At 41.5% G+C, this 144179-nt stretch overlaps 1 protein-coding gene across 1 annotated transcript; it reads left to right on the forward strand.

Moving 5' to 3' along the window:
- Window positions 1-17499: 17499 nt before the first annotated feature.
- Window positions 17500-72066, forward strand: LOC128700647 (D-serine dehydratase-like). Its single transcript, XM_070097013.1, has 7 exons — window positions 17500-17695; window positions 22713-22868; window positions 23151-23297; window positions 35589-35683; window positions 57792-57886; window positions 64017-64122; window positions 69014-72066. The coding sequence occupies exons 1-7, from the start codon at window positions 17515-17517 to the stop codon at window positions 69101-69103; spliced, it is 870 nt and encodes a 289-aa protein (XP_069953114.1). The 5' UTR covers window positions 17500-17514; the 3' UTR covers window positions 69104-72066.
- The last annotated feature ends 72113 nt before the right edge of the window (window positions 72067-144179 follow it).

The raw sequence follows: 144179 nt of genomic DNA on the forward strand, positions 1-144179 counted from the left end.
ACTGACAGGCTTTGACATGTGCAGGCAATCTTTTCCCCACCCCATTTATCTGTACAATAAAAGGTGTTTGAACCCCTGACCACCACTGCAAGTATTAAAAAATTGCGTTCACATTCCCTAGTACCATAATGGTTTTGGTTTTTTTTTGACAGACTTGGCAGCAAGATATTTCTGGACACTGCATGTGAGAAATTTTTAAAACGTGATTTAAATCCAGGTTTTCTTTGCCCCCTGTCCCCCCCCTCAAGAAGGTTCCTTGATGTTGGTGGGGGGGTTTTTGTTTTGGGGTTGGATCTGTCCCCACCCCCCCGGAATTAAACCTAAAATCCCTTTCCCTTCCCTCCCAGGCCTGTAAAATCTTCCGGGTTTAGCGCCCCCTTGATTATAATAATAATAAAAATTTGCCCCCTTGCCCTTTATTCCTGTTCTCCCGGGGCCCGGGGCGGGAAAAGCTCCCCTTCATACGGTGGGCCGGGGTTCGTTTCCCGGGGGGGTTTGGGGGTTTCGCCCTTTTTCCTTACCCCCTTTTGGGGCCCCTTTCACCAGAGAAAAGGGGGGTACCTGGGTGTTATTCGACTGGTGTGGGTGGGCACCCGGGGGGAAAAAGATTGAGGACCCCAATGGAAATAACAGACAGTCCTCGATGACGCACTGATTTTTGGGTTTTATCCTGGGGGGCCCAACCTTGGGGGGGTTAAAAACCCGATCCTTATCTTATTTTTCCTTTTAAAAGGAAGCAGAGCTAAATACTACATTAACTGCCAGTGGCCTTTAAAAACCCCCGAAGGCTGTATTTAAGTTTTTATGTGTATATACATTGAAAGGTGGATGTTAGTATATAATAAAAACCAGGTGTATATATTTGTATGTACTTGACTTTTGTTTTATTAGACTGGGAAACCCTTATTGTTAGGGGAAAAATTTTTGTAAACCGACAAGTTGTAGATTGAAATTTATAACAAAAGGGGAATCTTGATTAAAAAAACATTTCACCACACGGTGGCTTCATCAGCCCGGTCTTAAACCCTTGTCTTTTTAAAAACCATTTTCACATCTGTCAACACTGAAACATCATGGGATTTTTGATACAAAGTATTTTTCAACACCTGCCCAAACCTTTGGCTGAAGCCCTTTATTTTTACACTAGTGGCGGGAAACCCTGTGACCCCGCCTCCCGTTTTCCACTCCCCTGACTCAGTATATAAGTCCTACTCTGGCTCTGTGCTGTATTTTCCCCCCAAGACTGATGGACTGAACACACGTTTTCCAGGCGGGGACTGATTACCCCAAACCCTTACTTTTTTCTACTTTGTATTGGACTGTGAAGCCACTATGGGGGCAGACTTTCCTTAATAAAGTTTCCCCATATGTTTCATTTTCCCCTTTTAAGGGGGTTTTCCCTTTTGATGCTGGTGGGGGGTTTTGATCGGGGGTTGGATTTGGCCCAGTTCCCTAAATTTGGGAGCCTGAATCCCTTTCCATCCCCCCCAAATGCACTGTATAATTTTGGGGTTTTAGCGCCCCCTGTGATTATAAAATAATGTTAAAATATTTTTGATGTTCTATGCCCCCGACCATTTGGTATGTCCTTAAAATAACATTAATAAGAAATTTTTAAGGACGGGTACACATATACAGTTAGCATACATTAAGAAACCCCTTTAAATGATAACCAAAAAAAGTTATTTCAGATCCCCTAATAAAGTCAGTGTGTCATCGGAAATTTCTCTTTTTTCCATTGAGGCCCCTTAATTTTGCCCCAGGATGTGACCCACCCAGTTACTAACACCCAGGTATCTACTTTTATTAGGTGAACGGGGCTAGGTGTAAAGAAAGATCCTAACATTTCTTATCTTTAACAAAAAATTTTTTTGGTATCCTGTAAAAAGTTTCAAAAAAGGACAGTTTAATTGAAAAAGTCTTTTCCTCATTACAGATGATCCAAAGGGGAGCAAACCCCTCATGACATCAAAAACCCCAATTTTGGGGGCCAAATTTCTTGGGCAGAATTGCCCTTTGGGGGTTTATCTTCTCCATAAATACAGATTTTACTTAAGTCCATAGAACAATCTAACAAATTGCCTAGGTTATACGTATATGGATTTTAATGGCAATCCCAATTTTTAAATTTCATTTTATGTTTGGTTCATTGTAAAAAATTTGGGTATTGTATTTTGTGGAAATTTGTATTTTAAATTGTGTTATTTTAATTGTGCCATTATATATTATTGTGAAATTGTTGTTTTTGAAAGGTTTTAATTGTGCCATTAAATTGTGCGATTTTTTTGTCATTGTAGTACAAAATTTTCATTGAATATATTTGTGTCACTTTATGGGAAAATTATTGTATGTGGTAAGGGGTAAACCCATTACTGTGCTCCAGGTGCTGTAGTGGCATGAAATTAAGATGGGTCTTAATGAATTCATTTTCCTACTGACCCCCAGGATTTTGGAAACATAAAGGGAGAAACTCCAGACTTAACAGACAAAGTGATCTGAATAAAAATTTCAGTGTGTAAAAATATATTTAAACCCTACGGAAAATTTATTTTTGGCAGGTGTGTTTTGGGGGTACACCCCTAACATCACAACTCCCCCTGTACCTTCTCACACTCCAGCTTCATAAATCATGTGCTCCCACTTTCTTCATCAATTGTTGTGGGGGTTTTAAGGGGGGCATTACTGAAGCAAATATACACTTTTGTTTTCTTTTCATGGTCTGCCTTCTTGAATACCTTGAGAAAAAAAACTAGTAAAATTGGAAACCCCTCCTTTATTAGAGTGCCCCACCAGGGAAATTTTTCCAGGTTTGAACCGTCAGGTCGGATCTTTTTTTAGATGTAAAGGGAATTTTAGGATTAACTTCCCCTTGGGGGAGGTTCCTTAAATAAGTTAATAAATAAAATATTTATTTCTTTGAAAAGGTTACAATATGTGTTTACACATCATAATATGTTTGGGAAACAAAGAAAGCCACTATCATGCTGAGACTTTTCCCGGCCAGATTTAAACAATACTAATCAAATAAAACCAAAGTTTATTCTCTATAAGGATTACAATGCCGGGTTTACAGATTTTAATTTTGTGTGGTTTACATGTAATAAAAACAAATTACAGACAGGTGAAAAGTGAAATTAGAGTGGTTACCAATTTTTTGGGTTGATGTTGGAAACCAACTACGGGCACCCTTTTTGGGTTTCTTTTTTTATTATTACTATTATGTTATTATTATTGTTATAAAAATTGATTATTATTATTATTAAAAAAACTAAAGTAGAAAGTAGTACTTTGCAGCGGGTGGGGGCTCTTGATCTAGGGAAATTGGATCTGTGCAGTTAATTTGCAGATTTCTTTCTTTTAAAAACCCTGGGTCCTAAGGGGAAACAAATGCAAAAAGGGCAGTGCCAAAAAGGGGATGATTTTTCGAATTTAAACAAAAAATTCAAAAGAGACTAGGTGAGGGGTTTAGGACTGGGTGAGTGGTCAAGCCCCCTCCTATATTTTTACTATTTAGTTTAAACCCCCAATTATAATAATAATAATAATCTACTATATGTCAGTACTACCGAAGGGGTCTATAAAGGCTATAGCACCAGCAAAAGGGCATTAAGTAATTTCTAAGCCGACCTTTTACAATTAAAAATGGGAAAGCTACTGTTGACATGGTTGATGGGGGGAAACAGCTCACAGGAGATATGGGAGTGTAGGAGATAAACAAAAAATTTTAAAGGCAGTCCTTAAGAAAAGGGGAACTCCTGACGGGGTGTGCTGCTCTGCATTTCTTTTCCAAGATTTTGTAAATGTCTTATGTAAACCCGATCTAATTATTAGCCTCCCCAAACTCCGTTTTTTCTTATTAAATTTTTGACGTTTTTTCCAGAATGTTCGACCACAATCCCCCCACCCTCTGTTTTCCCATGACATATTTTATTCCCTTCCCCCAGTGATATCAGGTTTCTATCTTTTTTTATATTTTTTATTATGTCATATTTGATGGTTGGGGACAGATCAATAAGCAGTAGAGTTGATAATTGGGTTTTTTTTTTCATTTCCTCCTGAGAGCAGGGAATTAGCTGGAAAAAAATTAATTGCATTTCAATTAATTTAAATGGGGAAAAATTTCCCACATCTAACAAATCAGGATACAACAAGTCCATGGAATGGATTAAATTCGAAGCCAAATTCCCTTAAATTTACAAAAAGGGAAAAACCCCCTTTTTTAAAACCTTGCTGAGATTTACTGATCAGATTTATATTTCAAGGTGGCTTCAGATTGCATCTGCAGTTACTGATTTCATCATCTTTCCATTACAGTGGAACCCCCCGGTTTTTGGGGATTAATCTGTTCTAAAAAAACTGACAAAATCCAAATTGTACAAAAAATAAACAATATTTCCCTAAAAATAGTGTAAATCCAACACCCAAAAATATTAACAAAATTTACATTTTTTGAAATAATTATAGTTTTTCATACAGAAAATAAAAATTAGAAATATAAATGACTAATGAAATGGGTTAAATGAACATTTAGCATCACTCTTACCTTTTTTTGAAGACTCTTTTTAGCGTATGGAAGCGGGTGAGGGCTGAGAGGAGGAGGGTTATTGTTTGGGAAGGGGAAATTTTCCCTTCCCTATGGACTTCAGGTATCAAGGCTCTATCCAGGGTTACTTCCTTTTTTGTCTTTTACTGGGGACTAGGACCGGGGAAAGTCAATGTACCCCCGTTGCACAAAAAACTGTTCAGAGGGCCCTTCTGGCTCTCAAAATTTTGGGGGTTTTAAAATGTTGCGAACGGCTTAAAAAACTTTTTGGGTGCCCTTTCTCCACAAAAAATTTGCAGCCCCACCACTGTGGGTTTTCCCCCTCTTCCAATCCCGGCCCTCACATCCAAAAACCCAAGGGCTTCCCCCAAAAACACAAGTTCCCCCAAAAAGCGAGGGGCGTTTGGGTGGGGCCCCAAAACCTTCAAAAAAAATTTCTGGCCACAATTTTTTCCCAAAACAGAGTTCATCTTTCCTGGGAAATCACTCCCCGCCAAGCCTTATCTCTAAAACTTATGCATTTGAGGGTATTAAGTGATTCCTCCAGAAAATCTCTTAAGGGGCAATTCAGTGTCGAGGGCACTTCAAAACAATTTTTAAACAGTGCTTTGGGGTAGAGTTTTTGAAGGGTTGAAATACCTGCTGCCCCTTTGGGGTGGAAAGGGGCAGGGTGTTAGGGGGCAAGAACTTCACTGTGATGAAACTAAACCCCCCAACAATTGGTCTTCCCAAATCTGGAGGAGGGGCAGGAACCCTTGTCCATTACCCGGAAATTGGTGGAATTTATTTTCCAGGGGGTATTTCTTCCAAATTGGGGGAAAAAACTTCATTGATGCACTCAGGAAAAATTTTACTTTTTATCCATGCCTTTTTTTGCCCTTTCCCCATCACACACAATTTACTCTTTATGACATTTTTTTTCTTGAACACTCTGGGATTTTCATGGGGATATACGAGGGGGGCTTCCGTTGAAATTTTACCATGCAAAACCAAGGAACAAAAAAGGGAGCCTATCTTTTTGGGGGTTTTGGGCCTTTGGGAATTCCCTTTTTCCCCCTCGTGATGGTGTTCTTTTTGGTTTTCTTCCCAAAAGAGGCCAGTTTAACCAATTTAACACTTGGGGGAGGGAAACCCAACCTCTGTACGCTTGGGTTTATCAAATTAATTCTTTTTAAAGCTTGTCCAAACTTCAGCCTCACCATGCCTTACCACAAATGTGATAAATTTTTCTTAATTTTTCAAAAAATTTTTGGCTTTAAATTCACTTTAACACTCATTCCCGGCATTTTCTTTGAGATCTCATGAACTTTTTGGCCTTTTAAAAAATTATGCTTTTCCAAAAAACTTTCCTCCCCGCTAACTGTTTTTTATTGATCCACCTAACAACCTTTTAACATCTTGATTGTTTGTGATCTCTGTTTGTTAGCACATTTTCCTTACAAAAATCAGCTTCCTTTATTTCGTTTTTTTTTACCCGGGTGGAACTGATTGTTGATGCGGACTTCCTGCACCCCGGTAGGTCCGGGCCCATTTTCCACTTTCAACTTTTGCTCGAATTTTTTTCCCCGGGAAATTTTACTGTTTTCCCCCCTTTTTTATCAAAGGGCCCCCGGAACTTTCTTTGTCCCCCTGGTAGCTTATTTTTAAAAGGTTTCACTCAATAAACAAGCACAAAAAAAAATGGAAATTTTTATGGGAAAAATTTTTTGGGTGAACGGGAGGTGATGCTCAATGAAAAAAAAGGCAGACCCGGTCATGAATGGGGGATCTTTTTGTGGGAAAAGAGTGGGTGGGGTCATGTGGCGATTTGGCCGGACCCTTTTCAACTCTCGAAACTGGGGAAAATTCGCCAAAAAGGGGCAAAATTTTGATGAGAATTGAAAACTGAATCCCCCGAACTGGGGATGCAAAACCGAGGGTTTCCCCTTATCTTGAATTTGGCCCTCACCCAAATTTGAGAAAAGCATTACAAGTAATCTCTCACTCTGCAGAATTTCAAATGCACTCATTGTTTTTTCACAATTTTAAGATAGAAGCATTTCAGGTTTTCAAATCATTTTTAAATTGTGTAGTGTGGAATATTTTATAATCACATCCCAAAACTGGATATGGGTTTGTATTCAATACTGCATTTTATTTTGTATGTTTTTAATTTTAATCAGGTATTTTTAATATAGTACGAGTAACTTAGGAAAAAGTCATTAAAATCCATGGCATAAAAGGTTGAGTTATACCATAGTTATAAAAACTAAGGCTTATCAATGTTAAATTTCCCAAAATTGCACTTTTGGTGTTCAAAAACCTGCCCAGAACACTGTGTGTAACATGTAGGGTTTTTCCAAAAAGTGCTATGTCTAAATTTGATAATTTTCAAGTCTAATTTATTGAAATTTTTTTTTGAGATTTGATTCAAGGGGAAAAATTTCTAGTGTTGAATCTGAAAACAGTACTATGTAAAAGAAAAGTGTTAAATAAACTTACAAAAATTAAAAAAATTGTTTGTAAAAATATAGTATTGAACTATGCAGTAAAGTACAGAAATTATATAATGAATTTTTTATTTTTTAAATGTTTTTTTCTTTCAAACCCAATGCATGCACTGGGTTTGAAACTCACTCAACATCAAGTTTAAATATAAAATATGATGCAATGGGGAAAGGGACATATTGTATTTGTATTGCCACATTTATCTTGCCAGAAAAAAAAAAACAGATAGTTCTGCACTCTGTATTCTATTTTTAAAAAAAAAATAAAATTTATTACAATACAGTATAATGTGAGTAAATATGCTATATTCTTTTATTTAACCCCCCGACTGTGTAAATTTTCCCCAAAAAAAAAATTTTTTCATGAAATGATAAATATTTTCCCCATTATAATGACACCAGAAAAGTGAAATTTTATGGAAAACTTTTAAATTAAGGGCCCCTGGGTTAAACCACCTTGGCGATATTTTGAATCCAATTTGCCCCACTTTGACCCCATTTTGGCTAATTCCATTGTCCCAGTCGACCAAACTCCCAAACTATTTCTTTTTGAACCCCCTTTTTTCTATCGATTGATACAAGGGAAAATGCCCATTTCCCATTTCAACTACCCAACAACGGGCGAAATTTTAAAATTTGGGCCCAAATTTTCCAAAAATTAAAAAAAAATAAAATTTCAACTAGGGTCCAGAATGAAAAAACGAACATTCCCGGCTCTAAAAAAACATTTTTTTTTGTTCATCAGTCTGTTTTCTTTCCCCCTATTACTTTGCTTTTTTTTTGAATTTTTATTTTAAACAAAAAAAAGAAAAATTTACTGTTATTGGAAATTTCTGCAATATTTGTTTTCGTTGTATAAATAAAAATTTAACCCATTCCTTTTGTATTTTTAGAATGGCTACTTTGGAAATTTTTGAAAGTGACATCATTTGTTTTCTCTTAAACATGCAGAAAAACAAACATTTCCCCCCTTTTGAGCTCCATTTCAAGGTTCTTTTTTATAGTAAAACCAATCAAAATCACCACTATTTCTATAATATCTTTTCCATTCTATCCCAAAAGAGAAAGAAAAGAATACAACCATAAAAAACTATCGAAAGTAGACCACAAAGTCAGCATTTAATTAAAAAAAACCCGTGATTTTTTTTTTTCATTAACCCCCTGCAGGATTTTTATGGTGCACACTGCCCCCACAGACCCATTCTCCCCTATGTGGCCTACCCGCTTTTTCCCTTGATTTGAAGCATTAAATTTTAATTTTGTATACTAAGCCAAAAAAAGGTGGGTCATGGGTATATATATTGACCAAAAAAAGTCAAAGGGTTAAATAATTTGGTTTTTTTTCACTTGATAATGACCATTTTTCTTTTGGGAAATGTATTCCCAGGCATTTCATTGATTCCATTAATTTGAAATTTCTCAGGCAAATGGCCAAAAAATCAAAAATGGGGCAGCAAGAAATTAAAAAGCCACACCTGCACTCAGGGGCCTAATGAAGGGTTTAAAAAAAACTGTGCTCAAATTTAACCACTTGCAAGTCCATGGGGGGTGGTCTCTCAGGCCACAGACCAAAACCCATAAGACCTTAAGTGTATCATATTTCTTTCATTACTTAAAATTCCCAAAACCCTAAGTTTAATATGATATCGATTGGTAAATCTTTGTTTGGGTGTATTTAGCTCCCCTTTAAACCCTAAAACCCGTTCAATTTCCATTTTTCTAAATTCGGGTGGGGGTAAAAATTTTCTGAATTATAAATAAAAAACACAGTTTGTGGTTGTTTATTATTACGAAGCACTAAATCTGTCTAGGTCTGGGGCCTGAGGGAAAAGGAGATTATCAGGTTTGTTTAAGGAAAGAGGGAAAGGGGGTTCAGTTCCTTTAATTAAGAGCCCCCCATCAGCATCTAGGTATCTTTTTTCTGTGAAGGACGGGAAACTAAACTTTATTGGGTGAAATCCCCCCAAGGAAGGTTCCTTTATGCTGGTGAGGGGGTCTTCATCAAGGAATTGGGTTTCGGGCCCCGTTCCTGAATTAAACCCAATCCTTCCTCTCCCCCACAGGGCTGTATTCCTGTGGGTTTGCCTTCCCCGATTATAATAAAAATAAAATTTTTTAAAATTTTTTTTGTTTATCCATCAGCTCTTACCTTTTTGATGTGCCCCTTTTTTTCACATTTTTTAAATTTTGAAGATCACAGTCAAGTTACATTTCCCCATTAAAAAATTTTGTCTGGTGGAATTTTTTACTGTATGTAATTCCCCGGGCCCTTTTCTTTAAATTTATTTTTTAGTTCTTGAGATTAAAATAAATTTTAAAAAAAGTTCAACCTTTTTTAAAAAGTTTCTTTATTGTCTTTTTTTAAAATTTGCTTGAGTGACTTATCTATTAAAATGAAGAGCATCACTTTATTTCGGAAATTTTAAATAAACATACTATATGCCCCCAGCATGTTTACTTATGGTAACGTTGTTTTTTTATGCAACCTGGATCTATCCTTGGGAAATAGAAACAAAAAATTTATTCAGAACCCCATAATACACGTATATGAGTTCATGGACTGAGGCCCCCATATTTGTTAGCTAAGCAAATTTTTCAGTGGCATTGAACTATGTACATTTTTTTTCAAATTTATTGAACAATGTTAAAAAAAAAAATTTTTTTTCATAATTTTTTTGATTATTAATGATGTTTTTGTACTTTTTATTTTGGGGTTAGTGAGTGTGCCCCGCTGCAAACAGGTGGCAAAAAATGTGGCTTAGTCACCCCAACACTGGGAAAAAAGAGTTTTATGCAAGACATGGCTTGATGATATTCTTTATGGCTTTCCACTCATTCCCACCATTGCCTCGTGTCACTGCATTTTCAAAGTCAGTCAACATTTATTTTACCTTTTTGCTTCTTCAAAGTAGGTTTTGAAATTGCATTTTTTTAAACTTTAACCCCTTAACAGTCCCCAAAATATATACTATATTGGGTTTTTAAGCCTCAAACGTATATATAAGTTTTTAAAAAGGGTATGCACCTGGAGAAGAGAGGGAAAGCAAAAAGGAGAGAATTTTTTGGGGGATGTTAAGAATGTATAGGAGCCTTTTAACCAAGTGAGAGGAAATAATTGGGAGGGGGGCCTGAATAAAAAAGTAGGAGAAAAATTTTTGAGAGGGGGGGTAGGTAAATTTGGGGGGGAGGGGTAAATGATAATGGGGGCCCCTTTTATTGTTTGTATAGAAAAGGGGTTTTTGTTATAGGTAATACATATTTTAAGAAAAAAAGGATAAATAAGTATACAAGATATGATGTAAAACAAAAAGACAGTAGTTTGTTGGATTAATGTATTGGTAGATAAAAGACTGCTGGGGTGACTTGGGAAAATACATGTTTTTAAAAGGGCCACAGATATTTTAATCACTTTTGGGGTTACACTTTGGGGTAAAAAAGGGAAATGGGATACAAAAAGAAAAGAAGCATCGGGAAAGAGGGTGAAAGGGTTTTTAAAAAAAAGAGGAGGCAGTTAGGGGAAGATATAAACAGCTTTGGGGATAGATGGGTTTTAAAGAAGGGGGCATAGGCAATGAGGTAAGGGGGTATGGGGTAGGTTTAAAAAAGTAGGGTTAAATGTTCCCGCAAAAAGTTTATGGTTACAGGAAAGTGGGTGGGGAAAGAGGAAAATGATTGGTGGGAAAGATGATGTAAAAAAGAGTAGTAAGGAGAAAAAATTTGATATGAGAAGTTTTACAAAGTAAAAAGTGATGGAAAGGGGGGAAAAAATGGAGAAAAAGAGAGGGTTAAAGAGTGGGGAAGAAAAGTAAAAAAAGAGCAAAAAGAGAAGTGGGTTTAGATGTTATCAACCAAAATTTTTTGAAAATAAGAAAAAGTTTTGGGTAAAATTAACAAGTTAAAGGGGAAACCCCAGAGAACAAATGGATTTGTCAGTTAAAAATAGGAAAGAGAGTTATTAAATGGAGAGTTAGGGGGTATTGGGGAAAATGGAGGGGAAAATTTTGAGGTTTTTAAATGTTAGAAAAAGGGAAAACGGGTTTGATAGGAAGGAGGAATAACATCTTGTAGGAGTGAGGAAGAGCCACTTGTGAGTGTGGGGAAATTGGAAAAGGAAGTAGGAAAAAAAGGGGGGCAGCTGGGATTGATGGGGTAAAAAAATAGAAAAAGTTAAAAGCAGGTTTTTAAAATAGTTTTTGGGGTGGTTGGTGCAATTATTTAATAAATGTTTGGGAAAAAGGTAAGGGACCCAGGATTGACAGAGACCATGCATAAATTCCCCTTTTTATAAAAAAAGGGAAAGGGGGCAAAAGAAATTCAAAAAAATTTAAAAGGGGGTAAATCTGTTGATATACCTGTAAAGTGTATGGTAGAGATTATTGAAAGAATTAAGAGTAAGACGGAGAATAGGATAGCAGATGAACAAGGAGGCTTTAGGAAAGGTAGGGGTGTGTGGACCAGGTGTTTACAGTAAACATATATGAACAGTATTTAGATAAGGCTAAAGAGGTCTTTGTGGATTATGGATTTGGAAAAGGCGATGACAGGGTGGATAGGGGGAATGTGGCAGATGTTGCGGGTGTATGGTGTAGGAGTGTAGGTTACTGAAAGCAGTGAAGAGTTTTTACGGGGATAGTGAGGTCAAGTTAGAGTATGTGGAAAGAGGAAATTATTTCCAGTAAAAGTAGGCCTTAGAAAAGGGATGTGTGATGTCACCATGGTTGTTTAAATATTTATAGATGGGGTAAGAGAAGTAAATGCGGGGGTTTTGGGCAAGAGGCGTGGAGTTAAAAGATAAAGAATCACATAAATTGGGAGTTGTCACAGTTGCTCTTTGCTGATGACACTGTGCTCTTGGGAGATTCTGAAGAGAAGTTGCAAAATTGGGGGATGAATTTGGTGGGGTGTGCAAAAAAAAAAAATTAAAAGTGAATACAGGAAAGAGTAAGGTATGAGGATAACAAAAGATTAGGTGATGAAAGATTGATATCAGATTGGGGGAGAGAGTATGGAGGAGGTGAATTATTCAGATATTTGGGAGTGGACGTGTCCAGGGATGGGTCTATGAAAGATGAGGTGAATCATAGAATTGATGAGGGGAAAAGGGTGAGTGGTGCACTTAGGAGTCTGTGGAGACAAAAAACTTTGTCCTTGGGGGCAAAAAAGGGAATGTATGAGAGATAGTTTTACCAACGCTCTTATATGGGTGTGAAGCATGGGTGATGAATGTTGCAGGGAGAAGGCTGGAGGCAGTGGAGATGTCATGTCTGAGGGGAATGTATGGTGTGAATATAATGCGAGAATTTTAGTTTGGAAGTTAGGGGGAGGGGATTACCAAAACTGTTGTCCAGAGGGCTGAGGAGGTTGTTGAGGTGGTTCGACATGTAGAAGAATGGAGCTAACAGAGTGATCAATAGTGTATCAGTCTGAGTGGAAGGAAGGCAGGGTAGGGCTGGCTATGAAAGGTTGGAGGGAGGGGGTAAGGAGGTTTTGTAAATAGGGCTTGGGCTTCCAGCAGGCATCGTGAGCGTGTTTGATAGGAGTGAATGGAGACAAATGGTTTTAATATTGACGTGCTGTTGGAGTGTGAGCAGTAACATTTATGAAGGGGTTCAGGAAAATGGCAGGCCGGACTTGAGTCCTGGAGATGGGAAGTACAGTGCCTGCACCTGAAGGAGGGTGTTAAGTTGCAGTTTAAAACTGTGGTAAACCCTTCTGGTAAGACAGTGATGGAGTGAATGATGGTGAAAGTCTTTTTCGCAAACCCCCGCTTGTGGGGAAACGCCAGTGTGATAATAAAATAATAAATAATTTTTCTGTCTCCAAATTTGGCATGATTGGCCTGAGATGCCTGGTCAGCATAGAACTGGCCTTAACACTGGTGTGCGCAGTATTAAAAAAATTTGGGACCACTTAGTACCTTGTGGGAGCGCCGGCTAGAGCAAACAGCGCGGCAAAAACCAAGGATTCACTTATGTAATGTCATATTAACATTCCTCTTTTAAGAGGAAAGTCATGTTAACCCCAAGTTTAGGGTCTGACGATATCTGTCTTTCTCTGTCTCTATCTATCTGTCTCTGTTTATCTGTCTCTGTCTATCTGTCTCTGTCTATCTGTCTCTGTCTATCTGTCTCTGTCTATCTGTCTGTCTCTATATCTGTCTCTGTCTCTATCTGTTTCTGTCTGTCTCTATCTGTCTCTGTCTCTGTCTGTCTGTCTCTGGCTTTGTCTATCTGTCTCTGTCTATCTCTTTCAATCTTTGTCTATATCTGTCTCACAAGTACACATAAATATACAAGTATATGTAGTATAAATTACCTAGGATAACCCAAAAATCCAGACAAAGTGCTATACTCTGCTTGAAGATGTGAGTAAATGTGATGATGCAGTCTTGTGGCTCTCTTTGAGACAGAGAGCTAGACGGATAGACAGGGAGCTTGACAGACAGACAAATAGAGAGACAAAAATGTTTGTGTACCAGCAAAAACAAAGCAAGGGGGATGGTCATCTAATCTTTTCTTATCAGCTGCATCCTCTCCCACCCTCTTGTATGCTCATTAAACGTCAGCTCTAATCAGATGTTATCTCATCATGTCACTGTCAGGGGTGGACTTTGTTTTTCATGCTTCAAGGAACTTATTATTAATTATTTTTTGGAATTATTATTCGAATTATTATTACGAAATTTTTATTATTACGTAATTATTATTACGTATTATTATTCGAATTATTATTATTATTATTCTCCTCCTCTTCCTCCTCCTCTTTTCTTCTTCTTTTTTCTTCTTCCTCTTCCTCTTTCCTTTTCTCTTCCTCTTCTTTCCTCTTTTTTTCCTTCTTCTTCTTCTTCCTTTTCCCTTTTCCCTCTTCCTTTCCTCCTCCCTTCTTTTTTCTTCTTCTTCTTTTTCTTCTTCTTCTTCTTCTTCTTCTTCTTCTTCTTCTTCTTCTCCTTCTTCCTCTTCTCCTCCTCTCCTCATCCTTCTCTTCCTCCTTCTCTTCCTCCTTCTCTTCCTCCTACTCTCCTTTCCTCCTTCTCTCCTTTCCTCCTCTCCTCCTTTCCTCCTCCTCATTTCCTCCTCCTCCTTTCCTCCTCCTTTCCTCCTTTCCTCCTCCTCCTCTTCCTTTCCTCCTCCTCCTCCTCCTCCTTTCCTCCTCCTCCTCCTTTCCTCCTCCTCCTCCTCCTTTCCTCCTCCTCCCCCTCCTTTCCTCCTCCTTTTTCCTCCTCCTCCTCCTCCCTCCTTTTCCTCCTCCTCCTTTCCCCCCCTCCTCCTTCTTTCCTCCTCCTCCTTCTTTCCCTCCCCCCTCCTTTTTTCCTCCTCCTCCTCCTCTTTCCTCTTCCCTCCTCCTCCTTTTCCCTTTTCCCTCCTCCCCCCCTCTTCCTCTTCCTCCTCCTCCTCCCCCTTTCTCCTCCCCCTCCCCCTCCTTTTCTTCCTCCTCCTCCCCCTCTTCTCCCCCTCCTCCTCTTCCTCCCTCCTCCTCCTCTTCCTCTTCCCCCCTCCTCCTCCTCCTCCCCCTCTTCCTCCTCCTCCTCCTCTTCCTCCCCTCCTCTCCCCCTCCTCCTCTTCTCTTCCCCCTTTCCCTCTTCCTCCTCCTCCTCCCCCCCTCCTCCTCCTCCTCTTCCTCCCCCTCCTCTTCCTCCTCCCCCTCTTCCTCCTCCTCTTCCTCCTTTCCCCTCCTCCTCCTCCTCCTCCTCCTCTTCCCTCCTCCTCCTCTTCCTCCTCCTCTTCCCCTCCTCCCCCTCCCTCCTCTTCCTTTTTTTTCCTCCTCCCCCCTCCTTTCCTCCTCCCCCTTTTCCCCCCCCTCCCCCTTTTCCTCCTCATCCCCCTTTTCCCTCATTCTTTCTCCTCCCCCCTTTCCTCCCCCCCTCCTCCTTTCCTCCCCCCTCCTCCTCCTTTTCCTCCCCTCCTCCCCTTTCCCCCCTTCCCTCCTCCTCCTCCTTTTCCTCCTCCTTTCCTTCCTCCTTTCCTCCTCCTCCCCCCTTTCCTCTTCCTCCTTCCTCCTCTTCCTTCCTCCCTCCTCCTCCCCTCCTCCCCCTTTTCCCTCCCCCTCCTCTTCCCCTTTCCTCCTCCTCCTCTTCCTTTTCCTCCTCCCCTTTTTCCCCCTCCTTTCTCCTTTTCCCCCCTTTCCCCCTCCTCCTCCTTTTTCCCCCTTTTCCCCCTTTTTCCCCCTTTTCCTCCTCCCCCTTTTCCCCCCTTTTCCCCTTTCCCCCTCCTCCTCCCCCTTTTCCTCCTCCTCCCCCTTTCCTCCTCCCCCTCCTTCCTCCTCCTCCTTCTTTCCTCCCCCTCCTTTTTTCCTCCTCCTCCTCTTCCTCCTCCTCCTCTTCCTTTTCCCCTCCTCTTCCTCTTCCTCCCCCCCTCCTCCTTCCCCCCTCCCCTCCCCCCCTCCTCCTTTTCTTCCTCCTCCTCCTTTTCCCTCCTCCTCCCCCTTCTTCCCCTCTTCCTCCTCCTCTTCCTTTTCCCCTCCTCCTCCTTTTCCCTCCTCCTCCTCTTCCTCCTCTTCCCCTCCTCCTCTTCCTCCTCTTCCTTCCTCCCCCCCTCCTTTTCCTCCTCCTCCCCTGCGCCCCCTCGCCGCCTCCTCGCCTCCACTCTTCCTCCCCCTCTTCCTCCTCCCCCCTCTTCCCCCCTCCTCTTCCCCCTTTCTCCTCCTCCTCCTCCTCCTCCTCCTCCTCCTCCCCTCCCCCCCTCTTCCCTCCTCCTCCTCCTCCCCTCCTTTTCCCTCCCCTCCTCCCTCCTGCCCTCCTCCTGCCCTCCCCTGCTCCTCCTCCTGCTCCCCTCCTCCTCCTCCTCCTCCTCCTCCTCTTCCCCCCTCCTCCTCCTGCTCCTCCCCCTCCTCCTCCCCCTCCTCTTGCTCCTCCTCTTCCTTTTCCCCTCCTCCTTTCCTCCCTCCTCCTTTTTTGTGACAATTTGAGTACCTAATCCCATGAAATGACAGAACATAAAATTTTTAAATTATCAAACAGGGAAATTATATAAAAAATATGAAAAAAAAAAAACATAATCGCAACACTTTTTGCAAGCCGCAGGACTTTTAGGCCATCACATGAGCATCCCGTGCCAACTTCTCTGCCTGTATCTCTGTAAGTACTGACCTATTTTTTTTTATTCTAAAACATTTTTAAAAAATTTTTCTTTTTTTTTATGTAATTTTTTTTTTTAAAATATTGGGGCCCGAGCGGGGAAAATAGTATACGTTTGGACTGTTTAAGGGTTAATACTTTGAATCAGGTTAGGATATTTGCTTAGAAATGCAGTACTATATTGTATTATTGTAGGGACCTATTTTATATGGTTGCAACAGTCTTCAAATCTTTACTGTGTGGTAAGGAAGTAAGGGGAAACTGATAAAGAGAGAGAGAGAGTGTGTGTGTGTGTGAGAGAGTGAGAGAGATTACTTGTTTTTAATTAGGTACCTATTTATAGTTATAGGAGAAGACCTAAACTTGTGATGTCCTTTATTCAATATTTGTTCTATTGCAAGGTTTAACCCCTTCAGGGTCCAAGGCCCAAATCTGAAGTGGTGCCCCAGTGTCCAAGAATTTTCAAAAAAAAATTTGTTATTTTTTTGAAAAGGAGAATCTTTTTGGGAAAAAAAAAAGTAGAAATTTTATGGAAATTGAGAAATTAGCTTAATTTTTATTTTTCGCATATTTATGAATCGGGGATTTTGCCCACTTTCCCCTTTGGCCAATTCATTATTCCGCAACCAAATTTTAGCTTTTCACTAGTATTACTTTATTCTATCGATTGAGCAAAGAAAACGTAACTGTTTCAATACAAATTTGATCAAAAATTTTTAATTTGGCCCTTTAAAAAGTTCAAAAAAATTCCAATTTCAAAATAGGGTCCAGAATAAACAATGTGGTATTCCCGGGAAATAAACTAACATTTCCCTGTTCAAACTTTTGAGGCTTTAAAATAAATTCCATTTTGATTTTTTTTCACATATTAATTTTTTTTCACACCAAAAATAGAAGATTTATGTTATGCAAACTGTAATAATTTATAAATTACACCATATTTTGTATATTAGACCCCCCAGCTGGTGTATTAGACGGGGAGGTCGTTTGTTTTTCCCTTTAATATGGGAAAAAAATTTTAAAATTTCGTCTTTTAGCTTTGTTTAAGCCATTTCCCGGGAAAAACCCAAACAAAAACATTCTATTTTGAAAAGTCTTCCATTTACAAATGAGACCAAGAAATCACCAAAAAACTATAAAAACATACGAAAAAAAACTGCAAAATCGTTTTTTAACCCAAAAAACATGATTTGTTTTTTTTTTTTAAAAAGCGGCTGCAGGATCGTTTTTTGGGGGGCCCCATACCAAGATGCCTCTCAATTTAGGCCCAAATGTACCACTCACGTTTATCAAGGACACCCCGACGAGATCTTGGTTTGGACCCTGCGAAAACCGTAGATCTAGGGGGACCCCGGGTTGCTTTGGGGTGGTTGTAGCACTTTACTACCTCCTCTTCATGTGCATTTGTCATAATGATGTTAATAAGGACTGATATTTACATGCAGCTTCTATTCAATTCTGTACATCTTAGGCAATTGGAGAAGTTTCATGTGATAATTGACTCAGAGTTGGCAGTGAAGATGCTAAGGGATGCCCCTTCACCTGGCAAAAATTGGTCTGCATTTCTCAAGGTTGACTGTGGCAACAATCGAGGTACAGTACATCACATTTCTATTTGTAGGATATTTTACAATTATCTATTCTGTAGGACAGTGGGGTTCATACTCAGTATCATTTATATTCACTGGATGATACACTTTCACTTTTATTTAGGTTCACAGTAAACCACTATTTAAAGAATATTATTGTACCAGCAATTGTATTAAACAATTTCAGAGATATATTCTAAAATTATTAACCCTTAAACTGTCCAAACATAGATCTACGTTCACTCACGTGGCGCTCCAAATATTTTGAAAAATAAAAAAATAGTTTTTTTTTCTTAAGTAAAGAGCACATTTTTCTACATGTTACAGGATAAACATTTTTTTTTTTGAGTCGGTACTTACCTGACGGCAACATCGACTCCTGCCGCTTGCGGAAGTGTTGCCAATATGCCTTTTTTCTCGTTTTTATTTTAATTTATATATACTTTTATATTCTGATTATTGTATATATTTTGGTAGAATTACCGACAGTATGTCAAGTAAAATGGTACAAGTCTAACTAGTGTGACATTTTATTGTGGCAATGTTTTGCTCTCCAGGAGCTTTGTCAAGCTTGACAAAGCTCCTGGAGAGCGAAACATTGCCACAATAAAATGTCACACTAGTTAGACTTGTGTCCTGTTCTGATAATTACAATTTATAATAGTTCTTGTGATTTCATAGCCAATCTTTGTTCTGACACCAATATTAGGTACTGAAATAGTGCTCAAATAGTCACAGTCACATTGACAGGTGAACATTTACACCTGCTTGGGTTATTTACTATTGTCTAGAAATATATACAGTGGACCCCTGGTTTACGAAGGCATCAGTACGTATACGCTAAATCCTGTATACGATACATTTTAACGCAAAAATTTTGCCTCGTTTCACGTTAAAAAACCCGGTATACGCGATTCATCCGGGACGCATCCACATGTGGTCTGAACTGCCCTGTGCGTGCCAGTGTTTACAAGCGAGCCAGCCAGTGTGCTAGCATCTAAGCATACATTTGGTACATTCCATATTATCAGTGTTTTTGGTGCTTACTTATGCAAAATAAGTCACCATGGGCCCCAAGAAGGCTTCTAGTGCCAACCCTTCGAGAAAAAGGGTGCTAATAACTATTGAAATGAAGAAAGAGATAATTGAAAAGTACGAGAGTGGAGTGCGTGTGTCAGAGCTGGCCAGGTTGTATATGAAACCCCAGTCAACCATCGCTACTATAGTGGCCAGGAAAACGGCAATCAAGGAAGCTGTTCTTGCAAAAGGTGCAACTGTGATTATGAAACAGCGACCACAAGTGTTAGAAGATGTTGAGAGGCTGTTATTGGTGTGGATAAATGAAAAACTGATAGCAGGAGATAGCATCTCTCAAGCGATCTTATGTGAAAAGGCTAGGAAGTTGCATGACGATTTAATTAGAAAAATGCCAGCAACTAGTGGTGATGTGAGTGAATTTAAGGCCAGCAAAGGTTGGTTTGAAAGATTTAAGATTCGCAGTGGCATACATAGTGTGTTTAGACACGGTGAGGCTGCCAGTTCGGACCATAAAGCAGCTGAAACATATGTGAAGGAATTCAAGGATTACATAGACAGTGAAGACTTGAAACCTGAACAAGTGTTTAACCCCTTGACTGTCACAACCCCCAATCCTGAGGTGTCTCCTGGTGTCGCAAAATTTTAAAAAATTATTTTTTCTTATGAAATGATAGAGAATCTTTTCCCGATTGTAATGACACCAAAAAAACTAAATTTGATGGAAAACTGACGAGGTTAGCGACCTCGGCGATATTTACAAATCGGCGATTTCGCCCACTTTGAGCCCTATTTTCGGCTAATTCCGTTGTTCCAGTCGACCAAACTCATTGCTGTTTCTTTAGAACTCGATTTTTTCTATCGATTGAGTACAAGATACTGCCCATTTACTGATTTCAACTAACCAATAATGTGGTCAGAAATTTGCAATTTGGCCAATTTCACGAAAATGAAAAAATATGACAATTTCAAAATAAGGTCCAGAATGAACAATGCAGACATTCCTGGCTCTAAAATAACATTTTCTTTGTTCATCAGTCATGTCTCCAGGCCCCTCTGATATTACTCTTGCTTTCTATTTTGAATTTTTATTCAAACAAAAAATAGAAGACTTACTATTATGCAGAGTTCTGCAATACTGTAATAATTGTATAAATAACATCAACCCATTCATGACTGCATATTAGAATGGCTAGTTGGACATTTATTGGACAATGACATCATTTGTTTACTTTTGAACATTGGCAAAAATCAAACATTTCCCCTACTTTGAGCTCCATTCCAGGCTCTTTTTATAGTAAAATCAATCAAAATCACCTCTATTTCTATAGTATGTATTCCATTCTATCAAATGAGACCAAAAAAACGAGAATACAACCATAAATACTATACGAAAATATACCACAAAGTCGGCATTTTAATTAAAAAAATGGTCGGAGTTTTTTTTTCTCATGCACTGCATGCTCCAGGATTTTTTTTATATGGTGCACACTGACCACACAGACCCATTCTCTCACATGTGGGCCTACCAGCTTTCTCCTGCTTGATTTGAAGGTGCTAGAATTTATGAGTATATACTTCAAACACGGTACCTCGGAAGGCGTATATATACGGCCGTGACAGTCAAAGGGTTAATTGCTATGAAACAGGCCTGTTTTGGAAGAAATTGCCAAGCAGGACCTACATTACTCAGAAGGAAAAGGCACTCCCAGGACAAAAGCCTATGAAAGATAGGCTTACTCTTTTATTCTGTGCTAGAGCTAGTGGTGATTGCAAAGTGAAGCCTTTATTGGTGTATCACTCAGAAACTCCCAGAGTGTTCAGGTAAAAGAATGTCCTCATGGCTAATTTGTGTGCGCTGTGGAGGGCAAACAGTAAGGCATGGGTCACTAGGGACTTTTTCTATGACTGATTACACCATGCATTTGCCCCCACTGTGAAAAATTACCTAATTGAAAAGAAATTAGACCTTAAGTGCCTCCTGGTATTAGACAATGCTCCTGGTCATCCTTCAGACGTGGCAGAGTGACTTTCTATGGACATGAGCTTCATTAAGGTCAAGTTTTTGCCTCCTAATACCGCTCCTCTCCTGCAACCCATGGACCGGCAGGTCATTTCCAACTTCTAGAAACTGTACACAAAAGCTATGTTTCAAAAGTGCTTTGAAGTGACCACAGACACTCGATTGACTCTAAAAGAGTTTTGGAAGGATCACTTTAATATCCTCAATTGTGTAAACATTATAGGTAAGGCTTGGGAGGAAGTGACTAAGAGGACCTTGAACTTTGCTTGGAAAAAACTGTGGCCAGAATGTGTAGACAAAAGGGATTTTGAAGGATTTGAGGCTAACCCTGAGAAGTGTATGCTGGTTGAGGAATCCATTGTGGAAGTCCTTGGGGTTGGAGGTTAGTGGGGAGGATGTGGAAGAGTTGGTGGAGGAGGACAATGATGAACTAACCACTGATGAGCTGCTAGATCATCTTCAACAGCAAGAGGCCAGACCTGAGGAAACTGCTTTGGAGGAGGGTATAGAGAAACTGAGGAAGTTGCCTACTTCAAAGATTAAGGAAATGTGTTAAAAGTGGCTTGACGTGCAAACCTTTTTTGATGAAAATCACCCTGACACAGCTACTGCAAGCTGTGTTGGCAACCTGTACAATGACAATATTGTGAACCACTTTAGCAAAGTCATAAAGGAACGAGAGGTACAGGCCTCTATGGACAGATATGTTGTGCGACAGAAGTCCAGTGACTCTCAAGCTGGTCCTAGTGGCATTAAAAGAAGGAAAGTAACCCTGGAAAAGGACTTGACACCTCAAGTCCTAATGGAAGGGGATTCCCCTTCTAAACACTAACACCAGCAACACTCTCCCCTCCTCCCATCCCATCAATCATCACCAGATCTTCACTAAAGGTAAGTATCAGTTTGTGTGTATTAAAATTAATATTTCATGTGATAAAAATGTTTTTTTTTCATACTTTTGGGTGTCTTACACGGATTAATTTGATTTCCATTATTTCTTATGGGGAAAATTGATTCGGTTTGCGATAGTTTTGGTTTACGATGAGCTCTCAGGAACAGATTAATATCGCAAACCTGGGGTCCACTGTACAAAGTATTTATAGGTCCCAGCAATGTTTTAGATACCCTGGTGTATACCTTGAAGCATGTTGTTATGAAAAGCATCCCTATACTGTTGACAGCCCAGTAACATTTGATAAATGCCCACTGCTTCAGCTAACCCTCCGTATATAGATAGAGGTATAGATAGACAGATATAGATAGAGATATAGATAGACAGAGATATAGACAGAGAGACAGCCAAAGCAAGACAGCCAGCCATCCAGCCAGCCTGCTGAATACATAAGAACATAAGAAGGAACACTGCAGCAGGCCTACTGGTCCATGCAAGACAGGTCCATGTCACTCTCCCCACCCCAGCTAAGACCAATGACCCACCTAATCAGGACACATCCATTGAAGGAAGGAGCATGACATCATGCCTAGTAGCACAAGCTAGTCAGGTCCAACTCACACCCACCCACACTCATTCATGTATTTATCTAACCTATTTTTACTTTCCTCTTAAAATGGGAGTGTTAATGCAACATGGTATCAGTGAATCCCTGGTGTTTGCCACACTATTTGCTCTAACTGGCACTTAATTGAACTGGTGCTTCCACAAGGTACTAAGTGCTCCCAGATTTTTTTAATACTGCGCACACTAAGTGCACAGACCCATTCTTTCATGTCTAGGCGACTCAAGTCTATTATGTCAAATTTGAAGGAATGAAAAATAAAACGTTGATCTACGTTTGGAGTGCTGTGCATGCAAACGTAGATCTATGTTTGGACAGTTTAAGGGTTAATTATCAGGAAGGAAAATGAAGAGTAATGTTGTGTCTTCTTCAGTAGGTCAGAGAGGAAGAAGTTTTAATTATTAATTTATAGATTACTACCATAAGTAATATTGTTGCCATTTTAGCTGGAGTTTGGTGGAAAGATGAAGCTGGTGTGGACTTGGCTGTGCTACTCCAAAATTCCCCTAATATTGACTTTGCTGGAGTGTATGTTCACTGTGGCAACTCCTACCACACCAGCAGCTCTGAGGAAGTCATTCAAGTCCTGGATGATACTATAGGTGAGTAGGGCTCAAAGAGACCATAAAAATTATGAAAAATATTCTTTGTTACTAAACAAAAAGTTATTCAATACTTTTTTTTTTTAATAAAATTCAAATTCATATTTTTATTTCTTTTATGCAGTACACCAATAATGCATATTACATGTAATAAAATATTGTTATGCACAAATGAAAGCCACTAGTTTACAATGTATTTTGGGCAGACTAATCATAATGTTTAAAGTCAATTCTGTATTAAATGTGGGGAAAATGAAAGTAACTTTATTTAAAAACACCCAGAGCGTTTGATGACGTTTGTGAATCATGTAAGGCAGCGAGGGGTTACATGCTCTACAGTGGGTATTGGCTCCACTCCTACGTGCAGAAAGCCAACTGATAGAATGAAGAGTCTGACAGAGCTGCACCCTGGCAATTATGCCTTCCTGGGTGAGTCTTTGTGAAAAAATTTGCTTTAATGTAGGTTAAACTTAGTACAGTATAATCATTGTAATCCTAGAAAATATTCATATTTAGACTCAATTCTGGGTCAGCATTTTTCAGTAAGGGTGGCAACATTGTTAAATATAATTGTATATGTTCATCACTGCTGTATAAAGATAATAATAATAATGATTAGAATCTTATTTAAAATTGTTATACAAATTTATACAGTAATTTGAAAGCTAATAAGCAATGTGAGTTGAACACATGGTACATGCATGTACAGGCAGGCCCCACTTTGCAGTGCTTTATTTTACAGCATTTCACTAGTACAGGGGTTTTCAATTAGATACCAATTCTTTATGTATTCAGATTTTCTACAATAACTATATTCACCACTTACTATAAGCTAAGGACAAAAATATTTTAAGTATCCGGGGCCCAAGACTGTTCAATTGCCTCTCAGCATACATAAGGGGGATTACCAATAGACCCCTGGCTGTCTTCAAGAAGGCACTGGACAGGCACCTAAAGTCAGTACCTGACCAACCGGGCTGTGGTTTGTACATCAGCTTGTGTGCGGCCAGCAGTAACAGCCTGGTTGATCAGACCCTGATCCACCATGAGGCCTGGTCTCAGATTGGGTCGCAGGGGTATTGACCCCTGAAACCCTCTCCAGGTAAACTCCAGGTACTGTGTATACTGTATATACATTTTTTAGGCCTAGCTATATTGCTCACTTAATATAGTGTAAGCATGTTATCAGGCTTTTATATGCATTTGAAAGTAAAAAAAAAAAAGCAGATTCACTTTATAGTGATTTTTGCTTTGCAGTGGTAGCATGGAACCTAAGCCTGCTGTATAAGCAGGGCCCTCCTGTACATCAAAATGGTACAGGAAGGCCTCGCTTATACAGTAGGTGACATTCCAGGCTACTGCTGTAAAGCAAAAATAGCTGTAAACTAAATTATACCCTTTTTTCACTTTCAAGTGCATATAAAAGCCTGATAACATGTTTACACTCTCATAAATTAAGTGAGCAATATAGCCAGGCCTATAAAATGTATATATACTACACACATTACTTTTTTTTTTTTTTAACAAGTCGACCGTCTCCCACCGAGGCAGAGTGACTCAAAAAGAAAGAAAATCCCAAAAAGAAAATACTTTTATCATCATTTAACACTTTCACCTCACTCACACACAATCACTGTTTTCGCAGAGGTGCCCAGAACACAACAGTTTAGAAGCATATACTTATAAAGATATACAACATATCCCTCCAAACTGCCAGTATCCCAAACCCCTCCTTTAAAGTGCAGGCATTGTATTTCCTATTTCCAGTACTCAAGTCCGGCTATATAAAAATAACCGGTTTCCCTGAATTATTTATTATTTTTTTTTTTTATTATCACACCGGCCGATTCCCACCAAGGCAGGGTGGCCCGAAAAAGAAAAACTTTCACCATCATTCACTCCATCACTGTCTTGCCAGAAGGGTGCTTTACACTACAGTTTTTAAACTGCAACATTAACACCCCTCCTTCAGAGTGCAGGCACTGTACTTCCCATCTCCAGGACTCAAGTCCGGCCGGCCGGTTTCCCTGAATCCCTTCATAAATGTTACTTTGCTCACACTCCAACAGCACGTCAAGTATTAAAAACCATTTGTCTCCATTCACTCCTATCAAACACGCTCACGCATGCCTGCTGGAAGTCCAAGCCCCTCGCACACAAAACCTCCTTTACCCCCTCCCTCCAACCCTTCCTAGGCCGACCCCTACCCCGCCTTCCTTCCACTACAGACTGATACACTCTTGAAGTCATTCTGTTTCGCTCCATTCTCTCTACATGTCCGAACCACCTCAACAACCCTTCCTCAGCCCTCTGGACAACAGTTTTGGTAATCCCGCACCTCCTCCTAACTTCCAAACTACGAATTCTCTGCATTATATTCACACCACACATTGCCCTCAGACATGACATCTCCACTGCCTCCAGCCTTCTCCTCGCTGCAACATTCATCACCCACGCTTCACACCCATATAAGAGCGTTGGTAAAACTATACTCTCATACATTCCCCTCTTTGCCTCCAAGGACAAAGTTCTTTGTCTCCACAGACTCCTAAGTGCACCACTCACTCTTTTTCCCTCATCAATTCTATGATTCACCTCATCTTTCATAGACCCATCCGCTGACACGTCCACTCCCAAATATCTGAATACGTTCACCTCCTCCATACTCTCTCCCTCCAATCTGATATTCAATCTTTCATCACCTAATCTTTTTGTTATCCTCATAACCTTACTCTTTCCTGTATTCACCTTTAATTTTCTTCTTTTGCACACCCTACCAAATTCATCCACCAATCTCTGCAACTTCTCTTCAGAATCTCCCAAGAGCACAGTGTCATCAGCAAAGAGCAGCTGTGACAACTCCCACTTTGTGTGTGATTCTTTATCTTTTAACTCCACGCCTCTTGCCAAGACCCTCGCATTTACTTCTCTTACAACCCCATCTATAAATATATTAAACAACCACGGTGACATCACACATCCTTGTCTAAGGCCTACTTTTACTGGGAAAAAATTTCCTTCTTTCCTACATACTCTAACTTGAGCCTCACTATCCTCGTAAAAACTCTTCACTGCTTTCAGTAACCTACCTCCTACACCATACACTTGCAACATCTGCCACATTGCCCCCCTATCCACCCTGTCATACGCCTTTTCCAAATCCATAAATGCCACAAAGACCTCTTTAGCCTTATCTAAATACTGTTCACTTATATGTTTCACTGTAAACACCTGGTCCACACACCCCCTACCTTTCCTAAAGCCTCCTTGTTCATCTGCTATCCTATTCTCCGTCTTACTCTTAATTCTTTCAATTATAACTCTACCATACACTTTACCAGGTACACTCAACAGACTTATCCCCCTATAATTTTTGCACTCTCTTTTATCCCCTTTGCCTTTATACAAAGGAACTATGCATGCTCTCTGCCAATCCCTAGGTACCTTACCCTCTTCCATACATTTATTAAATAATTGCACCAACCACTCCAAAACTATATCCCCACCTGCTTTTAACATTTCTATCTTTATCCCATCAATCCCGGCTGCCTTACCCCCTTTCATTTTACCTACTGCCTCACGAACTTCCCCCACACTCACAACTGGCTCTTCCTCACTCCTACAAGATGTTATTCCTCCTTGCCCTATACACGAAATCACAGCTTCCCTATCTTCATCAACATTTAACAATTCCTCAAAATATTCCTTCCATCTTCCCAATACCTCTAACTCTCCATTTAATAACTCTCCTCTCCTATTTTTAACTGACAAATCCATTTGTTCTCTAGGCTTTCTTAACTTGTTAATCTCACTCCAAAACTTTTTCTTATTTTCAACAAAATTTGTTGATAACATCTCACCCACTCTCTCATTTGCTCTCTTTTTACATTGCTTCACCACTCTCTTAACTTCTCTCTTTTTCTCCATATACTCTTCCCTCCTTGCATCACTTCTACTTTGTAAAAACTTCTCATATGCTAACTTTTTCTCCCTTACTACTCTCTTTACATCATCATTCCACCAATCGCTCCTCTTCCCTCCTGCACCCACTTTCCTGTAACCACAAACTTCTGCTGAACACTCTAACACTACATTTTTAAACCTACCCCATACCTCTTCGACCCCATTGCCTATGCTCTCATTAGCCCATCTATCCTCCAATAGCTGTTTATATCTTACCCTAACTGCCTCCTCTTTTAGTTTATAAACCTTCACCTCTCTCTTCCCTGATGCTTCTATTCTCCTTGTATCCCATCTACCTTTTACTCTCAGTGTAGCTACAACTAGAAAGTGATCTGATATATCTGTGGCCCCTCTATAAACATGTACATCCTGAAGTCTACTCAACAGTCTTTTATCTACCAATACATAATCCAACAAACTACTGTCATTTCGCCCTACATCATATCGTGTATACTTATTTATCCTCTTTTTCTTAAAATATGTATTACCTATAACTAAACCCCTTTCTATACAAAGTTCAATCAAAGGGCTCCCATTATCATTTACACCTGGCACCCCAAACTTACCTACCACACCCTCTCTAAAAGTTTCTCCTACTTTAGCATTCAAGTCCCCTACCACAATTACTCTCTCACTTGGTTCAAAGGCTCCTATACATTCACTTAACATCTCCCAAAATCTCTCTCTCTCCTCTGCATTCCTCTCTTCTCCAGGTGCATACACGCTTATTATGACCCACTTCTCGCATCCAACCTTTACTTTAATCCACATAATTCTTGAATTTACACATTCATATTCTCTTTTCTCCTTCCATAACTGATCATTTAACATTACTGCTACCCCTTCCTTTGCTCTAACTCTCTCAGATACTCCAGATTTAATCCCATTTATTTCCCCCCACTGAAACTCTCCTACCCCCTTCAGCTTTGTTTCGCTTAGGGCCAGGACATCCAACTTCTTTTCATTCATAACATCAGCAATCATCTGTTTCTTGTCATCTGCACTACATCCACGCACATTTAAGCAACCCAGTTTTATAAAGTTTTTCTTCTTCTCTTTTTTAGTAATTGTATACAGGAGAAGGGGTTACTAGCCCATTGCTCCCGGCATTTTAGTCGCCTCATACGACACGCATGGCTTACGGAGGAAAGATTCTTTTCCACTTCCCCATGGACAATAGAAGAAATAAAAAGAACAAGAGCTATTTAGAAAAGGGAGAAAAACCTAGATGTATGTATATATATATATGCATGTGCGTGTCTGTGAAGTGTGACCAAAGTGTAAGTAGGAGTAGCAAGATATCCCTGTTATCTTAGCGTGTTTATGAGACAGAAAAAGAAAAAGAAACCAGCAATCCTACCATCATGCAAAACAGTTACAGGTTTTTGTTTCACAGTCATCTGGCAGGACGGTAGTACTTCCCTGGGTGGTTGCTGTCTACCAACCTACTACCTGAATCCCTTCACTAAATATTACCCTGCTCACACTCCAACAGCTCGTCAGGTCCCAGATACCATTCATCTCCATTCACTCCTGTCTAACACACTCACACATGCTTGCTGGAAGTCCAAGCCCCTCGCCCACAAAACCTCCTTTACCCCCTCCTTTACCTCCAACCTTTTCGAGGATGACTCCTACCCTGCCTTCCTTCCCCTACAGATTTATACACTCTCTAGGTCATTCTACTTTGATGCATTCTCTCTAAATGACCAAACCACCTCAACAACCCCTCTTCAGCTCTCTGACTAATACTTTTATTAACTCCACACCTTCTAATTTCCACACTCCAAATTGTCTGCATAATATTTACACCACACATTGCCCTTAGCCAGGACATCTCCACCACCTCCTCGCTGCAGCATTTACAACCCAAGCTTCACACCCATATAAGAGTGTTGGTACCACTATACTTTCATACATTCCCTTCTTTGCCTCCCTAGATAATTTTTTTGTCTCCATGTATACCTCAGTGCACCACTCACCTTTTTTCCTTCATCAATTCTATGGTTAACCTCATCCTTCATAAATCCATCCACTGACACGTCAACTCCCACATAGTATCTGAAAACATTCACTTCTTCCATACTCCTCCTCTCCAATTTGATATCCAGTTTTTCTTTATCTAAATCATTTGATACCCTCATCACCTTACTCTTTTCTATGTTTGCTTTCAACTTTCTACCTTTACACACTCTCACAAACTTGTCCACTAACTTTTGCATCTTTTCTTTAGAGTTTCCCATAAGCACAGTATCATCAGCAAAAAGTAACTGTGTCAATTCCCATTTTACTTACCTTAATATATTTTCATCCTTAGCTTATAGTGAGTGGTAAATATATTTATTGTAGGAAGTTTGAATAAAGGAAGAATGACTATAATTGAAAATTGCTATACAGGTTCTCCTCAGTTAGCGACGTACTCGTTTACTGATGACTTGGACTTACGACAGGCTCTATGACCAGTATGCATACCTAAATAATGTATATTAGAGCTGATTTCCTCTGTTATGTTTATTATAGTATACAGTACAGTACTGTATATACATTTAAATTTTTTTTTTTTTTTTTTTTTTTACAACAATTCGGCCGTCTCCCACCGAGGCAGGGTGACCCAAAAAAGAAAGAAAATCCCCAAAAAGAAAATACTTTCATCATCATTCAACACTTTCACCACACTCGCACATTATCACTGTTTTTGCAGAGGTGCTCAGAATACAACAGTTTAGAAGCATACACATATAAAGATACACAACATATCCCTCCAAACTGCCAATATCCCAAACCCCTCCTTTAAAGTGCAGGCATTGTACTTCCCATTTCCAGGACTCAAGTCCGACTATATGAAAATAACCGGTTTCCCTGAATCCCTTCACTAAATATTACCCTGCTCACACTCCAACAGATCGTCAGGTCCCAAGTACCATTCGTCTCCATTCACTCCTATCTAACACGCTCACGCACGCTTGCTGGAAGTTCAAGCCCCTTACCCACAAAACCTCCTTTACCCCCTCTCTCCAACCCTTTCGAGGACGACCCCTACCCCGCCTTCCTTCCCCTATAGATTTATATGCTTTCCATGTCATTCTACTTTGATCCATTCTCTTTAAATGACCAAACCACCTCAACAACCCCTCCTCTGCCCTCTGACTAATACTTTTATTAACTCCACACCTTCTCCTAATTTCCACACTCCGAATTTTCTGCATAATATTTACACCACACATTGCCCTTAAACAGGACATCTCCACTGCCTCCAACCGTCTCCTCGCTGCTGCATTTACCACCCAAGCTTCACACCCATATAAGAGTGTTGGTACTACTATACTTTCATACATACCCTTCTTTGCCTCCATAGATAACGTTTTTTGATTCCACATATACCTCAACGCACCACTCACCTTTTTTCCCTCATCAATTCTATGATTAACCTCATCCTTCATAAATCCATCCGCCGACACATCAACTCACAAGTATCTGAAAACATTCACTTCTTCCATACTCCTCCTCCCCAATTTGATATCCAATTTTTCTTTATCCAAATCATTTGACACCCTCATCACCTTACTCTTTTCTATGTTCACTTTCAACTTTCTACCTTTACACACATTCCCAAACTCATCCACTAACCTTTGCAATTTTTCTTTAGAATCTCCCATAAGCACAGTATCATCAGCAAAAAGTAACTGTGTCAATTCCCATTTTGAATTTGATTCCCCATAATTTAATCCCACCCCTCTCCCAAACACCCTAGCATTTACTTCCTTTACAACCCCATCTATAAATATATTAAACAACTATGGTGACGTTACACATCCCTGTCTAAGACCTACTTTTACCGGGAAGTAGTCTCCCTCTCTTCTACACACCCTAACCTGAGCCTCACTATCCTCATAAAAACTCTTTACAGCATTTAATAACTTACCACCTATTCCATATACTTGCAACATCTGCCACATTGCTCCTCTATCCACTCTATCATATGCCTTTTCTAAATCCATAAATGCAATAAAAACTTCCCTATCTTTATCTAAATACTGTTCACATATATGCTTCAATGTAAACACCTGATCTACACATCCCCTACCCACTCTAAAACCTCCTTGCTCATCCGCAATCCTACATTCTGTCTTACCTCTAATTCTTTCAATTATAACCCTACCGTACACTTTTCCTGGTATACTCAGTAAGCTTATTCCTCTATAATTTTTACAGTCTCTTTTGTCCCCTTTCCCTTTATATAAAGGGACTATACATGCTCTCTGCCAATCCCTAGGTACCTTCCCCTCTTTCATACATTTATTAAACAAAAGTACCAACCACTCCAACACTATATCCCCCCCTGCTTTTAACATTTCTGTCATGATCCCATCAGTTCCAGCTGCTTTACCCCCTTTCATTTTACGTAATGCCTCACGTACCTCCCCCACACTTACATTCTGCTCTTCTTCACTCCTAAAAGATGGTATACCTCCCTGACCAGTGCATGAAATTACTGCCTCTGTTTCTTCCTTAACATTTAAAAGTTCCTCAAAATATTCTCGCCATCTACCCAATACCTCCATCTCCCCATCTACTAACTCCCCTACTCTGTTTTTAACTGACAAATCCATATTTTCCCTAGGCTTTCTTAACTTGTTTAACTCACTCCAAAATTTTTTCTTATTTTCATTAAAATTTCTTGACAGTGCCTCTCCCACTCTATCATCTGCTCTCCTTTTGCACTCTCTCACCACTCTCTTTACCTTTCTTTTACTCTCCATATACTCTGCTCTTCTTATAACACTTCTGCTTTGTAAAAACCTCTCATAAGCTACCTTTTTCTCTTTTATCACACCCTTTACTTCATCATTCCACCAATCACTCCTCTTTCCTCCTTCCTAAAAATGTTATAAATGGTGCAAAGGTGACATTAAGTCAAAGATGGTTGACACAAACCCACTACCAGTATAGTATGCTCCTTGTTTAGTGATGAATTCATTTACTGACGTGGTCTTAGGAACAGAACTCCGAGGCTGTATTAGTGAAATGCTCTAAAATGAAGTGCTGCAAAACGGGGCCCGCTTATATTTGTTTCTTTCATTGTGCCTGTGTTTTGTTGCAGCTATCTAAAAAGAGCTTTAGAGCTTTTTTTTTTTGCTTATATTTATTGTTCTGTATATGTAGTATGCACAGTATTAAGTACAGATTTCTGAATATTGAGTAAATTAAAAAAAAAATTTAAAGTAGGAGTGTGTTTAACTTATTGGGTAATCATTATAACAGTAGATTTTTAGTGAATTAATATTAGTTTTATGAGATTTGCTGTTGTAGATCCCCATGCACAAATACTGCCCAAAAGGAGACAAGATTAAATTAGAGTAGTACATAATAAGGATGTTTGAGGCATATACTAACGTATTTTAGAAAGCATACTTGGAGTTTTCGAGACCTTTTTAGATATCGTATGTGCTGGATGAATGTGTCAAATTTTAAATTTGATGAAGATCTCTCATCTTGTCTTTTATGTTCAGGTGTATATTTTCAGCATTGTTGCCAAATACTGTACAGTACTACAAGGTCATCTCAGTAGTGAATGTGAGTTTGTTGGATGTCATTCAAATACATATCCTTGAGCTGATCGTTAACAATATTCCTCAGTTACTTTCAGAAACTAGGAAAATGTACAGGAGGCCCTCCACATTCATGAGGGTTAGAGGATCAACAACCTCGCAAATCTTGAAAATTCGCAAATGTTTGGTGTGCAAAAATGGGTGATGGTAGGATGTCCTGGTTCTGCACTGGTGCTAACCTCATCACTAGCCAATGTATCATACAAAGTCTTTCCCTTTGCACGAATCTGAAATCTGCACAAATAATGCTGATTTCATCTTACTTTTGATACTTGCTTGGCTGAGGAAGGAGCAGTAGATGTTAGTGCTGCCCTTATCGTCGCCTCATTTTTCTTGATAGAACGCACTGTGCTTTTGTTTACATTAAATAATTTTCCAGTGACAGAATTGCTCAAATAACCTGCCCTACACTTCTCTAGCAATTTCACCTTCTCCTCCCAATTCATGACTTTCTTTGAGCAGCAACCAATAGTGGTTGCTGCTTGCTTGGGGGCCGTACTTGCACTACCACACAAACACACGTGTACCGTAGGACACGAACAGTACAGTGGACCCTCTGCTTACGAGTGCATCCATGTGCGAGTTTTTCCAGATACGAGCAGCTGCTCGGTCGATTTTCTGCTTCCAGATGCGAGCGGACTTCAAGGGAGGTTAATTGACACTGGTGAGGGGGCTCTTGCTCTTGATCTAGGGAATTGGATCTCAGTTGTTTGTTGGACTATCTTATTGAAACTTGGGCAATGTATGATGAAAAGATGCTTCTTAATTAACCTACACCAAAAATGAAAGAAATCGGACCATAAATAACAGAGTTCACTTCTCAGCCATTAGCCTCCCCTTAGCGGTATGTTTTCATATGGTTTTTATGGTTGTATTCTAGTTTTATTTGGTCTCATGTGATAGAATGGAAGATCTACTACAAAAAAATATATGATTTTAATTGGTTTCACGATGAAAAGTACTTGAAATTGAGCTCAAAATAGCAGAAATGTTCGGTTATTTGGCCACAAGTGGTAGACATCATGAGGTAGCAGTAGCAGACAACATGAAGCAGCAGTGGCAGCAACACGAAGCAACAGTGGCAGACGTCATGAGGTAGCAGTGGCAGACAACATGAAGCAGCAGTGGCAGACATCATGAGGTAGCAGTACCAGACAACATGAAGCAGCAGTGGCAGACATCATGAGGTAGCAGTGGCAGACAACATGAAGCAGCAGTGGCAGACATCATGAGGTAGCAGTGGCAGACAACATGAAGCAGCAGTGGCAGACATCATGAGGTAGTGGCAGACAACATGAAGCAGCAGTGACAGACACCATGAAGCAGCAGTGGCAGACATCATGAGGTAGCAGTGGCAGACAACATGAGGTAGCAGTGGCAGACAACATGAAGCAGAAGTGGCAGACAATATGAAGCAGCAGTGGCAGACAACATGAAGCAGCAGTGGCAGACATCATGAGGTAGCAGTGGCAGACAACATGAAGCAGCAGTGGCAGACATCATGAGGTAGCAGTGGCAGACAACATGAAGCAGCAGTGGCAGACATCATGAGGTAGCAGTGGCAGACAACATGAAGCAGAAGTGGCAGACATCATGAGGTAGCAGTGGCAGACAACATGAAGCAGCAGTGGCAGACATCATGAGGTAGCAGTGGCAGACAACATGAAGCAGCAGTGGCAGACAACATGAGGTAGCAGTGGCAGACAACATGAAGCAGCAGTGGCAGACAACATGAAGCAGCAGTGGCAGACATCATGAGGTAGCAGTGGCAGACAACATGAAGCAGTAGTGGCAGACATCATGAGGTAGCAGTGACAGACAACATGAAGCAGCAGTGGCAGACATCATGAGGTAGCAGTGGCAGACAACATGAAGCAGCAGTGGCAGACATCATGAGGTAGCAGTGGCAGACAACATGAAGCAGCAGTGGCAGACATCATGAGGTAGCAGTGGCAGACAACATGAAGCAGTAGTGGCAAAGTGTAGCATTAAGAGTGTAGTAATTAAGTGAAGCATTAAGAGTGTAGCAATTAAGTGTAGCATTAAGAGTGTAGCAATTAAGTGAAGCATTTAGAGTGTAGCACTTACAAGTCACTCTGTCTGACTTTTTTGGGTTATCCTAGGTTCTCTACACATGTAGTCAGGAGCAGGAATGGCCGCTGTGGTGGCCCTATAAACCCCAACAACAATGGCTGCTGTCACCACCACTAGCCACATACCTAATGACATGTATTTTATTCATTCTAGTGTATATATCATGTTTCTATGTTATTAATATTGTTTATTATGTCGTATTACATGAATTGTGGTAGATAAATAAGCTGTAGAGTTGATATTAGGGAAATTATTAAAGTATTTTCTCGTGCCTGGAGTTCCACTGGAACGAATTAATTCCATTTCAATTAATTTAAATGAGGAAAATTGACTCTGCAAACGAGCAAATCCAGTTGCGAGCAAGGTCATGGAACAGATTAAACTCGTAAGTAGAGGTTCCACTGTAATTGGACACATCTGACACGAACAGTAACTGGATGCATCTGACACGAACAGTAATTGGGCAGTATGGGCACTGAGTGAGTGGCAGACTGGATGGCTTCCTGTTGAGGGGATTAGAGGGAGAGTAGTAGGGATGTGGCAGGAAGAGTTTTCCCATACTTTTTTTCCTGCATGGGCATTTGGCTGGGCATTTGCAAAAATGGAGGGCTAACTGTAGTGTTTCCTCAGATAGAGGTTGGTTTATAGCATTTACTTTGCACATGGTAGATTCCATAAATACAGCCTCTCCTCACTTAGCAACGTACTCGTTTACCGATGACTCGGATTTACAACAGGCTCTCTGACCAGTGTGCATAATTAAATAATGTATATTAGAGCTGATTTCCTCTATTCTGTTTAATACAGAATAAGGTACACTACTGTATAAACATTTAAAATATCCTAAATGTGTTATAAATGGTGTAAAGGTTATTGCCACAAACTCACTACCATTATAGTATGCTCCTTGATTAGCAATGAATTCGTTTGCTGACGTGGTCTTGGGAACGGAACTCCGTCATTAATTGAGGAGAGGCTGTACATATGTAGTAAACATTAGTTTTCAACTTCTGTTGGTGAAATCAATGTGTTAATCTACCCTTTGCCTACACAGATGTGCAGCAGTGGAGCCTTGGGTCATGTACTGAGGAAGACATAGCTTGTTGTGTTGCTACCCGTGTCATTGGCCACTACCCACGTAGGAACCAGGTAAATATCTCATATTTGTGGAAAGCTCTCTAGCATTCATTAATGTATCCCCCACATTGGTGTAGTATTTTCCATAAATATACAGTACATACTGTAATTTCTGTACATTGTGTGCACTTTCCATTTATCCATCCATACCTTATTTTTATATCTGGTTATTTTTATATAGCTGGACTTGAGTACTGGAAATAGGAAGTACAATGCCTGCACTTTAAAGGAAGGGTTTGGGATATTGGCAGTTTGGAGGGATATGTTGTATATCTTTATATGTATATGCTTCTAAACTGTTGTGTTCTGGGCACCTTTGCAAAAACAGTGATTATGTATGAGTGAGGTGAAAGTGTTGAATGATGATGAAAGTATTTTCTTTTTGGGGATTTTCTTTCTTTTTGGGTCGCCCTGCCTCAGTGGGAGATGGCCAACTTGTTAAAAAAAAAAACTTATTCTAATGAAATCCCAGTTTTTCTAAAGTGAATAGGTGAATTTTTTCACATACTTTAAAACCCTGGGCAATATCTTATCTAGTCCTATTGAATTTTGTTTTGTCAGTATCCACTAGTAGCTTCTTTATTTTGTCTTTGGCAATTTCTGTGGGACCCATTTCAACTTGCTATTAGGCATCCATATCAGTTTTATCTGGAACTTCATATTAAGTATCACAATTCCTCCTCTAATTCAATGATTTTGTAATTGTCCTTAGTTCTCTATTTTTTCAAATGTAAGTGAAGGAAGGAAATAACCCACCTATCCTGGATCTAGCACTTATTAGAAAAGAGGAAGAAATTTAGTACATACTGGTCATCACTAATCTGGCAGTCAGTAATCTGGTTCTATCAGTAATCCGGTTCCATCAGTAATCCGGTTCCATCAGTAATCCGGTACTAATTTCGGCTAGCATAATTTCAAATTTCCGGGGTCGCCACACCAACCTGCCGCTACTGTTTGGTGGCGCTACTTGCTGCATCAGTCATTCAAATTCCTTTTTCTCCATTTATTGTCATAACCTGCTCACTTTTAGCCCTAGCCATGGTTCCATCGAATAAAAGAAATGCCTCTCATTGTGTGAAGCACATACACCGTATACAGTGGACCCCCGCATACCGTTGGCATCACATAACGTTAAATCCGCATAGCGATACATTTTATCACTAAAATTTTGCCTCGCATAGCGCTAAAAAACTCGCTCAACGCTATTCGTCCGAGATGCGTCTATGTGAGGCCTGAGCCAGCCTCACATGTTCCGCCGGTGGCATTGTTTACAAGCCAGCCTCCGCGGTAACATCCAAGCATACAATCAGAACATTTCGTATTATTACAGCATTTTTGGTGATTTTATCTGCAAAATAAGTGACCATGGGCCCCAAGAAAGCTTCTAGTGCCAACCCTGTGGTAAAAAGGGTGAGAAATATTATTGAAATACTGTGGTACCATGGTCAACTGCTGATGCTGCTGCTGCTGTAGCACTGTCAGCTGCTGCTGCAGCACCGTCAGCTGCTGCTGTTGCTGTACCACCGTCAGCTGCTGCTGCTGCTGCTGTAGTACCATCTGCTGCTGCTGTAGCACCGTCTGCTGCTGCTGTAGCACTGTCAACTGCTGCTGTAGCACTGTCAGCTGCTGCTGCACTGTCAGCTGCTGCTGCTGCTGTAGCACTGTCAGCTGCTGCTGCTGCTGTAGCACCGTCAGCTGCTGCTGTACCACCATCAGCTGCTGCTGCTGCTGTAGTACCGTCTGCTGCTGCTGTAGCACCATCTGCTGCTGCTGTAGCACTGTCAGCTGCTGCTGTAGCACTGTCATCTGCTGCTGCTGCAGCACTGTCAGCTGTTGCTGCTACTGTAGCACCATCAGCTGCTGCTGCTGCTGTACCACCGTCAGCTGCTGCTGCTGCTGTAGTACCGTCTGCTGCTGCTGTAGCACCATCTGCTGCTGCTGTAGCACTGTCAGCTGCTGCTGTAGCACTGTCAGCTGCTGCTGCTGTAGCACTGTCAGCTGCTGCTGCTGTAGCACCGTTGTTGGTGTGGCTTATTGAGAATACCAAGAAACAATTAACCCCAGAGGGTTAGCCACCCAGGATAACCGAAAAAAGTCAGTGTCATCGAAGACTGTCTAACTTATTTCCATTGGGGTCCTTAATCTTGTCTCCCAGGATGCAACCCACACCAGTCGACTAACACCCAGGTGAACAGGGAAAAATGCCTGGAACTAGTGCTCATATTGGTGAATTTCAAGCCAGCAAAGGTTGGTTTGAGAGATTTAAGAATCGTAGTGGCATACACAGTGTGATAAGGCCTGTTCTGGAAGAAAATGCCAAACAGGACCTACAGTACTCAGGAGGAAAAGGCACTCCCAGGACACAGTGTCTCATCAGTCATTGCTGCATCTTCAATAAAGGTAAGTGTCATTTATTCTTCATTTAGTAGAGTAGTACATGCACAATATATATTGTGCATGTACTACTCTACTATTGTGCATGTATCCTTTTCTTTGTGTAGGAAAATGTATATTTCATGTGGTAAAATTTTTTTTTTCATACTTTTGGGTGTCTTGCATGGATTGATTTGATTTCCATTATTTCTTATGGGGAAAATTCATTCGCATAACGATAATTTTGCATAACAATGAGCTCTCAGGAACGGATTAATATCGTTATGCGGGGGTCCACTGTATTGGCTTTGAAGTCACTGTTGGTCGCCATGAGCTCAGCTCACTCAGATAAGCTGTGACAGGTAAATTTGGGCCTACATATGAGAGAATTGGTCTGTGTGGTAAGTGTGCACTATATAAAAAAAAATCCTGCCGCACGTAGTGCATAATGAGAAAAAGGCGACTGAGCTTTTGGTGTAAAACAGAGACTTTGTGGTGTATTTTCATATGGTTTGTATGGTTGTATTCTTGTTTTTTTTGGTCTCATTTGATAGAGGATATATTACAGAAATAGATATAATTTTGATTGGTTTTACTCTGGAAAGTACCTTAAAAGTGAGCTCAAAGTAGTGGAAATGTTTGATTTTTGCCAGCATTCAAGAGTAAACAAATGACGTCACCATTCAATATGTGTTCAACTGGCTGGTCTAATACGCAGTCACAAGTGGGTTGACATTATTTATACAGTTATTACAATAATGAAGTAGTCTGCATAACAGTAAATCTTTTGTTTTTTGTGTGAATAAAAATTCAAAATGGAAAGCAAGCGTAATACAGTGGTACCCTGAGTTTCAAACTTAATCTGTTCCAGGAGCTAGTTCTAAAGTCGAAACTTTTGAAACTTGATGCAATATTTCCCATAAGAAATAATGTAAATACAATTAATCCTTTCCAGAAACCCAAAAATATTCACAAAAAAATAAAACACATTTTATAGAGATTAATTATAGTTTTATATACACACAACAAACATAGTACAATTAGTAATAGATAAATAGACATTTAAATAAACATATAAAATAACATTTTTACTTACCTTTATTGAAGATTGTTGATGGCATCTGGAAGATAGGGAGGAGGAGTGAGGGAGCACATATTGTTTGGAAGGGGAATCCCCTTCCATAAAGACTTAAGGTAACAAGTTCTTATCTGGGGTTACTTCCCTTCTTTAAGATTTCCCTAAAATGGGACAGGGTTCTGTCACTGAACTTGGTGCAGAGATATCTTGTTTCACCTTGCTCAGGGTGATATTTTTCAGCAAATGCCTGCACCCTATTCCACATTGCACAAATTTCCTTAATCTCTGAAGAAGGCACCATCCACCACCACCACCATCCACCACCATCCACCACCATCCACCACCATCCACCACCATCCACCACCATCCACCACCATCCACCACCATCCACCACCACCCACCAGTACCATCCACCAATACCATCCACCACCACCATCTACCAATACCATCCACCACCACCACCATTCACCAATACCATCCACCACCACCACCATCCACCACCATCCACCACCATCCACCAGTACCATCCACCAGTACCATCCACCAATACCATCCACCACTACCATCCACCACCACCATCTACCAATACCATCCACCACCACCACCATTCACCAATACCATCCACCACCACCACCATCCACCACTACCATCACCACCATCCACCACCATCCACCACCACCATCCACCACCACCATCCACCACCACCATCCACCACCACCATCCACCACCACCATCCACCACCACCATCCACCACCACCATCCACCACCACCACCATCCCCCACCACCATCCACCCCCACCCCCATCCACCACCACCACCATCCACCACCACCACCACCATCCACCACCACCATCCACCACCCACCACCACCACCATCCACCACCATCCACCCACCACCATCCACCCACCACCACCACCCACCACCACCACCCACCACCACCACCATCCACCACCACCACCACCATCCACCACCACCACCACCATCCACCACCACCACCATCCACCACCAATAACATCCACCACCACCACCAATACCATCCACCACCATTCACCACCATCCACCAATACCATCACATCCACCACCAATACCATCCACCACCACCATCCACCAATACCATCCACCTCCACCACCATCCACCAATACCATCCACCACCACCACCATCCACCAATACCATCCACCACCACCACCATCCACCAATACCATCCACCACCACCACCATCCACCACCACCATCCACCACCACCACCACCACCACCACCACCACCACCACCCACCACCACCACCCACCACCACCACCATCCACCACCACCCACCACCACCACCACCATCCACCACCACCACCATCCACCACCACCACCATCCACCACCAATACCATCCACCACCACCACCAATACCATCCACCACCATTCACCACCATCCACCAATACCATCACATCCACCACCAATACCATCCACCACCACCATCCACCAATACCATCCACCACCACCACCATCCACCAATACCATCCACCACCACCACCATCCACCAATACCATCCACCACCACCACCATCCACCACCACCATCCACCAATACCATCCACCACCACCACCATCCACCACCACCACCATCCACCACCACCACCACCATCACCGCCATGGTAGCTTATTTCACAGTCACACTTAATAAATAAGCACCAAACACAATGAATTAATTGTGAAATGTTTAAATGAGCATGCAGGTTAGTGTTCACTCAAGCATAAAGAAAGCCAGACTGGCTCACGACACCTGCATGGGCAGGTGTAGGCGTGGGCAGGCAGACAGGTCTGGTACACTCTTCGAAACACAGGGCACATTCGATACTCAGGACGAAATTAGTGCGAAAAAAGCGGTCAAAACTCGAAGCATTTGATAGTCATTGCGTTCGAAACTTGGGGTTCCACTGTATAAGAGGGGCCTAGAGATGTGACTAATGAACAGAAAATGTTATTTTAGTGCTAGGAATGTTTGCATTGTTTATTCTGGACCATATTTTGAAATTGGCATCTCTTGAAATTTGTGTGAAATTGGCCAAGTTATCAATTTCTGACCACTTTATTAGGTAATTGAAATAGGTAAATGGGCAGTTTCTTGTATTCAATCGAGATAATAGAAGGAATACTAGGAAAATAGCTATGAGTTTGGTAGACTGGAACAATGGAATGGGCTAAAAATATGGCTTAAAGTGGGTGAAATCGCCAATGCGTAAATATCGCCATTGGGTTAAGTGTATTCTAGCATAACCACTCTGTAATCTGGCAAAAAATTCATTAATCTGGCACTCCTACAGGTCCCAATGATGCCAGAATAGTGATGGCCAACCTGTATATTAAGTTACTTAAATTCAGTAGGAAAATGTGATTGTGGACTACTTGAGATATGTACAGGCATTTCCTGCTTTAAAAAAAATTATCTTTAACAATAGCAAAACATTAAGCAGTTGTTTCATTTAGCACTTGCATGATTCTAACATTATGCTTACTTCCTAGGCTGAAGGTGGCATGTGTGTCTTGTGATTGTCTGGTCTAGTGTCTGGTGAAAACTTCCATAGCATTTATTTTGAAGTAGCTGGTGACACATGTAAGTGGTTACAGGTGAATTATCACTTTATTTTACCCATATTTAATATTAAGTTATGTTCTATTCCATCTGTAAAGATTATTATTAGGTATCCTTGAGGAGTACCAGTAAGTGGTTGCCTAAATTTTTTTTTTTTTTCTCCAATGTTTCCATATGTAACTTAAGAATGCATCATCCAAGTGGCTTCAAATTTTCAGCCCTGGTGTACCATAACTAAGACAGGTTTCATGCAATTATTGGCATGTGCAGGTACCCTCTGGGTAATTTTATATAGCCTATTTAGACAGCAACCGCCCAAGGAGGTACCACTGTCCTGCCAGGTGAGTGTGGAACAGTAGCCTGTAATTGCTTTACATGATGATAGGATTGCTGGTGTCTTTTTTTTGTGTCTTATAAACATGCAAGATTTCAGGTACGTCTTGCTACTTCTACTTACACTTAGATCACACTACACATGCATGTACAAGCATTTATATATACACACCCATCTGGATTTTTTCTATTTTCTTACTAGTTCTTGTTCCTGTTTATTTCCACTTATCTCCATGGGGAAGTGGAGCAGAATTCTTCCTCTGTAAGCCATGCATGTCGTAAGAGGCAACTAAAATGCTGAGAGCAAGAGGCTAGTAACCTCTTCTGTATATACGTACAGTGTATTACTAAATTTAAAAGGAGAAACTTTGTTTTTCCTTTTGGGCCACCCGCCCTCAGTGGGATACGGCCATTTTGTTAAAAGAAGATGATTTAAAAAATTGGGTTTCCATGTGATAAGTTGCAAAAGTCCCTTCTAAGTACAGTGGTACCTTGAATTACGACCTTAATTCATTCCAGAAGGCTGTTCGAGTGCTGTTACCGAACGAATTTGCTCCCATAAAGAATAATGTAAATTAGGTTAGTCCGTTTCAGTTCCCCAAAAATACACTTACAAAAGCACTTACAAAAATATACTTACATAATTGTTCGAGTTGGGAGCTGTTCGATATTCGAGGTACCACTGTAACTTCAAACTTTCAACAGTGAAGTATTCTACTTAGAAAAAGGTTGGGATTGTTGTTGAAGTAAATGGGTGCCAATTTGTCAGTTTTATTTTGAAAATGGTGTAGTATTTTTTTTTCTGGAAATACGTTGAGTCTGCTTCTTCTAAACAACCTCTGTCTTTAACCCTTAATGGTCCAAACGTATATATACATTCACGTGCGTAGTGCCCCAGACGTATATATACGTTTTCTTTGTCATTCATTCATCATTGCCACGATAAGCCTGAGTCACCTAGATATGAGAGAATGGGTGTGCACACTCACTGTGCGCCATATTAAAATAATTGGGGATGCCTGAGTACCATATGCTCTTTTTTCCTATTAAAAAAAGACAATTTTATTTCTCTCAAAAAATTTGGGGCGCTACGCGAGTGAACGTATATATATGTTTGGACCGTTTAAGGGTTAATGGCTGATGTATCTTGTGCACAGAATGGAGCCCACTTAGTGTAGGGTATGTAGATGGAATTTCTTAATATAGTTATTAAATTTGGAATTATTGGATTCCGTGCATTAACCCTTTGACCATTTTGGTCGTACATATACGTCTTATGAGCCACCGTTTTTGACGTATATACACTCATAAATTCTAGCGGCTTCAAAGCAAGCAGGAGAAAGTTGGTAGGCCCACATGTGAGACAATGGGTCTGTGTGGTCAGTGTGCACCATATAAAAAAAATCCTGCAGCACACAGTGCATAATGAGAAAAAATAAACTCCAACCGTTTTTTTTTTTTAATTAAAATGCCGAATTTGTGGTCTACTTTCGTATAGTATTTATGGTTGTATTCTTGTTTTCTTGGTTTCATTTGGTAGAATGGAAAATATATTATAGAAATAGAGGTGATTTTGATTGGTTTTACTATGAAAAGAACCTTGAAATGGAGCTCAAAGTAGGGGAAATGTTTGATTTTTGCCGATGTTCAAAAGTAAACAAATGATGTCATTTTCCAATAAATGTCCAAGTAGCTATTCTAATATGCAGTCATGAATGGGTTGACATTATTTATACAATTATTACAATATTGCAGTTGTCTGCATAAAAGTAAATCTTCTATTTTTTTGTTTGAATAAAAAATCAAAATAGAAAGCAAGAGTAATGTCAGAGGGGCCTGGAGACATGACTGATGAACAAATAAAATATTATTTTAGAGCCAGGAATGTCTGCATTGTTCATTCTGGACCCTATTTTGAAATTGTCATATTTTTTAATTTTCGTGAAATTGGCCAAATTGCAAATTTCTGACCATGTTATTAGGCAGTTGAAATCGGTAAATGGGCAGTTTCTTGTACTCAATCGATAGAAAAAATAGAATTCTAAAGAAATAGCTATGAGTTTGGTCAACTGGAACAATGGAATTAGCCAAAAATAGGGCTGAAAGTGGGCGAAATAGCTGATTTGTAAATATCGCCAAGGTCGCTAACTTCACGAGAGCGTAATTCCGTCAATTTTCCATGAAATTTCATTCTTTTGATGTCATTACAATCAGGAAAAGATTCTCTATCATTTCGTAAGAAAAAATAATTTTTTTTTTTTTAAATTTTGCGACACCAGGAGACACCTCAGGGTTTGGGGTTGCGACAGTCAAGGGGTTAACTGGAGAATGCATGTTCTGATAGGCTTCAAACTTTCACTGATGATAATTTTTCTTAAATGAAAAGTTCACATTGCCTTTGGCTGTGTAATTTTTAATTTGCCAACTTTATTAAATAAAATGTTTTTCATTTAATAACTGATTAACTTCAAACTCTAAGCACTGGTGCATACTAATTAGAATTTTTTTTCAGTTTATGCTGTGTAAGTGTCAGTTTGCCACATTTATCGAAGAAAGTTTGAAGATTTAAATACTGATTTCCTTGCAGTAATTTGTGACTGCCTCATTTGATTGGTTTCAAGCCTTCACTGCTGATCTATCTCAGAGGAAGCTTTGGATTATTTTTGGACTGTTTAGGTGCCAATAATAATAATAATAATAATAATAATAATAATAATAATAATAATAATACAGTGGACCCCCGCATAACGATGGCATCACATAGCGATTTTTCCGCATACCGATTACTTTTATCGCAAAATTTTTGCCACGCATACCGATTAAAAACCCGCTTACCGATTTTCGTCCGAGACGCGTCCAATGTGCCCTCACATGTGCCGGCCGTCCCATTGTTTACCAGCCAGCCTCCGCGGTAACATCCAAGCATACACTCGGAATATTTCGTATTATTACAGTGTTTTCGGTGCTGTTTCTGGAAAATAAGTGACCATGGGCCCCAAGAAAGCTTCTAGTGCCAACCCTGTGGTAAAAAGGGTGAGAATTAGTATGGAAATTAAGAAAGATTTTGAAGGGTTTGGGGCTAACCCTGAGAAGCCTATGCCAGTTGTGGAATCCATTGTGCCTACTTCAAAGATTAAGGAAATGTGTGCAGAGTGGGTTGAACTGCAAACCTTTATAGATGAAAATCACCCTGACACAGCTGTTGCAAGCCGTGCTGGTGACTATTTCAATGACAATGTTATGGCCCATTTTAGGAAAGTCTTGAAGGAACGGGAGGTACAGAGCTCTATGGACAGATTTGTTGTGCGACAGAGGTCCAGTGACTCTCAAGCTGGTCCTAGTGGCATTAAAAGAAGAAGGGAAGTAACCCCAGAAAAGGACTTGCTACCTCAAGTCCTAATGGAAGGGGATTCCCCTTCTAAACAGTAAGAAGATAATGCTCTCCCCTCCTCCCATCCCATCAATCATCACCAGATCTTCAATAAAAGTAAGTGTCATGTAATTGTGCATGCCTTTTTCAGTTTGTGTGTATTAAAATTAACATTTCATGTGGTAAAAAAAAATTTTTTTCATACTTTTGGGCGTCTTGCACGGATTAATTTTATTTCCATTATTTCTTATGGGGAAAATTCATTCGCATAACGATTATTTCGCATAACGATGAGCCCTCTTGCACGGATTAAAATCGTTAACCGGGGGTCCACTGTAATACAGTAATAATAATAATAGGTAGTAGGTTGGTAGACAGCAACCACCCAGGGAGGTACTACCGTCCTGCCAAGTGAATGTAAAACGAAAGCCTGTAATTGTTTTACATGATGGTAGGATTGCTGGTGTCATTTGTCTGTCTCATAAATATGCAAGATTACAGGTACGTCTTGCTACTCCTACTTACACTTAGGTCACACTACAAATACATGTACTACACGTTAATTTATACACACTCATCTGAGTTTTCATTGATTTTATCTTAATAGTTCTTGGTCTTATTACTTTTCCTTTTATATCCATGAGGAAGTGGAATAAGAATCTTTCCTCCATAAGCCATGCATGTTGTGAAAATCAACTAAAATGCCGGGAACAATGGGCTAGTAACCTCTTTTCCTTTAACAATTACTAAAAAGAATAAGAAGAAGAAAATTGTAAAAGTGGGAAGTCTGAATGTGCATGGATGTTGTGCAAATGATAAGAAAGAGATGATTGTGGATGTTATGAATGAGAAGGAGCTCGATGTCCTGACTTTAAGTGAAACAAAGCTGAAGGGGGTGGGAGAGTTTCAGTGGAGAGGAATAAATAGGATTAGGTCAGGGGTATCAAATAGAGTTAGAGCTAAAGAAGGAGTAGCAGTAATGTTGAAGGATAAGCTATGGCAGGAAAAGAGGGACTATAAATGTATTAATTCAAGGATTATGTGGCATAAAATAAAGGTTGGATGTGAAAAGTGGGTTATAGTAAGCGTATATGCACCTGAAGAAGAGAGAAGTGTAGAGGAGAGGAGTTTTGAACCAAGTGTGAGAGTAATGGTAGTTGGGGATTTCAATGCTAAACTGGGCAAAAATGTTGTGGAGGGAGTAGTAGGTAAATTTGGGGTGCCAGGGGTAAATGAAAATGGGGAGCCTTCAATTGAGCTATGTGTAGAAAGAGGTTTGTTAATAAGTAATACATATTTTATGAAGAAGAAAATAAATAAATATACAAGGTATGATATAGCACATAATGAAAGTAGTTTGTTAGATTATATTTGGTGAATAAAAGGTTGATGGGTAGGCTCCAGGATGTACACGTTTATAGAGGGGCAACTGATATATCAGATCATTATTTAGTTGTAGCTACAGTGAGAGTAAGAGGTAGATGGGAAAAGAGGAAAATGGCAACAACAAGTAAGAGGGAGGTGAAAGTGTATAAACCAAGGGAAGAGGAATTTCGGGTGAGATATAAGCAACTATTGGGCAGAAAGGTGGGCTCGTGCAGGTATGAGTAGTGGGGGGTTGAAGAGGGTTGGAATATTTTTAAAAATGCAGTATTAGAATGTGGGGCAGAAGTTTGTGGTTATAGGAGGGTGAGTGCAGGAGGAAAGAGGAGTGATTGGTGGAATGATGAAGTAAAGGGTGTGATAAAAGAGAAAAAGTTAGCTTACGAGAGGTTTTTACAAAGCAGAAGTGTTATAAGAAGAGTAGAGTATATGGAGAGTAAAAGAAAGGTGAAGAGAGTGGTGAGAGAGTGCAAAAGGAGAGCAGATGATAGAGTGGGAGAGGCACTGTCAAGAAATTTTAATGAAAATAAGAAAAATTTTTGGAGTGAGTTAAACAAGTTAAGAAAGCCTAGGGAATGAATGGATTTGTTAGTTAAAAAACAGAGCAGGGGCGTTAGTAGATGGGGAGATGGAGGTATTGGGTAGATGGCGAGAATATTTTGAGGAACTTTTAAATGTCGACGAAGAAAGGGAGGCGGTAATTTCATGCTCTGGCCAGGGAGGTATACCCTCTTTTAGGAGTGAAGAAGAACGGGATGTGAGTATGGGGGAGGTGCGTGAGGCATTACGTAGAATGAAAAGGGGTAAAGCAGCTGGAACTGACGGGATCATGACAGAAATGTTAAAAGCAGGGGGGATATAGTGTTGGAGTGGTTGGTATTTTTGTTTAATAAATGTGTGAAAGTGGGGAAGGTACCTAGGGATTGGCGGAGAAGGGAAGGGAAAGGGAAGGGGGACAAAAGAGATTGTAAAAATTATAGAGGAATAAGTTTACTGAGTATACCAGGAAAAGTGTACAATAGGGTTATTATTGAAAGAATTGGAGGTAAGACAGAATGTAGGATTGTGTATGAGCAAGGAGGTTTTAGAGTGGGTAGGGGATGTGTAGATCAAGTGTTTACATTGAAGCATATATGTGAACAGTATTTAGATAAAGGTAGGGAAGTTTTTATTGCATTTATGGATTTAGAAAAGGCATATGATAGAGTGGATAGGGGAGCAATGTGGCAGATGTTGCAAGTAGTATATGGAATGTGTGGTAAGTTACTAAATGCTGTTCATAGTTTTTATGAGGATAGCGAGGCTCAGGTTAGTGTGTAGAAGAGAGGGAGACTACTTCCCAGTAAAAGTAGGTCTTAGACAGGTATGTGTAATGTTACCATGGCTGTTTAATATATTTATAAAGAGGATGTAAAAGAAGTAAATGCTAGGGTGTTTGGGAGAGGGGTGGGATTAAATTATGGGGAATCAAATACAAAATGGGAATTGACACATTTACTTATTGCTGATGATACTGTGCTTATGGGAGATTCTAAAGAAAAATTGCAAAGGTTAGTGGACGAGTTTGGGAGTGTAGAAAAGAGTAAGGTGATAAGGGTATCAAATGATTTAGATAAAGAAAAATTGGATATCAAATTGGGGAGGAGGAGTATGGAAGAAGTGAATGTTTTCAGATACAGTGGACCCCGGTTAACAATATTTTTTCACTCCAGAAGTATGTTCAGGTGCCAGTACTGACCGAATTTGTTCCCATATGGAATATTGTGAAGTAGATTAGTCCATTTCAGACCCCCAAACATACACATACAAACGCACTTACATAAATACACTTACATAATTGGTCGCATTCGGAGGTGATCGTTATGCGGGGGTCCACTGTATTTGGGAGTTGACGTGTCGGCGGATGGATTTGTGAAGAGTGAGGTTAATCATAGAATTGATGAGGGAAAAAAGGCGAGTGGTGTGTTAAAGTATATGTGGAGACAAAAAACGTTATCTATGGAGGCAAAGAAGGGAATGTGTGAAAGTATAGTAGTACCAACACTCTTATATGGGTGTGAAGCTTGGGTGGTAAATGCAGCAGCGAGGAGATGGTTGGAGGCAGTGGAGATGTCCTGTCCTGTGTAAATATTATGCAGAAAATTCGGAGTGTGGAAATTAGGAGGTGTGGAGTTAATAAAAGTATTAGTCAGAGGGCTGAAGAGGGGTTGTTGAGGTGGTTTGGTCATTTAGAGAGAATGGATCAAAGTAGAATGACATGGAGAGCGTATAAATCTGTAGGTGAAGGAAGGTGGGGTAGGGATCGTCCTCAAAAAGGTTGGAAGGAGGGGGTAAAGGAGGTTTTGTGGGCGAGGGGCTTGGACTTCCAGCAAGCGTGCGTGAGCGTGTTTGATAGGAGTGAATGGAGACAAATGGTATTTGGGACCTGACGAGCTGTTGGAGTGTGAGTAGGGTAATATTTAGTGAAGGGATTCAGGGAAACCGGTTATTTTCATATAGTCGGACTCGAGTCCTCGAAATGGGAAGTACAATGCCTGCATTCTAAAGGAGGGGTTTGGGATATTGGCAGTTTGGAGGGATATGTTGTGTATCCTCATACATATATGCTTCTAAGCTGTTGTATTCTGGGCACCTCTGCAAAAACAATGATTATGTGTGAGTGAGGTGAAAGTGTTGAATGATGATGAAAGTATTTTCTATTTGGGGATTTTCTTTCTTTTTGGGTCACCCTGCCTCGGTGGGAGACGGCTGACTTGTTGAAAAAAAAAAATAATAATAATAATAGATACCACAGTCTCTTCTTAAAAATGAGAAGCTTGGAAGGGGTGGGTGTGAGGGATTAATTATATTAGTTTTATCTAAGCCTTAAATATAAAATGAACTGTAGAATAAGGAAAAAAAAATGATTATGGGTAATGGATATGTAGTGTATGTAGTGTTGTACAGTACTCTGGTGTGGCAGTTAACTCAGTTTGACAACATATGCTTGAGAATTTCAGTTCTTTCTTTTTCTTCCAAATATTTATTGTTTCAAGACCTGTTATTCATTACTTATCTATGTCAACTTTCACAGCACATTAACAATTATAACTAAAATAAGGGACCAATAACTGTAAGCATCAGTAATTTTTTTTTTTTTTTTTCAACAAGTCGGCCGTCTCCCACCGAGGCAGGGTGACCCAAAAAAGAAAGAAAATCCCCAAAAAGAAAATACTTTCATCATCATTCAACACTTTCACCACACTCACACATTATCACTGTTTTTGCAGAGGTGCTCAGAATACAACAGTTTAGAAGCATATACATATAAAGATACACAACATATCCCTCCAAACTGCCAATATCCCAAACCCCTCCTTTAACCCTTTCAGGGTCCAAGGCCAAAATCTGAAGTCACGCACCAGTGTCCAAGAAATTTTGAAAAAAAAAAAATTATTTTTTCTTACAGAATTAAAGAGCATATTTTTGTGAAGGTAATAAAACAAAAAAAATTAGAATCTGATCAGTACTTACTGAGATACAGTGCCAAGAAGTTTGTAGAAAATGATGTGGTGGCGGCAACATCGACGAATTCCACATACGCGTATTATATTATTTTGTTGTTTTAGTTGTTTTTTCTTTTCTTTTCCAATTTTTTTCTATTCCTACTAACATTTGGGGCCTGAGAGACCAATACTGTATATAATGTATATATATAAACTCACTGTATTGAACACAATAACCGCACTAAAGTTATTATCATATTATTGTTTACCACTGTTGTTTATTACAATAAACATGCACAAATATTGTATAATACTAATGTTCTATCATATATTTACATATTTACAATCACTGGACATGGTTTTAGAACTGCTGGAGCTTGTGGAACTCCTTGAAACAAGGCACCATACACAGAGGCACCTTACATTCCTCACACATAAACCGAGTGTCTTTGCGTCTTTGTTGCCGTCGTTTTGTTTGTGCACAGACAATGCATCTCTTCTGAGCAAATTTCTTTTGAGTTGAAGGAAGCTGTATTATGAAATGATCACCTTCTCTTCTCAAACGCTTGGGTATATTGTGATGAATTCGAGGACCATGTTGTATTGCAGGTGTTGTTACCTGGTACTTCATTATGAGTTGTCTGACAACAGACAAACAAAATTCACCATACGGTGGTCTGTTACCAGTCTTTATTTGGTACATATTATATGCATTCAGCATTGAAATGTCCATGAGATGGAAGAAAAGTTTCATGTACCACTTGTAACTCTTACGAACACAATCAACAAAACCAATCTGCATGTCACACTTGTCAACCAAGCGCATGTTTTGTGTATAATCAATCACTGTCACTGGTTTTCGAATACGTTCATTAGTCACTCGATCAACTTTGCCACTGTCTTGCATTTCATTACGGTGAATGGTTGTCAACAATGTGACATCTCGTTTGTCATGCCACCGTAATGCCATGATGTCATTGGCAGTAAACACCTGCACGTCATCACCACGAACACCTGCGTTGAGCCTGGGCATATGTTTACGATTAGAACGCACTGTGCCACACACATCTGTCTTGTTCACTCGCATGAAATCACTGAGTAATGGGCTTGTGTACCAGTTATCGGTATATAATGTATGGCCCTTACCAAGATAAGGTGCCATCATGTTTCTCACTACGTCACCTGATATACCCAATAACATCTTGGTATCTTTCAATGTTTTACTACCCGTGTATACAACAATATCCAACACCAGGCCACTGTCACAATCACAGAGTACAAACAATTTTATACCAAAGCGGTTCCTCTTGCTCGGTATATACTGCTTGAATGACAGTCTACCTTTGAACAAAATCAAAGACTCGTCAATTACAAGATTCTTGAATGGATAAAAGTATATCCTGAACTTTTGTTTGAGATACATGAAAACATTTCTAATCTTGTATAACCTGTCACTTCTGTCAGGCCTGGTTTTGTCAGAGAAGTGCAACATACGTAACAGTAAGATAAACCTGTTCACTGGTATTATTTCACTGAAGGATGGGGTACAAATTAGCCGATCTGTGGACCAGTATGCTTTTATATTATGCTTATAGACGTGAGGCATAAGCATTATTGTTGCAAAAAGCAAATACATTTCTGCAACAGTCGTCTCTTTCCACCTGTGTAGTCTTGACTGTGGTGATAAGATCGTATTTGCCATGGTGTACTGAAAATACTTATTACTTTCCCTGACAATAATTTCCATCAATGGCTGGTCAAAGAATAATTCAAAGAATTCCAGTTCATTGGCCGTGGTTCCAAGGGGACAGGTAGGTAGAATTCCACTTTGCGAGTCATCAAAGTGGTGAGGGCTGGGAACAAAATTGGGATTTTGCTGCCAATCCCAGATACGGTTTGCTGGTGGATACTGGACATCATAGGCTGGTTGTACGGGTGGTTGTGGCGGGCTGGTGGGTGACGCTCCGCTTTGTCCTTGAACTGACGAGTCAGCAGCGTGGGTTCCCGCGTGGCACAGCGAGTCACGCATGGCGGTGCCACTACCACCACCAGCCCCACTAACACCATCCACTGATGTCTGTGGCCCATCCATGCCAAGTGTAGCCACATCATCCTCACTATCACTACCTAAAACGGGTGTAGGGCCACGGGATGTACTCTGGGATGTACTCCGGGATGTACTCCGTCCCCTGGGCACAGCATAGGGTACACTACCCGAGCGCATGCGGCGGCGAACATACCGACGCTTCACTGGTGAATATGTTTCCTCACTATCACTACTCGAATGATCGTCGAGCGCAATAAAATCACAATCCACGTCAGAATCATCGTCATTACTGAAGTCAGAGGCCAGGCCACGGGAAAATATTAGTTTTCTCTTACGTTTAGGAACACCCGACCGTGAGTCACGAGTGCCCACACCAGAGGTAGAAGGTCGAGGATCGTCGGGGTTTTCTGCACTATTATCGATATCCTGGTCATTATTTTCGGTCACTAACTTATCAAAGCCGTAGAATTCGTCTTCATTTCCACTTCCATCAGTGTCAGAACTATCAGACAGGAAGAGGAGAGTCCCAATTTTCCGGGGAGTGAGAGCTGACTTGCGACGAGACATGGTGAACAAGGGTGACTGAGCCGGCGTTCCCACAATGCTATGCAGGCGCCTAGATTTTTTGTTTATGGCGCACACCCACGGCGCAGACCCATTCTCTCATATGTAGGCCTATGAGCGCTTTCGCGCTAAATTTGACGGCGCTAGAATTTTGGCATAGATCTACGGTTTGGACACTCACCGACCAGCCGTAGATCTACGGGACGGACCCTGAAAGGGTTAAAGTGCAGGCATTGTACTTCCCATTTCCAGGACTCGAGTCCGACTATATGAAAATAACTGGATTCCCTGAATCCCTTTACTAAATATTACCCTGCTCACACTCCAACAGATCATTAGGTCCCAAGTACCATTCGTCTCCATTCACTCCTATCTAACACGCTTACGCACGCTTGCTGGAAGTCCAAGCCCCTCGCCCACAAAACCTCCTTTACCCCCTCTCTCCAACCCTTTTGAGGACGACCCCTACCCTGCCTTCCTTCCCCTATAGATTTATATGCTTTCCATGTCATTCTACTTTGATCCATTCTCTTTAAGTGACCAAACCACCTCAACAACCCCTCTTCTGCCCTCTGACTAATACTTTTATTAACTCCACACCTTTTCCTAATTTCCAAACTCCGAATTTTCTGCATAATATTTACACCACACATTGCCCTTAAACAGGACATCTCCACTGCCTCCAACCGTCTCCTCGCTGCTGCATTTACCACCCAAGCTTCACACCCATATAAGAGTGTTGGTACTACTATACTTTCATACATTCCCTTCTTTGCCTCAATAGATAACGTTTTTTGACTCCACATATACCTCAACGCACCACTCACCTTTTTTTCCCCCATCAATTCTATGATTAACCTCATCCTTCATAAATCCATCCGCCGACATGTCAACTCCCAAGTATCTGAAAACATTCACTTCTTCCATACTCCTCCTCCCCAATTTGATATCCAATTTTTCTTTATCTAAATCATTTGATACCCTCATCACCTTACTCTTTTCTATGTTCACTTTCAACTTTCTACCTTTACACACATTCCCAAACTCATCCACTAACCTTTGCAATTTTTCTTTAGAATCTCCCATAAGCACAGTGTCATCAGCAAAAAGTAACTGTGTCAATTCCCATTTTGAATTTGATTCCCCATAATTTAATCCCACCCCTCTCCCGAACACCCTAGCATTTACTTCCTTTACAATCCCATCTATAAATATATTAAACAACCATGGTGTTACAAAAAATGCAATTCAAAAAGCTTAGAGATCTCCAGTGAATACTAGAAAGGACTGCCCTTCTAGCATCCAGCCTGTTACTGGGGTTTGTAACAAGTAGTCAGTATCCTTGTCCAGTTATCCATTAGAATTCAGTATGATTCAATAGTGCTTCAGGATTACAACTGGTAGGCTACTAACTAGAGAAATTAAAATTTAATAAATTTATTAAGTCTAGAGGTATATTATCAAATTAAATTAAATTAAACACAGTAATTAAAATAATATCACTTCTCTCGTATACAGTATTATTGTGCTGAAAGCACATATCACCTTTATAATTCTTAAGTACCGTCTGGTACATAAACATTTAATAAGATATTACAAATATGTACAAGCAAGTTTGTGTGTAAGTGCTCTAAGTAGTTCGCTATGTCTCACGACTCAACTAGACTTAAACAAGTGACTGACAAAGTCCTCACCAACTAACTTCTTGACCAACTGGCAGTCAGAACAGTCTGCTTGAACAATAAAAAGAATGCTAAGCCCAATAGCAATATAACAAGCAACTGCGACACAGAATCAGGAACAAGGAGATAATATAACGACACTAAGTAGGGACCATCAGCAGATCCTCCACAAAAGTCACACAACTCCCATACTACTGAATCTAAGTTCAGCATAAGAAAATCCCCGACTGTGATAATACACAGATACCAGTACAAGTTAGGTCAGAAGCTACAGCTCAGGACCTGAGTTGCTCAGAGTGTCTATGCGACACACAACCTCAGTACAACGTCAAAAATCACTAAGTCTATACAATGTTCTGTGAACAGAGTTCTACAGAACTAACAAGAATAATGAGACAGACAATCTGTCCAACCACCAAGAGAGTCTAGACCAGACTGAATACTTCAGGCGAGGTGAGGACACCCCCCCCTCGATCACGTGATAGCTCCGTGGACAGCTGCAGCTCAGAAACAGAAGCCTGCAGTCTAACGAGCCACAAGCGATAATTACAGTAGTTAGACAATCAAGACTTGAACTGAGCACATAATATGTTACATCCTACCTAACCAAAGGAAGCTAAGTCAAATAACAATATAAAGCAATACATTTACGATTTAGCTATTATCGTAAACATAAGCAATATAAAATTATATGAAAAGATAATAATTATATATATACATACATTGCAACCCATTCAGGGGTTGCAACACATGGTGACATTACACATCCCTGTCTAAGACCTACTTTTACTGGGAAGTAGTCTCCCTCTCTTCTACACACCCTAACCTGAGCCTCACTATCCTCATAAAAACTCTTTACAGCATTTAATAACTTAACACTTATTCCATATACTTGCAACATCTGCCACATTGCTCCTCTATCCACTCTATCATATGCCTTTTCTAAATCCATAAATGCAATAAAAACTTCCCTACCTTTATCTAAATACTGTTCACATATATGCTTCAATGTAAACACTTGATCTACACATCCCCTACCCACTCTGAAACCTCCTTGCTCATCCTCAATCCTACATTCTGTCTTACCTCTAATTCTTTCAATTATAACCCTACCGTGCACTTTTCCTGGTATACTCAGTAAACTTATTCCTCTATAATTTTTACAATCTCTTTTGTCCCCTTTCCCTTTATATAAAGGGACTATACATGCTCTCCGCCAATCCCTAGGTACCTTCGCCTCTTTCATACATTTATTAAACAAAAGTACCAACCACTCCAACACTATATCCCCCCCTGCTTTTAACATTTCTGTCATGATCCCATCAGCTCCAGCTGCTTTACCCCCTTTCATTCTACGTAATGCCTCACGTACCTCCCCCACACTTACATTCTGCTCTTCTTCACTCCTAAAAGACGGTATACCTCCCTGACCAGTGCATGAAATTACCGCCTCTCTTTCTTCCTTAACATTTAAAAGTTCCTCAAAATATTCTCGCCATCTACCTAATACCTCCATCTCCCCATCTACTAACTCCCCTACTCTGTTTTTAACTAACAAATCCATACTTTCCCTAGGCTTTCTTAACTTGTTTAACTCACTCCAAAATTTTTTCTTATTTTCATTAAAATTTCTTGACAGTGCCTCTCCCACTCTATCATCTGCTCTCCTTTTGCACTCTCTCACCACTCTCTTCACCTTTCTTTTACTCTCCATATACTCTGCTCTTCTTATAACACTTCTGCTTTGTAAAAACCTCTCATAAGCTACCTTTTTCTCTTTTATCACACCCTTTACTTCATCATTCCACCAATCACTCCTCTTTCCTCCTGCCCCCACCCTCCTATAACCGCAAACTTCTGCCCCACATTCTAATACTGCATTTTTAAAACTATTCCAACCCTCATCAACCCCCCCCCCCACTACTCATCATTGCACTAGCCCACCTTTCTGCCAATAGTCGCTTATATCTCACCCGAACTTCCTCCTCCCTTAGTTTATACACTTTCACCTCCCTCTTACTTGTTGTTGCCACCTTCCTCTTTTCCCATCTACCTCTTACTCTAACTGTAGCTACAACTAAATAATGATCTGATATATCAGTTGCCCCTCTATAAACATGTACATCCTGGAGCCTACCCATCAACCTTTTATCCACCAATACATAATCTAATAAACTACTTTCATTACATGCTACATCATACCTTGTATATTTATTTATCCACTTTTTCATAAAATATGTATTACTTATTACCAAATCTCTTTCTACACATAGCTCAATTAAAGGCTCTCCATTTACATTTACCCCTGGCACCCCAGATTTACCTACTACTGCCTCCATAACATTTTTACCCACTTTAGCATTGAAATCCCCAACCACTATTACTCTCACACTTGATTCAAAACTCCAACTCCCCACGCATTCACTCAACATTTCCCAAAATCTCTCTCTCTCCTCTACACTTCTCTCTTCTCCAGGTGCATGCACGCTTATTATAACCCACTTTTCACATCCAATCTTTATTTTACTCCACATAATCCTTGAATTAATACATTTATAGTCCCTCTTTTCCTGCCATAGCTTATCCTTCAACATTATTGCTACTCCTTCTTTAGCTCTAACTCTATTTGAAACCCCTGACCTAATCCCATTTATTCCTCTCCATTGAAACTCTCCCACCCCCTTCAGCTTTGTTTCACTTAAAGCCAGGACATCCAGCTTCTTCTCATTCATAACTTCCACAATCATCTCTTTCTTATCATCTGCACAACATCCACGCACATTCAGACTTCCCACTTTGACAATTTTCTTCTTCTTATTCTTTTTAGTAATCTTTACAGGAAAAGGGGTTACTAGCCCATTGTTCCCGGCATTTTAGTTGACTTTTACAACACGCATGGCTTACGGAGGAGAGATTCTTATTCCACTTCCCCATGGATATAAAAGGAAAAGTAATAAGACCAAGAACTATTAAGATAAAATCAAAGAAAACTCAGATGAGTGTGTATAAATAAACGTGTACATGTATGTGTAGTGTGACCTAAGTGTAAGTAGAAGTAGCAAGACATACCTGTAATCTTGCATATTTATGAGACAGACAAAAGACACCAGCAATCCTACCATCATTTAAAACAATTACAGGCTTTCGTTTTACACTCACTTGGCAGGACGGTAGTACTTCCCTGGGTGGTTGCTGTCTACCAACCTACTAATAATAATTATTTTCAGATGTTAATAGACTGTGGTTTCACTGGCCTCACAAAGCAAGGGTACGGTGAAATGGCAAGTGGCTACGGTGTCATCCGTGGCCATCCCAACCTCAAGTATGTTTCTAGACTTTGTTTTTTCTTTAAAAAATCGTCCTGTATAGCAGTATTGGCATTTATATCCCAAATGTTGTGATGCTACATAGTGTATAATTAGTGAATCATACTGCATTAAATCTCTCCTTATTCCTAAAAACATATTTGGTAAATTAACCCTTTGAGGGTCCAGACCCCCAGTCTGAAAATTCCCCATAGGATCCAACAGTTTTCCCCCCAAAAAATTTATTATTATTACTTATAAAATGGTAGAGAATCTTTTTCTGAAGGTAATAAAACTAAAAGTATGAAATTTGATAAAAAGTTGACAAAATTACGCTCCCACGAAATTTGCTGTGTCAGCAATATTTACGCATCGGCGATTTTACCCACTTTGAGTCCTATTTTCAACCAATTACATTGTTCCATTAGATCAAATTCTTAGCTAATTTGCTAGTATGTGTTCCATTTTATCTGCTGAGCACAAGAAATTGCCCAATCAACTATTTCAACTACCCAATAAAGTGATCGGAAATTGGTAATTTAGCCAGTTTCACACAAAGTTCAGAATATTCCAGTTTCAAAATAGGGTTCAGAATAAACAATGCAGGCATTCCTGGTACTAAAATAACATTTCCTCTGTTTGTCAGTTATGTTTCCAGGCTTTACAGATGAATTTCATTTTGATATTTTATTCACATGAAGAATTTTTATTCACATCCAAAAAAAAACAGGTTTACTGTTATGCAATATTGTAATAATTATATAAATAATATCAGTGCATTTGTGAATGCACATTAGACCCACCAACTGACTTGTATTGGTTGAGTGATGTGATTTGTTTACTCTTGAACATTGGCAAAAATCGAACATTTCCACTCTTCTGAGCTTAATTTCTAGCTATTTTTGTTACGAAAACCAATCAAAATCATCTCTATTTCTGTAATATATCTTCCATTCTATCAAATGAGACCAAGAAACTGTGATTACAACTGTGAAAACCATATGAAAATGCACTGCGAATTCCCTGTTTTAATCCAAAAACACAGTCACAGTTTTTTTGCATTATGCACTGCATGCTGCAGGATTATCTTTATGTGGTGCACACTTACCACATAGATATATTCTCTCCTATCTATGCCCAAATTTACTGCTCACAGCTTATCTGAGTGAGCTGAGCTCATGATGTAGTACTACGACTTAGACCCTGACTTCAGAGTCATAGAACTACAGGATGGACCCTCAAAGGGTTAAACGGGTCACACTAGTACTAAAATACTTCAGTAATTACCCAAAAACTATTACAAAGCTCATAAACTAAGAAATAATAGCAGTGATAACATTAATATTATTTTACAGTATAATATCACCACAAAAAAAATTGCAATTATTATCAGTTTTCACTGATTTCTAAAAGTTGTATGCAAGTGGTTAAAGGTACGGCAGTCATGAGACCACGTGGTCTCAAATGTAAAAAATAATCTGAGACTATTTCCTTCATCAACAAAACACATCTTAGACCTAATGTTTTTTCTGATGGCTTTCTTAACCTCAACATACCCATCACTATATTTACCTCTGGTGTGCAGTGCTGAATGACCCCAGCTCAGTGTTACCCATGGTGGGGGTATTTTATTAGTTATGAACCAGGACAAGTGCTTCCTCTCACATGTTTTAGTTATGATGACCACTAACTGGAATGCTTTGCATAACTCTGGATTTTTCCATGTAGGAAATCTTTGTAACAAATGTATTTTCTCTGAAAAATATATGATTAGGATTTTTATGACTGAGGCCTTCCACTGGTTGACCAGTACACCCTTTTAAAAATAAAAGATCACATAAGTATTAATTCTAAGTAGTAGGCTGGTAGACAGCAACCACCCAAAGAGGTGATACTGTCCTGCCAAGTGAGTGTAAAATGGAAATCTGTAATTATTTTACATGATGGTAAAATTGCTAGTGTCTTTTTTCTGTCTCGTAGACTCAAGATTTCAGGTACATCTTGCTGCTTCTACTTACACTTAGGTTGCTACACATGCAGTATTTTGTGAAGGGATTCAGGGAAACCAGTTACCCGGATTTGAGTCCTGGAATGGGAAGTGCAATGCCTGCACTTTAAAGGAGGGGGTTTGGGATATTGGCAGTTTGGAGGTTGACTTTTAAACTGTCATATCTGAGTGCCTCTCCAAAGACAGTGATTATGTATGAGTGAGGTGAAAGTGTTGAATGATGATGAAAGTATTTTCTTTTTGGGGATTTTCTTTCTTTTTGGGTCACCCTGCCTTGGTAGGAGATGGCTGACTTGTCGAAAATAAATAAATAAATAAATATATATATACGTATCCTAGGTAGTACGTTGGTAAACAGCAACCGCCCAGGGAGGTACTACCGTCCTGCCAAGTGAGTGTACAACGAAAACCTGTAATTGTTTTACATGATGGTAGGATTGCTGGTGTCTTTTGTCTGTCTCATAAACATGCAAGATTTCAGGTACGTCTTGCTACTTCTACTTCCGCTTAGGTCACACTACACATACATGTACAAGCACATATATACACACCCCTCTGGGTTTTCTTCTACATGTATTTTCTTACTAGTTCTTGTTCTTGTTTATTTCCTCTTATCTCCATGGGGAAGTGGAAGAGAATTCTTCCTCCGTAAGCCATGCGTGTTGTAAGAGGCGACTAAAATGCCGGGAGCAAGGGGCTAGTAACCCCCTTCTCCTGTATATATTACTAAATTTGAACGGAGAAACTTTCGTTTTTCCTTTTGGGCCACCCCGCCTCGGTGGGATATGGTTGGTACGTTGAAAGAAGAATACATACATACATACATACATACATACATACATACTTACATGCATTCATACATACATACATACATACATACATACATACATACATACATACATACATACATACATACATACATACATACATACATACATACATACATACATACAGTGGACCCCCACCCAACGGCGGCATCAAGTAATGGCAAATTTGTCTTACGGTGCTCTTTGGCATAAAACAAAATGGCTCTACCAACGGCGAAAAAGTTGTCTAACAGCATTCGTCCGGAACGTGTCCATGCAGTGGAAGCGTGGCCTGAGCGGGCCCAGCTACTCCAAGACTTGGTGTACCATTGTTTACAAGCTGTTGTGGTCAATTCCACATGTACCTCCTGTATATTTTGGATTATTCCACTGTTTTTAGTGCTTGTAACCGCTAAATAAGCCACAATGGGCCCCAAGAAAGCTTCTGGTGCCAAGCATGTGTTAAAAAGGGTGAGAATTACGATGGAAATGAAGAAAGAGATAATTGAAAAATACGAAGGTGGAGTGCGTATGTCCGAGTTGGAAAGGCTATACAACAAACCCAATTCAACCATCAGTACTATCTTGGCGAACAGAAAGGCAGTCAAGGAAGCTGTTGTTGCAAAAGGTGCAAGTTTGTTTTCAAAATGGAGACCGCAAATAATTGAAGAGGTAGAGAGACTGTTATTGGTGTGGGTAAACGAGAAACAATTATCAGGGGATAGTATATCTCAGTCAATAATATGTGAAAAGGCAAGGCAGTTGCATGATCATCTCATTAAGAAAATGCCTCCAAATAGTGCTGCTGCTGATGAATTTAAGGCCAGCAAAGGCTGGTTTGAGAGATTTAAGAATTGTAGTGGCATACACAGTGTAATAAGGCATGGCGAGGCTGCCAGTTCAAACAAAAAAGCAGCTGAAAAATATGTGCAGGACTTTAAGGAGTACATAGAAACTGCAAACTTAAAACCCGAACAGGTGTTTAATTGTGACGAAACAGGCCTGTTTTGGAAGAAAATGCCAAACAGGACCTACATTACTCAGGAGGAAAAGGCACTCCCAGGACATAGCCTATGAAAGAAGGGCTGACATTAATGTTGTGTAGTAATGCTAGTGGTGATTGCAAAGTGAAGCCTTTAGTGGTGTATCAATGAAACTCCCAGAGTGTTCAAGAAAAACAATATCATCAAGGGTAATTTGTGTGTGATGTGGAGATCAAACACTAAGGCATGGGTCATTAGGGAAATTTTCATGGACTGGTTTTATGGTTTGTTAGGCCCCACTGTGAAAAATTACCTCCTGGAAAAGAAATTTTCACTCAAGTGCCTCCTGGTAATGGACAATGCTGCTGCTCATCCTCATGACTTGCAAGAGCAAATTGCAGGGCAGTTTAGCTTTGTTAAAGTTAAATTTTTGCCTCCTAATACAACTCCTCTCCTCTAGCCCATGGACCAGCAGGTCATTTCAAACTTCAAGAAACTCTACACAAAAGCAGTGTTTCAAAAGTGTTTTGAAGTGACCTCAGACACTGAACTGACCCTAAGAGAGTTTTGGAAAAATCACTTCAGTATCCTCATTCGCATAAACCTTATATGTAAGGCTTGGGAGGGAGTGACTGGCAGGATTTTGAACTTTGCTTGGAGGAAACTGTGGCCACAGTGTGTACAGGAGAGGGATTTTGAAGGGTTTAGGGCTAACCCTCAGGAGCCTAGGCCAGTAGTGGAAGCTATTGTGTCATTGGGGAAGTCGATGGGGGTGGAGGTTTGTGGTGAGGATGTGGAAGAGTTGGTGCAGAACGACGATGAAACTAACCACTGCAGACCTGCAAGAGCTTGATGTGCAACAGCAACAGATCACAGCTCAGGAATGTGCTTCAGAGCAGGAGGAAGAGAGATGGAGGAAGTTGCCTTCGTCAGGGATTAAGGAAATGTGTGTGATGTTTACAAATTTATGGATGAATTTTATCCTGTCACAACTGTTGCAAGCCATATTGGCAACATGTACAGTGACACACTTATGTCCTATTTTAGGGAAATCCTAAGGGCACGTGAGAAACAGCTCTCTGGAAAGATTTTTGGTGAGACAGGGGTCCAGTGATTCTCAAGCTGGTCCTAGTGGCATTAAAAAACCAAGAAGGGAGGTAACCCCAGAAAAGGACTTGTTACCTGAAGTCTTTGTGGAAGGGGATTTCCCTTCCAAACAGTAGGAAACTTGAATCTCCCCTGCTGCTGGCACATCACTCATCAACAACTCCACAATAAAAGTAAGTGGCATTTAATTATTGTTTATTTTGCATGTATCATTCGTTGCTGTGTAGGGAAATGTTTATTTCATGTAAAAAAAAATTTAGTTTAATACTTTTGGGTGTCTGGAATGGATTAATTGGATTTCCATTATTTCTTATGGGGAAAATTAATCTGGTTAAAGGCTAAATCAGTTAAAGGCTAGCTCTCTGGAATGGATTAGAGGCATTAATTGAGGGTCCACTGTAATGTGTGTATTGTATATGTATTTTTTAAGCCTAGCTCTGTTGCTCATTTATCAGGCTTTTATATGCATTTGAAAGTGAAAAAAGGCTATGTTTCACTTTACAAAGATCTTCACTCTACAGCAGTACCCCAAAACATAACCTACTGGATAAGTGGGGCCCTCCTGTATTCTTCTTCTTCTTTCAACAAACCAGCCGTATCCCGCTGAAGGAGGGTGGCCCAAAAGAAAAACAAAGGTTTCTCTTTTTCAATTTAATATTTTATACTGGAGAAGGGGTTATTAGTCCCTTGCTCCTGGCATTTTAGTTGCCTCTTATGACATGCATGGCTTACGGAGGAAGAATTCTGTTCCACTTCTCCATGGAGATGAATTTTATGGCTGCAAGAAATAGCAGCTTGGATTATTTTCTTTTAAACATTGTTTAATTATGCAGGCTAAGAGCTTTTCCACCACCTGAGCTCATTTCAAAGCCCAGCCATCCCAAAGTTATCCTGTTACCCCATGGGATACAATCTGCAACATTTAGCTAAAACTCAGGTATTGTACATATTTACTGCTAGGTGAATGGGGTATCAGGTGTAGGGAAACACATCTAATATCTCCAACAACCCCAGGATTCAACCCAGGTTCTTTTGTTGTAAACTAAAGGCTCAACAATTAAGATATGAGCCTCCTAATTTGTTAGTCAATAAGAAACCTTATCAGGCTGAGCTGCGATAGTAGAAGAAATATCTTGAGCTAGCCACAGGTAAGCAGTTAGTACCACTATTAAAAAAAAAATCATATACTGCAGTGTACAGTACAGTATATTCATGTAACATATTGTCTTTTTCTGTGAACCAGGTTGTGCAAAATGACACAAGAGATTGGCTTCGTGGAATCATTGGAGGGCAAGCTGGACTATAGTCTCTTCCCAGTTAACTCCCTCCTCTACATTCTTCCATGGCATGTATGTTCATTTCTCAGTCTCCTACTGATTTGTCTTCTTGGTCTCATATAATATTTTAAGGATTAGGTAACTTATTGATAGCTTTTTACCACAGAAAGCTCCACCTCCTTTTTAAGCCTTCTCTTTGTGGGATGTGACTGTGACTATGGATAAAAATAATGCAAGGTTGGAGTATAATACTGGCTCTCTCAGACGCTGGTTAATGTTGAAAGTACATGTGTTGTGAAAGTGCTATGTCCTTTGAACATTTGAACCATTGATTAATGCTAAATTGGGCTGTGCAAGTTTTGTCTAACAACTGTTGAAAAAAATGTTGTAAGAATTATGGAAAAATGCAGTAATAACTGGAAAAAATGCAGCCAAGAAATCATAACATGTAAAAACACTTGCTATTACACTTAATGAAGGGCAGAAAGATAAATTTCTGCTCAAATTATTGATAGTTCACATTGTGGGTTTTGTACCCTGCAATATATTTGGCCTATGAGTCTAATGTTTGGAGAGGGGCAGCTCCTCTCCTTCCTGCACAAACCACCCATGCTTTATGGGTGGTTTGTGTAGGAAGGAGAGATTTTATCACCCCAATTCTTCTCTGGATATTAACCATGACACCCAAGAGGAATACTAGTGATGCTGGAGGTCCCAGGAGAGTGGAAGTTTTAGACATCCTGTGCATATGTGATTTAAACTGCCCATTCTTTTGCTCTGAGAAAATCATCCTTTTGTATAATTAGAAACAGTATTCTCTTTGCTGACAACATGACTTATGTCATCTCCAACCCAAATCTTGCCTCACTCAACACCATTGTTAACGAAGAGCTACTAAAAATATTGACCTGGATGACTGCCAATAAACTTACACTTAATGCTGACAAAACTTTCTATATTATGTTTTGTAACAGAGCAGGTGTTGCACAACTGAACATTATGATTGACAACACTCTTATTGCTAAACATAATGAGGGCAAATTTCTGGGCCTACACCTTGACAGAAACCTGAAATTCAGCACCCATGTCCAACGCGTAACAAAAAAAGTATCAAAACAGTTGGGATCCTCTCTAAGATACGTTACTACGTACTACAATCAGCCCTACTCACACTCTACTATTCACTCATCTATCCCTACCTCACCTCTGCTATTTGTGCCTGGAGTTCAACAGCAGCAACCCACCTTAAGCCAATAATAACCCAACATAAAGCCGTAATAAGAATTATCACGAAATCCAATCCTAAGCAACACACCCCTATACTACTGTGCAACCTACATTTACAGAACCATGAATTCTAATATTGACCCTGAACTAAAACACTTTCTTGATAGTTGCAACAGCACCCATAGACATACCAGACACAAAAACCTCTATGACATTCCTTGTGTCCAGCTAAACCTCTACAAAAATTTGTTGTACATAAAAATGCCAAAAGTCTGGAACTCCCTGCCTGAAAACTTTAGAACTGCAGACTCGACCACCATTTTCAAAACTACCATTAAAAAACATCTTATTTCCCTAACACACCCCATCATTAGATAACCAAATGAAAATCACCTAATTTTTTTTTTTTTGTATCACGAACACATCCAAAACAATAATAGTCCTACTCTTGTTATCTGTAATTCTGCCTAATTTACACTTACACTCATCCAAACGACTGTAAACATAAAATTCCTAATATAACTATTGCCTATTAAATCTTAAGTTAGTCCTAAGTCTACCTAAGATATGCTTATAATATATGAGCTTTAATAGAAACAAACAAATCCCATCTCAATACTAAATTTACCATTTGTGATATTATTATATGATTTGTACTACCTCAGTATTGTAATCTAATTAGGTATGCCTAATTAGGTATGTAACTAATTATGTGTATGTGCCTAATTAGGTATGTATCTAATTATGTGTTTATCTAATAATGTATGTTCAAATGTACTGTTACATAACCTATATCAGTATAGAGTAAGAATTAGTATTAGTCTGCCCGAAATGCCTAGGTATACTAGTGACCTTCTATGTAATTAATATTTTATAACATGTAAACCACACATTGTAAGCTTTACAAGGAAATAAACATTTTGATTTGATTTGATTTTGAAAATGAGAATTTGTGCAGTCAACATTGCAGATAATAATATACTGAAAAGAATGACAAACAACATTAAGGAACAGCCATCCACGTCAGCCCAGCAGGGCCACATCGACCTTCTTCTAAATAAGAGGAGATAACAAGGAAAGGGACCATGCTTAATGATCACATTATAAGGCACAAATCCCTATCCTACTGTAAAAGTGTGTGTAAGAAAGAGATCCTTCTGTAATGGAGTACATTTAGTACTGAATGATATAAAAGTACTAAAAGGCTGTCAGCTTCAAAAATAAAGTATAATGGTGAGTTCACCAGCTGATCATGCTGCTGTGGGAAATTTTCCTACTTGATTTGCACAAATTATTTTGGAGAATGGTTGCAGTCCTGAGGGAGCGCTTAATGATAATGAGACAGAGCTATGTTAGAAGCATATGTCATCAAAAATTTACATTAGCAAGCAGTAAACCGTCAGCTTAAAGTCTTTGGAAACACAGGACAAAATCCACATGCTCATGTGATTAAGAAACAACATTCAAAGTCTGTTGGTTACAGAATTGTTACAATTATGGCAAAACACTCTTCTCTCTATCCACCCACTTCTATTAGTCTGTTAAGTCAAGGATATATTGTAGAGTAAAACAGGCACTCTGGTATAACCAACTACGTACTGACAACTCAGCATCCACCTAAACACAAGAACCTGAGCTATTCACAACAACATTACTTAAGAAACACAGTCATCTACCTCGGTCCAGCATTGCCACGTCAGCCTTCTGCATGCAATTCCATATCAACAAGCAACAACAAATGGAATGTGTGGTAAGTTAAATTACTGTAGTAGAATTTTTTTTAAGTTTGTTTGGCAGATTGGGAAGTATATGAAACATAGCCATACTTTTTCCCTAAGTTCTTTGTATCATTTAACTCTTTGATTAGTCTTGATTTTCAGGAATGTAACCCATGTTTTAATTGATGTTTTTCTGTAATGTATTAATGAAAATACAGGTATCTTGACTTTGTATTCCTCTATTGCTATTTCTATCCAGGGCAAGAATCTCTCTAGCTCTTAAATTTTGGTAATTCTAACGTAAATGTATAGTATATGTATTTTTTTTTTTTAACAAATCGGCTGTCTCCCACTGAAGCAGGGTGACTCAAAAAGAAAGAAATCCCCCCCAAAAAATACTTTCATAATCATTCAACACTTTCACCTCATTCACACATAATCACTGTTTTTGCAGAGATGCTCAGAATACAACAGTTTAGAAGCAGATATGTATAATGATACACAACATACCCCTCCAAACTGCCAATATCCCAAACCCCTCCTTTAAAGTGCAGGCATTGTACTTCCCATTTCCAGGACTCAAGTCTGGCTATATAAAAATAACTGGTTTCCCTGAATCCATTCACTAAATATTACCCTGCTCACACTCCAACAGCTCGTCAGGTCCTAAATACCATTCGTTTCCATTCACTCCTATCTAACACGCTCATGCACGCTTTCTGGAAGTCCAAGCCCCTCACCCACAAAACCTCCTTTACCCCCTCCCTCCAAGAAACTGTGTGGTCACCATGGTAGTTTAATATATTTATAGATGGGGTTGCAAAAGAAGTGAATTCTAGGGTGTGGGAGTTGTCATAGTGACTTTTTTTTGCTGATGACACTGTGCTGTTGGGAGATTCTAAAGAGAAGTTGCAAAGGTTGGTGGATGAATTTGAGAGGGTCCAACTAAGTTGGACCATTATTATATGTTTCATTCTCTTTTGGGCAGGCTATTTGTGTATTGTTCCAATCATGGTATTGTGCCTTTTTAGTCTTACTCAATTTCTGTAGCTTCTTTTCTAAGTGTCCCAATAGCATTGTACCATTTGCAAACTAATTGTAACTACTTACCCTTTTATATCAGAATTATTATCTTTTGAACCCACACTTCTCAATAGCACAGAAACATTCATTTTATTTACAACCCAACTTTTTTTTTTTTTTTTTAACAAGTCGACCGTCTCCCACCGAGGCAGGTTTTAACAAGTCGACCGTCTCCCACCGAGGCAGGTTTTAACAAGTCGACCGTCTCCCACCGAGGCAGGGTGACCCAAAAAGAAAGAAAATCCCCAAAAAGAAAATACTTTCATCATCATTCAACACTTTCACCTCACTCAAACATAATCACTGTTTTTGCAGAGGTGCTCAGAGCACAATAAGCCCTTCTTAAGTATCAGTAAATACAATAAACATATTTCTCTGTATAAGAATTTTTTTTATTTTTATAATGCACCAGCCTTCTCCCACCAAGGAAACACATTCACCATCATTCATTCAATAGCTTTCTAGCCAGACATGCACAGATATTACAATTAATATGAATCTGAACTGCAACATCTCCACCCCTCAAGAGTGCAGGCACCATATTTCCCACTTCCACTTTGAATTTATATTTTGAAAATACAATGGAACCCCGAGTTTCGAACTTCCTTCATTCCAGAAGGCTGTTCGAGTGCCATTACCAAACAAATTTATTCCCATAAGGAATAATGTAAATTAGATTAGTCCGTTTCAGACCCCCAAAAATACACTTACAAAAGCACTTACAAAAATACACTTGCATAATTGGTCAAGTTGGGAGCAGTTCAAAACTCGGGGTTCCACTGTACTAATATAAATTTGTACATATTTGTACTGTTGTTTTAGTGGCTTTGTTAAGATTAATTATATTTGCATGTTTTATCAATGATTCATTTTGGCAAATATTCAGCATAGTTTGTACTGTATTACTTATAACTGGATATGTGTAACCTCCTCAGTCATGCGCCACAGCAGCCATGCACTCTGTGTATTATGTGGTCGAAGGCGACACCGTGGTGGAAGAGTGGAGACCCACACGTGGTTGGTAAATGTAAGCAGATATTGAACATCAAGACAGTTTTTGGTGTTGGTAAACATCGTAAGGTTAAGAAGTGTCAGTGATGAATATTTTTAGTTATGTAAGGAATTCCTTCAGGTCATGTTGTGGGGAGGGTTAACATATTGCCATTGCTTGTGGTAGGGTAGATAGTTTAGAACATTGTATAATGAAGATCTTCAGGGTACCTCAAGAGAGGCAAGATGCATCTTTTTGAACCTGGGTATTTTGATCAACAGTTGGCAAGTAGTGAACACCTGTAGCAGACAGAGAACATGTGTAGATGTTCAGAAGATTCATGCATTTACCAGTTTGAGTCTGAGTTTGTGTAATGCCATATTTACTTTACAAGTCTTGCAGAGTGTGATGATGACTTGTATAAAAATTTCTGCTCATCCACATTGTTATGCAGCTCATTACTATATAATACTTTATATAATATTTGTGTATACCTGAATAAACTTACTTACTTACTTACTTGACATGCAATATGACTTGAACAAATTGAGAGATGAAATATAATTTTAATGTCAAAATATGTGAACACTGATGTAAAAGCTGTAGACTTGAGATAGCTTTTGTATATACTACTTTGTATATACAGCCTCTTCTCACTTAGCGACGTATTCGTTTATTGACAACTCAGACTTATGACGGGCTCTCTGATCAGTATGCATACCTAAATAATGTACATATTAGAGCTGATTTCCTCTATTCTGTTTATTTTAATATGCATTAACCCTTTGGGGGTTTCGGACGTACTAGTACGTCTTACAACCCAGGGTTTTTGACGTACTAGTGTGCCTAAATTCTAGTGCCCTCAAATCTAGCGAGAGAAAGCTGGTAGGCCTACATATGTAAGAATAGATCTATGTGATCAGTGTGCGCAGTATAAAAAAAATCCTGCAGCACACAGTGCGTAATGAGAAAAAAACTTTGACCGTGTTTTTTTATTAAAACAGCGACTTTGCACTGTATTTTCGTATGGTATTTATTGTTGTATTCTAGTTTTCTTGGTCTCATTTTATAGAATGGAAGACATATTACAGAAATTGAGATGATTTTGACTGGTTTTACAATGAAAAGTACCTTGAAATTGAGCTCAAAGTAGCAGAAATGTTCGATTTTTACCGAAGTTCAAAAGTAAACAAATCATGCCAACCATCCAATACACATCAACTTGTGAGTCTAATATTCTTTCACAAGTGCGCTGATATTATTTATACCATTTCTACACTAATGCAGCAGTCTGCATAACATTAAATCTTATTTTTTTTTTTAAGAATAAAAATTCAAAGTGGAAAGCCAAAGAAATATAAGAGGGGCCTGGGGATGTGACTAACGAACAGAGAACTTGTTATTTTAGTTCCAGGAATGTCTTTCTTGTTTATTCTGGGCCCTATTCGGAAATTGGGATCTTTTGAAATTTGTGTGAAATTGGCAAAATTGCTAAATTCTGACCACTTTATTGGATAGTTGAAATCGGTAAATGGGTGGTTTCTTGTACTCATTCGATAGAAAAAATGGAGTTTTAGCGAAATAGTTATGATTTTTGTTGACTAGCACACTGGAATTGGCCGAAAATAGGGCTCAAAGTGGGCAAAATCACCGGCGTAAACATCGTCGAGACCGCTAACTTCATGAGAGCGTAATTCCGTAAGTTTTCCATCAAATTTCATACTTTTGGTGTCATTATGATCGGGAAAAGATTCTCTATCTTTTCATAAGAAAAAATAATTTTTTTTTTTTGAAATTTGGCCGACCCTGAGAACAAGTCTGAGAGGACCTGTCGACCCCCAAAGGGTTAAACTGCTGTATAAACATTTAAAAATGTACTAGAAATGTTATAAATGGTGCAAAGGTGACATGAAAACAATATCAGAGATGGTTGATACAAACCCACTATCATTGTAGTATGCTCCTCACTTAGTGGCGAATTCGTTTACCAACGTGGCCTTGGGAACGGAACTCCGTCGTTAAGCGAGGAGAGGCTGTACTTTATATATACTTTGCATATACTGTACTTTATATATACAGTGGACCCCCGCATAACGATTACCTCCGAATGCGACCAATTATGTAAGTGTATTTATGTAAGTGCGTTTGTACGTGTATGTTTGGGGGTCTGAAATGGACTAATCTACTTCACAATATTCCTTATGGGAATACATTCGGTCAGTACTGGCATCTGAACATACTTATGGAGTGAAAAAATATCGTTAACCGGGGGTCCACTGTACTTTATACTTTATATGTAAAGTATACTTTGTATATACGTACTTTATATATACAGCCTCTCCTCACTTAAGGACGGAGTTTCGTTCCTAAGACCACGTCGGTAAATGAATTCATCACTAAGCAAGGAACATACTATAATGGTGATGCGTTTGTGTCACTCAACTTTGATGTTGTTTTAATATCACTTCTGCGCCATTTATAACATTTTTAGTATATTTTTTAATGTTTATACAGTAGTATACTGTATATTGTAATAAACAGAATAGAGGAAATCAGTTCTAATATACATTATTTAAGTATGCATGCTGGTCAGAGAGCCCGTCTTAAGTCCGAGTCACTGGTAAACGAGTACATCGCTAAGTGAGGAGAGGCTGTACATATATATACTATATATACTTTGTATATACTTTATATACTAGATCCTCTGCCCTGTACTATATAGTATTTTATTTATATTTAAAATCTGTGATGATAAATATGGAACACTGATACAATGCTTAATAGTCTGAGAGGCTACTGGCCATGAAGCATTTTGACGTGTGCCACAGCCTGGGCCCTATCAAGGAGACTAAGTGAGTTGATGCTCCTCCCACTGCCAGAATAGGCCCCATAAAAATTCAGGCAATTTTTTTCAGAGACATTTTGAAGTACAGTATCTCAAAATTTATAAAAGTTTAGTTGCTGGTGTGTTAAAAAAATAAAATTATGAGTTCATAACATTGTTTTATTATTTTGAATTCTAGTGTGTGTTGTAAAGCCTCTTGAAAATTCTCAGTGCAAGGCCAAGTTGTCCCTTAATCTGGTCCTGTTCACAACCCATGTCAATAATTTACCCTCATTGACTGGTGGTGGGATTATGTTATATTTGCTGTAATAGTTGGAGCTACCCTTGCCAGGGTGGCCACAGACATTAAGGCTGACAGAGTTGTTCCTGTGTGCTTGCTGTGCCTGGGGACTTGTTTGCTTATCATTTCCTCTTGCTTAGCTGAAAGTTGAGCTTGAGCCTGAATCTGCAGCCAACAACATGCTTCTTTCATGATTGGATAGAGGTAAAAATGAGAGGTTTTGTCCTAGCTTTACTGAGTCAGTCACCAGGTCATGCACCTCTAGTTCATGCTAGTTCACTCATATGTTGGTATATGGACTTGAAGTTCATGCGTTTTTCATTTACTGTCTACTTTGTTGATCACAGACTTCTATAAGTTGAGTGTTTCAGTAGTATTAGGCAAGTATGGGAATGTTTGGCCTGATGGCAATTTGCAGTGGAGCCTTGTTGACATATGGTATAAAATACTGACATGGTGAAAAAAGACAAATGCAGTATAATGGGAACCTCTGTTGACAGCATTTCACCCATACAGTGGGCTTTTATCAAGTCACAAATAGATATATTTTTGCCTGAAAGCCTATTGCGTGGGCAAAACTTTGTTAATAAAGAATTGTGTGATACTGAATTTGTCTCTCTCTCTACGGTGGAATTGTGTGTTGGGTACGTACCCTCATGGTTTTGTGGCTGATACCATGCCCTCTGACGGTTACTTGCATGTAGTATACCTCTCCACTATCTCACACACACACACACACACACACACACACACACACACACACACACACACACACACACACACACACACACACACACACACACACACATACACACATACACACACACATACACACACATACACACACACATACACACACATACATACACACATACACACACATACACACACATGCACACACATGCACACACACATACACACACACACACACACACACACACACACACACACACACACACACACACACACACACACACACACACACACACACACACACACACACACACACACATGATTGGAGAAAGAGACTACATTGTAGGTACAGTTCAGTCCGGAGAACATAAAGTAGTCATTGGAGTGATGTATAACCCACCACAGAACTGCAGGAGGCCAAGAGAGGAGTACGAAGAAAACAACAGGGTGATGGTGGACACACTGGCTGAGGTGGCAAGAAGAGCTCACTCGAGCAGAGCAAAGTTACTGGTAATGGGCGATTTCAACCACAGGGAGATCGACTGGGAAAACCTGGAGCCACATGGGGGTCCCGAAACATGGAGAGCCAAGATGATGGATGTGGTACTTGAAAACCTCATGCATCAACATGTCAGGGACACAACCAGAGAGAGAGGGGAGGATGAGCCAGCAAGACTGGATCTTGTGTTCACCCTGAGCAGTTCAGACATTGAGGACATCACTTATGAGAGGCCCCTTGGAGCTAGCGATCATGTGGTTCTGAGTTTTGACTATATAGTAGAGTTACAAGTGGAGAAGGTAACAGGAACTGAAGGGGACAGGCCAAACTATAAAAGGGGGGACTACACAGGTATGAGAAACTTCCTGCAGGAGGTTCAGTGGGACAGAGAAATGGTAGGAAAATCAGTAAACGAGATGATGGAATATGTGGCAACAAAGTGCAAGGAGGCAGAGGAAAGTTTTGTTCCCAAGGGAAACGGAAATAATAGGAAGACCAAAACGAGTCCTTGGTTTACCCGAAGGTGTAGGGAGGCAAAAACTAAGTGCAACAGAGAATGGAAAAGGTACAGGAGGCATAGGACCCAGGAAAACAAGGAGATTAGTAGAAGAGCCAGAAACGAGTATGCACAGATAAGGAGGGAGGCCCAGCGACAGTATGAAAACGACATAGCATCGAAAGTCAAATCTGACCCGAAACTGCTGTATAGCCACATTAGGAGGAAGACAACAGTCAAGGACCAGGTGATAAGGCTGAGGAAAGAAGGTGGAGAACTCACAAGAAACGATCAAGAGGTATGTGAGGAGCTCAACACGAGATTTAAGGAAGTATTTACAGTAGAGACAGGAAGGACTCTGGGGGGGACAGACCAGATGGGGACACCAGCAAGGAATACACCAACAAGTGTTGGACGACATACATACAGATGAGGAGGAGGTGAAGAAACTGCTAAGGGACATTGATACCTCAAAGGCAATGGGACCAGACAACATCTCCCCGTGGGTCCTTAGAGAGGGAGCAGATATGTTGTGCGTGCCACTTACCACAATCTTCAACACATCCCTGGAAACTGGGCAACTACCTGAGGTATGGAAGACGGCAAATGTAGTTCCCATTTTTAAAAAAGGAGACAGAAAAGAGGCACTAAACTATAGACCTGTGTCATTGACGTGTATAGTATGCAAAATTATGGAGAAGATTATCAGGAGGAGAGTGGTGGAGCACCTGGAATGGAACAGGAGTATAAATGCCAACCAGCACGGATTCACGGAAGGCAAATCCTGTGTCACAAACCTTCTGGAGTTTTATGATAAAATAACAGAAGTAAGACAAGAGAGAGAGGGGTGGGTTGATTGCATCTTCTTGGACTGCAAGAAGGCCTTTGACACAGTTCCTCACAAGAGATTAGTGCAGAAGCTAGAGCATCAGGCGCATATAACAGGAAGGGCACTGCAATGGATCAGAGAATACCTGACAGGGAGGCAACAACGAGTCATGGTACGTAATGATGTATCACAGTGGGCACCTGTGACGAGCGGGGTCCCACAGGGGTCGGTCCTAGGACCAGTGCTATTTTTGGTATATGTGAACGACATGACGGAAGGGTTAGACTCAGAAGTGTCCCTGTTTGCAGATGATGTGAAGTTAATGAGGAGAATTAAATCTGATGAGGACCAGGCAGGACTTCAAAGAGACCTGGACAGACTTGACACCTGGTCCAGCAAATGGCTTCTCGAATTTAATCCTGCCAAATGCAAAGTCATGAAGATGGGGGAGGGGCACAGAAGACCACAGACAGAGTATAGGCTAGGTGGCCAAAGACTGCAAACCTCACTCAAGGAGAAAGATCTTGGGGTGAGTATAACACCGAGCATGTCTCCGGAAGCACACATCAATCAGATAACTGCTGCAGCATATGGGCGCCTGGCAAACCTGAGAACAGCATTCCGATACCTTAGTAAGGAATCATTCAAGACACTGTACACCGTGTATGTCAGGCCCATACTGGAGTATGCAGCACCTGTTTGGAACCCACACTTGATAAAGCACGTCAAGAAACTAGAGAAAGTACAAAGGTTTGCGACAAGGTTAGTTACAGAGCTAAGGGGAATGTCCTATGAAGAAAGATTAAGGGAAATCGGCCTGACCACACTGGAGGACAGGAGGGTCAGGGGAGACATGATAACGACATTTAAAATACTGCGTGGAATAGACAAGGTGGACAAAGACAGGATGTTCCAGGGAGGGGACACAGAAACAAGAGGCCACAATTGGAAGTTGAAGACACAAATGAGTCAGAGAGATAGTAGGAAGTATTTCTTCAGTCATAGAGTTGTAAGGCAGTGGAATAGCCTAGAAAATGACGTAGTGGAGGCAGGAACCATACACAGTTTTAAGACGAGGTTTGATAAAGCTCATGGAGCGGGGAGAGAGAGGGCCTAGTAGCAACCGGTGAAGAGGCGGGGCCAGGAGCTAGGACTCGACCCCTGCAACCACAAATAGGTGAGTACAAATAGGTGAGTACACACACACACACACACACACACACACACACACACACATATGCACGCATACATATATATATACATGCATGCACATGCACAAAAACCACACAAATTAAATATACACCAAACTACATCAAAATAGTATTGACATTGCAACTTGCTCCTGCCACACCACAAATGCTGCATCAGTCCAGATCTTTGTTTCAGAGTTGCTGTACATACAAAACATGCTTCAATAATTTGAAGGCCCATGAGATACACAATTTTTCCTACATAAATATCCTCCATCCAACACTACCACTATTCACTCACCACACCAATCACCCAGTGTGATCACCACTGGCTACCACACCAATCACCCAGTGTGATCACCACTGGCTACCACACCACACTACATCACTACACCTCCACCTACTGACTCCATCAACATACCACCTACCAGATGCAAACTACTGTACCACTGCATATCTAAACCTGTTACACCCTTTCCACTGTAACCATGCATCTTCATCATCATATCATTGCACCATGTCATCCCACCACATGCATCTGACATCACACTACCACTGTGACACCTACCACTGTGCCATATACTACTGTGCAACCTACCGCTATGTCACAAGCAAATCCATCAGGTATAAAGAATAAAAGGTCAGGGAGAGTAAGGTAATGGGAGACAACTCAAGGATGAAATATAAGAGTATGTCTGAGAAATGAAATTTGGGGATTTATAGAATTCATGATCCTCGGGCTTAAAAAAAATTAATGAGGATCATTATTTTTATATTTGTGGGGAAGCAGCTGGGGAATGAGTGGTTATCAGGTTTCCTCCCAGGAAGTTGACCCATCCCATTCCATCTCCTTTACCCACCTAACCCATCCCATACCGTCTTCTTTACCCACCTAACCCATCCCATACCATCTCCTTTACCCAACAAACCCATCCCATACTGTCTCCTTTATCCACCTAACTCATCCCATTCCCCCTCCATTACCTCCAGTTCCTTGGGTGAAGAGCCCTTCACTAACATCAAAGCACTCCCCTTTTAAAAGAATTAGGAGGATGAGCAAGAGGAAAGGGAGCAGGAGATAATGGGTAAGATACAGGAAAGAGTAGGTGATAGCTGAAAATGTGAAAAAAATCAAGAATTGAAAGATAAAAAGAGCTGGAAAAGTAAGAGAGCAGCTTAAAGAAGAGTAATAAAAGATGGGTAAATAAGGAAAAGGTAGGACAGGAAGGGTGAAGTAAAGGAGTGGAGGAGGAAGGCAGTAACATTTCAGGGTGCTGCTGTAGAGTGCGGTCTACTGCACACATGTGATCTACTGACCTTTAACGTGCGGTCTACCTTTTATGTTATAATTTTTTTTACCTGTGCTGACCTTTTTTACCCTTTTAACCTGAATGCTCCTAACCTAACCTAGGGTAGGTTAGGTTAGGTTAGTGCTGGTAGACTGCATGCTAAAGTGTAAAAGTGCTGGTAGACCGCACGCTAAAGTAGCACCCATTTCAGTGACTTAATCGAGGATGACAATTGGGCGGCACAAGGAAGGTAGCAATTGTGAACCAAAATATATAGACACTGAGAGTGAGGGATGAAGAAAAAAATCCTTAGTACAGTGGTACCTTGTCTTACGAGTGCCCCAACTTACAAGTTGAACATTAAAATGGTATAAAATATCGACAGATTGTTAGGTAAGACACATATGCAACAGTTAGGTATCTTTATTTCGAAACGTTTCGCCTACACAGTAGGCTTCTTCAGTCGAGTACAGAAAAGTTGATAGAAGCAGAAGATACTTGAAGACGATGTAATCAGTCCATCACCCTTAAAGTTTTGAGGTGGTCAGTCCCTCAGTCTGGAGAAGAGCATTGTTCCGTTGTCTGAAACAATATGAAGTTGAAGTGACAGGATGGAGCCTTATATAGTGCCAGGAGGTGAGACGTAGGTTGCTTTCGGAGGGCAGGTCCCTCTCAAACCCAGCCGTTCTCACTAGTAGAGGTTGTCGAAGTTGATGGTCTGTACCAAGATACCCTTGTGTTGCAGTGTCTGACAGAATGAACATTAAAATGGTATAAAATACCGACAGATTGTTAGGTAAGACACACATGCAACAGTTAGGTATCTTTATTTCGAAACGTTTCGCCTACACAGTAGGCTTCTTCAGTCGAGTACAGAAAAGTTGATAGAAGCAGAAGATACTTGAAGACGATGTAATCAGTCCATCACCCTTAAAGTTTTGAGGTGGTCAGTCCCTCAGTCTGGAGAAGAGCATTGTTCCGTTGTCTGAAACAATATGAAGTTGAAGTGACAGGATGGAGCCTTATATAGTGCCAGGAGGTGAGACGTAGGTTGCTTTCGGAGGGCAGGTCCCTCTCAAACCCAGCCGTTCTCACTAGTAGAGGTTGTCGAAGTTGATGGTCTGTACCAAGATACCCTTGTGTTGCAGTGTCTGACAGAATGAACATTAAAATGGTATAAAATACCGACAGATTGTTAGGTAAGACACATATGCAACAGTTAGGTATCTTTATTTCGAAACGTTTCGCCTACACAGTAGGCTTCTTCAGTCGAGTACAGAAAAGTTGATAGAAGCAGAAGATACTTGAAGACGATGTAATCAGTCCATCACCCTTAAAGTTTTGAGGTGGTCAGTCCATTGTCCGTGTTTTACCTAACAATCTGTCGGTATTTTATACCATTTTAATGTTCATTCTGTCAGACACTGCAACACAAGGGTATCTTGGTACAGACCATCAACTTCGACAACCTCTACTAGTGAGAACGGCTGGGTTTGAGAGGGACCTGCCCTCCGAAAGCAACCTACGTCTCACCTCCTGGCACTATATAAGGCTCCATCCTGTCACTTCAACTTCATATTGTTTCAGACAACGGAACAATGCTCTTCTCCAGACTGAGGGACTGACCACCTCAAAACTTTAAGGGTGATGGACTGATTACATCGTCTTCAAGTATCTTCTGCTTCTATCAACTTTTCTGTACTCGACTGAAGAAGCCTACTGTGTAGGCGAAACGTTTCGAAATAAAGATACCTAACTGTTGCATATGTGTCTTACCTAACAACTTACGAGTTTTCCGAGTTACAAGCCGTTGCTTGGTCAATTTTTTGCTCTGAGTTGCAAGCGAAAATCAGAGTTACAAGCAAGCTTCAGATATGCCGCCAATAGTTGGCGGTGTATCTGAAGTCAAATTCAACTCTGTACCCAGGGAAATGTCAGGTACTTCATTGCATCCCACATGAAAAAAAAACCATACCACTGGCGGGATTGAACCCGCGGTCAGAGAGTCTCAAAACTTCAGACCGTCGCGTTAGCCACTGGACCAGCTAGCCACAATAAGATTCGTCCAACTAGGTATATTTCTACACCATAGGAAGGTTAGCATAGGCACCACTGTGACCACAAATGCAAGTTTTTACAGACGAATCTCCAGCTAGCGTGGCCGTGACGAACTCTAGCTCAAGTCCCCTCAATACCTAGTTGGACGAATCTTATTGTGGCTAGCTGGTCCAGTGGCTAACGCGACGGTCTGGAGTTTTGAGACTCTCTGACCGCGGGTTCAATCCCACCCGTGGTATGATTTGTTTGCAATCGTGTCATAATGATTTTGTGAGTCATGTTGATGGCATTGAGGGGACTTGAGCTAGAGTTCGTCATGGCCACGCTAGCTGGAGATTCGTCTGTAAAAACTTGCATTTGTGGTCACAGTGGTGCCTATGCTAACCTTCCTATGGTGTAGAAATATACCTAGTTGGACGAATCTTATTGTGGCTAGCTGGTCCAGTGGCTAACGCGACGGTCTGGAGTTTTGAGACTCTCTGACCGCGGGTTCAATCCTGCCCGTGGTATGGTTTGTTTGCGATCGTGTCATTACGATTTCGTGAGTCATCCCACATGCTCTTCCAAGATATAACTGGAAGGATAATACTCCCACACTAATCCCAGATTGTAGTGAGGCACCTCGTCCCTTGTTTGGTTCTCTTATAAATCCAGGGAAGAGGTAACCTCCATTTCAACTCTCAGAGTTTTTCCAGAAACATTAAGGAAGGCCTCTGTGATACAGTGGACCCCCGCATAGCGACCTTAATCCGTGCAAGAGGGCTGGCTGTTATGCGAAATGTTTGCTATGCGAATGAATTTTCCCCATAAGAAATAATGGAAATCAAATTAATCCGTGCAAGACACCCAAAAGTATGAAAAAAAAATTTTTACCACATGAAATATACATTTTCCTACACACAAAGAGAAGGATACATGCACAATAATAGAGTAGTACATGCTCAATATATATTGTGCATGTACTACTCTACTAAATGAAGAATAAATGACACTTACCTTTATTGAAGATGCAGCAATGACTGATGAGACACTGTGTCCTGGGAGTGCCTTTTCCTCCTGAGTACTGTAGGTCCTGTTTGGTATTTTCTTCCAGAACAGGCCTTATCACACTGTGTATGCCACTACGATTCTTAAATCTCTCAAACCAACCTTTGCTGGCTCTAAATTCACCAATATGAGCACTAGTTCCAGGCATTTTCCCTGTTCACCTGGGTGTTAGTCAACTGGTGTGGGTTGCATCCTGGGAGACAAGATTAAGGACTCCAATGGAAATAAGTTAGACAGTCTTCGATGACACTGACTTTCTTGGGTTATCCTGGGTAGCTAACCCTCTGGGGTTAATTGTTTCTTGGTATTCTCAATAAGCCACACCAACAACGGTGGTACAGCAGCAGCAGCAGCTGACGGTGGTACAGCAGCAACAGACGATGCTACAGCAGCAACAGACGATGCTACAGCAGCAGCAGACGATGCTACAGCAGCAACTGACGATGTTACAGCAGCAGCAGACGATGCTACAGCAGCAGCAGCAGCAGACGATGCTACAGCAGCAGCAGACGATGCTACAGCAGCAGCAGACGATGCTACAGCAGCAGCAGACGATGCTACAGCAGCAGCAGACGATGCTACAGCAGCAGCAGACGGTACTACAGCAGCAGCAGCAGCTGACGGTGGTACAGCAGCAGCAGCTGACAGTGCAGCAGCAGCTGACAGTGGTACAGCAGCAGCAGCAGCTGTACCACCAATAGTAGCAATGGTTGATTGGGGTTTATTATACAACCTGGCCAGCTCGGAGACACGCACTCCACTTTCATACTTATCAATGATCTTTTTCTTCATCTCCATAGTAATTCTCACCCTTATTGCTGTAGGGTTGGCACTAGAAGCTTTCTTGGGGCCCATGGTCACTTATTTTCCAGAAAAAAATCACCAAAAACACTGTAATAATACAAAATGTTCCGATTGTATGCTTGGATGTTACCGCGGAGGCTGGCTGGTAAACAATGCCACCCGCGGAACATGTGAGCGTGGCTCAGGCCGCACATTGGACGCGTCTCGGACGAAGGCCGCTGAGCGGGTTTTTGTCCACTATGCGGGGCAAAATTTTAGCGAACAAAGCGTCCGCTATGCGGATTGTCCGCTATGCAAGGCGTCCGTTATGCGGGGGTCCACTGTATTTACCTGCCGCCTCACAGAGGTTCCTTCAGTGGGTGGAGTAGTGAGGGTGGTGGGTGGAGTAGAGATGGTGGTGGGTGGAGTAGTGAAGGTGGTGGGTGGAGTAGTGAGGGTGGTGGATGGAGTAGTGATAATGGTGGGTGGAGTAGAGATGGTGGTGGGTGGAGTAGTGATAATGGTGGGTGGAGTAGATATGGTGGTGGGTGGAGTAGTGAGGGTGGTGGGTGCAGTAGTGAGGGTGGTGGATGGAGTAGTGATAATGGTGGGTGGAGTAGAGATGGTGGTGGGTGGAGTAGTGATAATGGTGGGTAGAGTAGTGATGGTGGTGGGTGGAGCAGTGATAGTAGTGGGTGGAGTAGCGACAGTGATGGGTGGAGTAGTGAGGGTGCTGGGTTGAGAAGTGATGGTGGTGGGTGGAGTAGTGAAGGTGGTGGGTGGAGTAGTGAAGAGTGTACCAAGTAAGTTTAAGTGATTAGGCGATAGAATTTATGACGAAAAAATTGGGGTGGTTTTTTTTGGGGGGCTGGAATGGATTAATGGCATTTCAGTTAATTTCAATGAGGAAAATTGATTTGATATATGAGCCAATTGAGTCATGAGCTCGGTCACAGAACGAATTGAACTCGTAAGTCAAGGTACCACTGTATTGACTTTTGAGGTAGCAGGAAATAAAAATATTCAGTTCAGGAACAGAGGAAGAGAGTAAGATTTAGAAAGAACATAGGAAAGTACTGGTTTTCAAACAGAGTTGTCAATGAAAAGAAGGGTCTAACCTTGGGTAGCTTTTAAGAGAGATTAGATAAATACAGTGGACCCCCGGTTAACGATATTTTTTCACTCCAGAAGTATGTTCAGGTGCCAGTACTGACCGAATTTGTTCCCATAAGAAATATTGTGAAGTAGATTAGTCCATTTCAGACCCCCAAACATACACGTACAAACGCACTTACATAAATACACTTACATAATTGGTCGCATTCGGAGGTAATCGTTATGCGGTGGTCCACTGTATATGAATGCGAAGGGCTGGGTTTGATTAGTACCTGAAGTATTGAAGGACCTGCCTTGTATGGGCCAGTAGGGCTGCTGCAGTGTTTCTCCATTCTTAAGAGAGTGGGAGCGAGCCAGGAAGCAAATGAAGTAAATGTGAAGACAGAGTAGTTTGTGAAGAGTACCTCTGAGGATAGTGTTATGGAAGAAGAGAAATCTTCAGAATAAGAGAAGCACACACATAAAGTGGGAGTTGTCACAGTTGCTCTTTGCTGATGACACTGTGCTCTTGGGAGATTCTGAAGAGAAGTTACAGAGGTTGGTGGATGAATTTGGTAGGGTATGTAAAAGAAGAAAATTAAAAGTGAATACAGGAAAGAGTAAGGTTATGAGGATAAAAAGATTAGGCGGTGAAAGATTGGATATCAGATTGGAGGGAGAGAGTATGGAGGAGGTTAATGTATTCAGATATTTGGGAGTGGACGTGTCAGCAGATGGGTCTATGAAAGATGAGGTGAATCATAGAATTGATGAGGGGAAGGGGGTGAGCAGTGCACTTAGGAGTCTGTGGAGACAAGAACTTTGTCCTTGGAGGCAAAGAGGGGAATGTATGAGAGTATAGTTTTACCAACGCTATTATATGGGTGTGAAGCATGGGTAATGAATGTTGCAGCGAGAAGGCTGGAGGCAGTGGAGATGTCATGTCTGAGGGCAATGTGTGGTGTGAATATAATGCAGAGAATTCGTAGTTTGGAAGTTAGGAGGAGGTGCGGGATTGGCAAAACTGTTGTCCAGAGGGCTGAGGAAGGGTTGTTGAGGTGGTTCGGACATGTAGAGAGAATGGAGCGAAACAGAATGACTTCAAGAGTGTATCAGTCTGTAGTGGAAGGAAGGCGGGGTAGGGGTCGGCCTAGGAAAGGCTGGAGGGACGGGGTAAAGGAGGTTTTGTGTGCAAGGGGCATGGACTTCCAGCGGGCATTCGTGAGCATGTTTGATAGGAGTGAATGGAGACGAATGGTTTTTAATACTTGACGTGCTGTTGGAGTGTGAGCAAAGTAACATTTATGAAGGGATTCAGGAAAACCAGCAGGCCAGACTTTAGTCTTGGAGATGGGAAGTACAGTGCCTGCACTCTGAAGGAGGGGTGTTAATGTTGCATTTTTGTAACTGTAGTGTAAAGCACCCTTCTGGCAAGACAGTGATGGAGTGAATGATGGTGAAAGTTTTTCTTTTTCGGGCCACCCTGCCTTGGTGGGAATCGGCCAGTGTGCTAATAAAAAAAAGAGAAGCACAAGTTTGCATTACCAAAGGGAGTGAACAAGACAAAGACAACCCTTACCCTACCAGAATTCCACCACCCCCATCCTCTTCTCCCACTCTGCCCAAAAGTACTCTTCTATCTACAATATCAACCACACACGGGAAATCCCCTTTCCCTCCTCAAGCAACCAACCAACCCATCTAACCTTAAACATCTGTGTGACTTTTTTTACATAGTTTGCAGCAAATTTCTTGTTTAGGCTAGCTTAAATTGTCTTCTCTCTCCAGAAAAAAAATACAGTTATAACATATCACAACAAAAAATAAGTTGTGCTGCTTGAACATAAAACTGGCAACTACTCAGTGAGGTAGACAACTGTGTCAGATTTTCACTGTTGAATGTGCCTTCATCAGTCTCCCATTTGACTGTCTTTACAACAGTGAAATGATACCTGTTAATATGAAGATGGGCTGCCAACAACATACCCTAAGTCAGCTTAAATATGTCATCAGCCAGACAAACCATGGGCTAATCACCTCAAGCTATCAAAGAATGCTACCACACACAAACCTGGCTCAGGGCTGAGTTACAGAAGTAGAAAAACTCTCGAAACTCATCAAAGGCATATTGTATGCATCTGGTTAGAAGAGAACCTACCCTGATCTTCTGTAATACCTGGAGAGGGTTTTAGGGGTCAGTGCCCCCATGGCCCAGTCTGAGACCAGGCCTTGGGTAAAGAGTAAAGTCCCCAGAATTTTAGCAAACTCCAGACCCATCAAGAGGTTCTTTGAAGCAAGTGAGGTGCTTTTGATTCAAGGAGTTGAACCTGTGCTTCCTGTTGCTGGATCAAACCTGAATGCCCCCCATTTCCCCCTAGGGGTTTAGCTCCCCCCATGAATGTAATAATTTCAGACTCCACAAGTAGGTGGACCTCCTTTCTCTTTCCTCACACACCAAGCAGGATGTCCACAGTGTCGTACTGAAGTCCTCCAGCTCAGGCTGACTGGTTTCAACACCTTGTTTGAGCCCCATCCAGCATGATAATATTTGATAGGGAAACAGTTTTTGTGTCCTTTGTGTAACTATCATAGTGGACCCCCGCATAACGATGGCATCACATAGCGATTTTTCCGCATACCGCTTACTTTTATCGCAAAATTTTTGCCGCGCATACCGATTAAAAACCCGCTTACCGATTTTCGTCCGAGACGCGTCCAATGTGCCCTCACATGTGCCGCCCGTCCCATTGTTTACCAGCCAGCCTCCGCGGTAACATCCAAGCATACACTCGGAATATTTCGTATTATTACAGTGTTTTCGGTGCTGTTTCTGGAAAATAAGTGACCATGGGCCCCAAGAAAGCTTCTAGTGCCAACCCTGTGGTAAAAAGGGTGAGAATTAGTATGGAAATTAAGAAAGATTTTGAAGGGTTTGGGGCTAACCCTGAGAAGCCTATGCCAGTTGTGGAATCCATTGTGCCTACTTCAAAGATTAAGGAAATGTGTGCACAGTGGGTTGAACTGCAAACCTTTATAGATGAAAATCACCCTGACACAGCTGTTGCAAGCCGTGCTGGTGACTATTTCAATGACAATGTTGTGGCCCATTTTAGACAAATCGTAAAGGAACGGGAGGTACAGAGCTCTATGGACAGATTTGTTGTGCGACAGAGGTCCAGTGACTCTCAAGCTGGTCCTAGTGGCATTAAAAGAAGAAGGGAAGTAACCCCGGAAAAGGACTTGCTACCTCAAGTCGTAATGGAAGGGGATTCCCCTTCTAAACAGTAAGAAGATAATGCTCTCCCCTCCTCCCATCCCATCAATCATCACCAGATCTTCAATAAAAGTAAGTGTCATGTAATTGTGCATGCCTTTTTCAGTTTGTGTGTATTAAAATTAACATTTCATGTGGTAAAAAAAAATTTTTTTCATACTTTTGGGCGTCTTGCACGGATTAATTTTATTTCCATTATTTCTTATGGGGAAAATTCATTCGCATAACGATTATTTCGCATAACAATTATCCCTCTTGCACGGATTAAAATCGTTAACCGGGGGTCCACTGTATAATAGGATAGCAGCACATATAATAGAAAATAAAGACATCAAGCAGGAGTTAGAAATATACTGTATATAAAAATAGAAAATAATAAAAGTTTGGTATATGAATCCAGACAACATTGCAAGTGAGCTGTGGAGATGAAGATGAGAATATTAAGCAAAACCATATATTGTAGATGAATGGTTCAGAGAACCGACATGTTGTTGAATTAGACACATGTGCAACTCTTGGGTATCTTTATTGAGGAAATGTTTTGCCACACAGTGGCTTCATCAGTCCATACGTAGGAGAAACTAGAAGAACAGGAGGAGAATGAGGTAATCAGTCCCTCAGCCTACGAATGCTGCCCCTCACCTGTCTATGGTTTATAAGCTGCTTCTCCGCTCATATGCCGTATTCTATTCAAGATTGATGGACTGACCACATCGACTCAAGGCTGAGGGACTGATTACCTCATTCTCCTCCTGTTCTTCTAGTTTCTCCTTTGTATGGACTGATGAAGCCACTGTGTGGCGATACGTTTCCTTAATAAAGATACCCAAGAGTTGCACATGTGTCTAATTCAACAAAACCATATATGTATTGTAGCCATACCAAACAAAGAAAGGTCATGGAAATGATGATAAATGTGATATTTCCTTAGAGATTTCACATACCAACCTCTTCAAGGGGGGCTCCTTGGCGTGGTGAAGAGGCTCTTGGTCTGAGGAATTAGACCTGTCGGTCTTCTTTCTCAGACCGAACCTAATTACCCCCCATTCTCCCCTCCCCTATCCCATCCTCCCCTTTTTCCATTCCTCCTCCTCCTCCCCACCCCTCCCTTTTGCCCTTCCTCTTTTTGGCCTTTGGGATTTCTCCCACAGGCGTGCTAGTTCCTAGGTAGGGGAAAGGACACCGGGGTCCATCCCATTCCGTTGAGGTTCTTGGCGGTGGCGTAGTTTGCCGTGGAATCTGGATCACCTGGGGATGTCCCGATCCCTCTCCGGTATCCCGGAGTAGCTTTGGGTGTCTTTCGGGTGACGGGTGTATCTCTGGAAGCCACCTTTCGGATTCCGGGGGTGGTGGCCGAAGGAGGTATGCTTTGTGGCGGATATCCGGCCACCCTCTCTTTTGTCCACCGAGGTAGCTCGGCAGATGTGAGGTTGCTATCCCGGATTGCTGGTTTACTGGCATGAAGGGTAGGGTATGGCACGGGTTCCATGCTGCATCTGCTCTACTAGCGGTGCTGAGGTCCTCTTGGGCGCGGAGGAAGATTTCCGGCCCTTTCATTCCTCCTGGGAACTATTCCTCCCCGCTCCCCCCTTTTTTTATTTTTTTTTTATTTTTATTTTCTTTTCTTCTTTCTTTTTTTTTTCTTAAAAACAAAAAGCAAAGGAGTAACCTAACCATGGAGAACCCAATCCATGAACCCACTACCCCCGGGCCCCTTCTTGATACCGCACCCCATTCTGACCCTGCCTTGTGTTTAGACCACTCTTCAGACACTCCTGATGCCCCTGTACCTCTTGCTGGTGCTGTTTCCTCACCCGCTTCAGGTACCGGGGCTTCGACTGACTCCTTCGATTTGTCTGAACTCCGCTCTCCTTTGACTATGCTTCCGGCTTCTCCCTCTATGGTACGGCAATTTTCGAATCGCCCACCCATTTCACGCCGGACCAACTCCGGTCCTACTCCTAAACGCCAACGTCAATCTCCTGATGATGCTCCTTCGTTACCTTCCCATTCTACTCGGAAAAGACCGACACTTCAAGCACTCCCTCTCCACGCTCAGTTTCGGACCACACAATGGACTAAATTCTTTACTTTAAGACCGACTTCTTCTTCTGCCTACCTTTCTGACCATAGTATTGGCAAAGCGCTCCTGCGTCATGTTGGTAGAGATATTTCATTTCATGCTCTCAAGAGCGGTACGCGCATCGTCACTGTCCAGAATGCTACCCAAGCTCATGATCTTTCTCTCCTTTCGAATATCGATACTACTCCTATCACTATTGAAAAACATCTTTCTCTCAATTCTTGTAGTGGTACTGTCATTCTGCCCCATACCATAGTCCAACAGAATTTCCAGTCATGTGGCAATGACATTCTTGAACAGCTGGAACTCCAGGATCTCCCAATCCTCAAAGTAGACACTTATGTCCTTCCTGCCCGGGGGTGGAGACGTTACCCTTGCAATGTGGCTCGTTTAACTTTTGACAGCCGAGAACTCCTGTCCTCTGTATATGTCGCGGGACATCGGTTACAAGTTAGAAAGGTGATACCTACACCGCAACAATGCAGAAATTGCTGGCGTTTTGGTCACCCAGCGAAATATTGTAGATGTATGGCCGAATGCCCAGTCTGTGGTGCTGACGACCATTCTAATACATCTTGCAGTCAACCTATATCTTGCCTTAATTGTAATGAAGCTCAACCTTCATACTCCCGCCTTTGCCAAGTCTACTTAAATGAACGTGAAATCTGTTGCCTCAAAGAGGCAGAAGGTCTCCCTTATGCTATGGCAGTTACTCATCTCCGCCTCCAAGGGAGAATACCCCGTGTTTCTTATTCTCGTGTTTCCAAACATCCCCCCCACTTCTGGGGTAACATCTTCTGCAGCCTCCTCTGTTGTTACCCCTCCCATAGCCACTCCAGCATCTAATCCTTTTGCTGTCCTTGGCTCTGACGTCCCGACTACAACTCAGTCTGTTCTCACATCTTCGCGTCCTTCCTCACAAGCCCCAGTATTGACAAGACCTCGTACGACACCTAATACCAATCGCCCCTCTACTTCTCAGAAGTCCAAAAAATCCACATTGCTCAAATCTTCTTTGCCCCTTCCTTCCCTTCTTCCACCTCCACACTTTACCTTTCCAGTCTCTGTACCTAGTTCTTCCCCTCTCTCTGGCTCTATTACAAGTGTGGAGATTCACCCTCCTCCTCGAACTATGCCTTCCACCCCCGTCCCCTCCCAAGTTTCTCCCTCTTCTGCCACCTCCCAGGTTTCTGCCTCTTCTGTCCCCCCCCCACACTTCATCTCCAGTCCCTTACACTCCTCCCTCCCCCTCTACTTTGGTACAGTCCATTACTGTCCCAGTCTTTACTCACCCTCCTCCTTCTATCTCCAATATGGTCTCCCATACATCTTTGAATTCAGAAACACTTGAAGCCATTTCAGAATATATTGCAGAGACTAAACCTTCAATGGACACTGATTCACTTCCTGTTCCTTCTCTTCCCTCTCCTCCATCTTCACAACCCCATTCCTCGCAACGCTCCGTTCCTTCGCTGCTTGAACATCTTCCAATGCCACCACACGTTGACTTTTCTAACCCCTCTAGTCCGTAGGTGCCTTTACCTACAGATTCCTGGTATTTTCTTCATTGCCAATCATGGGCTATTTACAGTGGAATATCCGCGGCCTCAGGGGTAATCGGGGTGAGCTTCAGATGTTGCTTTCCAGGTTTTCCCCTGTTGGTGCTTGCTTACAAGAACCAAAATTACACTCGGCTGTTTTCCAACCTACCTCAGGCTATAATTTATTGTATTCTTCGGATCCTTTCTCAGATGGGACCTTTAATGAAAGTGCCCTTCTTCTACGCAATGATATTCCATACTGTCAACTATTTGTCCATACCTCGCTGCATTACACTGCAGCCCGTATCCACTTGAATAAGTGGTTTACAATATGTTCTTTATATCTCTCTCCTTCTCGAGCATTTTCTATCCCAGACTTTGCCTTTCTTGTTTCATCCTTACCACCACCACTTCTATTACTTGGTGATTTTAATGCCCACCATTTCCTCTGGGGGGGGGGTCTCATTGTGACTCACGTGGCATCCAGTTGGAGGCTTTTCTCGCCTCTCACCCCCTCCATGTTTTAAATACGGGTACTCCCACCCATTTTGATCCTCGTACTCATATTCTCTCTTGCATCGATCCATCACTCTGCTCTTCCTCCACTGCACTAGACTTCACCTGGTCTGTTCTACCGGACTTACATGATAGCAATCATTTTCCGATCATTCTTACTTCTCCTTCCTATTCACCACCTTTCCATAGCCCTCGCTGGCAATTTGATCGGGCAAACTGGGATCTTTACTCACACCTCACTGCTTTTAGTGAGGTTCCTTTTTCATCCTCCATTGATGAGCTCGACGTCAGTTTATACCGCAGCTTCTCATTCTATACCCCAAACCTCAGGCAGGCATTCTCAGAAGTGCGTGCCTTGGTGGTCTCCTGCTTGTGCTTGTGCAGTACGTTTGAAACGCACTGCATGGGGCAGGTACCGGTACAATAGAACCGCTGAGAGACTTCTTGATTTTAAGCAGAAGCGTGCGATCGCTCGCCGTGTCATCCATGAAGCTAAACACACTTGTTGGCGAGACTATGTTTCCACCATCACCTCTGCTTCTTCTATGAGTGCAGTCTGGAAAAAAGTGAGGAAATTGAGTGGTAAATACTCTCCTGACCCGGCTCCTGTTCTACGGGTCGCTGGTGTTGATGTAGCAAACCCTCTCGACGTTGCCATTGAACTTGGCACACATCTGGTCCGTATTTCCCGAGGGCTCCATCTATGCCCCTCGTTTCTTTCCTCAAAGTCTGCCAGAGAGTTAGTACCCTTGGACGTTTCTTCTCTCAGAGAAGAACAGTATAATGTGCCTTTTACACTTCAAGAACTAGAGGCAACGCTCTCACCTTGCCGATCATCGGCAGCTGGGCCTGACGGCATTCATATTTGTATGTTACAACATTTACATCGGTCAGCCCTTGTAGTCCTCTTACACCTCTTCAATCTTATTTGGGCACAAGGAGTTCTTCCCCAGCTGTGGAAATCTGCCATTGTTCTCCCTTTCCGCAAACCGGGTACTACAGGACATGATGCCTCCCACTATCGTCCCATCGCTCTTACTAGTGCAGTTTGCAAAGTGATGGAACGTCTCATAAATCGACGTTTAATGTGGTATTTAGAGACACACAACAGTCTCTCCGCTAGTCAATATGGCTTTCGTAAGGGTCGTTCTACCATAGACCCCTTACTACGCTTGGATACGTATGTTCGTAATGCCTTTGCGAATAATCACTCAGTTATTGCCATATTTTTTGACCTTGAGAAGGCATATGACACAACTTGGAGGTATAATATTTTGGCCCAGGCCCATGGCCTCCGAGGCAATCTACCATCTTTCCTTAAGAACTTTTTAACTGACAGACATTTCCGTGTTCGAGTCAATAATGTTCTTTCCCTGGACTTCGTCCAAGCTGAAGGTGTCCCTCAGGGATGTGTTCTAAGCACAACACTTTTTCTCCTTGCTATAAATGATTTGGCCTCTGTTCTTCCACCCAATATTTGGTCATCACTCTATGTTGATGACTTCGCTATTGCTTGTGCAGGCGCTGACTGTCATCTTATTGCAGTTTCTCTCCAGCATGCGGTCGACCGTGTTTCCACTTGGGCCACCACGCATGGGTTTAAATTTTCAAGTACCAAAACTCACCAAATTACTTTCACTAGACGCTCTGTTATCTCCGATCATCCTTTGTGTCTCTATGGCTCCCGTATCCCCGAACGTGATACAGTCAGGTTTCTAGGCCTTCTCTTTGACCGTAGGTTATCCTGGAAACCTCACATTACCTCTCTGAAGGCAACTTGTCACAGCCGGCTAAACCTTCTTGAAACCCTTGCTCATCTTTCCTGGGGAGCTGATCGTCGAACTCTGCTTCGCCTACATTCAGCCCTCATTTTATCGAAACTCGATTATGGTGACCAGATTTATTCCGCGGCCTCTCCTGCTACTCTCTCTAGCCTTAACTCTATCCATCACCAAGGATTACGTTTATGCCTTGGTGCTTTTCGCTCTTCCCCTGTTGAGAGCCTCTATGCAGAAGCGAATGTTCCATCCTTGTCTGATCGCCGTGATGCCCATTGCCTTCGCTACTATGTACACTCTCACGATCTCCACAATCCTTCCATTTATAGAATGGTCACCGATATTAGTAGACATTCTTTATTCGTTCGCCGCCCCTGTTTGCTCCGTCCCTTTTCTCTTCGCCTACATTCACTCTTGTCTTCCCTTCAGTTACCACCTTTATATGTTCATGTAGCATCTCACTTTTCCCTACCCCCCTGGGAAGTTCCAGCTGTTCGGGTCTGTTCTTTCTCCCTTGCTCGAAAGCTCAACTGCCTACGGTGGCTTCCCGCTCTCTTTTTCTTGATCACTTCCACTCCCATTCTCATGCCACCGCTGTGTACACAGATGGCTCTAAGTCTTCAGACGGCGTAGGATTCGCAGCAGTGTTTCTGGACAGCGTCATGCGGGGGCATTTACTATCTTCGGCTAGCATTTTTACTGCTGAACTGTATGCCATTCTTGCAGCACTTATTCGTATCGCATCTATGCCTGTGTCATCATTTGTGGTAGTCTCAGACTCCCTTAGTGCTCTACAGGCTATTCGAAAATTTGATACATCTCACCCCCTAGTTCTCCGTATCCAACTTTGGCTCCGCCGTATCTCTACGAAGCATAAAGATATTATTTTTTGTTGGGTCCCTGGTCATGTCGACGTACAGGGCAATGAACAGGCAGACACTGCTGTGCGGTCAGCAGTACATGACCTACCAATTTCCTATAGAGGTGTTCCATTTCTGGACTATTTTGCTACAATAGCTGCCCACCTTCGCGCCCATTGGCAACAACTTTGGTCAACTCTGCTTGGTAACAAACTTCATTCTATTAAACCGAGCATAGGTTACTGGCCGTCTTCTTGTCATCAGTGCCGTGGTTGGGAGACCACTCTCTCCCGTCTTCGCATTGGCCACACTCGTCTTACTCACGGGTATCTCATGGAGAGGCACCCTGTACCTCTCTGTGAGCAGTGTCAAGTTCCAGTATCAATTAGTCACATTCTGTTAGACTGCCCTCTCTATCAACGAGCACACAGAATTTACCTCCAACGCCGTCTTCGTTCTACTACTCTCTCTTTACTTTCCCTTCTTGCTGATGGACCCTCCTTTAATCCTGACTCTCTCATTGACTTCTTGACAACGACTGATTTACTCCACAAACTCTGGTGATGATACCTTATGCACTCCCCTCAGCCCTTTCTAGCTCAGTCTCTTGCTGCCCTTTACCCTTTCACCATCCACTTTTCCGCTGTTATCCGTAACCTGTTACTCATCCACCTCCCTTTTGCCACCTGATGCCCTCGCTTCCTTCCTGCCCTGCAGCGCTGTATAACCCTTGTGGCTTAGCGCTTCTTTTTGATTATAATAATAATAATTCACATACCAAGGTACCCCCCCCCCCAAAGCAGTTAGGTAAATGAACACACATGCAGCTTAATGATACAGAAACACTGGTGGGCGAAACGTTATCTTAATAAATGTCTCATTAACTTGTATATATGCATTCATTGACCTAAGCCAACATGTAGCTAGTATGTTCGCTATTCCTCCATTTCATTAGCTTGGAAGATATACGTTTAACCAAGGAGGTTAACAAGGTTCTTCCTGTACGCTTCTGATGATGCTATGTAAAACAACCACAACCTTGAGTGCACCAAGAAATAAAATAAAATTATATTGTCAGCACAGTGTGTTGGGTGTGCTGCCTTCTTGATGTTAGGAGGTCAATCGGCCAGAAATGCCTTGCGTGTATGAGGCTTCTCGTAAAGTCGATCTCACCTGTACACCTTTTATGAAAATATATTATTACAGCTAGCTTTTTATAAAACTTCTTTAAAAGGTAATTTTTTGTAAATGCGATTGAAAAAGTGCATTGAAAACTGAAGAACTTTCCATGTATTCAATTCTGGATGTATTTTTACAATTGCATTTACGAAAAATTGTATGATATAGAGGAGCTTCATAAGAGAAACATTATTATTATTATTATTAGATGTATAGCCCTTGTGGCTTAGCGCTTCTTTTTGATTATAATAATAATTATTCCCCTCAAGGAAGGTTCCTTGATGTTGGTGAGGGGCTCTTGATTTAGGGAATTGGATCTGTACTCCAGTTCCCTGAATTAAGCCTGAATGCCTTCCACATCCCCCCCCCCCAGGCGCTGTATAATCCTCCGGGTTTAGCGCTTCCCCCTTGATTATAATAATAATAATAATTAGTAGTAGTAGTAGCGGTAGTAGTAATACACGAGCATGACTGCTCTTGTAAGTTATTCATATTGGACAATTATAATGCCGATACAGATTTTCTTATATTTTTATTACAAATTGTAAATTGCGCAGCTAGTTATTAAAACTGTGCAGCCAGTTCCTTGAACTGCACAGCTGATACTTATATACAGCTGATTCCTGGAACTGTGCAGCTAGTTCCAAGAACTGTGCAACTGTTCCTAGAGGTGAACAGCTGGCTCCGAGAACCATGCAGTTAGTCCTGATAACCATGCAGCTGGTTCCTAGAGCTGAGCAGCTGGTTCCTAAAACTGCGCAGCCAATTCCTTGAACAACAACTGACTCCTGGTTGCTAAAACTGGGCAGCTGATTAATGAAACTGTGCGTCTGGTTCCTTAAAATGCGCAGCTGGTTCCTATATCTACACAACTGATTTCTAGAACTCCGCAAATTTAAGAGTTACTCCGAACCATGTACGCAACACATGTCAGGCCCAACCTGGACAGCCTGCAGTAAGGATCGCCGACATGGAATTCATACCTGAAAAAGTGTTAAGAAACTGGAGAAAGTGCAGAGGTATACAGCAAGGCTTATTACAGGTGCATGATCTGCAAGAAGGAGTTAACGCAATTTAATCTAATGACAGTGGCAGACAGAAGAACCAGGGAAGATATACAAAATACTCAGAGTAATTAATATGGTAGACAGGAACAGGCTGAGAGACGAGAAACTGGTACTATGAAGTTAAAGACAGATAAAACACAGGGATGTTAATAAGTTCTAGCTCCTGCAGCCAAGAGCTAGAACTCTTATCTCTGCAACCATATATAGGTGAGTGTACACACACTCGCACGCACGTACGTACACACACACACACACACACACCATACACAGTTTTAAGACGAGGTTTGATAAAGCTCATGGAGCGGGGGGAGAGAGGGCCTAGTAGCAACCGGTGAAGAGGCAGGGCCAGGAGCTAGGACTCGACCCCTGCAACCACAAATAGGCGAGTACACACACACACACACACCAGTGCTATTTTTGGTATATGTGAACATGATGGAAGGGTTAGACTCAGAAGTGTCCGTTTGCAGATGATGTGAAGTTAATGAGGAGAATTAAATCTGATGAGGACCAGGCAGGACTTCAAAGAGACCTGGACAGACTGGACACCTGGTCCAGCAAATGGCTTCTCGAATTTAATCCTGCCAAATGCAAAGTCATGAAGATAGGGGAAGGGCACAGAAGACCACAGAGTATAGGCTAGGTGGCCCAAGACTGCAAACCTCACTCAAGGAGAAAGATCTTGGGGTGAGTATAACACCGAGCATGTCTCCGGAAGCACACATCAATCAGATAACTGCTGCAGCATATGGGCGCCTGGCAAACCTGAGAACAGCATTCCGATACCTTAGTAAGGAATCATTCAAGACACTGTACACCGTGTATGTCAGGCCCATACTGGAGTATGCAGCACCTGTTTGGAACCCGCACTTGATAAAGCACGTCAAGAAACTAGAGAAAGTACAAAGGTTTGCGACAAGGTTAGTTCCAGAGCTAAGGGGAATGTCCTATGAAGAAAGATTAAGGGAAATCGGCCTGACGACACTGGAGGACAGGAGGGTCAGGGGAGACATGATAACGACATATAAAATACTGCATGGAATAGACAAGGTGGACAAAGACAGGATGTTCCAGGGAGGGGACACAGAAACAAGAGGCCACAATTGGAAGTTGAAGACACAAATGAGTCAGAGAGATAGTAGGAAGTATTTCTTCAGTCATAGAGTTGTAAGGCAGTGGAATAGCCTAGAAAATGACGTAGTGGAGGCAGGAACCATACACAGTTTTAAGACGAGGTTTGATAAAGCTCATGGAGCGGGGAGAGAGAGGGCCTAGTAGCAACCGGTGAAGAGGCGGGGCCAGGAGCTAAGACTTGACCCCTGCAACCACAAATAGGTGAGTACACACACACACACACACACACATCACCGGAGGCACACATCAACCAAATAACCGCTGCAGCATACGGGCGCCTGGCAAACCTGAGAATAGCGTTCCGATACCTTAATAAGGAATCGTTCAAGACACTGTACACTGTGTATGTTAGGCCCATACTGGAGTATGCAGCACCAGTCTGGAACCCACACCTGGTCAAGCACGTCAAGAAGTTAGAGAAAGTACAAAGGTTTGCAACAAGGCTAGTCCCAGAGCTCAAGGGAATGTCGTACGAGGAAAGGTTAAGGGAAATCGGACTGACGACACTGGAGGACAGAAGAGTCAGGGGAGACATGATAACGACATACAAGATACTGCGGGGAATAGACAAGGTGGACAGAGATAGGATGTTCCAGAGAGGGGACACAGGGACAAGGGGTCACAACTGGAAGCTGAAGACTCAGACGAGTCACAGGGACGTTAGGAAGTATTTCTTCAGTCATAGAGTTGTCAGCAAGTGGAATAGCCTAGCAAGTGAAGTAGTGGAGGCAGGAACCATACATAGTTTTAAGAAGAGGTATGACAAAGCTCAGGAAGCAGAGAGAGAGAGGATCCAGTAGCGATCAATGAAGAGGCGGGGCCAGGAGCTGAGTCTCGACCCCTGCAACCACAATTAGGTGAGTACAATTAGGTGAGTACACACACCAGTCCACCACCAAGTGCTGGACACAGTACACACAACCGAGGAAGAAGTGAAGAGGCTTCTGAGTGAGCTAGATACCTCAAAGGCAATGGGGCCAGATAACATCTCTCCATGGGTCCTGAGAGAGGGAGCAGAGGCGCTATGTGTACCCCTAACAACAATATTCAAAACATCTATCGAAACAGGGAGATTGCCTGAGACATGGAAGACAGCAAATGTAGTCCCAATCTTTAAAAAAGGAGACAGACATGAAGCACTAAACTACAGACCAGTGTCACTGACATGTATAGTATGCAAAGTCATGGAGAAGATTATCAGGAGAAGAGTGGTGGAACACCTAGATAGGAATGATCTTACCAACAGCAGCCAACATGGTTTCAGGGATGGGAAATCTTGTGTCACAAACCTACTGGAGTTCTATGACATGGTGACAGCAGTAAGACAAGAGAGAGAGGGGTGGGTGGATTGCATTTTCTTGGACTGCAAGAAGGCATTTGACACAGTTCCACACAAGAGATTAGCGCAAAAACTGGAGGACCAAGCAGGGATAACAGGGAAGGCACTACAATGGATCAGGGAATACTTGTCAGGAAGACAGCAGCGAGTCATGGTACATGGCGAGGTGTCAGAGTGGGCACCTGTGACCAGTGGGGTCCCACAGGGGTCAGTCCTAGGACCAGGGCTGTTTCTGGTATTTGTGAACGACATGACGGAAGGTATAGACTCCGAAGTGTCCCTGTTTGCAGATGACGTGAAGTTGATGAGAAGAATTTATTCGATCGAAGACCAGGCAGAACTACAAAGGGATCTGGACAGGCTGCAGACCTGGTCCAGCAATTGGCTCCTGGAGTTCAACCCCACCAAGTGCAAAGTCATGAAGATTGAGGAAGGGCAAAGAAGACCGCAGACGGAGTACAGTCTAGGGGGGCCAGAGACTACAAACCTTACTCAAGGAAAAAGATCTTGGGGTGAGTATAACACCAGGCACATCTGAAGCGCACATCAACCAAATAACTGCTGCAGCATATGGGCGCCTAGCAAACCTCAGAACAGCATTCCGACATCTTAATAAGGAATCGTTCAGGACCTTGTACACCGTGTACGTTAGGCCCATATTGGAGTATGCGGCACCAGTTTAGAACCCACACCTAGCCAAGCACGTAAAGAAACTAGAGAAAGTGCAAAGGTTTGCAACAAGACTAGTTCCAGAGCTAAGAGGTATGTCCTACGAGGAGAGGTTAAGGGAAATCAACCTGACGACACTGGAGGACAGGAGAGATAGGGGGTGACATGATAACGACATACAAAATGCTGAGAGGAATGACAAGGTGGACAAAGACAGGATGTTCCAGAGATGGGACACAGCAACAAGGGGACACAGTTGGAAGTTGAAGACACAGATGAATCACAGGGATGTTAGGAAGTATTTCTTCAGCCACAGAGTAGTCAGGAAGTGGAATTGGTTGGGAAGTGATGTAGTGGAGGCAGGATCCATACATAGCTTTAAGCAGAGGTATGATAAAGCTCACGGTTCGGGAAGAGTGACCTAGTAGCGACCAGTGAAGAGGCGGGGCCGGGAGCTTGGACTCGACCCCTGCAACCTCAACTAGGTGAGTACACACACATGGAGAAGATTATCAGGGGGAGAGTGGTGGAGCACCTGGAATGGAACAAGATTATAAACAACAACCAGCATGGATTCATGGAAGGCAAATCCTGTGTCACAAACCTTATGGAGTTTTATGACAAGGTAACAGAAGTAAGACACGAGAGAGAGGAGTGGGTTGATTGCATTTTCTTGGATTGCAGGAAGGCCTTCAACACAGTTCCTCACAAGAGATTAGTGCAGAAGCTGGAGGATCAGGTGCGCATAACAGGGAGGGCACTGCAATGGATCAGAGAATACCTGACAGGGAGGCAACGAGTCATGGTATGTGAAGAGGTGTCACAGTGGGTGCCTGTGATGAGCGGGGTCCCACAGGGGTCAGTCCTAGGACCATTGCTATTTTTTATATATGTGATTGACATGATGGAAGGGATAGAGTCTGAAGTGTCCCTGTTCACAGATGATGTGAAGATAATGAGAAGAAATATATCAGATGAGGATCAGGCAGGACTACAAAGAGACCTGGACAGGCTGGACACGTAGTTCAGCAACTGGCTTCTCGAATTCAACCCTGCCAAATGCAAAGTCATGAAGATCGGGGAAGGGCAAAGATGACCGCAGACAGAGTATGGGATAGGTGGACAAAGACTGCAAACCTCACTCAAGGAGAAAGATCTTGGGGTAACCATAACACCAAGCACATCTCCGGAGGCACACATCAACCAGATAACTACTGCAGCATACGGGCACCTGGTAAACCTGAGAATAGCGTTCCAATACCTTAGTAAGGAATCGTTCAAGACACTGTACACTGTGTACATCAGGCCCATATTAGAGTATGCAGCACCAGTTTGGAACCCACACCTGATCAAGCACGTCAAGAAGTTAGAGAAAGTACAAAGGTTTGCAACAAGGCTAGTTCCGGAGCTCAGGGGAATGTCCTACGATGAAAGGTTGAGGGAAATCGGACTGACAACACTGGAGGACAGGAGGGTCAGGGGAGACATGATAACGACATACAAAATACTCCGTGAAATAGTTAAGGTGGACAGAGACAGGATGTTCCAGAGGGGGACACAGAAACAAGGGGTCGCAATTGGAAGCTGAAGACTCAGACTAGTCACAGGGATGTTAGGAAGTATTTCTTCAGTCATAGAGTTGTCAGGAAGTGGGATATCCTAGCAAGTGATGTAGTGGAGGCAGGAACCATACATAGCTTTAAGACGAGGTATGACAAAGCTTAGGAAGCAGAGAGAGAGAGGACCTAGTAGCGATCAGTGAAGAGGCAGGGCCAGGAGCAGAGCCACAGTTAGGTGAGTACAATTAGGTGAGTACACACACACAGGAAGTTGAAAACATCGAGTTGTCAGTAAGTGGAACCATTTGGAGAATGATATAGTGGAGGAAGGATCCATACACAGCTTTAAGAAATGTGATTAAGCTCATGGAGCAGGGAGAAAGTGGACCTAATAGCGACCAGTGAAGAAGCGGGGCCAGGAGCTATGAATCGACCTCTGCAACAACAATTAGGTGAGTACAATTACACGAGTGCACACACGCGGACTCGTACACACACACATATACACAGTTTTAAGAATAGGTATGATAGCGCTCACGTAGCCAGAAGAGAACCCAGTAGTGGCCAGCGGAGAGGTGGGGCCAAGAGCTGAGAATCGACCCCTGCAATCACAATTAGGTGATTACACACAGAGACACAAGTGTGAGAACCAAAATCAATCCACAGTTGCAAGATTAGCTGTGATACGGCACATGAGGCCAAAACGAATAATACCTGCGATTTCAGTTAAAGAGGCGAGGCCAGGAGTTGAGGCTCCACCCCCACGAACACAACATGGTGAGTACACAATAGTATGTCAAGGTGAAGCTAAGAAGGTAAGTAGCGAGTGTTGTGGTGGCTGCTGGCACTCACCAGTTAGGTAAGTAAACTCGTTAATATAACTTGCTCCCTCATCACAATCTTGGAAACATTACCTTACCTTTCTAAAATTAACGTACTATAATTTAGCTTAATCTTATCCAACGTATCATAGGACAGCCAAAAAGTTAATTAGTATTTAATATCAACGAAATACATGTATATTAATTTCGCAATGTTTGCATTCATTCTGGCATTTTCGTTGTCAACGTACACTGCAGGTGTGGGAAAACTAGAGACCGTAAACTTAGACTACAAAGCAAACATTACCGTAGTTGTTAAATTAGACACATGTGCAACTCTTGGGTATCTTTATTGAGGAAACGTTTCGCTACACAGTGGCTTCATCAGTCCATACAAGGCTAAACTTGAAGAACAGGAGGAGAATGAGGTAATCAGTCCCTCAGCCTTGAGTCGATGTGGTCAGTCCATCAATCTTGAATAGAATACGGCATAGGAGCGGAGAAGCAGCTTATAAACCGTATGGCAGGAGAGGTGCAGCAGTCATAGGTGGTGTCACATTTGTTCAATGTGGAAGTAGGTCGTGCCCAAGGGTTAGGCAAGTGAAGAATTCCCAAGTATTAAGATCCCAAGAAGTTGCAGTGTCTGACAGGATTGTAGATGAATGGTTCAAAGAACCGATATGTTGTTAAATTAGACACATGTGTCTAATTTAACAACATGTCGGTTCTTTGAACCATTCATCTACAATTACCCTAGTTTTTAGATATGCATGGCTTAGCGCTTCTTTTTGATTATAATAATAATTTACATATGCAACTCTTTCTAAAGCTCAAGTTGATTTCTCACATAATGTTTAGATTAGGTTAAGTTCAAAAGAGGAATCAGTTATAATTTACCATAATGCCATTAAGTGTAATAATACATAAACAGTAAGACTTCTGGAGCGTGGACAGAGCACTTGGAGCCACCTAGCGAACGTTACCATACAGTCACATAATTACTGTTTCATTCCAATATTACAGTCACACATTGTCTAGGCCGCCGTAAAATACTAACTTTGATTAGAAAAAAAGCTATAATGTGCAAAATGTATTCCCCACGTTCAGTGAGTGAGGTAACCAACCCGCTTACTACGTATGAGGTCGCATCTCAGCTATATAAGACTAGTTGCTTTATTACTTTACTGTTGCTTGATAATGCGAGAGATCACCGGAGTGCTTGGAATAATGTTGCTTTTCACTGTGGTTATATTGCTTGCTGGAGTGTGTGTGTCGTGGTTCTTGGACTGCGGTATTAGCAAGAGTTGGTAAACAAGCCAAGGTAATGTGGTAATTACCCCGTAAGAATCACCTTGTTGTAGGAGGCCACCTTGTTGTTCACACTACAATCTTTGTAACTGCGGAATATGATAATTATTAATGTGTTTATTGCGCGTGGGTCATATTCTTAGCTTATGATGGATAAAGACGTGTAATTGGCTACATATTTTTTTAATTATGCATTTGAGACCTAAGGTAGCTGTAACCAATGTGTACCTAATATCTAGCACTAGAGTGGAGTAAGAGGGAGACTAGCACTAGTGAACAATGCATTCAGTATGTACACTGATTGGTTGCAACAATTACTGTTGATTATCTACTGTTAGATGCAGTCTGATAACAATATTACCGTGTCTGAGTTACCTTGAGGAAGCCTGTGCTTATTTATAGCATCCGGGTTGTAACTATATCCCACCAGCTTAAATGGGCTGTATAGCCCTTGTGGCTTAGCGCTTCTTTTTTATTATAATAATAACCCACCAACTTAAGCTAAAAAAAAAAAAGAGCAGTTCGCTCATCACAACAAATGAAGGCGACAAGAAAAATTAATTAACGTTAACCCGGGTATTTTTATTCTGAAGACGTTTCGCCAACGATTGGCTTTATTAATTTGGTAGAGATATTAAATACGGAAGACAGTGAAAAATGAGGTAATTAGTCCTCCAGCACTGAAGAATTCTTCAGTACCTTTGTCTTGATGTACCTGAAACACAGGTACGAAGATGGACACGTATGTACTAGTCACATAAGGTGCAGCAGTTGATGGCATCGATACAGGTGGGCAGGAGCCACGAGCGAGGATATTTGTATGACAGACCAACATCATTATATCTTGCTACAAACGATATCTTCTACAACCTATTTACCAACCTCTGGCCCAACTCTTGGGCATGACGTACTTCCACTAGTGGGTCTCGCTCACTGGCGACGATGCCTTCAACGGCTGCATCTTATCTGACTCCAGTATACAAGCGTCCATCTTTATGCCTGTGGTTCAGTCCCTCAGCCTTGAACAACTTCAAAGCTGAGGGACTCATTACTTCATCTTCTGTTTATAATTCTGCAAGGTTGAGGGACAGATTACATCATCGTCCACTGGTGTCTTCATCTGCCCGAAGATCGAACCCGGCTGGATCTTTAGCTATGAACCTAAGGCCACACTGTTTTACTGAATTTTTAGCTTTATCGTCAGCACAAACAGTTGCTCAGTCAACTGTGTCAGTCTACCGTACTTATCGGCACCATTTGCCAGTCACACCAGGATTAGATTAGGAAGATAGGTTAGACATTCGTATATAGGATAAGTTGTGCAAATAAACTCAAGTGGAGACCAAACAGTTGAAATGAGTACTGTTTATTCCACTGCTAAATATACAGTGCTTTTTTCAGAGGAAAATATTTCCTAATTTATTCTGGCTTTTCCATGTAAAATGTATGAGTGGCTGTACATGAGCATGACTGTTGGTTGTGTAGCCCCTGCCTACCATGTGTCAGTAAAGTTAGGTAAGATTCGTCAGGAAACAGGACAAGTGTTTCCTGACGCGGCTCTTGGTCATATGATGACCCGCTACTGGAGCTTTTGGTCATCTGACCGAGGACTTCCACTGGCTTACTGATCCACCTCTTTAATAATTAAGATTATTAATCTATGGGTCACTAAGTTTCTGCTCTCTCAATATTGTTAACATAGCTCTTGCCGAGGGGGGGGAACTGATAAAAAAAATTGTTCTAGAATCTAGACTGATGATTACCCCCACCCTGCCTACAATTCTTCTACCCTCAAACCCCCTCCCTGTCCCTCACCCCCCACCTATACCACAGGTTCAGTCCCTGGACTCAGTGTTGTGACCATAATGGGATTAGCACTTATCCATTAGTGTAATAGTGATAATAGGTAATGATGGATGTTAGTATGATATTTGTACGTAGTATTAAAATTATATATTATAAGATAGGTTATAGCGAAGGAGGATGAGAGTAGTTAAAATGGCATTAGATGGTGTAGTGGTAATAGCGGATATAAATGCAGGTACAGTGATATTAATGGTGGTATAAGAAGGTAGAATAATGGCAGTAATGGGCGAGGTAGTATAAGTGCCCCGTGGCCTGGTGGCAAAATCTCTTGCTTCACACGGTGAGGGCCAGGGTTCGATTCCCAGGGAAGGGGTGGAAACATTGGACGTTGTTTCCTTACACCGGTTGTCTATGCTCACCCATCAGCAAAATGGGTACTTGGGTGTTAGTCGACTGGCGTGGGTCGCATCCTGGGACAAAACTGACCTAATTTGCCCGAAATCCTCAGCATAACAAGCGGCTTTATGTACAGTAGTATGTCATTGATGTCAGCTAGGACTGTATACCTTGTATTGGGATTAGTAACCCAGGATAACCTAAGAAAACCAAGCAGTGTGTCTTATTGCTATAAGGGGTCCTCTTGAGGTCCTTGTTTAGGATATGACGCACAACAGTCCACTGACTCCTGTTTGCTAGTAGGTAACGGGGGCAACAGGAGTTAGAAGACTAATTTGCCCATACTTTCCCCCTCACCCGGTGTTCTACCCCTCGAACCTTCGTTCCTGAGTTGAACGTGCATTAGTGAATTTTTTTTAATATTGTGACAGAAAATAAATATCTTGTATTACCTGGAGTTTACCTGGAGAGAGTTCCGGGGGTCAACGCCCCCGCGGCCCGGTCTGTGACCAGGCCTCCTGGTGGATCAGAGCCTGATCAACCAGGCTGTTGCTGCTGGCTGCACGCAAACCAACGTACGAGCCACAGCCCGGCTGATCAGGAACTGACTTTAGGTGCTTGTCCAGTGCCAGCTTGAAGACTGCCAGGGGTCTGTTGGTAATCCCCCTTATGTGTGCTGGGAGGCAGTTGAACAGTCTCGGACCCCTGACACTTATTGTATGGTCTCTTAACGTGCTAGTGACACCCCTGCTTTTCATTGGGGGGATGGTGCATCGTCTGCCAAGTCTTTTGCTTTCGTAGTGAGTGATTTTCGTGTGCAAGTTCGGTACTAGTCCCTCTAGGATTTTCCAGGTGTATATAATCATGTATCTCTCCCTCCTGCGTTCCAGGGAATACAGGTTTAGGAACCTCAAGCGCTCCCAGTAATTGAGGTGTTTTATCTCCGTTATGCACGCCGTGAAGGTTCTCTGTACATTTTCTAGGTCGGCAATTTCACTTGCCTTGAAAGGTGCTGTTAGTGTGCAGCAATATTCCAGCCTAGATAGAACAAGTGACCTGAAGAGTGTCATCATGGGCTTGGCTTCCCTAGTTTTGAAGGTTCTCATTATCCATCCTGTCATTTTTCTAGCAGATGCGATTGATACAATGTTATGGTCCTTGAAGGTGAGATCCTCCGACATGATCACTCCCAGGTCTTTGACGTTGGTGTTTCGCTCTATTTTGTGGCCAGAATTTGTTTTGTACTCTGATGAAGATTTAATTTCCTCATGTTTACCATATCTGAGTAATTGAAATTTCTCATCGTTGAACTTCATATTGTTTTCTGCAGCCCACTGAAAGATTTGGTTGATGTCCGCCTGGAGCCTTGCAGTGTCTGCAATGGAAGACACTGTCATGCAGATTCGGGTGTCATCTGCAAAGGAAGACACGGTGCTGTGGCTGACATCCTTGTCTATGTCGGATATGAGGATGAGGAACAAGATGGGAGCGAGTACTGTGCCTTGTGGAACAGAGCTTTTCACCGTAGCTGCCTCGGACTTTACTCTGTTGACGACTACTCTCTGTGTTCTGTTAGTGAGGAAATTATAGATCCATCGACCGACTTTTCCTGTTATTCCTTTAGCACGCATTTTGTGCGCTATTACGCCATGGTCACACTTGTCGAAGGCTTTTGCAAAGTCTGTATATATTACATCTGCATTCTTTTTGTCTTCTAGTGCATTTAGGACCTTGTCGTAGTGATCCAATAGTTGAGACAGACAGGAGCGACCTGTTCTAAACCCATGTTGCCCTGGGTTGTGTAACTGATGGGTTTCTAGATGGGTGGTGATCTTGCTTCTTAGGACCCTTTCAAAGATTTTTATGATATGGGATGTTAGTGCTATTGGTCTGTAGTTCTTTGCTGTTGCTTTACTGCCCCCTTTGTGGAGTGGGGCTATGTCTGTTGTTTTTAGTAACTGTGGGACGACCCCCGTGTCCATGCTCCCTCTCCATAGGATGGAAAAGGCTCGTGATAGGGGCTTCTTGCAGTTCTTGATGAACACAGAGTTCCATGAGTCTGGCCCTGGGGCAGAGTGCATGGGCATGTCATTTATCGCCTGTTCGAAGTCATTTGGCGTCAGGATAACATCGGATAGGCTTGTGTTAATCAAATTTTGTGGCTCTCTCATAAAAAATTCATTTTGATCTTCGACTCTCAGTCTGGTTAGCGGCTTGCTAAAAACTGAGTCATATTGGGACTTGAGTAGCTCACTCATTTCCTTGCTGTCATCTGTGTAGGACACATCTTGTTTAAGTAGGGGCCCAATACTGGACGTTGTTCTCGATTTTGATTTGGCATAGGAGAAGAAATACTTTGGGTTTCTTTCGATTTCATTTATGGCTTTTAGTTCTTCCCGCGATTCCTGACTCCTAAAGGATTCTTTTAGCTTAAGTTCGATGCTTGCTATTTCTCTGACCAGTGTCTCCCTACGCATTTCAGATATATTGACCTCTTTTAGCCGCTCTGTTATTCTTTTCCGTCGCCTGTAAAGGGAGCGCCTGTCTCTTTCTATTTTACATCTACTACTCCTTTTTCTTAGAGGAATAAGCCTTGTGCAAACATCGAGTGCCACCGAGTTAATCTGTTCTAGGCATAAATTGGGGTCTGTGTTGCTTAGTATATCTTCCCAGCTTATATCGGTTAGGAATTGGTTTACTTGGTCCCACTTTATGTTTTTGTTATTGAAGTTGAATTTGGTGAATGCTCCCTCGTGACTAGTCTCATTATGTCGGTCTGGGGCTCCACGCATACATGTCTGAACCTCAATTATGTTGTGATCTGAGTATATTGTTTTTGATATGGTGACATTTCTTATCAGATCATCATTGTTAGTGAAGATGAGGTCTAGTGTATTCTCCAGTCTAGTAGGCTCTATTATTTGCTGGTTTAAATTGAATTTTGTGCAGAGATTTAAAAGCTCGTGTGAGTGTGAGTTTTCATCAGAGCTGCCTCCTGGTGTTATTACTGCAACAATATTATTTGCTATATTCCTCCATTTTAGGTGCCTTAAGTTGAAATCCCCCAGGAGCAAGATGTTGGGTGCAGGAGCTGGAAGATTTTCCAGACAGTGGTCAATTTTTAACAGCTGTTCCTGGAATTGCTGGGATGTTGCATCCGGAGGCTTGTAGACTACCACAATGACTAGGTTTTGGTTCTCGACCTTTACTGCTAAAACTTCCACTACATCATTTGAGGCATTAAGCAGTTCTGTGCAAACAAGTGACTCTGCAATGTACAGGCCAACCCCCCCCCCCTTTTGCCTGTTCACTCTGTCACATCTGTATAGGTTGTAACCTGGGATCCATATTTCGTTGTCCAAGTGATCCTTTATGTGGGTCTCAGTGAAAGCCGCGAACATTGCCTTTGCCTCTGCAAGCAGTCCACGGATGAAAGGTATTTTGTTGTTTGTTGCTGGCTTTAGACCCTGTATATTTGCAAAGAAGAATGTTATCGGACTGGTGGTATTGTTGGTACTGGGGGAGGATTTTTTTTCCGGCATTAGTATCTGTATCTGTTGGTTTGGAGTGGAGGCCATCGACTGTGGTTCCACTCCAAGAATGACTGGATTTGGTGTACGATTTCTGCCATTTCCTGCCAGTTTTTTTCCTTCCTGGCACTAAAAAACCTCTCCCTCTTGAGTGGCTGTGGCTACCCAGGTTTTCCCATGGCCTGGGTGTTTTGTATCTTTTTGTCCCCTTTAGATGGTATGCCTGGCAATTTAAGTTATAGCACAGTCTTTCCTGTACTGAAGAGGTACACAGTTCAGGGTGAAAAAGCTTACAGGAAGGGAGTTTGCATTTTCCTGTTGTCATATGGGCATGGCATTTTCTAGGGTGGTCATAGTTGCACGTCCCATCTGTTTTTCCAGATTTCCCATGCCAGCAGATACCAAGTGCATAGTATGTGCACAGGCTTGGTTTCCGTTTGCCTTGGGTTTCTGTGACTGTATTCCCTGTTGGTGCATGTTTCCCTGTCTTACTTCTATCCTCCCTAGTGATTCACACATTATTAATAAGTAAGTGGAAACGAGAGAATAAATTAAGTTATGAAAAATATTCTCTGAGAATTGTGACAAACTTCGGCCAGTCATAATCAGCAGTGACAGCCGCTGGATGTCAGTAAAAGAACTGACAGTGTTTATCGCTGGGGACATATTATGAGTAAGTTTATTTAGGCACAGGTACAATAAGTAAATTACCTAAGATGAGCCAAACAAGCCAGAGAAAGTGACATTTCCACGAGGGTCCTTATATCTTTTTATTTAAACCTTAAAAGTTAAAGCAACTAAGTAACTCGGCTGTACCAGTAAGAACTGTCTCTACATCCGGTGTAGCTTTACCAACACTTATTGTGGAGATACCAGAATGTTTAGTGTTGTTTTTAAAGTTTAGCATTGTGAACACTGGTAGTGTGAAGACTGGTAGTGTGAAGACTGGTAGTGTGAAGACTGGTAGTGTGAACACTGGTAGTGTGAACACTGGTAGTGTGAACACTGGTAGTGTGAACACTGGTAGTGTGAACACTGGTAGTGTGAAGACTGGTAGTGTGAAGACTGGTAGTGTGAAGACTGGTAGTGTGAAGACTGGTAGTGTGAACACTGGTAGTGTGAACACTGGTAGTGTGAAGACTGGTAGTGTGAAGACTGGTAGTGTGAAGACTGGTAGTGTGAAGACTGGTAGTGTGAACACTGGTAGTGTGAAGACTGGTAGTGTGAAGACTGGTAGTGTGAAGACTGGTAGTGTGAAGACTGGTAGTGTGAAGACTGGTAGTGTGAACACTGGTAGTGTGAAGACTGGTAGTGTGAAGACTGGTAGTGTGAAGACTGGTAGTGTGAACACTGGTAGTGTGAACACTGGTAGTGTGAACACTGGTAGTGTGAAGACTGGTAGCGTGAACACTGGTAGTGTGAAGACTGGTAGTGTGAACACTGGTAGTGTGAAGACTGGTAGTGTGAACACTGGTAGTGTGAAGACTGGCAGTGTGAACACTGGTAGTGTGAAGACTGGTAGTGTGAAGACTGGTAGTGTGAAGACTGGTAGTGTGAACACTGATAGTGTGAACACTGGTAGTGTGAAGACTGGTAGTGTGAACACTGGTAGTGTGAACACTGGTAGTGTGAAGACTGGTAGTGTGAACACTGGTAGTGTGAACACTGGTAGTGTGAAGACTGGTAGTGTGAAGACTGGTAGTGTGAAGACTGGTAGTGTGAAGACTGGTAGTGTGAAGACTGGTAGTGTGAACACTGGTAGTGTGAAGACTGGTAGTGTGAAGACTGGTAGTGTGAACACTGGTAGTGTGAAGACTGGTAGTGTGAAGACTGGTGAAGACTGGTAATGTGAAGACTGGTGAAGACTGGTAGTGTGAAGACTGGTAATGTGAAGACTGGTGAAGACTGGTAGTGTGAAGACTGGTAGTGTGAAGACTGGTGAAGACTGGTGAAGACTGGTAATGTGAAGACTGGTGAAGACTGGTAGTGTGAAGACTGGTAGTGTGAAGACTGGTAGTGTGAAGACTGGTAGTGTGAAGACTGGTAGTGTGAAGACTGGTAGTGTGAAGACTGGTGAAGACTGGTAATGTGAAGACTGGTGAAGACTGGTAGTGTGAAGACTGATAGTGTGAAGACTGGTATATCATTACCTTTGATATACCTGTGATGAGTTTCGAGAGTCTTTCCACTCTGGAGCCCAGCCATGGGCCAGGCTCGCCTGGTGCTAGCCCTATCAATCAGGCTGTTGCTGCTGGAGGCCCACTGCCTCACATATCCTTCACAGCCTTGTTGATCCAGCACCTGCAGTATACATGGAGAGGGTTTCGGGGGCCAACGCCCCCGCGGCCCAGTCTGAGACCAGGCCTCGTCGTGGATCAGGGTCTGATCAACCAGGCTGTTATTGCTGGCCGCACGTAAACCAACATAAGAACTACAGCCCGGCTGATCAAGTACTGACTTTAGGTGCCTGTAAAGAGCCTTCTTGAAGACAGCCAGGGGTCTATTGGTAACCCCTCTTATGTATGCTGGGAGGCAGTTGAACAGTCTTGGGCCCCAGACACTTACTGTGTTGTCTCTTAGTGTACTCGTGGCGCCCCTGCTTTTCATTGGGGGAATGTTGCTAGGTGAAAACTGGTAGTGTGAAGTCAGGTAGTGTGAAGTCAGGTAGTGTAAAGACAGGTAGTGTGAAGTCAGGTAGTGTGAAGTCAGGTAGTGTGAAGTCAGGTAGTGTGAAGTGTGAAGTCAGGTAGTGTGAAGTGTGAAGTCAGGTAGTGTGAAGTGTGAAGTCAGGTAGTGTGAAGTGTGAAGTCAGGTAGTGTGAAGACAGAACACTAATCATCCACATTACCTCACAACACTAATCATCCACGTAAGTCAGGTCATATTGTTTGACCTGACCTCTATTAACTCATTTATCGTAATTGTTATTATCCAGTTATTAATTGGGTTTACCTGGGTTGTGTTATCAAGGCTGCACCTTGATGCTAGTGGAAGACTCTTGATTCCAGGAATTAGAGCAGCTCTTCCATTCCTCGGATCGAATCATTACCTCTTAGGTGCTGTATGACCCTTGAGGGTTTAGTGTTCCCGTGCACATAACATCGTTATCATCTCATTATACTGATGATCATCATTATACTGTCAGCAGTGATCACCATCTTTAGTACAGTACAAGAACAAACAAGCAAACAAGTTAACTAACAACGACACAAACATACACAGAATGCCAGCTAGGTATACAGGTATATATGACGTCACTAGGCAAATACCAGTGATGTCACCGTCCAGGCTGTTAGTATGACGTCACGGTCCTGGTCACCACTACGATATCACAGTCCCAAGTTTTCATTATAACGTCACAGTCCAAGGTTTCCTTATGACGTCACAGGTCCAAGTTTTCCTTGTACCTGGAGAGTGTTTCGGGTGTCAACGTCCCAGCGGCCCGGTCTATGATCAGGTCTCATGTTGGATCAGGGCCTGATCAGCCAGGCTGTTACTGCTGGCCGCGTGCAAACCAACGTACTAACCACAGTCCGGCTGGTCAGGTTGAACTGTCTTGAGCTCCTGACACTTATTGTATTGTCTCTTAGCGTACTCGTGGTGCCTCTGCCTTTCACTGGGGTGTTGTACCGCCTGCCGAATATTTCGCTTTCGTAGGGATTTGGGACTAGTCCCTCTTAAGATTTTCCAAGTGAATGTTATCATGTATCTTTCTCGCCTGCGTTCCAAGGGGTACAGGTCAAGGGTCTTCAACCATTCCCAATAATTTAGGTGCTCTATTGTATTTATACGTGAATATTATCAAGGTCTGACGTTAGTATACAGTAATATTCCAGCTTAGAGAACAAGATATTTGATGAGAATCATCATTGGCTTGGCATCCATAGTTTCGAAGGTTTTTATTATCCATTCTATTATTTTCCTAGCAGATGTGGTAAAGATATTGTTGTGATCTTTGAAAGTGAAATTTTCTGACATTATGACTCCCAGGTCCTTCACATAGGTTTTTCTATCTATTGTGTGGTCGGAACTTGTTTTATACTCCAATCTAGTTCTTATTTCCTCGAGTTTTTCCAGAGCGAAGTAATTGAAATTTGTCTTCACTGAGGTTCATGTTGTTGTCTGACGCCCACTGAAAGAGTTAATGTCCGCTTGGAGATTTGCAGTGTTCTCAATAGATGACACTGTCATGCAAATTCTGGTATCATCAGCAGAGGAGGACACGGTGCTGTGGTTTACATCTCTGTCTATGTCAGACATGAGGACGAAGAAAAGGTTGGGAGCAAGTACTGTACCTTGTGGAACAGGGTTTTTCACTGTAGCCGCTTCAGACTTTACATTGTGTTCTGTTTGTTAGGAAGTTGTAGATCCGTCTACCCACTTTTCCTGTTATTCCTCTATCACGTATTTTGTGTGCTATTACACCATGATAGTAATTATCGAAGGCTTTCGCAAAATCTAAGTATACTATATCTGCGTTTTGTTTGTCTTCCAGAGTATCCAAGACCATGTCATAGTGGTCCAGTAGTTGGGATAGGCAGGGGCGACCTGCTGTAAACCCATGTTGCCCCGGGTTGTGCAGTTGATGGGTATCCAAGTAGTTGGAAATCTTGCTTCCTAGGACGCTTTCAAAGATTTTGATGATGTGGGATGTTAGTGCTATCGGTCTTCCTTACCCACCTTACCAAAGACTCTGGTCATAAGAATCGAAAGTCTGTAATTCTTTACAATTGCTTTACTGCCACCTTTGTGGAGTGGGGCTATGTTTGTTGTTTTTAGTGACTGTGGGATGACCCCTGTGTCTATACTCCCTCTCTATAGAATATTTAAGGCGCGTGAAAGGGTTTCTTGTAGTTCATAATGAACACGGAGTGTTCAAGTGTCAAGTTTTCCTTATGACGTCACAGTCCAGGTTTCCTTATGACGTCACAGTCCAAGTTTTCCTTATGACGTCAGGATCCTGACCACCACTACGTCACAGTCCAAGTTTTCATTATGACGTCAGGATCCTGACCACCACTACGTCACAGTCCAAGTTTTCATTATGACGTCAGGATCCTGACCACCACTACGTCACAGTCCAAGTTTTCATTATGACGTCAGGATCCTGACCACCACTACGTCACAGTCCAAGTTTTCATTATGACGTCAGGATCCTGACCACCACTACGTCACAGTCCAAGTTTTCATTACGACGTTGAGGGGTCAGACCGCCATTGTGACGTCATCACTTACTATTCATCAACCTCTTTTCATTTATCTTATCTTATCTTTAAATAATACAAATTCACTCTTGCAACACTTGGGTATCTGTAGTGTCGCAAAGTTTCTCCCATACGACATTCTTCCTTAGTCGCATACAAGTGAATGCAGCACTGGAATTATCAGACTGAGGAAGTATGTTGAAGAGGCGAAACGTTGCAGCAGTAAAGATAATCAAGTGTTATAATTGTCTTATTTATCAACTTGTTGTTATTGTTTGTCATCAACAATATGATGCTACTGTCTTTACATTTGTATTTGTGTCTCTCTCACCTGTCTTTGTTTATTCCTCTGCTCTCTCAACTAACTCTTGCTCTCTCAACTAACTCTTGCTCTCTCAACTAACTCTTGCTCTCTCAACTAACTCTTGCTGTGTTTGTCATCTAATCTAAACATTGACAAAACCTACTTCATTCAGTTTGTTAACAGAACTACAGATGTCCCTCTTAACATAATGATAAATGGATCATCTATCATGAAGCTCACAGAGGGAAAATTCTTAAGAATCCACCTTGATAATAGACTCAAATTTCAAACACATATACAACAAATTTCTAAGAAAATTTCCAAGGCCGTAGGCATACTATCGAAGATACGGTACTATGTTCCACAGTCAGCCCTCCTGGTCCTATATCACTCTCTTATTTACCCCTATCTCACCTATGGAATTTGTGCATGGGGCTCTACAACAATTAACCATCTCAGACCACTAATTACCCAACAAAAGGCTGCAGTCAGAATGATAACAAATTCCCACTACAGGCAGCACACTCCACCAATATTCAAAACTCTAAACCTAGTCACCGTACAAAACATCCATACTTATTACTGCACCTACTACAGGGTGTGTGTGTGGGTGTGTGTGAGGGTGTGTGTGTGTGGGTGTTGGTATGTGTGTGTGTGTGTGGGTGTGCGTCCTTGTGTGTATGCATATATTTGTACGCTCGTGTGCACATGTCCGTGCATGCGCCCTCGTGTGTGTATGTGCGCGCGCGCGCTAGTGTGGGTGTATGATCCACTTAATATTTGTATTTATAACTCATTACAATTGTGACCAGGTGTGGACGTATCAGTGGTTCATTACTTTGTAATTTGCTCATGACTGTAACGATGTATAGGAGTGAAGCTGATTCATTACCTCTGTAACTTGCCATGATTGTGACCAGATCTACCTGGAGTTCATTACCTTTGTAACTAGTTCAGCTATCATAACTTTGGGGTCCAGTCACTGGACCCATTATGTACCTTTGTAATCTTTTGACTACCGCCCACAGGATGGGTATGGGGTGCATAAAGATATTAAACTAAAGTGTGTGTGTGTGTGTGTACTCACCTATTTGTGGTTGCAGGGGTCGAGTCCTAGCTCCTGGCCCCGCCTCTTCACCGGTTGCTACTAGGCCCTCTCTCTCCCCGCTCCATGAGCTTTATCAAACCTCGTCTTAAAACTGTGTATGGTTCTTGCCTCCACTACGTCATTTTCTAGGCTATTCCACTGCCTTACAACTCTATGACTGAAGAAATACTTCCTACTATCTCTCTGACTCATTTGTGTCTTCAACTTCCAATTGTGGCCTCTTGTTTCTGTGTCCCCTCCCTGGAACATCCTGTCTTTGTCCACCTTGTCTATTCCACGCAGTATTTTATATGTCGTTATCATGTCTCCCCTGACCCTCCTGTCCTCCAGTGTGGTCAGGCCGATTTCCCTTAATCTTTCCTCATAGGACATTCCCCTTAGCTCTGGAACTAACCTTGTCGCAAACCTTTGTACTTTCTCTAGTTTCTTGACGTGCTTTATCAAGTGCGGGTTCCAAACAGGTGCTGCATACTCCAGTATGGGCCTGACATACACGGTGTACAGTGTCTTGAATGATTCCTTACTAAGGTATCGGAATGCTGTTCTCAGGTTTGCCAGGCGCCCATATGCTGCAGCAGTTATCTGATTGATGTGTGCTTCCGGAGACATGCTCGGTGTTATACTCACCCCAAGATCTTTCTCCTTGAGTGAGGTTTGCAGTCTTTGGCCACCTAGCCTATACTCTGTCTGTGGTCTTCTGTGCCCCTCCCCCATCTTCATGACTTTGCATTTGGCAGGATTAAATTCGAGAAGCCATTTGCTGGACCAGGTGTCCAGTCTGTCCAGGTCTCTTTGAAGTCCTGCCTGGTCCTCATCAGATTTAATTCTCCTCATTAACTTCACATCATCTGCAAACAGGGACACTTCTGAGTCTAACCCTTCCATCATGTCGTTCACATATACCAAAAATAGCACTGGTCCTAGGACCGACCCCTGTGGGACCCCGCTCGTCACAGGTGCCCACTGTGATACATCATTACGTACCATGACTGTGTGTGTGTATGTGTGTGTGTGTGTGTGTGTGTGTGTGTGTGTGTGTGTGTGTGTGTGTGTGTGTGTGTGTGTGTGTGGTGTGTGTGACTCAACAATCAATATTTGCACCAATAACTCACTACAGTTGTGACTGGGTGTGGAAGTGTGAATTGCTCATTACTCTATAATTTGTTCATGATTGTAGCCATGTATAAACGTAAGTAACCATTCTACAGAATTCATTACCTTTGTAACTTGTGAGCTCATTACCTTTGTACCTAGTTCAGCTATCAAAACTTTAGGGGCCCAGTCCCTGGACCCATTACGTACCTCTGTAATCTGTAAATACCTTTGTAACTTGTCATGATTGTGACCAGACTTACCTGGAGTTCATTACCTTTGTAAATTGTGAGTTCATTACCTTTGTAAATTGTGAGTTCATTACCTTTGTAAATTGTGAGTTCATTACCTTTGTAAATTGTGAGTTCATTACCTCTGTAACTTGCTCAGCTATCAAAACTTTGGAGTCCAGTCCCTGGACCAATTATGTACCTCTGTAATCTTTTGACTACCGCCCACAGGATGGGTATGGGGTGCATAATAAACATATTAAACTAACACCTACTACATACATAGAACACTTAACTCGGATATAAACCCTCCCCTCAAACATCTCCTTACCAACCTCAACAGAACACATGACCATAACACAAGGCACAGATCACTCTTTGATGTTCCTCGTGTCCATCTCACGCTATGCAAAAACTCAATGCACATAAAAGGCCCTAAAATCTGGAATTCATTACCTGTAAATATAAAAGAAACACTACCTGTTTATAAATTCAAGTCTTTTCTCAAAGATCACTTACTCACCCAAAACCAAATAAATACTGAATAACTGAACCTTATAAACTGTATATCTTAAATGTTTCTCACAATTATATCACACAAATGTTAAACCTAAGACCCAATCTAACTTTGTTATTTTTTAAATACACTACCTAACAGAATACTCCATTCTACTGAATGTACAACAATGCATGCAACCATATGACCTGTCTTTGTAATACTCATTTGTGCTTTATAGTTATCTGTTTACAATAATGTTTTATCACTGATTTCATCATTGCTTAGTTAATCTTAAGTTAATTTTAAGCCAGCCCGTAATGCTATGCATATAAGTGGCTTTGGCATGCTGCTCTTACCTGTATTTTTTTGTACCTCTGTATGTATGCTAAAATTACTAAATAAATAAATAAATAAATAAATAAAGTGTTCTAAAACACACACATGATGTACTTTACTCAAATAACCTGCACATAGAAGACAGAAGCTTAGAACGTTTCGGTCCGTTTTGGACCATTATTTCAAGACGATGTTTTTCTCGACCTTTTGCGCGCACGCGTGTGTGTGTATGTGTGTGTGTGTGTGTGTGTACTCACCTAATTGTACTCACCTAATTGTGGTTGCAGGGGTCGAGACTCAGCTCCTGGCCCCGCCTCTTCACTGATCGCTACTGGATCCTCTCTCTCTCTGCTTCCTGAGCTTTGTCATACCTCTTCTTAAAACTATGTATGGTTCCTGCCTCCATTACTTCACTTGCTAGGCTATTCCACTTGCTGACAACTCTATGACTGAAGAAATACTCCCTAACGTCCCTGTGACTCGTCTGAGTCTTCAGCTTCCAGTTGTGACCCCTTGTCCCTGTGTCCCCTCTCTGGAACATCCTATCTCTGTCCACCTTGTCTATTCCCCGCAGTATCTTGTATGTCGTTATCATGTCTCCCCTGACCCTTCTGTCCTCCAGTGTCGTCAGTCCGATTTCCCTTAACCTTTCCTCGTACGACATTCCCTTGAGCTCTGGGACTAGCCTTGTTGCAAACCTTTGTACTTTCTCTAACTTCTTGACGTGCTTGACCAGGTGTGGGTTCCAGACTGGTGCTGCATACTCCAGTATGGGCCTAACATACACAGTGTACAGTGTCTTGAACGATTCCTTATTAAGGTATCGGAACGCTTACTCACCTAATTGTGGTTGCAGGGGTCGAGACTCAGCTCCTGGCCCCGCCTCTTCACTGATCGCTACTGGGTCCTCTCTCTCTCTGCTTCCTGAGCTTTGTCATACCTCTTCTTAAAACTATGTATGGTTCCTGCCTCCACTACTTCACTTGCTAGGCTATTCCACTTGCTGACAACTCTATGACTGAAGAAATACTCCCTAACGTCCCTGTGACTCGTCTGAGTCTTCAGCTTCCAGTTGTGACCCCTTGTCCCTGTGTCCCCTCTCTGGAACATCCTATCTCTGTCCACCTTGTCTATTCCCCGCAGTATCTTGTATGTCGTTATCATGTCTCCCCTGACCCTTCTGTCCTCCAGTGTCGTCAGTCCGATTTCCCTTAACCTTTCCTCGTACGACATTCCCTTGAGCTCTGGGACTAGCCTTGTTGCAAACCTTTGTACTTTCTCTAACTTCTTGACTTGCTTGACCAGGTGTGGGTTCCAGACTGGTGCTGCATACTCCAGTATGGGCCTAACATACACAGTGTACAGTGTCTTGAACGATTCCTTATTAAGGTATCGGAATGCTATTCTCAGGTTTGCCAGGCGCCCGTATGCTGCAGCAGTTATTTGGTTGATGTGTGCCTCCGGTGATGTACTCGGTGTTATGGTCACCCCAAGGTCTTTCTCCCTGAGTGAGGTCTGTAGTCTTTGTCCACCTAGCCTATACTCTGTCTGCAGTCTTCTTTGCCCCTCCCCAATCTTCATGACTTTGCATTTGGCTGGATTGAATTCGAGAAGCCAGTTATTGGACCACATGTCCAGCCTGTCCAGGTCTCTTTGCAGTCCTGCCTCATCCTCGTCCGATTTAATTCTTCTCATCAACTTCACGTAATCTGCGAATAGGGACACTTCAGATTCTATTCCTTCCATCATGTCGTTCACATATATCAAAAATAGCACTGGTCCTAGAACTGACCCCTGTGGGACCCCGCTCGTAACAGGCGCCCACTGTGATACCTCTTCACGTACAATGACTCGTTGCTGCCTCCCTGTCAGGTATTCCCTTATCCATTGCAGTGCCCTCCCTTTTACATGCGCCTGATCCTCCAGCTTCTGCACTAATCTCTTGTGGGGAACTGTATCAAAGGCCTTAATGCAGTCTAGGAAAACGCAATCTACCCACCCCTCTCTCTCGTGTCTTACTTCTGTTACCTTGTCATAAAACTCCAGGAGGTTTGTGATACAAGATTTGCCTTCCATGAACCCATGTTGGTTTTCATTTATAATCTTGTTCCTTTCCACGTGTTCGACCACTCTCCTCCTGATAATCTTCTCCATGACTTTGCACACAATACATGTCAGAGAGACAGGTCTGTAGTTTAGTGCCTCGTTTCTGTTTCCTTTCTTAAATATGGGGACTACATTAGCTGTCTTCCATTTCTCAGGTTGTTGCCCGGTTTCATGGGATGTGTTGAAGATTGTGGTTAGAGGCACGCACAGCATCTCTGCTCCTTCTCTAAGGACCCATGGGGAGATGTTGTCCGGTCCCATCGCCTTTGAGGTGTCAAGGTCACTTAAGAGCTTCTTCACCCCCTCCTCAGTTGTTCGTATATCATCCAACACTTGTTGGTATATTCCCTCTTGATGTTCCCTTCTGTGCTGTCTTCCCACAGCCCTTCCTGTCTCTACTGTAAAAACTTCCTTAAATCTCCTGTTCAGCTCCTCACATACCTCCTGATCATTTCTTGTGAGTTCTCCCCCTTCTGTCCTTAATCTGATCACCTGGTCTTTGACTGTTGTCTTCCTCCTGATGTGGCTATACAACAGTTTCGGGCCAGTCTTGATTCTCGATGCTATGCCATTTTCATACTGTCGCTGGGCCTCCCTCCTTACCTGTGCATACTCATTCCTGGCTCTGCGACTGATCTCCCTATTTTCGTGTGTTCTCTGCCTTCTGTACTTTTTCCATTCTCTATTGCACTTTGTTTTTGCCTCCTTACACCGTTGGGTAAACCAGGGGCTCGTTCTGGTCTTCCCGTTGTTACTGTTGCCCTTGGGAATAAACCTTTCCACCGCCTCCTTGCATTATGTTGTTACATATTCCATCATTTCATTTACTGGCTTCCCTGCCAGTTCTCTGTCCCACTGGACCTCCCGCAGGAAGTTCTTCAACCCTATGTAGTCCCCTCTTTTATAGTCAGGCTTTTCCCATTCAACTCCTGTTATTCTCTCCACTTGCAGCTCTACTATGTATTCAAAGCACAGAACCACGTGGTCGCTAGCTCCTAGGGGACTCTCATACTTGATGTCCTCAATGTCTGAGCTGCCCAGGGTGAACACAAGGTCCAATCTTGCTGGTTCATCCTCCTCTCTCACTCTGGTAGTGTCCTTAACATGTTGGTGCATGAGGTTTTCCAGCAGCACGTCCAACATCCTGGCTCTCCATGTTTCGGGACCCCCATGTGGCTCCAGGTTTTCCCAGTCAATCTCCCTGTGGTTGAAATCCCCCATAACCAGCAACTTTGCTCTGCTGGAGTGAGCTCTTCTTGCCACCTCAGCAAGTGTGTCCACCATTGCTCTGTTGCTCTCTTCATATTCCTCTCTTGGCCTCCTGCAGTTCTGTGTGTGTGTGTGTGTGTGTGTTGGGAGTGAGATCTTGTTCTTAGTCTGGACTCTCAACATTCTATCAACTGTGATACAAATGCTTGGTCATCTCTCTCGGTCCAGTGTACGGTGTCTGCTTCCACTGTTACACTCTTCACCTCACTTTACTTTATTCCTCTCAAGTAAAAAAAAAAAACGTATTTTAGTTCACTTAGGCACATAGTTTCTAACCGTAATTTTTAAACATTCTTACTGTCCCTCTCTCCCTTGGAGAATTTTATGTTATCACCCTATTCCTTCTTGTTTTCCAGGCCACGGGACACCGTGGCCTGGAAACAAGAAGTGGCCTGGTGGCTAAAGCTCTCGCTTCACAAGCCGAATGTTCGGGTTCGATTCCCAGCAAGGGTAGAAACATTGGGCATGTTTCTTTACGCCTGTTGTCCATGTTCACCCATCAGTATAAAATGGGTACCTGGGTGTTAGTGGACTGGTGTGGGTCGCATCCTGGGACAAAACTGACCTAATTTGCCCGAAATGCTCAGCATAACAAGCGACTTTCTATATAGTAGTATGTCATTGATGTCAACTATGGTCTGTATACCTTCTACATATACTTGTAGCAAATAAAGATATTATTATATTTTATTATTATTAGAGGCAGAACGGCCAGGTCTCGCATTCCTTCTACATATATCATTTTCTTCAAGCCAGACAGCTTTTTGGTGCCCTCCTTAAAGTTTCTCAAGTTTTACCTTGTTAAGTGATGATTTTTACAGTTAATAAATTAATGATAATTAATGAGTAAGACACGGAAGCAACACCTGGATAACTTAACTGCTGAAAAATTAAGCATATGTAGCAGACTTTTTGACTGAAATGCAGAAGCGACATTTGTATGGCGGACATTCGGAGGCTACGGGACTAAACACCTGAAAATTATCCCCCCCCCCACATCTGTCACTGTCTGATGGTTTCACACAGGTGTTTCACACTTAACAATATGTAACAAGTTTTGAGGTAGCATTTAGAAAGTTTTTTTTTATCTCATTTTCGATTTTTTTAATATATCTTTATGTTTGCCAGTTTAGTATGTGCTATTATGTTATTGCTTGCCTGTGCTCAAGGAGACATACTTCGGGTTAAATTTTAGTAACCATTTACTTGATTATCTTGGCGTCTCTGTGAATTTTCCTGCAGTTTTCTCTACTCTTTCTCAATTTGTATCATCGGCAATTAAGTATATGTATATGTTTATTCTTGTTGGCAGGTCGTTAGTGTACAGCGGAGATAACCTGGTGTATAACAGTGATTCTTATGGACTGCACAAGTTACGCTTCCCCGGCATCCTCATACTAGTGAGACTCGCTGCGAGGACTGGTCACAGACCGGGCCGCGGGGGCGTTGACCCCCGAAAATCTCTCCAGGTATACGCTCCAGGTATACTGCTTCCTATTACTCAAGTATGTCTATATATGCTAGTACTGCCTCTCCTTTTCCCTCGAACTGCTTCTTCAGTTCTCTAAGCTGTTACTTATGTGACATTGAATCAAATTTAGGAACCTGCGGCCTCCCCCCACCACCCAGCCTTCTCTGTCCTGCTAATCTATAATATGCTTTTGTAAGATGTGTAATTTACAACTTTGTTTTCCTGAATCCATGTTAAGGAATATACACAAATAACCCGTACACAGGAGACTAAAACTTATAACGACGTTTCGGTCCGACTTGGACATTAACTAGTCACACACAGAAGCACGGAGCAAAGGGAGCCAGAATATATACAAGGACACGGTAACAGGAGTAGTGTAACGAGAGGAAGGAATATTATTAATGTAGTAGTAATGGTGGCGGAAGTAACCAAACAGTGCAATAGTATTTTTGAGTTCAAGTTTTTTCCTAATATTTTTTCTAGTAATTTGAACTTAACACTTAGTGACACTGGTCTGCATTTTAGGATTTTTTTGTCTATTTACTAATGAGACCTTAATTCGATATTTAATCTGGTCCTGATACATTCAATGTTTTAAGTTTTATCTGTTCTTTCCTCACTTCATCAATAATCATTGCTTGAGAGTTCCTCATGTCTGACTTTCATCTCTGGTACTGTCTCTTACTGATCTGTACACAAACCGCATTCTTGAGTTCACTGCACACACTTGTTTTGCTCGGATGCAGCTGTGAATTAGGTGTGATTATGTGTTTGGTCTGTTGCGGCCATTTTAACGGAGATATTCGCTTCTGGTTGTATTGTTAGCGTCTCTCTTCTCTATTATTGTACCCCTCAAGGAAGGTTCCTTGATGTTGGTGAGGGGCTCTTGATTTAGGGAATTGGATCTGTGCTCCAGTTCCCCGAATTAAGCCTGAATGCCTTCCACATCCCCCCCCCCCCAGGCGCTGTATAATCCTCCGGGTTTAGCGCTTCCCCCTTGATTATAATAATAATAATAATCTATTATTGTTTGACTCTGCACTTTTTTTCATTCTCTTCGCTTCGTATTTTTTCCTGTTTGTTTATTGGCTTAATGAATGATTTTCTTAGTTTCTTTTATACTACCCAGCAGATACTTACACCACCCAAATGGAAATGAGTTACATTGTTTGCGTTTAATGGCTTATCCTAGGTTAAGTCTCCATAATGTAGTTGTTGTGTGTGCCCAAAGAAAATCAGTGTGTCCTTAATACCATTGTAAAAATGTATGTTATGTATGCAGTACCTAAATGCACAATTAAAATAAAATTAAAATTAAAAATAAAATTAAAATTAAATAAAAACTCTCGTATTTGACGCCTTTTATCACATTTGGTTAAAAACATTTCATAATATCCTGAGTGGTTTGTCCACTGCATGTAACCTCATACTGCGCTTGATTCTTCACATATTGCTATATAAACCAAACTGAACTCTTGGTGTCCCATTCTTTATATAATTGATCATACAATTGTTGAAAGTTTCCAGTGCTTGTGGTACGTAATACTTTCTCTTGTGACCAGTCTATTAATTTGCCAATGTTTGTGAACAAGAATATTCATGATAACCTTCAGCATTTGTTTATAGCTGTGGCATCTTGATCGGTCAAGTAAGGGTCTAACGAAATATTTCTTATCAATTCTTTCATATCTTTCTATAATCTTATACTTGGTTATCATGTGCCTTTTATCCTGCTATCTGCCAATGTGGGTATATCTAATACATTCAGCCTTCCCCTTGTAACTTCTATCTTTCAGTTCTGGTAGATACGTACTAGTAGTTTATCTTTAATTTTTTCTACATGTGCGTGTGCTTGTGTGTGCATGTATGATTTTCTATTTCAGATTGCGTTCTTTTGTGGTTACAAGAGCAGAGTTATGCTCGTGGTGTCCCACCTTCAGGGTTTAGTTTTTATATATTTAGTTTCCAATGGATGTAGCACACAACAGCCTTCTGATTCCCGTCCCAGCAGTCTTCAGTTTGTTGAGGTTTCCCAAAACATTTCGATATATATATATATATATATATATATATATATATATATATATATATATATATATATATATATATATATATATATATATATATATATATATATATATATATATATATATATATATATATGTGTGTGTGTGTGTGTGTGTGTGTGTGTGTGTGTAAGAGATGATTAGATTTTGCAATAAGAGATTAGATTAGATTTTGCCACCGAAAGCATGGCTAGTTTATTGTGCACCCCATATCCATCCTGTGGACGGTAGCGCGAGAGCATATGGATACACAAAAGGCCTAGGAACTAGGCCCCAAAGGGTTAACAGGAATACATATGGATTTATATCTACATATCTATAGTTCACTTATCTGTTACAAGCAAATTTAGGGAATTTGCTTAGTATATCTGGTATCTTATTTTCATTAATAAGATATCTTGACATGTCACATAGGTTATTATACTGTCTGTCTCTGTATTCCTCAATAAGTGGACAATTAAACACATAGTGTTCAAGAGAGTGACCATATGCCTGATCACATAATTTACATTTAGTTTGATCATCATCTGTGTGTCTCCCAAACTGCCAGAAGTACTTGTAACCAAGCCTAAGCCTTGCCACTACAACATCAGTCAGTCTGTTCACATTGCAAGTTGCTCCATAAACATACTTATCTACGTTCATGTTATCCTAGTGGGTTATAGATCTACTCAGGCTTCTAACTGCATTCCTATAACAATCATTTTCATTATTTACTTCTCTCCTAATATTATTCCTAATGCTAGACACAGTTATACCAAAGTTATATTCTACATTCTCCTTCTGGGTACTCTTTTTGGCTAACATATCAACTTTATCATGAAGGAATAATCCAATATGTGATGGGATCCATAGCAATTGTACATTAATTCCTTTGTCCCTAATTTTTGAGTATCTATACCTGGCTTCCCCAATGAGCATGTTGTTGGAGTCATTATATGAGTCAAGAGCCTTCAATGATGACATAGAATCAGTAATGATGATAGAGTCAAGCTCAGTGTCATAGGTTAGCTTTAGCGCCATTAGGATTGCAAACAATTCAGTTTGCAGTGTAGACGCCCAGTTGTTAATTCTTATGCCTAACTCAACAAATTTATTATCGTTCTTAACTAGGGAGGTGGCAACAAGAGCAGATGCAGCTCTGCCAGAAGACTCCTGTTTAGATCCATCAGTGTATATAACTTGTGATAACTTATTACTACCAGCTAGGTGAGAAATTTCTTCTTGAGCAGTTGCTCTAACAAGAGATTTAAGGAAGGGATTACTAGCAATGAGCTTCTTGGGAGGGACTTGTAGGTATGTGATATTAAATGAACACATCTTCCATGGAGGGGTGAAATGCTCTTGTTGCCTACAGTGATACAGTTCATGCAGGTTATAAAACTTAATGCAATTGCACGTTTTCACAATCCATTTAGATCTGTGTGTATTTACCTCTAGACACTTGGTAAGATTCACTGTGACAGTGTCTGGTTCGTTTCTCAACATTCTAATACCGAGTACAGTGTTAATTTCAACAATCCTATCACTGATACTAGAAATACCAAGCTCCTTCCTCATGTTAAGAACTTTTGTAGATCTGGGACAGCCAAGAATAATCCTGAGAGCTTCATTTTGCATTAACTCCAGGGGTCGGAGAGAACTTTCTCTAGCTAATATCAACATGGGAGCAGCATAATCAATTAAGGACCTAACATAGGCTATGTACATCATTCTCACGATTCTCACATTAGCACCATAGTTGGGATTGTAGCCAGCAACAGCTTTGAGAGCATTTAGCCTAGCTTTGCATTTCTTGTTTAGTTGTGGTATAGTGGATTTGTTAAAGGGTACATCTACACCAAGATATCTGTAAGTTTTAACGTAGCTAATGATTTCACCCTGCAAATAGATGGGTGGGGGATGTCGTTTGCTTGTTAATATCTTAGTTTTAGAGGAAGATATTATGAGGCCTAGTCGATTACAAATTGCTTGAACTTCATTAAGAATGGTATTCATCTTCTTATGCCCTGTTGTATGGATTATGATATCATCAGCATAGCTTATAGCTATATGTTTAGGTGAGGCAGGTAGAGCATTTAGGAGAGCATTAATCAGAATATTAAATAGCATGGGACTATCCTCCCTGCGGTGTACCTAAAGACATTTCTTTAGAATCACTTCTGAAGTCTTGGTAAAGGACAGAGGATGCTCTATTTGACAGGTATCCTATTATCCAGCAGAGTAAGCTACCACCAATATTCATTTTGGCTAGTTCATGTAGTATAACGGTTCTGTTCGCAATATCAAAAGCAGATTTTAGATCAAGAAAAGTGGTAAAACTAGTAGAGGTGTGTGCAGTGAGAAAGGTGGAAATACAGTTCTGCACACTTTTACCTTTCATGAACCCATAGAGGTAGGGGGAAAGTTGATGTCTGATTCTGTAGTACAGTCTGTTAAGCATCATTCTTTCAAAAGTTTTACAAAGACAACTAGTTAAGGAGATCGGCCTAAATGTATCAGGCTGTTGGGGCTTAGGGATAGGCACAATGAGACTATTGGTCCAGGAAGTAGGAAGAACGCCCTCAATGTAACTGAGATTATACAGTGCCAACAAAGGGTTATCAGGCACGTGCCTTAGAGTTCTGAGAATATCATAGGTTATACCATCCTCTCCAGGAGCAGTTGATCGACCTTTGGTTAATGCATTATCTAATTCATACTCGGTAAAGAGGCAATCACTCTCATCAATATTTTGGCTCATAAAATTAATCAGTTTCAACATTTCTTCAGAAGTACTCTCTAAATTTTTTCTAATATGAGATGGAAGGCTTTCATGCCTGGATGTTTTGGACCAGTCATTTATGAGGTCATTTGCTTTTTCAAGAGGAAAGGGATGAGCAACATTGCCAGTCTTTTTCCTGGTTATTTTATTTATACCTTTCCAAGCCAAACTCAAAGGGGTGGACCTATTTAATCCACTAACAAACTGTTCCCATTCCTGTTGCCTAAGTTCTTCCTTTCTATTCCTTGCATTTGTTAGTGCAGCTTGGAACGTTCTGAGCAGGTCTGGGGTTCTGCATTCACGGTATGCTTTACCAATCCTCCTAGCTGCATGTGTTAGATTGCATAGCTGTGGATCATTATAGTATTTACATTGGTTTTTATTGTTATTTATAGTGGAGGGTCTTTGTTTCCTATTCCTGCCCACTTGATCTGTGAGAACACTCTCAATAGTGGTAATTAAATCATCATTAAATTTTTGTGTGCCAATGGGCTCGTAATTCTTATACCATTGATCCAAGTGGTTAATAAAGTTGTCTCTGTGTTCTGGTTTGAGAATAAGTTTCCTCCTTCTGTATTTAGCTCCTTGATTGCTGGAGATGTGATCAAGATTGACAGTTGTTAGTCTTGGGAAGTGATCAGATAGAAGATCATCAACTATGACTGAGTCATGCATCGTATATGATGTATTAAATCCAAGACACAGATCTAGTATGCCACCATATATGTGAGTAGGTTCAGTAGTGCCCACAATTCGAACATCATCATGCTCATTTAGCAATCTCACTAGTTTAGTTCCATTGGTGTTTGTTATAGACCCACCAATATTCTTATGTCTGGCATTAAAATCTCCGAGAATGATGGTAGGTTCACTATTGATGCGATCTGGTAAAGCATCAGGTCGAAGCTGGTTCGCTGGGGCATAGAGATTAAAAATGTTTATGGAAAAATCGCCTGCATATACTTTGACACCATGATACTGCATGTTAACTCGACTCTGCAAGGAAAGGAGTGAATGTGGCAAGTTCTTTCTGACATACATCACACAACAGTTGGTTGACCTTAGGTTATAAGCTGCATATCCAGGCAAGTTTGGTGGAGGTGCTCCATCTTTCAATCTACATTCCTGCAAACAGATGGCATCAATATTCTTGGTTGCACTAATATGATGTAAGTCAGGCAACCGCTTCCTGATGGAAGCAATGTTCCATGAAAAGATTTGTAATGTATCCATTGTAGTGAGTTATTACAATCTCTTGCTCATAAGATGGTAAAACTATTATGCTTTGACTACAGTGTGCAGATACTTAAGAGCAAATAGCATAGTTTGTACGTCTTTATTTTCAGGACCTTTATTTTTAAGCATTTTTCGGCATTTTGGCAGCCAGTTATGAGGCAAGTTTTGAAGGCAAGAGTTATGGGCTTCTTTCTCACAAATTGCTGGAAGCTGAACGGAGATTGCTGCACTTTTGACATTATCACCATGCTCAAGAGCATCATCCTGATTACATATATTTATTAAACTTGTCAGGATCTGTTCAAGATGCTCAATTTTTTTCTGGAAATTTGTTATAATATGAGGAAGGTCAGGCGAATCCAATGCCTCTCCGGAGGATGGCACTTCTGGGTTAGTGCTTTCTTTAACACCTATCACCTTAACAGGTACCATGGTTACATTAGTGTTCTCTGTTTCATCATTCATTGCAGGTAGGTCCTGTGCATCTGACTCATCTCCAATTTCCAGGGGGGTTACCTGTGTGGTGTCCGTCTGACTGTTGTAGTTGTGTGTATTGGGAGAAATGACAAACTCATCCCCATATTCAGGTGTAGCCATAGGTATCTGTAGTGGCAGACCAGTAGTTCCATGTGTGCTAGCAGGGATGGCTAGCTCCTCCACAGCTGGTGTGTGTGATGGCATTCTGGTATCACCAGAATCATTTGCAGTGAGGTGGGGTTCTTGCACACTTTGCAGAGGTTCAGTCTCAGATCTGGCTGTGGTAGACTGGATGGCCTCATCCTCAGTTACCATTAAAGGACTGTTATCAGGTTTACATCGAAGGTTGTTTGGGTTCTGACTGCAGTCCTTGTGGGAAACTGTAACCCCAACTTCTTTACAGTTAATACACTTAAATTTTTGGCTGTCAGGGCCTACTGTGCATTCTCTAGTGGAATGTTTCCCAGCACATTTACCACACCAAGAATGTAGTATTCCACAGTATACTGCAACATAGCCATAGTGCTGGCATTTGTAACACCTATGTTTAGGGGGTAGGCACACTTCGATGTTTAGGAAACGTAAACCATGCACCCAGATATTCCGGGGGAGGGGCACAGGACCCACCCAACTGGCAATAATTTGGGATTTTCCTTTAAGTCTTTTAGGCTTGATGATATGCTCACTTAGAGTCAAATGGGATGGGTCCATGCAGAGAGGGTATCCAAAGATTATGATACTGACCCATTTTTTAAAGTGGTGAGTGTCTGATGGAGGTCGGAGCAGCTTAATACCCCCATAAGGTGTACTAAGTAGATCATTGATCAGTTCTGCATTCTGTTCCACAAACACAAAATTGTGTGTGTTTTTCCTAAATTGGATCCTTGAGTTAGGATGCTTGTTTACAGCCTCCATTAGCCATGCACACTTAGCAGGCAGCGGGGTGTTGTCAGGGAAGTTCAGCTTAACACATTCTTCCTTTGAAGAAATACTTCTTGCAGCCTCTGTGCACCAAGGACGTTTAGTGTCACATTGTGTACGAGTCAAGTGAGTCTGACTACGTCGACTCTCTAGCCCTTTCTCACTTTTTCTCTTTTGTTTACTTTTAAAGGTCTGGAAACTATCATCATTTCCATCACCTGCAGAAATAGATTCCTCTATAACAGTTTCCATGTTTGCCAGTGATGATATCTGGTGTAAGACTCACAACACAAGAATTCCTCGCTTATCTTTCCCTTATAGCTTATGCAAGAGCAAATATTCACTACAAAGTCAGAAGTCCAAAATAGATCACAAGACACAAGTGCTCAAGTTCAATGAACACCTCCAACCATACTCAACCCAGACCACCACCACTCAATACGACACACACCCCACCAAAAACACACTCAGAGACCTCTTGTATGTGTGTTAATAATATGGTACATATAATGATATAATGGATGGTACAGGCGAGGTCTTACACCTTATCACAAATTACAAAGATGAAAAGAGAGAGAGAGAGAGAGAGAGAGAGAGACAAAGTAGGTAATATTGAACATAAAATTAGAATTCTGATATATATCACATTAAACAAGAGGTTCAAATTCAATGATAACTTCCACTTGAGTTAGTTCAGGCTACTGCCACCTAATGTACCTCACTGAAATAATAATATAGCAGACATCACAATAAATGCTGAAGACAACCTCTTACCTCAACCATAGATTGTAAACAGTATTACTAAAAAAAAAAAAAAAAAAAAAAAAAAAAACAAAAAAAAAAAAAAAAAAAAAAATAGGTAAGGTTACAATGACAATGAGATAAATCACTCTGGTCGACTTCCTTGGTCCATCCTGGATAACTCACACGTTACTATGTTATACATGTATGCAAGCATAAGTGTGCAGCTGTAGATAGATGAACCAGTACCTAAACAATCTCACTTACACACGCGTTACTATGTATGACAAGTGTTACCAAGTACACCAAGTGTACACTTTATCACTTAGAATACACTTGTGTTGATGTAAATATAGGTGAGAGCGGTACACCGCTGGCCGTAATAAACACACTCAACTTCTCAAGGTCACACACTAGGCCCAGCTTCTGGAGTTACCACCGTTTTAATGTGTTTATTATGTGTCAGTGCGTGTCTGCAGTCATTAAATTGGTGTATCAGAAGTTAAACACTACAATTCAGTTGATCAAATAGTCTAAAACAATTTACACAATGTATAACTAGAAGTATAATGATTGCAAATTGTTACTATTACAATTTTAACTAGGCGCTAAACCCACTAGATGAGATGGCAAGGAACATAGATCACCACCCATCTAGAAACCCATCAGTTACACAACCCAGGGCAACATGGGTTTAGAACAGGTCGCTCCTGTCTGTCTCAACTACTGGATCACTACGACAAGGTCCTAAATGCACTAGAAGACAAAAAGAATGCAGATGTAATATATACAGACTTTGCAAAAGCCTTCGACAAGTGTGACCATGGCGTAATAGCGCACAAAATGTGCGCTAAAGGAATAACAGGAAAAGTCGGTCGATGGATCTATAATTTCCTCACTAACAGAACACAGAGAGTAGTCGTCAACAGAGTAAAGTCCGAGGCAGCTACGGTGAAAAGCTCTGTTCCACAAGGCACAGTACTAGCTCCCATCTTGTTCCTCATCCTCATATCCGACATAGACAAGGATGTCAGCCACAGCACTGTGTCTTCCTTTGCAGATGACACCCGAATCTGCATGACAGTGTCTTCCATTGCAGACACTGCAAGGCTCCAGGCGGACATCAACCAAATCTTTCAGTGGGCTGCAGAAAACAATATGAAGTTCAACGATGAGAAATTTCAATTACTCAGATATGGTAAACATGAGGAAATTAAATCTTCATCAGAGTACAAAACAAATTCTGGCCACAAAATAGAGCGAAACACCAACGTCAAAGACCTGGGAGTGATTATGTCGGAGGATCTCACCTTCAAGGACCATAACATTGTATCAATCGCATCTGCTAGAAAAATGACAGGATGGATAATGAGAACCTTCAAAACTAGGGAGGCCAAGCCCATGATGACACTCTTCAGGTCACTTGTTCTATCTAGGCTGGAATATTGCTGCACTCTAACAGCACCTTTCAAGGCAGGTGAAATTGCCGACCTAGAAAATGTACAGAGAACTTTCACGGCGCGCATAACGGAGATAAAACACCTCAATTACTGGGAGCGCTTGAGGTTTCTAAACCTGTATTCCCTGGAACGCAGGAGGGAGAGATACATGATTATATACACCTGGAAAATCCTAGAGGGACTAGTACCGAACTTGCACACGAAAATCACTCACTACGAAAGCAAAAGACTTGGCAGACGATGCACCATCCCCCCAATGAAAAGCAGGGGTGTCACTAGCACGTTAAGAGACCATATAATAAGTGTCAGGGGCCCGAGACTGTTCAACTGCCTCCCAGCACACATAAGGGGGATTACCAACAGACCCCTGGCAGTCTTCAAGCTGGCACTGGACAAGCACCTAAAGTCAGTTCCTGATCAGCCGGGCTGTGGCTCGTACGTTGGTTTGCGTGCAGCCAGCAGCAACAGCCTGGTTGATCAGGCGCTGATCCACCAGGAGGCCTGGTCACAGACCGGGCCGCGGGGGCGTTGACCCCCGAAACTCTCTCCAGGTAAACTCCAGGTTAACAGGCTGACTCTTGCTTAACACAGTTGAAAGGTAACTGAATTACTCAAGTAAGAAAGTATTCATGAAACTGAACATTATGCAGGACTAAGCTTGTTCACAGTAAAAATACAAAGCATAAGTTACACACTCACACCACAGATGAACACTGCAATTTGAAATATTACTGGGAATTTAGCAGTAAAGTTTCTACTCTCCTTACCCATTTCTACTTTGTATTGGACTGATGAAGCCACTGTGTGGCGAAACGTTTCTTCAGTAAAGATTCCCATGTGTTGCATAAGTGTCTCAATTCTTCAACTTGTCGGTTTTCAAAACCATTCATCACAATTGTCAGACACTGCAACATCATGGGATCTTGGTACAAAGACTTCAACGCTTGCCCAACCTTTGGACGACGACCTACTTACACTAGTGGCAGGTCCCACTGTGATCCCGCCTCCTCCTGCTTGGACTCATCTCACCGCAGTATATAAGCCACCTCTCTGGCCCTGTGCTGCACTTCCTACGAGAGTGATGGACTGAACACATCGATTCCAGGTTGAGGGACTGATTACTTCAAAACTTCTACTCTCCTTACCCATTTCTACTTTGTATTGGACTGATGAAGCCACTGTGTGGCGAAACGTTTCTTCAATAAAGATTCCCATGTGTTGCATAAGTGTCTCAATTCTTCAACTTGTCGGTTTTCAAAACCATTCATCACAGTAAAGTTTCAGTCTGAACGAGAAAATGTATTAGAAAACACAGCAATGACACTAGGACAAGCAATTTAATTATGTAACCGTATTTAATAGTTCAGTTACACTGAGCAGAGCATGTATTACACTGATTTATCAAATGTAAGGAGTCACTACACTGAAGCACACTCTGAGCCTTTTAAAGTCTTAATACAGGCTTACAAATGACAATTAACTGTTGGGGAAAGCAGTACTTAACACTTCTAGCACAAGTATGACAGATGAATGTTCACTGTGCACAAGCAAATCACCACAAACTTCCTATGTTTATAAGTGAATCTCTGGCATGTCCCACTTAAAATGTCAGTACTGCAATGTTCGTTAAATTGTTCTTAACTAAGCCACTACAGGAAACACTGGTATGCCAGCAGCACTGTAGGACGTATAAATAGACATGCTGGGCCTTAGGACAGCTATAACTGCAGGCTGCCTTAGCTTGTTCTGGCTAGCTTTTAGTGCTGCTTTCAAGCTTGCTTGACTGTGCTTGCTAAGCCCGTGTCAACCACCTGGATATTTGCTTGTAGCAGGCAGATAGGCACACAGGAGACACGTTCGTAAGATGAGTGGAGTGCGGCACAGAGGACACGGGCACTCAAGTACTTATGTGGTCTGGCAAAAACCGCCTCTAGACCATAAGTAAATAGAGGCAAATGGCTGAGTTCCAAATCGAGGAAGGAGAAGGGACAAGGAAGGGATATTCACCTCGCTAGACACAGGCAATATGGGTGTAGTGGCCTGCAGGTCGCAGTGCAATTTTCAAGGTCATTCACTGGGCTCACAGTTGTCTCGAGAGTTACCAACCCTGTACTACTTGTTAATTACTCCAAACCCACAGCACTTAACACATCTAGCACACGTGTCTTGGAATGACAGACAAATTTTCACTACATAAGAACTAGTTCTCACAACACCGAAGGTACGGCCGGAACACTGTAGAACGTTCACAAAGGCATTCTGGGATTCAGAATGCCTTGGCCTTCACTGGCCTTCACTTGGCTGGCTTGGAGCGCTGTTTGGCCTGGATCAGCTAAACTCGCCCTTATCCCATATGTAGATAATGGCGACGAGTTAAGGGATACCGGTGAATAGGAAAGTCGAGGAAGGGACATTCACCTCACTAGACACATGCAGTATGGGTGTAAGTGGCATGAGGGTCTTATAGTGCCATTTTCAAGGTCACCCAGCAGGCCAGACATTCCTCACTCATTTTAAGCCTATGTAGGTACTGATGGTAGCACAATGTCCTAAGTAAGCGTAATCCACTCATGCAAATAGTTACAACAAATCTGAAGCACTTGCGGAACTCACATATTCGAGTACCAGCGGAGCAGCAAAATACACCTCTACCCTGCACCTTGATAGAGGCGAACAGCTGAGTTTAAAGGCGGAGAGTTGGGGATACAGGAGAACAGCAGGGGTAACTGAGCACGCACATTCGCCTTTCTTCACATAGTCAATGTGGGCAAAAGTCTCAGGCAGATGAGACTTCTCAAGAGTTACCAAACACTGCAATACTCGTACAAATAGTTACTCCAACCTTGCAGAACTTCTAGCACACGTGTCTTGGAGTGAAAGACGAATTTTCAGTGTGTGGACACCTGGGTTACCAACTCACGTAGGACTGCACACTCGTCGTTATTCCTCAGGTTGGTAAGGCGATGAGTTGTGAGCATTTTGAGAGGCACGAGTAGCAGTGGACTAGCAAAATTCGCCTCTACACTGTATGTTGATAGAGGCGAAAGGCTGAGGTCAAATGAAAGGCAGAGGGGAAGTAGAGGCCTGTGAGGGCCTTTGCAAAAAGGAAAACTATTTCCAGTGTTTCACTAGGTATATCCTTAGTCACAGCTCGCACATAACAGTTCTCCCAACACTGAAGCTGTCTTCCAACAGTAGGAGTTTTAATGATGACTTATCAGTCGGGAGAAATGGGTAGGCCTGCGAATTAGTAGGTCCAGATCCCCAGCACACGTCTACTCCCCTCAACCACTCAGCCGAGACTGTGTGAAATAAGATCACAGTAAACAGGTGATTTCAGAATATGCAAAACAACCACTGGGAAAGAATAGAGAAATTCCAAGCACTTTCGTGACTACTCACATTATCAAGGAACAGTTGTTCCTTGATAATGTGAGTAATCACGAAAGCGCTTGGAATTTCTCTATTCTTTCACAATGGTTGTTTTGCATATATCTATATATATATATATATATATATATATATATATATATATATATATATATATATATATATATATATATATATATATATATATATATATATATATATATATATATATATGTGTGTGTGTGTGTGTGTGTATAAGAACATAAGAAAGGAGGAACACTGCAGCAGGCCTGTTGGCCCATACTAGGCAGGTCCTTTTCAATTCATCCCACTAACAAAACATTTGACCAACCCAATTTTCAATGCTACCCAAGAAATAAGCTCTGATGTGCAAGTCCCACTCAAATCCAACCCCTCCCACTCATGTACTTATCCAACCTAAATTTGAAACTACCCAAAGTCCTAGCCTCAATAACCCAACTAGGTAGACTGTTCCACTCATCAACTACCCTATTTCCAAACCAATACTTTCCTGTGTCCTTTCTAAATCTAAACTTATCTAATTTAAATCCATTACTCCGGGTTCTCTCTTGGAGAGATATCCTCAAGACCTTATTAATATCCCCTTTATTAATACTTATATTCCACTTATACACTTGAAGATTGAGACACTTATGCAGCATATGGGAATCTTTATTCAGGAAACGTTTCGCCACACAGTGGCTTCATCAGTCCAATACAAAGAGGAATGCGTAAGGAGAGGAGAAGTATGAGGTAATCAGTCCCTCAACCTGGAGTCGATGTGTTCAGTCCATCAATCTTGTAGAATGTACAGCATAGGGCCGTAGATGTGGCTTATATACTGTAGTGAGGTGAGGTGAAGCAGGCGGAGGCGGGGTCATAGTGGTACCATCCACTAGTCGAAGTAGGTCTTCGTCCAAAGGTTGAACAAGTGTTGAAGAATTGTTCGACTAGTGGATGGTACCACTATGACCCCGCCTCCGTCTGCTTCACCTCACCTCACTACAGTATATAAGCCACATCTACGGCCCTATGCTGTACATTCTACAAGATTGATGGACTGAACACATCGACTCCAGGTTGAGGGACTGATTACCTCATACTCCTCCTCTCCTTAAGCATTCCTCTTTGTATTGGACTGATGAAGCCACTGTGTGGCGAAACGTTTCCTGAATAAAGATTCCCATATGCTGCATAAGTGTCTCAATCTTCAACTTGTCGGGACTTTGGGTAGTTTCAAATTTAGGTTGGATAAGTACATGAGTGGGAGGGGTTGGATTTGAGTGGGACTTGCACATCGGAGCTTGTTTTTTGGGTGGCATTGAAAATTGGGTTGGGCAAATGTTTTGTTAGTGGGATGAATTGTAAAGGACCTGCCTAGTATGGGCCAACAGGCCTACTGCAGTGTTCCTCCTTTCTTATGTTCTTATCTGCCACTTTTTTGACCAAGAATAGAGTTTGTCTAAATCCTCCTGAAGTTCCCTAACATCTACGTTTGAATCAATTATCCTAGTAATTCCTTCATCAAGATCATTGATATATATTATAAACAACAATGGGCCCAAGACTGATCCCTGTGGAACGCCACTTGTTACTGATCCCCACTCGGATTTAACCACATTTATGGACACTCTCTGCTTCCTGTCTGTGATCCGTGTTGATCTAATTTCCTTGTAAGGGATAAGCGTTCTTTGAGCAGCATGTATTGTGCTCAGAAAACTGTCATATTGATAGCTCTCTTCGTTACCCCAGTCAACAGATGATAAGTGTTCTCTAAGCCCATCGTAATCTGCTAAGCGAAAATCTGGGACTGTTACTGAGTTATCCCTACTATCATACTTCCATTCAATTCTAAATGTAATTGATTTGTGGTCGCTAGCACCCAGTTCCTTTGAAACTTCTAAATTATTAACAGCAATGCCTAAGCGTACGTAATAAGGCAAATAGATTACTGGGATTTATATCAAGAAGTGTAAGCAAGAGAAGTCCAGAGGTCATACTGCAGCTTTATACATCATTAGTGGAACGCCACTTGTTACTGATCCCCACTCGGATTTAACCCCATTTATGGACACTCTTTGCTTCCTGTCTGTGAGCCATGATTCGATCCACGAGAGCACCCTTCCCCCAATGCCATGAGCTGCTACTTTCTTCAACAGTCTTTGGTGCGGAACTCTATCAAATGCCTTACTAAAATCTAAGTAAATAATATCAAATTCTTTATCGTGGTCAACAGCCTCAAAAGCTTTACTGAAGAAAGTTAATAAATTAGTTAGACAAGACCGGCCTCTTGTGAATCCATGCTGAGTATCATTAATCAAGCTATGCTTATCGAGATGGCTTCTTATAATCTCAGCTATAATTGACTCTAGTAATTTGCCTACAATTGAGGTCAGGCTTATTGGGCGGTAATTTGACGGTAACGACTTGTCCCCTGTTTTAAAAATAGGAATTACATTAGCCATCTTCCACATATCAGACACTACACCTGTTTGAAGAGATAAATTAAAAATATTAGTTAATGGTTCACAGACTTCCATTTTGCATTACTTTAGAACCCTTGAAAAAACCTCATCAGGACCCGGTGACTTATTTTGCTTCAGTCGGTCTATCTGCTTCACAACCATTTCACTAGTGACTGTGATGTTACATAATTTATCTTCTTCTGGCCCACTATAAAAATTAATTACCGGAATATTTTTAGTGTCTTCCTGTGTAAAAACCGAGAGAAAATAATTATTTAAAATCGAGCACATTTCATTCTCTTTGTCAGTAAGATGCCCATAGTTATTTTTAAGGGGACCTGTCTTATCTCTGACTTTTGTTCTATATACCTGGAAAAAACTTTTTGGGTTAGTTTTAGAATCCCTGGCAACTTTAATTTCATAGTCCCTTTTAGCTTTTCTTATCCCCTTTTTAATGTCCCTCTTAATGTCAATATACTGATTCATAAGATGACCCTCGCCTCTTTTGATACGCCTATAAATTCCTTTCTTATGCCCTAGTAGATATTTCAGCCTATTATTCATCCATTTTGGGTCATTTCTATTTGATCTAATTTCTTTATAAGGGATAAACGTTCTTTGAGCAGCATGTATTGTGTTCAGAAAACTGTCATATTGATAGCTCTCTTCGTTACCCCAGTCAACAGATGATAAGTGTTCTCTAAGCCCATCGTAATCTGCTAAGCGAAAATCTGGGACTGTTACTGAGTTATCCCTACTATCATACTTCCATTCAATTCTAAATGTAATTGATTTGTGGTCGCTAGCACCCAGTTCCTCTGAAACTTCTAAATTATTAACAAGGGATTCATTGTTTGCCAGAACTAAGTCAAGCAGATTATTACCCCTTGTAGGTTCTGTCACAAACTGCTTCAGAAAACAATCCTGAACTGCTTCTAAGAAGTCGTATGATTCTAAATTCCCAGTCAAGAAATTCCAATCAATATGACTAAAGTTAAAGTCTCCTAGAATTCTACATTATCGTGCCTTGTGGCCCTAACAATTTCCTCCCATAGTAGTCTCCCCTGGTCCCTATCTAAATTTGGGGGACGGTATATCACACCTAAAATTAATTTTTCATGCCCCTCTGAAAATTCTATCCAAACAGACTCTGTATGTGTTACTTCAGACTTAATACCCGTTTTTATGCAACAGTTCAAGCGATCTCGGATATACAATGCCACCCCACCCCCCTTCCCGATACTTCTATCTACTTGGAACAATTTAAAACCCTGAATGTGACATTCTGCAGGCATGTCCCGACTTTTTGAATTAAACCACGTCTCAGTAATGGCAAATACATCTATGTTACCTGCACTAGCAACTAGTCTCAACTCGTCCATCTTATTCCTAGCACTGCGACTATTTGTGTAATAAATACTTAAAGACCCTCCTCTCTCTTTACCCTTCCTGCTCCTTTCTGTTATTCCACTAAACCTATTACTGTCCTTGTCAATTAGTGCCACTGGCTTTCCAATATCCACCTCATTTTGCCTATTACTAGTTCTCCTAGTACTCATATTACTACCCTGAGACTTCACAGTTTTCCCGCAAAAACCCATACCACTAACTATTCCTAGTTTATAGACCTAACAGCTCCCTCCACTGCGTTGGCCAGTGCTCCCACCCCACACCTAGATAAGTGAACCCCATCCCTGGCATACATGTCATTTCTGCCATAGAAGAGGTCCCAGTTGTCAATGAATGTTACCGCATTTTCCTTACAGTATTTGTCCAGCCAGCAATTGACACCAATTGCTCTGGACAACCATTCATTTCCAACTCCTCTCCTTGGCAAAATGCCACATATGACAGGTTTCTCACCCTTCCTCCTAATTATCTCTATTGCTGACCTATACCTGCTAATCAGGTCCTCACTCCTACGTCTGCCAACATCGTTGCCTCCAGCACTGAGACAGATAATAGGATTGCTCCCATTACCTCTCATGATGTCATCCAGACGGCTAACAATATCCTTTATCCCAGCCCCAGGAAAACACACTCTCTGCCTCCTACTCCTATCCTTCAAGCAGAATGCCCTATCCATGTACCTAATCTGGCTATCCCCAACAACAACAATGTTTTTACCTTCCTTGGCGTCGTCCGTCGTGATGCTCCGAGTAGTCGACTCACATTCGCCAGGTAGCATTACACCACTTGTAGAATTCGTCAAGACGTTCTCGATGGTCTTCGTTGGGGTTTCTAGGGATGTCTCACTCACGTCTGCCAATGCTTCTTTGGTGCTCGTTGTGGCATTCCCAGTAGAACACTCACATTCGTCAGGTAGCACCTAGAATGGGTTGGAAGTTTCCACGGCAGTCTTCTTGTTTCTCGTTGTTTCTGCCTCTCCAACCGTTTTCTTAATCTTCAGCTTGGTTCCATGTTGCCCGGCCACTGACCAAGCTCCCCTCCTAACCTGGGGACTCACAACAGGAGGACTACTACGAATCCTCTTGTTCTCCTCCGTCAATCGCCGTATCTCCATCTTAGCAACTCTGAGCTCTTCTCTCAGCTGCTGGTAAAGTTGCTCAAGAGAGGGCATCCTGGTTCAGATTCACAGAGAGCACACAAACAGGTCTTCACAGAGCTAAGTACACGTCACCACTGAACTAAGTACACGTCACCACTGAATGTATGTAATGAATGAATGAACGTAACTTAAGAGTCTTCAATCTTTCTTCATAAGGAAGATTTCTAATGCTATGTATTAATTTAGTCATCCTACGCTGAATGTTTTCTAACGAATTTATGTCCATTCCGTAATATGGAGACCAGAATTGAGCTGCATAATCTAGGTGAGGCCTTACAAATGATGTATAAAGCTGCAGTATGACCTCTGGACTTCTGTTGCTTACACTTCTTGATATAACTCCCAGTAATCTAGTTGCCTTATTACGTATGCTTAGGCATTGCTGTCTTGGTTTAAGGTTGCTGCTCGCCATAACCCCAAGTCCTTTTCGCATTCTGTATGGCTAAGTTCTACATCATTTAACTTATAAGTGCTAGGGTTATGGACACTCCCGAGCTTCAGAACCTTGCATTTATCTACATTGAACTGCATCTGCCACTTTTCTGACCAAGAATAGAGTTTGTTTAAATCCTCCTGAAGTTCCCTAACATCTACATTTGAATCAATTATCCTACCTATCTTTGTGTCATCGGCGAATTTGCTCATATCACCAGTAATTCCCTCATCAAGGTCATTGATATATATTATAAACAACAACGGGCCCAAGACTGATCCCTGTGGAACGCCACTTGTTACAGATCCCCACTCGGATTTAACCCCATTTATGGACACTCTCTGCTTCCTGTCTGTGAGCCATGACTCGATCCATGAGAGCACTTTTCCCCCAATACCATGAGCTGCCACTTTCTTTAACAGTCTTTGGTGTGGAACTCTATCAAAAGCCTTACTAAAATCTATGTAAATAATATCAAATTCTTTATCGTGGTCAACAGCCTCAAAAGCTTTACTGAAGAAAGTTAATAAATTAGTTAGACAAGACCGGCCTCTTGTGAATCCATGCTGAGTATCATTAATCAAGCTGTGCTTATCGAGATGGCTTCTTATAATCTCAGCTATAATTGACTCTTGTAATTTGCCTACAATTGAGGTCAGGCTTATTAGGCGGTAATTTGACGGTAACGACTTGTCCCCTGTTTTAAAAATAGGAATTACATTAGCCATCTTCCATATATCAGACACTACACCTGTTTGAAGAGATAAATTAAAAATATTAGTTAATGGTTCACAGACTTCCATTTTGCATTCCTTAAGAACCCTTGAAAAAACCTCATCAGGACCCGGCGACTAATTTTGCTTCAGTCTGTCTATCTGCTTCACAACCATTTCACTAGTGACTGTGATGTTACATAAGTTATCTTCTTCTAGCCCACTATACAAATTAATTACTGGAATATTGTTAGTGTCTTCCTGTGTAAAAACCGAGAGAAAATTATTTAAAATCGAGCACATTTCATTCTCTTTGTCAGTAAGATGCTCATAGTTATTTTTAAGGGGACCTATCTTATCTCTAACTTTTGTTCTATAGACCTGGAAAAAACTTTTTGGGTTAGTTTTAGAATCCCTAGCAACTTTAATTTCATAGTCCCTTTTAGCTTTTCTTATCCCTCTTTTAATGTCCCTCTTAATGTCAATATACTGATTCATAAGGTGACCCTCACCTCTTTTGATACGCCTATAAATTCCTTTCTTATGCCCTAGTAGATATTTGAGCCTATTATTCATCCATTTTGGGTCATTTCTATTTGATCTAATTTCTTTATATGGGATAAACGGTCTTTGAGCAGCATGTACAGTGTTCAGAAAACTGTCATATTGACAGCTCTCTTCGTTACCCCAGTCAACAGATGATAAGTGTTCTCTAAGCCCATCGTAATCTGCTAAGCGAAAATCTGGGATTGTTACTGAGTTATCGCTACTATCGTACTTCCATTCAATGCTAAATGTAATTGATTTGTGGTCGCTAGCACCCAATTCCTCTGAAATTTCTAAATTATTAACAAGGGATTCATTGTTTGCCAGAACTAAGTCAAGCAGGTTATTTCCCCTTGTAGGTTCTGTCACAAACTGCTTCAAAAAACAATCCTGAACTACTTCTAAGAAGTCGTATGATTCTAAATTCCCAGTCAAGAAATTCCAATCAATATGACTAAAGTTAAAGTCTCCTAGAATTACTACATTATCGTGCCCTGTGGCCTTAACAATTTCCTCCCATAATAGTCTCCCTTGGTCCCTATCTAAGTTTGGGGGACGGTATATCACTCCTAAAATCAGTTTTTCATGCCCCTCTGAAAATTCTATCCAAACAGACTCTGTATGTGTTACTTCAGACTTAATACCCGTTTTTATGCAACAGTTCAAGCGATCTCGGATATACAATGCCACCCCACCCCCCTTCCCGATACTTCTATCTACTTGGAACAATTTAAAACCCTGAATGTGACATTCCGCAGGCATGTCCCGACTCTTTGAATTAAACCACGTCCCAGTTAAGGCAAATACATCAGTATTACCTGCACTAGCAACTAATCTCAACTCGTCCATCTTATTCCTAGCACTACGGCTATTAGCATAATAAACATTGAAAGACTCTCCTTTCTCTTAACACTTCCTGCTCATTTCTGCTTTTCTACTAAACCTATTACTGTCCTTATCACCCAGTGTCACTGGTTTTTCAATATCTATCTCGTTCTGCTTATTACTAGTTCCCCTAGAACTCATAATATTACTACACTGGGACTTCACTGTTTTCCTGCCAAAACCCATACCACTAACTATTCCTAGTTTAAAGTCCTAGCAGCTCCCTCCACTGCAGTTGCCAGTGCTCCCACCCCACACCTAGATAAATGAACCCCATCCCTGGCATACATGTCATTTCTGCCATAGAAGAGGTCCCAGTTGTCAATGAATGTTACTGCATTTTCCTTACAGTATTTGTCCAGCCAGCAATTGACACCAATTGCCCTGGACAACCATTCATTTCCAACTCCTTTCCTTGCAAAATACCACATATGACAGGGTTCCCACCCTTCCTCCTAATTATTTCTATTGCTGACCTATACCTGCTAATCAGGTCTTCACTCCTATGTCTGCCAACATCGTTGCCTCCAGCACTGAGACAGATAATAGGATTGCTCCCATTACCTCTCATGATGTCATCCAGACGGCTAACAATATCCTCCATCCCAGCCCCAGGAAAGCAAACCCTCTGTCTCCTACTCCTGTCCTTCAAGCAGAATGCCCTATCCATATACCTAACTTGGCTATCCCCAACAACAACAATATTCTTACCTTCCTTGATGTCGTTCGTCGTGATGTTCCCAGTAGTCGACTCACATTCGTCGGGTAGCACTGAGAATGTATTAGATGTTTCCACAACAGTTTCCACGGCAGTCTCTTTCTTCTTCATCGTTTCTACCTTTCCATTCGTCTTCTTGATCGTCAACTTCGTTCCCTGCTGTCCAGCCACTGACCAGTTTCCCTTCTTGGCCTGAGGACTCAAAACAGGAGGACTACTACGAATCTTCATGTTTTCCTCGGTCAGTCGCCGAATCTCCATCTTCGGCATCCTCAATTCTTCCTTAAGCTGTTGGTAAAGTTGCTCGATGGAGGGCATCTTGCTTCATTTCGTAGAGAGCGCGCAAACAGGTCTTCACAGAGCTAAGTACACGTCACCATATCAAAGACGCTCCCACATCCTCTAAATATACAGTCCACCCCAACGTACCTTTTCCTGTACAGTTCTGTCAGTCACTCGTGCAATTCTTAGTAAGTGGGTGAAGCATGACATCCTCTTCCTGAACCCAAGTTATTAACCAGTTACCAAGACTATATATAACCTGTAGGTACGTTACTCCCTTATTCCTTTAAGGTGAGGTATAACCTTTAGGTGCGTTATTCCCTTATTCCTTTAAGGTGAGGTATAACCTGTAGGTGAGTTATTCCCTTATTCCTTTAAGGTGAGGTATAACCTGTAGGTGAGTTATTCCCTTATTCCTTGAAGGTTAGGTATAACCTGTAGGTGCGTTACTCCCTTATTCCTCTAAGGTGAGGTATAACCTGTAGGTACGTTACTCCCTTATTCCTCTAAGGTGAGGTATAACCTGTAGGTGCGTTATTCCCTTATTCCTTTAAGGTGAGGTATAACCTGTAGGTGAGTTATTCCCTTATTCCTTGAAGGTTAGGTATAACCTGTAGGTGCGTTACTCCCTTATTCCTCTAAGGTGAGGTATAACCTGTAGGTGCGTTACTCCCTTATTCCTCTAAGGTGAGTTATAACCTGTAGGTGCGTTACTCCCTTATTCCTCTAAGGTGAGGTATAACCTGTAGGTGCGTTACTCCCTTATTCCTCTAAGGTGAGGTATAACCTGTAGGTGCGTTATTCCCTTATTCCTTTAAGGTGAGGTATAACCTGTAGGTGCGTTATTCCCTTATTCCTTTAAGGTGAGGTATAACCTGTAGGTGCGTTATTCCCTTATTCCTTTAAGGTGAGGTATAACCTGTAGGTGCGTTATTCCCTTATACCTTTAAGGTGAGGTATAACCTGTAGGTGCGTTATTCCCTTATACCTTTAAGGTGAGGTATAACCTGTAGGTGCGTTATTCCCTTATTCCTTTAAGGTGAGGTATAACCTGTAGGTGCGTTATTCCCTTATTCCTTTAAGGTGAGGTATAATCTATGGCTGCTTTTCTAACTTTTCCCTTTAAGGTGAGGATGTTCGCGTGATGCTGGTGATGTGATCTTGATGAAAAGATCAATCTAATTACTTCCCGTTTCCCAGGAGCGGCATAACCTTAACGGGTTTAGCGCTTCCCAGTGAAGATAAATAATAATGATGTATTGTATTTTCTGTCTTATTTTGCAGGATATACAAGTCAGTGACACTGGTCTCTAATTTATACATTACTACATATCCCTTTTTCAATATTAGGACAACTACATTACCTGTATTTTGAAATTCATTTGTGTAACTGCTGTCAGTATGTTTCTCAGTGGTGCAATACTTATGTAGTATAGATAATGTACTAATACCAAGACCCGCGTCAGGAAACACTTATCCTGTTTCCTGACAAACCTTGCCTAACCTAACTTACATCCCGACGTGTGACAAAGGCTGGACCCTGTCTTACCATTACAGTACATTCATATAACAGCCTCCATTATTGGTGTCACTGCTACCTTCACTCTTCCAAAAGAACAGGATCCCACCACATTTTGTCCCGTGGCTCGGTTGGCAACACACTAGCTTCAAACTGAGTGTCCGTGGTCCAATCCCTGGCATGGGTGGGAATGTTGGGCATGTTTTCTTACACCTGTTGTCCCTGTTCACCTAATAGTAAGTAGGTATCTGGGTGTTAGTCGACTGATGTGGGTCGCATCCTGAGGGACAAGGTTGAAGGACCCCAAAGGAAATAAGATACACAGTCCAGGATGATGCA

The sequence above is a fragment of the Cherax quadricarinatus genome, chromosome 56 (assembly GCF_038502225.1).
Source record: "Cherax quadricarinatus isolate ZL_2023a chromosome 56, ASM3850222v1, whole genome shotgun sequence".
Classification (NCBI taxonomy): domain Eukaryota; kingdom Metazoa; phylum Arthropoda; class Malacostraca; order Decapoda; family Parastacidae; genus Cherax; species Cherax quadricarinatus.

What these genes read in the sequence shown, in the direction of transcription:
- LOC128700647 (XM_070097013.1), top strand. Translation starts at nt 17,515, where the DNA reads ATGATGTTAATAAGGACTGATATTTACATGCAGCTTCTATTCAATTCT. An exon ending in AGTCCTGGATGATACTATAG is followed by an intron (nt 22,869 to 23,150) that starts GTGAGTAGGGCT and finishes AAAAACACCCAG; the next exon opens with AGCGTTTGATGACGTTTGTG. An exon ending in CGTGGCCATCCCAACCTCAA is followed by an intron (nt 57,887 to 64,016) that starts GTATGTTTCTAG and finishes TCTGTGAACCAG; the next exon opens with GTTGTGCAAAATGACACAAG.